Source organism: Aristolochia californica, unplaced genomic scaffold (assembly GCF_029961685.1).
Source record: "Aristolochia californica isolate CCGP_79_NKW_82.1479 unplaced genomic scaffold, dmAriCali1.0.hap1 SCAF_12, whole genome shotgun sequence".
Taxonomy (NCBI): Eukaryota; Viridiplantae; Streptophyta; class Magnoliopsida; order Piperales; family Aristolochiaceae; genus Aristolochia; species Aristolochia californica.
The window spans coordinates 1,319,587-1,463,765 of NW_027181793.1; the positions used below are offsets into that span (position 1 = coordinate 1,319,587).

The window sequence follows — 144,179 nt, forward strand, 5'->3', positions numbered from 1 at the left end:
CGTAAGGACGGTATGAGGCCAATAAAAATATAGAACTTTCATGGCATATAATAAACCTTGAGCTACCTCAAGAATATGACGATTTTTCTGTTCGGCTACACCGTTTTGTTGAGGTGTGTAGGCGCATAATGTTTAATGGATAATGCCATTTTCTTGACAAAAAGAGTCTGGAAACATATTCTTTGGCATTATTAGACCGGATAATTTTTATTTTCTGAACAAATTGTGTGAGTAACATAGCATGAAAAACCCATAAGTCCATATGTGTGGAAGATGGGCTCAAGCCCATAAGGCCAAGGAAGACCCACACATTCAAGAGAGGTGGAAGATGGGCTCAAGGCCCACAGGCCCACATAGTGATGGTAGATTGGTAAATAAAGAGTCATCTCATTGAGATGACACTGATGTAATTAGTTGAAGTTTTAGGGGTATAATTGTAATATTATAGTTTTATCAATCTATAAATTGAGTTTCAGGGGAAGGGTTAGGACATAAGTCCATAACCTCTTTTTCTCTCTTGTTTCTTCCCAATGAGTCCCTCTCTCTTTTTTCTTCATGAGTTAAATCCATGGAGTCCTAAAAATCAACATGGTATCATAACATTGATTTTCAGGACTCACAGGTATGGTTTTTCAGGATTCCAGAAACCCATTTGTTTTCTTTATCATATTGATGGTTCTTTTTTCATAGTTTTTGGAACTTCGTTTTTTATTACTAATCATTTTATTATGCTTCCTGGTGATGTGAGTTAATCTAGCCTATCTTGTTGTTTGTCCATGAGGAATAAAATAATGGCATTTTCGAGTTTGAGGCGAGATTTGAAACCTCGCATGAAAATGCATGCTAAAAAAAACAGGCAGCTTTTAAGCCACTGCTCTCCTCTGTGTCAATAAACACCGACTCTTTCGTTGACATGCTGAAGAGCACAAATAAGCCAGCGCCTTGTCACGAGGTCACAAATCCTTTGCTTAACCCGTGCAACACTTGTGTGCAAACTCCTTTTGCAAATACACAAGTCAGCCTAACTCTCACTCTTATTTGCAAGGGCTACACTCACTCACCCGATGAAAGCAATGAAAGAACTTAAGAGGACTTAAGGGACTTGCTCAAGAGAGATTGTATTGCAGTCCCCATCCGTTGTCTTACAAATGAGAAGCTCTCCCCTATTTATAGTTTTGAGGGGGAGCAATGAATATTCTAGATTATATACACTTGTCATTGATCCAATGGTTTGGATCCTTCTAGACTATTCCAATACCATCTAGCTATGAACCTTTCTAGACTCTTACAATACTAGGGTGTATGCCCAAGTACATATACCGGACCCAACTTGGTGTATGTTCGAAACCTTCTAGAGAGCTTCTAGAGATCCCACCTTCTAGAACACGGGTTGGGCCATCCATAGAGGGCTTGGAAAAGAACCTCCTCTATGTGTCCTCAAATGGATCACGGGCCCAATGGGTATGCAGTGGGCTTAGGCCTCGTGACATTCTCCCTTGCCTAATTTACGCAACATCCTCGTTGCGTTCTCGTTGTGTTCCTTGTACATCGTGACTTGGTCCTCGAACTGCCATAGCGCCTCAATTTCTTCCCATGTAGCCTTACTCTCTGGCAATCCACGCCATTTCACTAAATACTCCGTCTTAGGCTGGACTCGCCTTCGTCTCTTCTCGCGATTGCTGATGATGTACTCCACCTCTTTGTCAAACGACGAAGTCATCAGTGGCGGTACACATTTGCTAACTCCTCGTGAAGGATCCTCCACATCTGCATGATAGGGCTTCAATATGCTTGCATGAAAGACCGGATGGATCTTGAGGGATGGTGGGAGTTGGACTTGGTATGAAGCCTTTCCAACTCTCTTGATGATGGGGTAAGGCTCTTCATATCTCCTTACCAACACCTTGTGCTTATTGCGCAAAGCCTTGAATTATTGGGGTGGTAACTTTATCATGACAAGGTCCCCCACCCTGAACTCAAGTGGCCGATATGCCTCCAACAATTTCATTTCCTGACAATCCTCTCTCTACTCCACTTCCTTATCCTCAAAAATTTCAAAAACAAAAATTAGATAAGCAATTTTCTAAGTCTATGGATATTTTTAAGAAAAATCATATAAATATTCCTTTTGCATATGTTTTGGAATAAATGCCAAACTATGTCAAATTCCTGAAGGACATAATTTCCAAGAAATGAAGGTTGGAGGAGTTCAAAACAGTGAAGCTTTCTGAAGAATGCAGTACCATTCTTCAAAAGAAATTGCCTAAAAAATTAAAAGATCCGGGGAGTTTCGCTTTGCCTTGTACTATTGGAACTTCATTTAATGATAAAGTTTTATGTGATCTTGGTGCTAGCATTAATCTTATGCCACTTTTTGTTTGCAAGAAATTGGGACTTGGAGAGATGAAACAAACAACCATTTCTTTGCAACTAGCATATTGATCCATCAAGTATCCATGTGGAATCATAGAAGATGTAATGGTAAAGGTGGATAATCCTGTTGATTTTGTGGTGTTAGATATGGAGGAAGACCAAGAAGTCCCACTAATTCTTGGCTAACCATTTTTGGCTATCAGAAGGGCTTTAATTGATGTTCAAAAGGGTGCATTAACATTGAAAGTAAACAAGGAATAGGTTATGTGTTATGGACTCCATAGCAGCCCGAGTTATCAACAGGCGTAAGAATTAAATTATTTGTAATTCAATTCATTAGGGGTTTATTTGTAATTTATTGAACTTATGGCCTTTGGCATGTTTTCTCCCTCAGATAGGGATGTGAGGTGAATGAAGGAAAATAAGCATTGAGTAAATTAATTTTAGTCGGGTCGGATTCTCCCTCAGAGGTCCACGTCGAGCTTCCTTCAAAGCTCAATCCATTCCATTCTGATTCCTCCATTACTCGTTCAAAGAACAGGGGTTCTCTTCCATCGTCAACAATAAATCTGGAGGGAAGAGAGGGGAGAAGGGTGACGAGATCCATGGCCTGGGAAGATCCCAACATCTTGGTATCAGACAGGTCCACCCTTGGGAATTCCTCTTCCCCGGAGGATTTGCGTCAGCTTATTGATGCAAATCGTCAAAGATCAGATGCAAGTATTGATGATCTTCGCACTTCAATGGAGACCATGAATACAATACTCGAGCTCATTCTCTGGCGACTTGATGAAGGTCGGGGTTGGGACCACAGCCGCCAGTAGCCTATTCTCCGCCGGCCGAGCACCACCAGCCACCACCACCTCCTCCACCACCACTGCGCCACCCCCATCCACCTCTGGCACCTCATGCCCAAGGACCAAATTCGGTTCCCAGGTATGTGAAATTGGACTTTCCAACATTTGATGGGTCTAAGGACCCCTTGATATGGTTACACAAATGTGACCAGTTCTTTTACCATAAAAAAATACCGACGGATGACCGTCCAGTTGGCCGCATACCATATGCTCGATGAAGCGCTCCTATGGTTCCACCAATTCCAAAATGAACATTTGGTTCAGGATTGGGAAACATTTAGACAATCTTGCATGATGACGTTTGGTCCTCTAGCCAGTAGCAATCCGTTGGGCGAATTGATCAATTTTAAATAGATAGGCCCACTTGATGTGTACCAAAAGACCTTCCAAGAACGTTTGACTAGAGCTAGTAATTTTGTCCAGCCCTCCCAGTATGTTCAAATTTTTACTGCTGGATTAACTGAGGCCCTGCATCTGGTGTTTGAATTACATGACCCAAGAGATTTGAACCACGATATGAATTTGGCCAGGACAATTGATACTAAACAGCGTGTTCTAAAGGAGTCACTGATCAGAAAACCAGCTTGGCCAAGCAGGATAAATATCTCTGCGCTATCACCCTATTCAGGGCCTCCTCGTACAGGTCCTACTGCAGCCCAACATGCAGAGAGTTTTTCCTCCATGCCACCAGCCCCTTACATAAAAAAATTAAATAGATAGGAGGTGGAACAGAGGAGGGCCAATGGCCTTTGTTTTAATTGTGATGACTAGTATGTTCAGGGTCACATATGCAAAAAATTGTTCAACGTAATTCTTTGTGCGGATTCTGAGGACATCTTACCCTAGGAAGACATTGAGACAGAACAGAAGGGCCCAACTATTTCACTCCATGCCATGACTGGCCTGCGCAGTTCCAACACAATGCAAGTTCGGGCACAGTTGCACCTTCTACAATTACTAGCCTTAGTTGACTCGGGCAGCACACATAACTTCATCAGTCAGCCAGTGGCAGAACAACTTGGGTTAGTAATCCAACAAAACACAGGCTTCTCAGTCCCAGTGGCCAATGGGGTCAAAACCGCCAGTGTGGGTATCTCTACAGCCACCTCCTTTTCTATTGAGGGCCACTCCTTTATTGCCGATTTCTTGGTGATTCCTCTGGCAGGATTTGATTTGGTACTCGGAGTTAAATGGCTCCAACTGTTGGGGCCTATTTTATGGGATTTTTAGGCCTTGATCATGAACTTCATAGAGGCCCAACGTCAAATAACCTTGCATGACACACATGCTACTGTGCCCTACACACTTAAGGCAGTTCAGGTCCAGAGCACCGAGTTTTGTAAGTTATCTCAATTACTTACAGACATTGAAGATTTATTTCAGGCACCTTCTACTCTTCCGCCTATTCGCCACTGTGATCACCGCATCAGATTTCACATAGGGATTGAACTTGTGGTGGTTTGGTCTTACCGATACCCCCACTTACAGAAGGATGAAATTGAGCGCCAGTGCCAAACTATGCTCGTCCAGGGAATTATTCAGCCCAACAGGTCTCCTTTCTCATCCCCGAGGTTACTGGTAAAAAAACATGACAAGTCGTGGAGGTTTTGTGTAGACTACAGGTAGCTCAATGCTCACACAATTAAAGACAAATTTCTCATTCTAGTGGTGGACGAGCTGTTAGATGAGTTACATGGCGCCACTATATTTACCAAGTTGGATGTGAAGTCAGGTTATCATCAGATTCGAGTTCATCCTTCAGATGTGGAGAAGACTGCATTCTGCATGCACCATGGTCATTTCAAGTTCCTCGTCATGCCCTCTGGTATCTCCAATGCGCCATCCACATTCCAGGCCCTCATGAATCAGGTATTTAGCTCTCTCTTGCGGAAATATGTTCTTGTTTTTTTTTATGATATATTGGTGTATAGCTAACACTGAGACGAGCACCTTCAATGCCTTCAATAGGTATTTACTCTTCTCCGCTCCCATCATTTGGTTTTAAACAAGTCCAAATGTTCTATGGGTACCTCCAAGGTGGCATACTTGGGCCACGTTATTTCAGCAGTTGAGGTGAAGGTTGACCAGAGCAAGATTTAGGCCGTCATAGATTGGCCTCTTCCCACCTCCACCACATCGTTAACGGGATTTTTGGGCCTCGCTGGGTATTACAGAAAATTTATCCGCAGCTATGGCCAGATTGCAGCGCCGCTCCACAACCTCCTCAAGAAAAATGATTTCACCTGGTTTGAGACAATGGATCATTCCTTTCAGCAGTTGAATGAAGCATTATCTTCAGCACCGGTTTTGCAGCTTCCGGATTTTGATGAGTTGTTTGTAGTGAAATGTGATGCTTCAGGCGGAGGTATAGGTGCAGTGTTACAACAACAAGGTCACCCGATCACTTATTTCAGCTGACTGCTTGGCCAACACCATCACAAACTAGCGGTTTATGAAAGGGAATTAATCGGTTTAGCTAAAGCAATCTAGCATTGGCGGCCTTATCTCTGGGGGTGCCCATTTATTATTCGAACCGATCATTGCAGCTTGAAGTATCTTCTTGAGCAGTGTCTCACCACCTCCCCTCAGTAGCACTGATTGAGTAAGCTAATGAGGTTTGACTTTACCGTTGAGTATAAACCTGGTAGTTCGAATCTGGGGGCCAATGCCTTGTCTCACCGGGACGTTCCTTAGCCACACTTACATGCTATCAGTTAGCCCAGAGTTCTTTTGCTAGATTCTATAAGGGAGGAGACACAGCAGCATCCGGAACTCATTGATTTATATAATGATATTTAGTAGGGCACATCAGATATCCATTGGACGATCCAGGACCGTCTTATCTTGTTCAGGAACATGATTTTTTTGCACCATACCTCGCCACTTATTCCCAGTATCTTAGCCTCTTTCCATGACAGTACACATGAGGGCAGACAAAAAACTTATTTCCTCCTCAGTCGATATTTTTATTGGAAGGGTATGAAAAGCAGTGTAACAGATTATGTGGCAGCTTGTCAGACTTGTCAACAGAACAAAGCCGAATCATTGTCCAACGGGGTTGCTCCAACCACTTCAGCTACTGTGGTATGGTCAGATATTTCCATGGACTTCATTGATGGCCTTCCCCCCTCTTCCACTAAATCCGTTATCTTTGTTGTGGCCCTTTCCTCCCTTTGGTGCATCCCTACATAGCCACTCATGTGACTCAGATCTTCATGGATCACATTTTCCGGTTACATGGGATGCTTGCGTCCATTACCAGTGACAAAGATGCCATCTTCACCAGTACATTCTAGAAAGAACTATTCAAGCTGTTAGGCACGAAATTGGTGTTCTCTTCACCATCCGCAGACTGATGGTCAGATCGAGGTAGTTAACAAGATGATTGAGATGTATCTCCGTTGTTTTGTGGGGGACTCACCTAAAAGGTGGGTTAAGTGGCTGGCATGAGCAGACTTCTGTTATAATACATCATACCACAGCGCCCTCGGCACTACTCCGTTCAAGGTAGTATATGGCAGAGATCCGCCTCGGCTTTTGTCGTATGAACCAGGTACATCCAAGGTAGCCACCTTGGACCAGGCTTTAGCAGAAAGGGATGCCATGCCCAGTAAGGTGCGCACTCATCTCCAGGAGGCCTAACATGCTATGAAATTATCTTATGATAAGAAGCACCGGGAAGTGTTCATTTCTCCTGGGGATTATGTGTGGCTACGTCTCCAACATTATTCCACCTCCAAATGTCACAAACTCTCCCCAAAATATTATGGTCCCTTTCAGGTGCTAGACCACATTGGCACAGTCGCCTACCGCTTGCAGCTTCCATCAGAAGCCAAGATCCACAATGTGTTTCACGTCTCCCAATTGAAGGCCTTCCAGGGAGACACTCCATTGCTACACACCCCTCTGCCACCGGTACATGAAGGTCGGGTCCTTTCTACTCCAGCTCAGGTGTTGCTGGCTCGCCATATTCAGGGCGATTGGGAGGTTCTAGTGCAATGGGCTGATGCTGACCCCAGTGACACTACATGGGAGCCCTTAGCCGCTTTCGGGGCCCTCTACCCCTCTTTCGAGCTTGAGGACAAGCTCTTTCTCCAGGAGGGGGGTAATGTTATGGACTCTATAGCATCCCGAGTTATTGACAGGCATAGGAATTAAATTATTTGTAATTCAATTCATTAGGGGTTTATTTATAATTTGTTGAACTTATGGCCTTTGGTTTGTTTTCCCTAATTCCCTATATAGGGACATGAGATGAATGAAGGAAGGTAAGCATTGAGTAAATTAATTTTAGCCAGGTCGGATTCTCCCTCAGAGGTCTAGGTCGAGCTTCCTTCAAAGCTCAATCCATTCCATTCCGATTCCTCCATTACGTTCAATGAACAGGGGTTCTCTTCCAGCGTCAACAGTAAATCTGGAGGGAAGAGAAGGGAGAAGGGTGATGAGATCCATGGCCCGGGAAGATCCCAGTATTATGTTCAACATCTACCAAGCCATGAGATTTCCAGAAGATCCAAGCACTTGCTTTTAGTTAGATGTCATTAAGCAATGTGTAGAAGATGCATTTCAAGAAGATGTACCAACCAGTCACCTAGAACGATGTATCACCACTTCATCTCAAGCTTATAATTTTAATAACTTTGTTGTTTGTGAATCTGATTTACCTTTTTTTAGTGAAGAATTTCCACTATGTATTTGCCTTGGAAGCCTTACAGCAGGTTACATCACTTCGCAATGAAGTAGAGAGGCTATAGCCAATGGTAACAAAGATAGATTCAGTGATTTCTAAAGAAAAGATGCAGCAAACTACAACTCTAGAGTTGAAGCAATTGCCTGAGCATCTTCGCTATAAATTCTTGGGTGATAGTTTCATCTTTCCAATGATTATTGCGGCATCACTAACACCCGAAGAAGAGGAAAAGATGTTGCGTGTGTTAAGGGAGCATAGAAAAACCTCGGGATAGACTATTTCTGACATAAAAGGTATACATCCCTCCATTTGAATGAACAAGATTTTAATGGAGGAGTTTTATGAACCGTCGATTGAGCACCACAAAAGATTAAATTCAGCAATGAAGGAAGTCGTGAGAGCTGAAATTTTGAAGCTTCTCAATGATGGAATTATTTATGCTATTTCAGACAGCTCATGGGTAAGTCCAGTTGTAGGTTGTACAAAAAAAAGGTGGAATGACGGTGGTGAAAAACGACAACAATGAGTTTATTCCTACAAGAACAGTCATGGGTTGACGTGTATGTATGGATTACCGCAAGTTGAACAAAGCAACAAGGAAGAATCATTTTCCACTTCCCTTCATTGATCAAATGTTGGATCAATTGGTTGGGTATTCCTATTATTGCTTCTTAGATGGTTGTTCGGGGTATAACCAGATTGCCATAGCCCCCGAAGATCAGGAGAAAACTACATTCACATGTCCCTACAAAACATTTGCTTTTAGGAGGATGCCCTTCAAATTGTGTAATGCCCCAATGACATTTCAACATTGCATGATGGCTATCTTTTCTGATATGGTGGAAGATATAATGGAAATTTTCATGGATGACTTTTCAGTTTTTGGTACATCTTTTGACCATTGTTTGCGTAATTTAACTCTTGTTTTGCAGAGATGTGAAGATAAAAATCTAGTCCTAAATTGGGAGAAGTGTCATTTCATGGTTCAAGAAGGGGTTGTGCTTGGCCATAGAGTGTCATATAAAGGAATGGAGGTTGATCGAGCAAAAATTTTAACCATAGAAAAATTACCACCTCCAAAGAATGTGAAGGGAATCAAAAATTTTTTGGGACATGCCGGATTTTATATAAGATTTATAAAGGATTTTTTAAAACTCTCTAACCCTTTATGTAATCTTCTTGAAAAAGAGTTTTGCATTTGACTTTGAAGATGGTTGTTTGTAGGCCTTTAATGCAATCAATGAGAAATTAATTTCAGTACCAGTTATGACTGTACCTGATTGGAGTCAAACTTTTGTCTGATTTGTTGTAATTCTTGCTCGTTTCTTTGCTGCCCGATTGCCATCCCAGGATTGCTTTTTTATTTTTTGGAAACTCCAATGGCTCTCATCTTCATCCCCAGCTTGGTTGCGGCTTTGGGAGGATGACGACTCTACTGATTTTAGAAATTTCTTTTATTGTTTCTTCATTGCAGCTTCTCTAGGATCTTTGTTTTAGGCACTGTTTCAAAAGTTATTTCCCAACTTGCTTTTTTTGCCTTGTTGTCATTCTAAAATATTTGTTGGCTTATTTTATCCAACGTAGAAACAGAAAGAAAGCCGAGTCCCTCTCCTACTGATTGATCTTGGTCTATCTGGAAGTGTGGGGAAGACAACACTGTTTCCACTTCATTTAAATTGGCCGAGTCAAGCAACGCTTGGGTTGCTGAGTTCAGCCCGAGTCAACCCAACAAACCAGGCAACCCTTCTCAGTGTTGAGCCGCACCTGTCTGACCGAGTTAACTCAGACCAAGTCAACCCGGTCTGGGTCAACTCGGCCATGCTCATTTCCTTCATGCTTTGGTTATATAGGTTCGGGGTCAGAGTTCTGTACCTATTTCTGCCACGACTTAGCTATATTGGTTTGATACCTAACTCAATTCTACTCTATCCCTTGTTTTCGACTGGATTATTATCTTGACGTATAGGTAGCTTTCAACTTGGTTCCAGCATATTATTTGGTGCAAATTCCTTATTTAGTGGTGGACTATCCGCATATTATTTTAAAGGCCCAGACCCATTTCAATTATTGCTATTATGTCTCTTTGATTGAGATATTATTATTGAAGAAAGACTTCTCAATTGCTGATTGTTGTCAGCATTGGCTATTCTTATGAAGAAGAAAGCACATGGTGGCCCCAGAATATTATCTTCTGGTGATTACCCTTTATCCCCTTATTTGGTAGTTTTACTCCTACCATTTGAGAGTGGCTGCCCTGTATTGGGACACCTTGATGGAGGAGTTTATTAATATACTTCTGAGCAATGCCTATAGAACCATTACCTATAGAGGATAGGAGTGCCCAAAATTTAGCGGAGTCAAGTTTATTATTCACCCAAGAGGTATTTTTTGAAGTACCCTAAGAAAGTGGGTAGACTCTATGCCCCACACTAGGGCTACTTTCTGCTAGTGATATTGAACGGAAAGTATTTTTGACAATGACCATTTGACGAGAGTATGAAGTGATGTCTTATGGCTAGACATAACTTTACTCTCTCTTATATTATGCCAACTGGGGTCTCTTAGAAAAGAACAAAGAGACTATTAGCTTGAGGGAGAGTGTTAGATGATATGATGGACTGCCATTTTATATGGGAAGATCCTATATACCGTTTGTAGCAAGCTGGGCATTCATGATATTCTCTCACCCTTAGTTTGAGGGGGAGTGTTGAAAGATGGGCCCAAGCCCACACGACCATGGAAGACCCACACGTTGAAGTGTGTTAGAAGATGGGCTCAAGCCCATAGGACTAAGGAAGGCCAACACATCCAAGAGAGGTGGAAGATGGGCTCATGCCCATAGACCAAGGAGAAGGTCCATAGGCCCACAAGTGATGACATGGTAGTAAATAAAGAGTCAGCTCATAAAGATGACATTGATGTAATTAGTTTAAGTTTTAGGGGTATTATTATAATATTGTAATCTTATTCATCTATAAATTGAGCCTAAGGGGGAGGGTTAGAATACAAGTCCATAATCCATTTCTTCCTCTTGTTTTCTCCCAACATGTCTCTTTTTCTCCATGAGCTAAATCCATGGAGTCCTAAAAAATAGAACAATAGTTTTTTTTTTTTGGAAGCAACCCTACTGTATTTCAGAAACTCATTTAGTGAGGGAGGTCTTTGGTTTTAGAACTCTCAAGGGATTAGGTTTTGTTCTTTACCAAACTATGGAATGCTTGTCATTCACAGTACAGAGATAAAAAAACCCAAGGGTACCAATAAAAAGTCTCAATGGACTTAAAGACCCATATATATAAAAAGGACCAACCAAAGCAACGCACCAAAAGGGTTGGTCAAAAGGTTAACAGGAGTCATATAGTGAACGGTAGGAGAAAGGCTACCAAATAAGAAAAGAGTAATGGGTAATGAAAAGGAAGTAAGTTGAAGAAGTTGGGGTCATCATGTGCTTTATTTTCCTAAGTAATTCAAATTCTTCATCATATGAACCAATGCTGAGAATAGTCAGCAAATAATGAACCCAAGGCAGCCAACTGAGGAGTTCTTCTTGAATAATAATGTCTCAATCAAAGAGACACAATAACGGTTGTGATAATGAGCCAATGCCCTAATAATACATACCAAATATGTTGTTATATAGCAGTGGATAACCGGTAAATAGTAAAAGTCCTTAAGAGTAATAAGGACACATGTGGTAATCTGCAGCAAATTCATCCTTGGATAAGGAAGATGTGCACAATAATAATCTGGAACCAAGTAATAAACTGCCAATAAGTTGAACCTAGTGATTTTAATCTTCTTAAAAGGAATAACTGAACTGAGTGTTGCGGGTTCTGAGAGTAGCTGTAAGGTCTTCTTAGAAACAGAGAAGAGTGAATAAAAAATTAATGGATGATGCTTACACGTTTACTGTATCAGTCATTAATTCAAACACCAAATTGAGAGCTAACCATATTAAGCCTATTGATTACCAGTCAATGACATAAGTGTCCAGTTATAGTTTGATAGGATTTCACCGAGTGATAGGCTGAGCAGGGCTGCTCACTTCATAAGGGAATAAGTACACAAAGTGTTGTTCCAACATGTTGTTAATATGCTGCAAGGATTTCTCATAACCAGAGAAGAAACACACATTTTGAATCTGATCCGAGATCAAAATCTCTTTACATAGATAATTCTGTAATTTGTAGTATTAAATCAAGTAACTACTCTTTTCGGGAAGTTGACATATTTCAGAATAGGAACACTTATTCTCTTTGACAAATTAATCAAGGAAATTTTTTGAAAATAAGATGATCTTCTAAAGATTCTTTCTAGATATTGTTAGTTAACAAACAAAAACTTTTCCAAGGGTAGATAATGAGATACTATCCTAATATTTTTATTAATAACAACAACTCAAAAAGTGAAGCAAAAAATTCGGCTTAAATTTGGATCTTCGTATGCAACAAGATACTAGCATGACCTTTGATTCTTCCAATGCAAATATATACTTAAATATAGATCAGATTGACATAAAATTTTCTCCTTCTAAAACTAGACTTAAATAAACTTCATCCAAGTATAACTTCTCTTCATAAAATATACTTCTTTTGAGATAAATAATTTGATAGATTTCGGACTTTGTAATATGGCAAAACTGAGTATTCATTTTTCTTTGGTCCGCATGACCATTGACTCTTTCGAGATCGATATCTCCATCTAAAAAATTCAGATTGATAATTTATTGAATAGGTAAGAAAATATACTTACAAATATTTCTTTTGATATATAATTCTCCATATAAAGTTTTGTGTTATGGTCATGGGTTAAGTACCTATGCCTTCCACTCCTAACTGGCCGGTCTTTTGGGTAGTATTGGCTAGGTGCTTAACATGTGGTATCATAGTGGGCACCCACGTCGCGAGTTCGAGTCCGGGGCGCACATAGGTTGGATTAAAATTACTATTAGGTCGCAAAGGCTAGATTAAAATTACTGGTAGGTAGAAGAGGCTGAATTAAAATTACTGGTAGGCTGCGGTTGGGCTGGTGTCGCTCCGCCACCGTGGTCGTTGGCTCATGAAGGTGGGGTGTAATGTTATGGTCCTAGGTTAAGTACCTAAGCTTTCCGCTCCTAACAGGCCGGTCTTTTGGGTAGTATTGGCTAGGTGCTTAACACTTTGTTCTTGATGGCATAAAATCGCTCAAAAGTTGAAGCATTATGCTGCTACTGCTTCAGATGTCGATTTTTCTTTCTAGAAAAAGGTTGATTTCAACGATTATTTTTGAGTTGGAAACTAGACTCAATATATATTTCCAATGATATTTTTAAAATTGCTATATGAAACATATGGTAAGAGAGTTAAAACTCAAATGAAAAACATGAATTGGTAAAGAAGACAAAGAAAAACGAGAAACTCCTCTTTTTTCTTTTTCTTTTTCTTTTTCTTCCTCCTCCCTGTCTTCTCGATCTTCTTCTCCTTTTCTATCTCATATCGTTCCTTGATCTAAAATGATATTAGAACTTAGGATTCCATAATGTATGATCAATTAGAAGAGAATTAAGGGTTGAGACAAGGAAGAAGAGTTGTGGAGAGAAGGTTTAGGAGGAGAAGATTAAAAGTGATGAATTTGGAGAAGTGAAAAGAGGAGGAAGAATAAGGTTATGGACTTTTCCCAAACCCTCCCCCTTAAGTTCTGTTTATAAATGATAAAATAGTTATACTCTTCACCCTAGTAAAAGTGAAGAAGAGACAAGCAACATAAACTATTTACATCATTGCCACCCTAATAACATCATATCTTCCAACACTCAGTTTAGAATTCAATTCTCGTCATGAAGTTTCTGCTAACTCTAGTGCATCTTCCTAGTTGCCGTTTGATGTCCTAATGATATTTGGTGCTCTATTACTCATTATCAAGCCAACTACTTATCTCATAATCTCTCCGTTGCCTGTGGTATCATTTCTTTGGAAAGTAGCCAGCACAGGCAATAACACGTCCAACAAACCAAAACCAGCTGGCAGAAGTTTTGCAACAACAGAAATTTTGGTATCTGATTGGTTTATGTATGGTTGGTGACATCCCATAATCTCGAGCTGGTATATTTTATTCCGCAAACAAATTGATTGGCATCATCATTGATTGATACTGATATATCACCAATTACCAACTGAATTATTTGGATGATTCCAATTGTTATGACAAAAGGTTATCTCATGCTTGAATTCGTAAATACATTATAGATTGGTTGTTTTTATCTAACTAGTTGATAATTTACCAACTCGTGATTGATCTTGGTCTAGCTATTGTATCTTCTAGCTCTCGAAATCATGTATGGAATTGCTGTCAAAATCTTTTGAATTCATTACTGCTGCCAATTTGGGACTCATCTTGATTTATCCGAATTCTAGCTATTTTTCGCTGATTGAAAATATTGTCAATCTCACTGGTCATCTGGTATCATTCTGGAGCTTCCCTGGCAAGTATATGATGTCTCCTTCCGCAAACAGAATCAACCAGTGACAATTCATTCAGCTTTATTTGTCTTAATCATGAGAAATATGGCTCGGAATTGATAGACAACTCGTGATTGATGTCATCAAGCATAATTCGGACATCTAGTTGATTTATTTCTGGAAGATTAGCTTGGAATGTTGCTACGTTGTTTGATTTCCATCCCGATTCTTGTTGCTATTTTTAGAAGTCTTTGGCTCGTCTCTTCACTAGCATTGGACCAGATTGATCTTCCTGGAGCTTTGTTGCTCCATTGTTGTTTCTTGGAGATGAAGTCTCAGTTCGGGGACTGATCAGTTACCATTGCTCCGTTGCTCTCAAATTATTTGTTTCTCCCCTTTAGAAATAGAAGGGAAGCCGAGAGAGAGGTGGTTGTTTGTATTTAATCTGGTTGCAAGAGTTAACTCGGATCAAGTCAACTTGCACTCAAGTTACCCTGACTCGGTCCACTTGCTCCTAGCCTCTGGTATATTGGTCCAGGTCCCGAGTTCTATACTAATTCCTCCCACGACTTGGCTATATTGGTCTGAAATCAACTCGGCGGACCTCAATTTTTTAACTCAGGCTCACTCACACTTGACTCGAATCCTTGACTTCGGCTTGATTATTATCTTAGATTATCATCAGCTTATTACTTGGTGTACAACTTCCTTATTCAAGGATGGACTCGCTATAAATTATTTCATATGTCCTTATTACTCTTAAGGACTTTCATTATTTACCGGTTATCCAATGCTATATAACTATACATTTGGTACGTGTTATTTGGGCATTGACGTATTTCCGCTGGAGCTATTGTGTCTCTTTGATTGAGACATTACTATTGAAGAAGGTATCCTCAGTTGTTTGCCTTGGGTTCATTATTTTTTTTACTGTGGTCGGCATTAATTCATATGATGGAGATATAAATTACTTAGGAAAACAAAGCACATGGTGACCCCGACTTCTTCATCTTATTTTTCTAATCACCCATTTCACCTTTATTATTTGGTAGCTTTTCTCGTATAGTCCTTTGTATGACTCTCACTTAGCCCTTTGGCCAACCCTTTTGGTGCATTGCTTTGGTTGGTCATTTTTATATATGTGGGTGGTTTTATGTCCTTTGAGACTTTTTATGGGTAACCTTGTGAGTTTTTTTATCGATGTCTTGTGAATGACAGACATTATCCACTTTAATGATTATTATCACTAATTTTTTCAAAATCATTTGAGATTGGTTTCGCCTTATGTTTTTCACCCATTTTACCCTTTGAGAGTTTGTGTCCAACTTCGTAATTATCTATGGGACACCATGATGGAAGAGATTATTATTGTATCTATGTTAATTGTTTCAAGTTAGAATCACTGTCATAATATCCCAGCTAGAGGGGGAGTATTAATTAGGGTGTTATTGACATAATTAGTTTATATTTTATGTCTCCCTTACTCTTACTAGGGTGAAGGATATAATTGTAAAACTGGAATAGAACAAAAGCATCTCTGGTATGCATGGGAACAACAGTAGCCTCTTTTCTTAAGTTGCTGACTAGAATTTTTACCTTGCCTTCTGTTTGCTAAGTTGATGCAAGGGAGTCAGTCTCTGGTACTTTGTTGCAAGAGAAATTTGCAGGATCCATGGTTCATGGACGTGAAACCTGGTAGTTTGAAGTAAAAAAATGCCATTCGTTGGAACCAAAAGCTGCTATGTCGCCTCTATCTTTTCTTGAGTAGAAATTGGTCCGTCGGCAATCCCTCACTCATCCTCTCTGGAGTTTGTGGCTTCAAGCTTCCTATTCTAGGGATCTTCTGCTTCGCATGCATCAGGGATTATGGCTCTGCTTCGTTTTAAGGAACTGATCATAGTTTGAGCAAGAGGATCGTTAAAAGCCTGCCTATTGTTTGCTCTAACGTAGCTTGGTTGGCATATCTCATTATCTTGGAAGTTTCCCAGAATTTGGTTATCCTAGAATTCGGTTCATACAACAATATCTATCTGTTTTAGTTGCTCGGTTCATACAACAACATCTTTCTATTTTAGTTGCTCATCATCGTGATTCATCGCATCATTCCATGCGTGAAATGCTTTAGTTGCTGACGTGAAACAACAACTTAATTGGTTTCTATCTTTATTTTGGAAGTTTCTCATCTTGACTTCCGTAAATCCGGATCCAGCAATTAACTTCAATATACCAGGAAAGCATTTGACGGATTTCCTCCCTGATTTAATGGTGCTTAATCAAGGTCTGAGTCATTGCTGCTATTTAAGGAACGTTTTTCAAACATACATCGCTGGTTCTCTAGCTCCTATCTCTTTAGCAACAGATTTTTTCGTTGGACATCTCCATATTGAGCTGGATTAATTCTGGATTAAGGCTCTATTCTGGATTTGGAAGTCTCCAACTGGTGGCTTACAATTCTAACTGCTGCTTGGTATCTTGACATACTTATCACTGGGTTGGACGTCTCCATATTGAGCTGGAGTAATTCTGGATTAAGGCTTTATTCTGGATTTGGAAGTCTACAACTGGTGGCTTACAATTGTAATTGCTGCTTGGTATCTTCATGATATTAATCATAGTATCTGGCTTACATCCAAAGTCTAAAATTGAGTCAGTAGTAATGATTCTTAAGAATATTGATCGACCTTGGTATCTTGACGTGGGATCTTGAATAATTCCACTTTGCTCGGCTTGAATCTGGCTTACACTTCTGGATTAATACTGAATCACAATACTGATTGGCCTTGCTATCTTGACTCGGGTTGACTTGGTATCTTGACTCGACTTGACTCGGTAACTTGACTTGGCTTGACTCAGGATCTTGATTCAGCTTGACTCGCTCCTTATAGAAGCTACAATTGTTTCTGATTATCTGCTACTTGGTCTAGTTACCCTCGTTGTTGCTAAGTATCACTCGGGCCTTGTTTCATTACCACAACTGATATTGTGTCTCTTTAATTGAGACATTTATGTTGAAGAAGAAAAAACTCAGATTGATTACCTTGGATTATTATTGATTGTTGTCTACTTTGTCTTATGGGCTTGGGCCCATCTTTCAACACACATGGATATGTCGGCCTTTTTTGGTCGTTTGGGCTTGGGCCTATCTTCCAACACTCCCCTTCAAGCAGGGTGTGAGAGAACATCATGAACTCCCAGCTTGCTGCAAATGATGTATAAGATCTTCTCGTAAAATTGACAGTCTTCCATATCTTCCAACACTCCCCTCACATTGGTGCTCTCTTCCATGAGGCCCAGCTGGCATATGATCAGTGAGAGTAAAATTACTCCAAGCCATATGACATCACTCCATACTCTAGTCATAACCCATTCTGGATGTAGGGCACACTCCTATCATTCTCAGGTAGTGCCACTCCTATATTTCACAGGTAGTGGGTCTATACGCAGTGCTCAGAAGTGTAGTAAAACTCCTCCATCACCATGTCCCTCCACAGGACAACGACTCTCAAGTGGTAGGAGTAATAAATGCCAATTAAGGGGGGTAACATATATGTAGTAATAAACTCCTCCATCACGGTGTCCCAGAAATGGGCGATAAATGCATGTCATTCTCAAGACAACGATAAAAGACCCATGGGTATACATGTATATATATATGTGTGTGTCAATGGACTTACAACACCCATATACGTGATGGACTTAAACTCCCAACCGAAGCAACATGCAAAAGGTTGGCCCAAATATGTATGTGAGAGTCAAATAAAGGATAGTAGGAGTAAGGTTGTCAAATAACCAATAGGTAATGGGTAAAAAGGAAAATAGGATGCTGAAGCCACTGCTTCTTCAATAATAATGTATCGTCTAAACAGATACAATAGTTGCAGTTGCAATGTGCTTGGGCCCATATAACACAAACTAAAATAATAAAAATCCTTGTAAAAAGACCCATAAAATAATCCGATGCGAGTCTATACCAAATAATATGTTGACCAAGGAATATATTGTGAATACTTAAAAATATTAATCCAGTCAGAGAAATAGGATTGAGTCGAGCCAAGTCAGGTATTACCAATAATTACCACAATTATTATTGCGAGTCAGGATTCTTGGTCTTCAAGTTTCTTTGCTCTGTCTTGTACTTCTTCTTTTACTTATCCCCCTCAAACTGGGAGGTGCAGTGATCCCAGCTTGAACCAAATAACATAGGTGTAGAAAATTTATAGTAGTATAGCAGTAGATAATCGTTAAATGATGAAAGTCCTTAAGAGTAATAATGACACATGAAATAATCGTCTTAAATTCAGATTTTTCAACGCAATAGGATACCAGCATGACTTTGATTCTTCCAATGAGAATATATCCTTACATATAGATCAGATTGACATGAAATTTTCTCCTTATAAAACTAGACTTAAATAAATTTCATCCAAGTATAAATTCACTTCATAAAATATACATCTATTGAGATATATATTCAGATAGATTTTGGTCTATGTCGAACTAAGTACTCTTTCCCCTTTTTCCAACATGATCATTGACTCTTCTAATATCAATATCTCCATATAAAAAACTCAGATCAAGAATTGGTTGAATAGGTAAGAAAATAGACTTATAGATGTTTCTTTTAATATATAATTCTTCATATAAATTCTCGTTTTTTATAGCATAAAATAGCTCAAAAGTTGTTGCTTCAAATATCGATTTCTCTTTGTAGATAACTCTGATTGCAAACAAACCTTTTTCCTTGGAAAATAAACTCAAATATGAAATATGAAAAGGTCATTATAGAGGTAAAAAAATATAGCAAATAATGGGTATAGGGACTAAAAATAAATAAATACGAACCTAAATTGCTAAAGATAATAAATTAGAAAAGATCACATTACCTTTGTGGGTTGACCGAGTCAACTCAAAGAACTTGCTCTGATACCATGTTGAATTTAGGATCATTTTATTGACATCTCGAGCAAGGTGAGAGATGGATAACATGAAAAAAATGAAAAAGAAAGATCTCGGGCAGAGAAAAGAGAAGAAGAAAAAAAGGGAAGATAGACTTTAAGCAAAAAGAAAACTCTACATGAGAGAGAAGGGAAAACTACTTCCTTTGATTTATTATAATCAGAGTACATGAACCTCTATTTATAATAGAGGAAAGTGGTGGAGTCCAACTATAATTAAACTACCTTTGTCCCAATTACACCCAAACTCTAACACTTAAAGATAACTCCTAGCATAATTAAATAACCCAATATAATTAGAAGACTAACATGACTAAAACTTCTTTAAACTGAAACTCTTCTGGGAGACCTGCTTCCATAATAATTTTGGCTATGTAAGACTTCTTATTGTGTAAGACTTCTTATGCCACCTCACGTGATCATGGTGGGTCTCATATCTTATGGGCTTGGGCCTATTTTCCAACACTCTTGGATATGTGGGCCTTCTTTGGTCTTATGGGTTTGGCCCCATCTTCCAACACACTTGGATATCTGGGCCTTCCTTGGTCGTGTGGGCTTGGGCCTATCTTTCAACACAAAGAAGACGAGTCAAGCACATACTAATATGCAGTCAAGCACATGTAGAGCCAGCCAAACACATAAGCTCGAGGTATTAAAATATTTAGATAATATCTCAAGTCAGATATGAAAAGGACTCGACCCCATGAACTCGATTGAAAGCTACAACGAGTCAAATTTTACTTATAGAAAATTTGGACTTAATTAATGAATCGACCCCTATAGGAGGAACTAAGGTATAGGATTCAACCCTAATAAAAGTGACCCTTGTAGGGAAATAGAAGGTGAACTTGAGCCTGAAAAGAGTCCTTAGAGCAAATGGATTTGAACCGAAAACAAAGGACTCAACCCCATGTTCCAAAAATGGAATTTCAAGCATAATATCTTTGGATTTAGACCTCCAAATTATTTAAGTGTTATACCAAATGATACACATTATAGATAGTCTATTTTAAGAATTTTAATATTTTCTAAATTTTATTTATCATGGTTTTGGAAAGAGGTAGTGTTACATCTTGCTTAAGAATCTTAAATAGAAAGGAGTGATGAATAAATAAGCAAGAAGAAGGCACTAACCAAAAAATATGGAACATGATGGGTGATTAATTAGTAGAGTAAGAGGAGTGTTGGAGCATTTTTGTAATTACAAGAAGAAAAGGGGCAAAAGAAGGAAAAAAAAAGAAATCAAGAGAAGAGGAACAAAATACGAGATCCATTGAGGGTCCCAAAAATGAAAACAAAAAAAATGAAAAGATAGAAGAAATGAAGGGAAGAGAAGAAGAAGAAGAGTAATTGGGAGTGAAAGAATCTTAGGAAAGGAAGAAGAAGAGAAGGGAGGTAAGTTCATTCATGGTCTTTCCTTTCTCCCTCTAAATTTATTTTTCAATTACCTTTTTCCAATCTCAATTCTCTAGAAAGGGTACCTCAACCTCCTTTTCTTTTCATTTCATGGGTTGATAATAGATAATATGAGAGGTAATGGGCTTTGTGGTTAAAATTTAAAAATTAAGGTAGGTGACTCCTAAACTAGTGATAAATAATTTTTGGAGTGATTGGAGTTAAGGGAAAAATCAAAATTGGAAGTCTTCCAGTGGCATAACTCGATCATTTTTATAGGAAAGGGTAATAAATATCATTTTTCATGTCATATTGCTACCACATGTAAGTCTTCGTTAAGAAGGATTCTAAATCCTTGAGTTACTTGAGTCTAGAGGAGTGGAAGGCCTAATCTTCTTCTTATGTAATCGATGGAGGTAGAATGTTGATAAGAAGCCGAAAATCGTAGGCATGATACTAATTCTTGCATGGGTTTTTGTGTTGTGTCCCCAATAAGAAGGGGTTTTGAAATATTTGTTGAAGAGCTTGTATGAAAAAGTCTTACATAACTTTCACAGAAAGAGAGTCTCACAGAGCCAGAATTATTATGGTGGAGTCTTATGGGAGTCTCCTAGGAGGAGGTCTCACAAAAGAGTCTCAGTTAAAGGTTTTTTAGCTATGTAAGTTTTTTATTTATGCCCAGTTGTTTAAATGTTCTAGGGCTTATCTTTTAGTGTTTAACTTTGGGTGTAATTGGGACGATGGTAGTTTAATTGTAATTGGATTCTAATTTCTTCTATTATAAATAGAGGCTCATTGTACTCAAATTACAACAAGTTAGTGAAATATTTCTTTTTTTTCCAGAAATTCAAGATGGTACTAGAGCGGGTTCTATAAGTTAACTCGATCAAACCATTGAGATAATGTGACCCTTTTTTCTGGTCTATCTTCTCTAGTAGTTTAGGTTCCTATTCTATCTTTTTTATTTCTTTCCTATCCTAGTACCCATTGTTTTCTTAAAGGATAATTAAGTTCTCTTGTCATAAGGATGGCATAAGGGTGTAAATATGTATGATGATGTATGTCTACTTATGTCTTTTCCTTTGAAACTTTGTAGCCCTAAGGGAATTGTAGTCATTGTAACTTTCCTTCATAAACTATAAATAGAAGTTAAAGGCAAGGGGTAGATCATTAAGTCTCCCCTCTTCTCTCAAATTCATCCCCAGCCTTTCTCTCTTCTCTTAAGCTCTATCAAACTCCATCTCTCTCTAGTTGTCTCTATCTTTCTCTCTTTTCTTCTTTTTTCCTCTCCTTTCTTCTCCTCTTTTTCTTCCTCTCCTCCTTCTCATATTCTACTTGAGGAACTTATCATGGGATCATAAATTCAACATGGTATCATAGCATTGAGTTTAGGATCTTGACATTAAGGTGTTAATTAAGTAAGCTTTTATCAAGCTTCATGTATTGTTGTTGGTGAAGCAAGATAAGTGTCTTTTGTTTTTCTACCCTTCATGAGATGATTTTGATATTTTCTTGACCTCGACAAGAGGCTTACTGATTGTTTCTCATCTGGATAAAAGATAAGTGTTTCATCTCATCCATAATAATGTCTTGTACTCAGTTTACTTTTCATGCAAGAGAATGCTCGGTTTGAACTTATGTTGGATTATCATATGTTTGATTTTCTCTCCTAGAAAAACATATGTTGTATGAAGTTTTTTTGTCCTCTTGATGTATATGAGGATTATCATGATCAACGCATGATTAAATTCTTTCAAGACTGGTTTATGGTTTTGTTTGTATGTTTTACTCTCTAAAGAGCTCGGTGAATGCTGATTTTCTGGTTACCCAAAGGAGGATTGTTTTTTTCTTTGAAAAAAGTTATGGTCTTTTTTTAACGACTTTTTTATATCTTCCATAGACTGTGTTATCTTTTTGATTATCTTACCTAAATAAATCAAAGAGAAAAGGGTAATATCAATCTATGATAGAAATCACAAAGTTGGCACACTTTGCATAGAAGGAAAGTTCCTTCTTCTAGAGCATGAAAAAAGGAAGGTTGAAAAAAAAGAAAGTATTGTGATTTATCTATGTAAAGACTTCCTATATTAGATTATTATTTATAATTTTTTTCACAAATCATTTAGGAAAGAATGAAGTCAAAGATTGAGATCTTATCTTCATAGTTGGCACAAGAGTCATAGAAGCAAAGTTGCCCTCTTTAAGAAGATCTTCTAAGTTGTCCAAGATCTCTTGAGATTTCACTTGCCTTTATAATTCTTTCTTAATTGAGGAATATTTGGAATCAATCTTATCTAATTTGGATTAGCACATGGATTCATAATCTCCTTGATTACGTGCATGATTAATGTTTTAGTTTGGTTTGGCAAGAGTGAAATGTTAATTGAGTCGGTTTGCCTTGGTTTGGCTTGATTGGTTTCCTTTCCTCAATTATTGGTTGGTTGATACAGTGCATTGAATATACAATGGTGATGGGTGAAGAGTATGTGAATATGAGTGGTAAAAGTTATTGGAAGATGGGCTCAAGCCCACAAGCTCAAGACTAGAAGCCCACACATCAAAGGAGTGGCATATGTGTAAAATATGGTACTTTCCATAAAGATGACATAGAGGTGTAAATATGTGTTCCTTTTATGTCTTTTGTTTTATCAAGTTGTAGCCCTAAGGGCATCGTGAAACTATAAATAAAGGTTTTGGCTAAGAGGTAGAGTATTGAAGCCCTCTCCTCTCCTTCCACAAATTCGTCCAGCCCTCCGAGGTAGAGTATTAAAGCCCTCTCCTCTCCTTCCACAAATTTGTCCAGCCCTCCTCTTTCTTATTTGACACAAACCCTTCTTCCCTTAATCCAAACATGGGATAATATTGTCTCAACAAAAATAGAAGTTCTTCAATCCAAACATGGGATAATATTGTCTCAACGAAAATATGTCTTGAATCTCCTTGAACAAATAGGAATGAAGGGTTGTCGACTAGTTCATACACCTATGGATACAAATATAAAATGTGTGCCATGAATGGAGAAGATATTGATATTGGCAAATATCAAAGATTCGTGGAAAACTGATCTATCTCACGGTAACTAGGCCAGACATATCATATGTTGTAAGTGTGGTGAGTCAATTCATGTACAAACCACAAATTACCCACTGGCAGCCCTTAGATAGAATATTACGATACCTAAAAGGAGCTCTAGGAAGAGGATTGTTGTATAAAAAACATGGGCACTTCAACATAGAAGGCTTCTCAGATGCAGATTGGGCTGGATCACCTGATGACAGTAAATCTTCCTCTTGTACTCTTGTTGGAGGGAACTTGGTTACATGGAAAAGTAAGAAGCAAAATGTGGTTTCAAGATCTAGCGCTGAAGCAGAATACAGATCTATGACCCATACAATTAGTGAACTCTTATGGATTAGGATCTTATAAAAGAGGTTCCATGGGTCTGCATTGTGATAACCAAGTAGTCATTCATATTACTTCAAATCCAATCTTCCATGAAAGAACTAAACATATTGAGGTGGATTGTCACTTTATACGGGAGAAGTTTCAAGCGGGAATAATCTCCCTCAAACATGTTTCATCTCAAGAGGAAGTAGTTGATATTCTCACTAAACCTGTTACATCTAAAATCCTATCTTTTATATGTGGCAAGTTGTGTATTTATGATGACTTTTCTCCTCTAGCTTGAGGGGGAGTGTTGGAAGATGGGCTCACGACCACAAGCTCAAGACAAGATGCGCACACGCCAAAGGAGTGACATATGTGTAAAATATGGTACTTTCCATAAAGATGGGATAGAGGTGTAAATACGTGTTCCTTTTATGTCTTTTGTTTTATCAAGTTGTAGCCCTAAGGGCAATGTAAAACTATAAATAAAGGCATTGGCTAAGAGGTAGATTACTGAAGCCCTCTCCTCTCCTTCCACAAATTCGTCAGTCCTCCGAGGTAGAGTATTGAAGCCCTCTCCTCTCCTTTCACAAATTTGTCTAGCCCTCCTCTTTCTTATTTGACACAAACCCTTCTTCCCTTAATCCAAATTTTCTCCTTCTACATTCTTCTTCTTCTCCTCTCTTTTCTCTCTTCTTCTTCTTCTTCTTCTTTCTTATTGATCTAAAGTTCTTCTCATGGGATCCTAAATTCTACAAAAGTGACTTACTTATGATTACCACAATACCAAAGGGTTATTAATTTAATTGAGTTGGGCTGAGTCGATTAAGAGATTCCTTATCACTAGAGATATTTTAGGACATTTGTCTAAACCAGCTCCATCCATAGTCAAGGATGATAGTTCATGTATCAAATGGCTCAAAAATAACAAACTTGTCATTAGTTAGCTTATTAACAACATGGAGGAACATGTGGCAAATAATGTGGTCCACCTTGAGACCGTAAAATAGATATGGGACACTTGCTCTAAGTTGTACTCTAGTACCAAGAATTTACAGAAATTTTATGATGTGTTTTAGAACATGTTTACTACATAAAAAGGAGAGAACATGCATTAGTTCTTGACTAGATTTAGAGGGCTGATTCAAGAGCAGAAACTTGGTTAGCCCTATTCAATCGATATATTGGTTCAAGAAAAGCAAAGGGAGGCCTTAGCAACTGCTATCTACTTGTCCAATATTTGAAGTGTTGGAAGATGGGCCCAAACCCACACGACCAAGGAAGGCCCACATATCCAAATGTGTTGGAAGATGGGCCCAAGCCCATAAGACCAAGGAAGACACACACATCCAAAAGATGTGGAAGATGGGCTCAAGGCCCATATATCAACATAAACTATGTCTGAAGTCAATTTACTACTGATTTGAGCCTTCGAACCATCAGCCAATTGCCCATCATCATCATTTTCATCGAAGTTGCCATCTCTCTGAAAGACCCACCGTCAGCACATCCGTGGCCACCTTCGTGCTGGGAGTCTCCTGATTCTCTGCCATCACTATTTCCATAATTATTCTGACTTTGCTCGGATTAAGCATCATCATCGTTCTGTTCGGTGATGTATATTTTTTTTGAAGATCATACTACTTCCTCCTCTGTTCGGAAGCGAGCATTGTGGGGAAGATTCTTCTCACATCAACCATCAATCTATATGTAGCCGAGAAGGAGATTATTTTTGCTGTCTATTATCATGCTACCTATTTCTGCAACCAGCCTTTGCATTGCCATTTTCTGGAGGACAAAGCCAAGCTATTTCTGATTCTCGCTAGTTCATCACTGACACCAACTCTCTTGATGTTGCTTCGCTGTAGAAATTGGAGCTCCATCGCTGGTTCTCTGAAAGTAGAATCAATCTCATTGGGGCCCACTATGGAAGATTACTGAAAGATTTATCCTCCGTATCTTGCTCTATCTGGTGGATGTATCTTGCTCTATTCGCTAGTATATCTTCAGCTCAAAACTTCGAAAGTTATCTTCGGAAGTTATCCAACAACTTATACTCTGATCTAGCTTAATGTGCTGATAATCCAAGAAAGCAAAGATTACTGCTTCCATAACTTGCTCCATTATTCAAAAAATACAGTCTATTATCCAGCACTGTTGCTGCTGTCGAAAAGTTTTTTTTTACTGTTGTTGCCATCCGAAGTTGCTATCTCTCTGCTAGTCTGGTTGTCATCATGCCAATCTTGGCAACGCGATCTTTGCCATTATTTTGAATCTCTCATGAGGCACTGACAGTAGAGTATCATCGTTAATTGATCTCAGTGTTTTTTTGTTTTTTGGAAGATCCTTACTTACTGTCTGGAAAGTTGCCTTCTGAAGAGCTCTAGTTTTCTGCTATGTTCATCATCAGGGAAGAAGAAAGCACTATTGCCTTATTTATGTTTCCTAAGTTAGGAAACTTATTAAATTTGGATCAGGTGCCTACCGATCAACTCGGACCAGCCGAGTTCCCAATAAACTAGCAACCCCCCAAACTCATTCTATCCGCTTCGGTTAATCCAGCAGGTCGAACCAACTTGGACCGAGTCAACTCATACATGACCCACTTATTTTTTTGCCTCGATATATGTGACAAAGACCCAAGTTTCTACTTATTTTTTTCACGACTCAGCTATATTGGTCTACTATTTGACTCAACGCGATTCAGTAGTTTTTATCTGGCTGGATTATTATTTTGTAGTATTGACAACTTATTCCTTGGTCAACATATTATTTGCTATTATGTCTCTTTGGATGAGACATTATTATTGAAGAAGAGGTGGCCTCAGTATCTATGGACCCACTACCCCTTGAATTGGCATTTAATTTCCATCATTCAATGACATTAGTACAATATTACTTTGAATACCAGATCCTTCCTCCACCTCTCATATTGAAGCATCATATGCTATGTACTCAGGAAATAGGGATACATCTTCTACCACTAGAGAGTGCGGTAAAATTAGAGAGGAGGCCGAGCAACAGGTTGCAGAAATGGCTCTGGTCCTTCAAGGTTAGACGATCGGGTATGCACTCACTGTGGTGGATTGAACCATCTAGTGGATACCTCTTAGAAGCTTCATCGGAAACTTGACTTAGTCACTGCCAACCAATCCTTTGTTCGGCATGAGAAGAATGTTGTCCAATCCAAGTCACAATAAGGAAACCAGACACTCATCAACGATGATTATGACCTCTTCTAGAGGATGAAAACCCTAATGGTATCTCCTCCATCTTCTCTAGCGCCTTCAACTACTATTGTTGCCACCATTGCTTTAGGAATGTTTTCTGCTACTTCTTCCTCTTCGTCCTGGATCATCAACTCAGGGGCCTATGATCATCTTACAAGTAATAAGAGTTCGTTACATTCCCTATCTCCATGTCTACCAAGTAAGTTTGTTACCATTGTAGACAGATCCCAAACCAAAGTTCTTGGGAAGGGATCCTCCCTTGTTACACCATCTCTTCTGCTTACCGATGTCTTATTTGTCCCTCAATTTCCTCTAAATTCGTTATCTATTAGCCTGTTAACCAAAACTTTTAATTGCTCCATCACCTTCTCACCTTCTTCTTGTGTCTTCTAGGATCTCACAACGAATCAGGTGATTGGTGGTGGCCATGAATAGGGAGCCCTTTATTACTTGAACCTGCCTCAAGTCACTGTGATTGCCACTTCTCAGACAGAGGAAAGGTTATGGCACAACTGGCTTGGTTATCCATATGTAGCATCGGTTTAGCACTTATTTCCATCCTTAAGAACTTTACAAACTTTCAATTGTGAAGTCAGTCAGTTGATCAAACACTAGAGGACATCATATTCTCCTCAAACCAAACTTAAATGTATTGCTACTTTTTCATTAATTTATTCAGATGTATGGGGACCCTTAAGTGTCTCAAAGATATCTCAAGTTAAGTATTTTGTCACATTTGTCGATGACTTTACTCGAGTCACATGGTTATTTCTGTTTAAAGAATGGTTTGAAATTTTTTTCCATATTTAAATCCTTTCATGCTATGGTGTCCACACACTTTGGAAAATAAATACAAGTGTTTTTATCAGATAATTCCAAAGAGTACCTATCTAGTGAATTTCAATCATTTTGTCACGATAATGGCTTTATTCATCAGACATCCTATGCCTACACCCTTCTACAAAATAGTGTAGCTGAAAAAAAATTTGACATCCCTTGAGGTAGTCTGTGGCCTACTCTACCCTATGAAGGTGCCCTACTTTTACTGGCCTTATCATTCTTACAACCTACTTCCTTCTTCTTCAGTCCTTAGCCATAAATCCCCATACTCATTATTATTTCTGAATAAAGACTCATTCTCCCTTCCTTTGAAAGTGTTAGAAGATGGGCTCAAGCCCACACGTCCAAGGAAGAAAGTCCACATGTCCAAGAGGTAGGATCTTAGTAAATAAAAAGATTTCTCATAATGATGACATAAAAAATGTAATTAGTTGAAGAGATACATGTATATTTATGTCTTTTCTTTTGCAAAGTTTATAACCCTAAGGGCATTATAGTTATTTTAACACACTCTCTAAAACTATAAATAGAGGCCCTTGGCTAAGAGGTAGAGAGCATCAAGTTCTCTCCTCTCTTCTTAAAATTGTCCAAGTTTTCTTCCTCTCTCTTTGGTAGTTGCGCTCTCCTTAAAGCTCTCCTCTCTCTTCTCTTCTCCTTCTTCTTCCTCTTCTTCCTTTCTTCTTCTTACTTTGGTTGAGGTTCTTATCATGAGATCCTAAATTCTAAAAAAAACTTTTTTTATTGCACATGCTTTGTTCATATCACATCTCATTAAATTAGTAAACTTGAACCAAAATCTCTGAAGTGTATCTTTTTGAGTTACTCTCATACCAAAAAAGGCTATGTCTGTTATAATCCCTCTCTACAAAAGTTAATTGTCTCTAGGGATGTCAAATTTTTTTAGGAAACATCTTTTTATTTCTCAAATTATGCACCCTTGGGTCTTTCATTAATTCAGCCAACTCTAAAGCCCGTTGTGCCACATGATGCGGTTTTACTATAGCCCCCTAAAGACTCGCCTAACACCACACTTGTGAAGTTTACGGATCCGTCCGTGGTAAGTTCATCTTCCCCTGTTGTATTTGGCCAACAATTTGATACTCGACCAGAGCCTTAGACTTGCACTAGGCTCTCCACTTCTCATCCTACTTCAAACTTTGTTTCTCACCATAGATTGTCTTCTTCTTATTGTCAGTTTTTTGCATCTATTTTTTCCATATTTGTTCCACAATCTTATCGGGAGGCTCTGAGACATCCAGGATGGAAGGTTGACATGGAAGAAGAAATGCATGTATTGTATGAAAATCATATTTGGGCCTTTGTTCCTCTTCCTCTCGGCAAGAAACGCATGGCCTGTCAATGAGATTTTACCATCAAACACAGTCCTGATGGTTTTGTTGATTGCCTCAAAGCCTAACTAGTTACCAGGGGATTCACTTAGTGTTATGGAGTGGATTATGAGGAAAAATTTTCCCTAGTGGCTAAATTAAACTCGTTATGCATCATATTATCTCTAGTTGTTAATTCCTTGGCTGGTATTTCAATTGGATGTCAAAAATATTTTTTTTAATGGGGACATGAAAGAAGAGATATATATGCATCAATCACCTGGTTTTGTGGTTGAGAGGGAGTTTGTATGCAAGTTGAAAAAGTCTCTATATGGGCTCAAACAATCTCCTTGGGATTCTTTTGACAAATTTAGCCAAGCAATGTCATGGTTTGGATTCAGTCGGTGCTCAGTAGATCATTCTATTTTTATCAAGAATACCTTAAAGGGAAAGCTATTACTAGCAGTTTATGTGGATGGTATCGTTTTAACTGGTAGTGATGTGGAAAACATAAAAGAAGTCAAATAAAAGATATGCCAAGAATTTAAAACAAAAGATCTTGGACTTCTAAAATATTTTATGGGAATTAAGGTATTCCAATCAAAACATGGGATTATATTATCTAAGAGAAAACATGATCCACTAGAAGACATATGGATGATGGGGAGTCGACCTGTAGATACTCTTATGGATGCTAATATGAAGCTATGTGCAAGCTCTGGAGAAGATGTTGATGTAGGTAAATATCAGAGACTTGTGGGAAAACTTATTTACCTCACGGTGACCAAACCAAATATATCATATACAGTAAATGTGACGAGTCAATATATGCACAAACTACAACTTACCCATTGGCAAGCCTTGGAGAGGATACTAAGATATTTAAAAGGAACTTCGAGAAAAGAGCTTCTCTAAAAGAATCATGACCATGACAACATAGAAGGCTTGTCAAATGTAGTTTTGGTTAGATCACTTGGTGATAGGAAGTTCACTTTAAGGTATTTTACCTTAGTTGGAGGTAACTTGGTTACATGGAGAAGTAAAAAGTAGAATGTTGTTATCAGATCGAATACAAAAGCAGAGTACAAAGCTATAGGACAACAATTAGAGAGCTTCTATGGATTAGATCCTTTCCTACTGAATTGGGATTCTATAAAGGAGCATCTACGAAATTATATTACAACAACCAAATGGTCATTCATATCACTTTAAATCTTATCTTCCATGAGAGGACAAAACACATCGAGGTAGACTGCCACTTTATATAAGAGAAATTTCAGGTTGGTATCTTATCTCTTAGTCATATTTCATCACAAGGGCATGTGGCAGATATTCTTACAAAACCAGTCACTTTCAAGATCTTAACTACTATATGCTACAAGCTGGGTATCTACGAGGTTTTCTCCCCATCAGCTTGATGGGCGGTGTTGGAAGATACCTCAAGTGGCATTAAGGTAATAATTTTTCCCATGTCAAGGAGATGACACAAAGGGAAATTAAGTGCTCTTCTCATAAGGATGACACAAAGGTGTAATTATGTAAGATTATGTATGTCTACTTATGTCTTTTCCTTTTGAAACCTTGTAGTCCTAAGGGCCATTGTAGTCATTGTAACCTTCTTTTATAAACTATAAATAGAGGCTCGAGGCAAGGGGTAGATCATTAAGTCTCTCTTATTTTCTCAAATTTGTCTCTAGCCTTTCTCTCTTCTCCCAAACTCTCTCGAGCTCCATATCTCTCTACTCGTCTCTTTGTTTCTCTCTTTTCTTCTTTCTTGCTCCCCTTTATTCTTCTCTTCTTCTTCCTTTTATCTTTCTCATCCTCTACTCAAGGCCCTTATCATAGGATCCTAAATCCAACATACTTAAAGTTTTGGACCTTTGGTTTTTACTAGGATATAAATAGTGATTTTCTTTTTAAACCAGTGTTAACGGTGACTACCGCTAGAAAACATAAAAAAACAAAAACAATTTGCCTTTTTCGTTTTCCATGCATTATATTTTACCTTGCTTATATATTTTTATTTGTGCAATAAGTACTTGAAATTATATATTTATACTCAATTCTCCCCAATTGAGAGTGTCACCTAGCCAACATACCTATAATACATTTAAAGTCAAACATACCACCTAGTAAATGTCAACTAGTATACATATTTCATGGCTCCACTGGAAATTTCCTTTGCCCCTACTGTACTCCTGGTTGGTAGTTTCCACCGCTTGTCGAGGGTTGAACCCTGGTATTTGACAGCGGACTTGAAAAGCCATCTACAAACGCTTTACGTCCAATCTTTCTTAATAATGCTTACATCCTCCATCTTACAGCGAATAGACAAGATCTACAATAAACTAGTTGCATCTTTTAAAACTTGAGTATTCTTCGTAGGCCCAGTTGATACACGCAAGATACAGAACGGAGGAAATTAAAATTGTTCAATTCAATTTTCAGAACTTATCAGTTATGCCTCATGAGGTTAACTTCCAACTCTAATCCACTTTTCTTGAGGATTAAGTAATGTTCCAGCAATGCAACCGTGCTGTTCAGTTTCTTATACACTCTTATAAGGTACTAGATACAGCATAGATCATTCCGCAACAGAAATGGACATTGGAGATAATAGTGTTTTGTTTTTGTTTTTCTCTAGGTACCAAAAGAGTCTCGTTTTATTGACAGCTCAAACCCAGAAAGAGAAAAGGAGATGGAGAGCATCAATCCTGATAAGATTTTTGATTCCCAGACAAATACAGACAAAGAAAGAAAGAGAGGAAAAAAAGAAGAAAAAAAACAAAGCCGTTCGGGATCGGATATTCAGATGGCGTGAGGCTCGCTTTTGTAATTTCTTTCACACGAGAGTAGTAGTTTTGGAGACCGGTGATGGAGGGATCCAAAGGTTTGACGATGAAAATCGAAGAGACAAGACAGGAAAAGCTTGAAAAGGGTTCAAGGGGACCGCTTTCTTACACCGTTAGAATCCTTGTTGTCCCACAGACGATGACACCTACAATTAAAGTAGTGAAAACAAAAGGAGAAAAAGAGTAAAACACACCACTTTATTCTCTCTCTTCAGAGATCTTCTCATGATGGGGTTACTTTTCTTTTCTCATCAATAAGCCGAAGCCTTCACTGCTCTTACTTACACACGTAGATGACATGCACGCTGAAGCTTCAGCAGTTAAGCGTTTGAGTTATCTCTATTTGGCTGTATTAAATTACCCGTGAATGTCTTTTCTTCTCGTCTACGCCACACTGAGGAGATGATTCTCTCACATTTCCTGAAAGGGGTAGATGAAAATTTATTTACATGGATGCGTGCGGCGATGGAGGAGGAAAGATTCAAAAACAAGGATTGTGTTTGCGTATGCAGAGCAGAAAGAATTGTTTTTTTTTGTGTGAAGCTTCAATGAACAAAAACACTTTTTTTTCTTTTCCTTTTTTTTTTTGGCTTGACTTACAGAAAGCTTGGGAACATCTACACTGGTAAGACCCATTTGCTCGTACCTCACACATGATCTCATTTTTATCCCATTATGAGCAAATATGAAGGTACCAAATAGCCAGACACGTCAGGATCTTACCAGAAGAAAGAGTGTCTTGGGAGCAAGGACATTAGCAAAAGCTAGTATACACATCTTTTAGAAGTTTCCTTATTTCTGGTTATTTGTGTTGTAGGAAGCATTCTCCCCTGATTCAAAAATCACGTTTCTTTCACAAGGAACCCTTGAAAAAGATAAGAATCGTTAGTCGTCAAAGTTTTCACCTTTGAAATATACCAATTACCAAACTTGACCTAAAAAGGGGACTAGGTTGAGATTAGAGGATATGGGTTTGTTTTGTTACAGACAACGGTTTTTCAACAGGAAAGATCTGGTCAGGTTTTCTGCAGATGATGAATTTTTTATATTCTCAAAATCTGGTTCCTTCTATAAACAAATGGTTTCTTCAATCGATGTATGGAACGGTAGAGAAACTGTACAAGGGGTGATGATACAGAAAGATACAGGAAGACTGTCGTCCTTTGTTTGTCTGTCATGCCTTTTAAGATGCAAAGAGGATGTTGGTGAAGACGTATCATACCACTTTCTTCCTTTCTTTCTCTTTATTTCTTTTTCCTTTTCTCTTTTCCTTCATGGAACAGTGGCAGAGGATTCTAGGTAAACTCAAGCCAATGAAAGTCAAAGACGACAAGCCAGTTGACAGAGAACCATCATCATTGTGTTTCGAACCTGAATGACAACACTCAGCATGCAGCTGGGTTTTTTTCTCTGAAGGGCTGCTTTGATTCATTTTTAAAGGGGAAAAAAAAAAAAGTCTGGTGTTGCATTCTTCTCTCCTGTTCCAGTCCCTTCGTTCCGTTTCTTTCATGCGACGTGGAAAGAAACTAATGCAATAAAAGAAACAGATAAGTAGACGAGAAAAGGCTACCAGCTGGAACCAAAACTCAGGACTTAAAACTGTACAAAGATCTACGAAAGTGATAAGGTAGAGAGACAAAATTTAAAGAGCTGAAACAAAGAAAAAAGAATACAGAGAAATGAGCAAACCGGAGAGAAAGGCTGGTCATGGCATGTTCTGAGGGAAAGAGTGGTAATTGCTTGCTGGCTTGCACGCCAACCACAACCTACAGTGACCAGAATGAAAGACACAAGAGAGGGCTCACTCCCTCGTGACAAAAGTAGGGAGAGTGAATGATGTGAATCAGTCACTGAGGCTTATGGAGGCATGGAGCCCACAACAGAGTTTGATAAAGACTTCGACTGTGATCTGCCCAGCACACCTACGACCCGTAATGATAATGTTCTGTTCCACATAGTGATAATTGAAGAGAAGAGTACTCCTATTTGTAAGCAGATTTGTTTTTTCTGCCAACACCGAGCAACGTTTTAAACTGTAAGCACTAACTCTCCCAAGTGATGGGAATTCATACAATCTCATTATTTCAACAAGTCAGTAGTCTCTTACTCCATGAATGCTCATTTGCAATAAGTGTATGGAAATTTTAGTAAACTATTCAATTTTAAGAATATATTTAGGAAAATAACCAACTTAGAAGCTGTTGAATTTAAGATCTCGTGATAAATAACCTCTATCAAAGTGGTGAAAGAAGAGAGGAGGAAGAAAAGGAGAAGAAAAGAGAGGGAGAAAGAAGAAGAGAGGAGAAGTAGAGAGAGGGCTAGAGAGAGCTTGGGAAAATAGAGAATAGGCCAGGGCTAATTTATGAAAAGAGGAGAGACTTAATGATTTATCCCATGCCTTATCTTATTTATAGTTGTAGAATGAGTTTTACAATGATTATAATGCCCTTAGGGCTACAAACTTTGTAAAAAAAAATGATATAAATAGATATACATCATCTTACTTAATTACGCCTTTGTATCATCCTTATGAAAAACCATTTATTTCCTTTACCATGTCTTGACATGGGAGAAGAGTTCTCCCTTAATTTACATTTGTACCACTCAAATTGTGTCTTCAAACACTCCCCCTCAAGTTGGGGGAGAGAAAACATTATAGATGTCCAACTTGTTCCAAATAGTGATCTCTATCTTGGATGTGATCGGCTTTGTAAGAATATTTGCCATTTGTCCTTGAGATGAAATATGTCTGAGAGATAAAATTTCAGGTTGAAAATTTTTCCATATAAAAAGGCAATCTACCTCAATGTGCTTTGTTTTATCATAAAAGACCAGATTTGAGGCAATAAGAATAATTTCCTGGTTGTCACAATATAATTTCATAGAGGCTTCCTTATAGCACCCCAATTTAGTAAAAGAAATCTAATCCATAGAAGGTCACTGGCTTCATGGGCCAAAGCTCTGTATTCTGCTTCTGTATTGGACCTCGCAACAATATTTTGCTTCTTACTTCTCCATATGATCAGGTTACCTCCAACTAAGGTGCAATACCCAGAAGTAGACTTCCTGTCATTAGGTGATCAAGCTCAATCTGCATTCGTAAAACCTTCAATGTTGAAGTGACCATGATTTTTATAGAGAAGTCTTTTTTTTTCCCAAAGGTCCTTTTAAATACCTCAATATTCTCTCTGTTAGAAGATGGGCTCAAGCCCACAAGTCCAAGGCAAGAAAGCCCACACGTCTAAGTGATGTCATATGGGTTATATATGATGTTTCTCATAAAGATGGCATGAAGGTGTAAATATTTGTCCTTTTATGTCTCTTCTTTTATAAAGTTGTAGCCCTAAGGGCATTGTAAAAGCTAGAGCATTGAAACTCTCTCCTCCTTTCTCCCAAATTTGTCCAACCTCCCACCTTCTCTTGGTCGGCGCACCTCTCTTCCTCTTAGTCTAAACTCTCTCTTTTTTTGTAGTTGATCCCTTCTTCCTCTCTTTTCCTTCCTCTTCTTCTTGGTTGATGTAAGTCCTCTACATGGGATCCTAAATTTTATATGGTATCAGGGCAAGGAGTTTAGGATCCCCCTTGATGAAGTATACAAGCAAATATTTATGAAGATTTGTCCAAGAATTTATTCATGAAAGGAGTCCAGCCATGAATAGATAAGTCAATTCTGGTCATTATTTACATATTCTCTTTCTATAAGTTGAGGTCTTGATTTCTGATTTACATCAAGACAAGATGATCTTCATATGAAAAGTTGTGAAGATTAATCTCTTGTGATGTTATAATCTTGATCTTCTTGTAGCTAAATTGTAAGCTTGATCAAGATTGGTTGCTGCTAGTGTTTCATCAAGATTGATGTGTTGATGAAAATGATTTGTGATTCGGTTACCTACATGTATCTTGGATCAATTTTCTATGAGTTGGAATTCCAACACATGTTGTTGTAAGTTCTCTCACACTTGGCGTTGTTCATGGGGTCTTGTTATTTTGCTGGATTATCGTCATATGGTTCAAATTTCTATGTCTACTTGCCTCTACTATTCTGCTACCCCTTCTACTTCTTTGAACTCCAACACTTGTTTCTTTGAAGTTAGAGTGTTTCCATGAGTTAAGGAGTTATAAGAGACTTGACTTGCTACTAAGGATCTCAAAAGAAGATTGTGATTCTTAAGTGTTTGGTCACAATTTTTTTGAGTTTGGATTAAGGCATAAGGGTTTAAATCTATCCTCTTTTTTAAAAGGATATAAGAGGAATTGGTTGATTTCTGGATGATGTCTCCCCTTGTCATAAGCACAAATTCTTTGATGATTTAGTACCTACTCTTGTGGAAAAAGTTCTATATCTCTCTTTATAAGTGTCTGATTTGGTCCACAGATCTTCCAAGTTGCATTAGTGGATTTTTTTAGACGCCCTTTACAATTGATCTTGGTGTGATTTAAGCATTTGATTTGCTTCATCATGGAGATTGGACATACAAGTAAGAGTGACATACTCAGAATTACTACTATCCCCTTGAGGGGCATCTCCAATTATCTTAGCTGGTTACAATCGATACGACGGGTTCTCATTATGCATGATCTTCTCGATCACTTAAACAAACCCTCTCCTCTGATTGATGAAGAAGATGTAGCCTACCTCAAGTGGGTTAAAAATGATAATTTAGCTATTAGTTGGCTCATAAATAGTATAGAAGAACATATGGCCAACAATGTGGTCCACTTGGAAACAACCAAGGATATTTGGGACACATGTGCTATGTTATACTCTAACACAACCTCCTTGCAAAAATTATTTGATGTCTTACAAAATATGTTGAATATTAAGCAAGGGGATAATATTCATGAGTTCTTGGTCCGGTTTCGGGGACTTCTTCAAGAATGGAAGATCGCTCAACCGTACTCAATAGATATTACGGTTCGAGAAAGACAACGGGAGGCCTTGGTAATAGCCATTTGGTTGACAAATATCAAGCCATATCCTGAGGTTGCTAAGACCCAACTCCTTAGCTCATCTGCACTTCCATCCTTTGATGAAATCAGTCCTACGTTGCTATGGATCCCTAGCCCATCTTCTACAACTACCTACCTATGTACTCGGTAATAGGGGTACATCATCCTCCAATCGCGGACGCAACAAAAATTTTAGAGGGGGGTGCACAAAAGGTGGTAGAACAGGTCCTACCTATTCACACACTGAGCCTCACATATGCACCTACTTTGGTGGTCAGAACCGCCTTGTGGAAAAATGTTGGAAGCTTCATGCAAACCTAATTGGGCCACGGCTAACCCAGCCTCCGTTAATGTTGATAAATGGGAAGAAAAGGCTGACTCCCAATCTGAAAAAATGACTCTTACTGCTAAAGACTATGCCACATTTCAAAAAATAAAGTCCCTTATGGAGTCTTACCTTCCACCGGTACCTACGACTACTACAACCATTGCTTCAGGTATGTTTTCTTCCTCTTCCTCTTCCCCTTCCTCTTCCTCTTCCTCCTCTTGGATCATAAACTTCGGGGCTTCCGAACACCTACGGAATAGGTGATTGGTGGGGGGCATGAAAAAGGGAGCTTGTACTACTTCAACCTTCCTCCATTCGCTGCCTTATCATCCACTACATCTGAGGCACAACTTTGGCACAACCGACTTGCCCATCTTTCTACACCTTCCCTTTGTCATTTACTTTCTTCGTTAAAATCTCTCTCTACTTTCAATTGTGAGGTTTGTCAATTAAGTAAACATCATAGGAATACATATTCTCCTCGCCTTACAACTACAAGTAATACTCCTTTTTCTTTAGTAAACTCTAATGGATTGGGACCTTTGTGTGTCTCTAATAATTCTCATGTTAAATACTTTGTTACATTTGTTGATGATTTTACCCGAGTCATGTGGTTATATCTCTTTAAAGAATTATCTGAAATATTTATTATCTTTAAAACCTTTCATGCTATGGTGTTAACTCAATTTGGCAAAAAAATTCAAATCCTTAGGTCTGATAACGCTAAGGGATACTTGTCTAGTGAGTTCCAATTATTTTGTGAGGGTAATGGGCTTATCCATCAAACATCGTGTGCCTATACCCTCAAAAAAATGGTGTTACTGAAAAAAAGAATCTTTATCTTCTTGAAGTTATTCGGGGCCTCGTCTACTCCATGAAAGTACCTTACTTTTATTGGCCTCATGCTATACTTATGGCCTGTTTTCTTACCAATAGGTTACATTCATTCGTTTTGAGTCATAAAACTCCTTACTCTATAATATTTCCTAGTGAAGACCCATTTTCTCTTCCCCTCAAGGTTTTTGGTTGTACATGCTTTGTCCATGTCACATCTCCACAAAAAAGTAAACTTACTCCTCGTTCTATGAAGAGTATTTTCTTGGGGTATAGTCACACCCAAAAGGGTATGTCTGTTACAATCCTATCATTCGCAGGATGCATGTATATCGAGATGTGACCTTCTTTGAGGACACCTCATTCTACTCCTTAAATAATAGTCCTCCAGGTTTGTCATTTCCTCCTATCACTTCTTGTCCACTTGTGCCCTTCAACGTCTATATTACTCAGCCCCCTGAAGCACCGGCCGATACCTCACTTATGGAGTTTTCGGATTCACCCGAGGTAAGTCCATCTCATCCTAAGTTTTGTCCAAAATTTTATACTCGACCTATTACTTTAGGAAATGAATGTCGTTCCTGTACTACTTCTCACCCTATATCCAACTTTATGTCTCACCATCGTTTGTCTTCTACTTGCTCTCAATTCCTTTCTCTAACGTGTATCATTAATTTTGAGTTCACAAGATTAGATATTTACATAAACTCCCCTACATCTTTCACATAATTACTTACATTAACAATAATTTAAAGTTTAAGCGGATACTTATAACGAAGAATAATAGTAGAAAATGAAGACATCAAGTGGGCAGGTTTATGCTTAACTTTTTCTCAATGCAATATAATGTTTTCATGAAAACAATAAATCAACGAATTTTACATTGCTTTCAGTTTAAATTTTTACATATGAAACTGCTTTTATTCAGTTTAAAATTTTCCCATAAGAAGCAGGTTGAGAATGACGTGCCAACTACATCCAATCTGTGTCTAGTACTACTTGAAAGGTAGAGAAAACAATAGCATGACAATAGCTTGCATAGGCAACAAGCAGGACACCATTGATGACACCCACTGAAATCAGGGGTTTCAAAGTGATGCATGACATTATGTTAATAATCAGAGAAATATATATCCATGAGGCATAGCTTTGATAATTCCAATCTCCAGATACTTGAATAGAAGAAGGAAATGAAATGAAGAGAGAAAACTCTAATTTTTGTATTCAGTAGGTGAAAACTCTTCTTCTGATATGTCTGCAGGAGAAAACTCTTGTTTCTTGCGTTCCACCCACAGGCTTCAAGAAAGAACCCTTTGGTCTATGATCCTGGTGGGTTGAGTGGATAATCTCTTAACATGACAGGTTAAATCAATATCCGATCAGTTGGAGAGCAGATACCTATTAAGACACTTAATGAATATCCATTTCTTAAAGGATCTGATGTAAAATTTACCTCCAACCGATTGACACCAATGAGGCTGCACAAAATATTATTACAACTGGGTTCTGCCCCTTCGATATATGGTGATGCAACAGCAGTGGCATCCTCCAGCAGTAATATTCGATAAACATATCTAGGTTAACATTTTACATCATCAATCGTCAAAATACTTCATTGTGAGTGAAGAACTCAAAAGTAGCTTGTATAGGCTGAAGTTATCTGCAGATATCACTTCTTCACCAACATATTTCTGAAATCACTATTTGATTTAAATTGATCGTCAGCACCTTCACCTTTGGCTTCATTCTTACTCCATCCGAGGGGTCTAACCACACTTCTGGGGATAGCAAATGTGTTCGTCCCTGTAAGCTGCACGTGACTGCCACGCCTATGTGAAGCAGAAGCAACCTCAGGGCGTGCTGCTTCAGAAGACCCTTGATACCAATCACCACTCGGGGTATTACGAGATGCAGTCCTATCACCTGGAAAAAAAAAAGACAAATAAGCATGAAAATAAAAGGATGACTCCATGACTCAAGGTTTATAAGAGTTTTGTTTTCCAGATATCAAATAATGGAAGTCATTAAGATATAAAGCAAGTTTGTCATTGGTTCATTGTTGCACATACCATGCCCTTGAACTCCACTGGTTCTTTTTTGGCTTCGTGTTGGGTCTGAGCGAGCAATACTCAGTTTCTTTCCAAGCAGTCTCTGCCTGGTCTTAGCAACAGCTGCTGCTAAATGTTCATCGTCAGAGAAATCAACATATGCTAGTCCCTGCAGATACAGAAATGTTTCAAAGAAGGCAAGAGCAAGAATCACCCGTTCAACAAGCATAAAAAAAACAAGTAGATAGATAGAGAGAGAGAGAGAGAGAGACCCTTGTTTTGCCAGTAAACTTGTCCCTCAGCAAACGAATGGCAGTAACTCCACCAACATCACTAAAGAAGTCTCGAAGATGTCCCTCCTTGGTCTGCACAGATGAATTGTCAGTGACCAAAAAAATGAAGCACAGAAAGTGGCTTATCAAAAACAATAACATGCAAGCGAGAACTTCACATCAACGTTAAGATTTGATATAAACACTGTGCACTGATCCTTGTAAGTGGGCTTTGCGTCCTTTGCGTCTTTAGCTGAAGTATCATCTGATGGCTGCTCATCTGCTCCTTTCAATTCATTGCCCTTCCTAGGTGAAGTAGTTGCATCAATTTTTGGTTCTGTTTCAGTTGTTTTTGCTTGTGGCATTTTCTGAACCCTATCTTTCCTGAATCCATCCATTTCCTGAGCATTTTCTTTCTGCCTCTTCCGGGGAGGATGTTCCTCAGCAGACTTTACAGCGTTTTTCCTTTTCTGAGCAGAGATTTTTGAGGGATTCACTTTCTGATCTACTGATATGGTTGTTGCTTGAGACTCCTGTTGTGACTTAAACAGGTTCAGCTCCTCAAGACGAGGTGTCACCTACAACAAAAGAGAGTAACAAACACATCAAAGACCTAGATATATACAACATATCAAGCAGGACATCACTTGCAGCAGAAATGAGCTACTTGGATCATGTGAAAGTGCTAGTATAACTTTGACCATAAAATTAATTTTAACATTGATAGCAAAACATCAGAAACATTATACAGGAAAGAAATTGATTACAGCATCCACTTAGTCAGATGGCGGATACCTCAACTAGATCCAACACAACATCCACTTCTAAGCATGATTGCCCATACTAATGATGCATATCAGGTACCAATTTCGTAGGTGATTAATATGATACAAATTTTTGTTTCACTGGAAACAGGTGTATTGCATGAGAAATAGTGTTTAGGGCTTACCGCTACTCTATTTAGTCCTATAGTCGGTCAAACAGGTTTTCTTTAGACATGATCTGCAGGTTGGCAGTTTTCTGATCAAGAGCAAAATATTTTTGATTTTGGGTGTGTTAATGTGTTTTCCGGTAACCAAATCAATTGCTTTGTCTGATCTCTGGGTTTGACTTTTCTTTTTTTTTTTTTTCTCTTTTTTTGTACAACTGCTCATCATTTGCATTCCTCCAAAGTCCAATATCCACTCTCCCCAGTAGTCTTCCTCTCTTTTAGGCTTCTTCAGCTCTTCCTAGTTTGTAGAGCAGCTTGGCTATGGAACCAGAGCCAGGTCTGATAAATGAATTCCAAATTTATTAGTGAGGCATAACTTAAGATAAGTATCCTCGGCTCATTTATATCTCAGAAGCCAAGGGAAGGAAGGGGAACGCTTACATTTGGAATTTCCAGTTTAGAAGAGACCTTAATGAAGAAGAAACTAACAATGTCGCAGAGCCATTAGCTGAATTGAATACAATATACTTCAAAGACTGGCCAAGATGAGATCTCCTAGTCCTTAGAGACTATGAGTGATTTTTCCACATCCCTCTTGTATAATCAATTACTAGGCTACTCTTCGAGGTAGCAAAAAAGCCACAAGGATTGCTTTCTGATGAAACTAATAGCGCCCCTTAGGTTCCCACTTCATATGATCGGCTGCCACAAGAAGATTCTAATCTGTGATGAACTGCAGAAACGTGGTTGAGCAGTCATCATTGTTTATGTTAAGCTTAAGTGCTGTCCTGCTCGTGTTTTCTAGCCCAATTAGAAGGTGTGACTTGGCTGAAGCAGAAATAAAGACAATATGTCAAGGCTGCAAGCTCTACTTTTTCAATTGCTCTAATTACAGAAAGTGATTATCAATTGTGACAAGCTAGATGACAAGAACTGCAAAAGCCTACTTCACGTTTCAGATATATCCATAAGACATCATGGATATTTGTAGGCTTATGTCATTTTGTGGCAGCAGACATTAAGGGCTAGAAATTCCACTAGTGATGTATTAGCTAAAGAAGGCTTTTCACATCCATCTCTAGTAATTTTGGAAGGTATCCTCATTTTTCTCTTTAGAAATCCATTATCATTGAGGTTATACTTTAGTGTAGAAAAGTCTAGTCCCTCCAAAAATTAAGCATTTTATGTGGTGAGCTTCAAAAAACATGACTTTTACTCTTGATCAAATTCTTTGTCATGAATGGTTATCCAGAATATCAGATGTAAATTTTGTTTGCTTCACAATGAATTTAAGGACTACACTTTTATGCCCCTTTACATTTTCTGTTTGGAGTGCCATGCTACAAGGGAAAGTTTTATGGTTGCCCAGTATCTATGCTACTATCTGGGCCTTGCAGGAGGAAAGATATTAGGATTTTAGAAAATTAAAATAGCTTAGTAGGTGGGGTTGTGGGCCGCATGATTCATTATGCAACATGTGATTAGTAAGGCCCCTATCTTTCAGGCCCTACAGTTGTTGTTTTGCATTCACATTGGCAAGATATTGCTGCTTTTACTGACCCAGTGAGGCATTGTGTTGTTGTATGGACTCGTCTTCCCGAAGGGTGGTTAAAATTTAGTTCAATGGCAGTTCAAGGGATAAATCCAGGGCTGGTGCAGGGTTTTGTAATCTCTTGGGACAGGTCTCGTGTGTCTTTGTTGAAATACATGTAAAAAGGTATTTTGTTCTTTTTACTCTTGTCATATTGTCCCTCTTAGAATAGCAGTAAACTTGTCATCATATAGGAGTTATATAGTTCAATTCTTATTTAACGAGTTATAAGAGTTTCAAGTATAAAGGGGCATTTATGAAAGGTCTTGTGTGTCCTTGTTGAAATACATGTAAAAAGGTATTTTGTTCTTTTTACTCTTGTCATATTTTCCCTCTTAGAATAGCAGTAAACTTGTCTTCATATAGGAGTTATAAAGTTCAATTCCAATTTAACGAGTTATAAGAGTCTTAAGTATACAGGAGCATTTATGTAACTGTCTTTTTTCACTTCAGTGAACATATAAAGGAAAAGGGGTTCAAATTCTGACCCCAAGGAATGCTGCATATATCGCACTCTCTCCTCTCGTGCTCTCTTTTCTTTCTCTTCTCTCTCTCTTCTCTCTCTCTTCTCAGTTATCGATTTCTAGATAGTATTAGAGCGCTAAAATCTGGTTAGAGCGGATTTCCAATAGTTTTTTCTCTTCTTTCTAAGTCTGCACTTACTCCAGGAAAGGGGAATTTCAGGATTCTTTGTTAATCAAATTTCAAGGTTATCAATTTCTTAAATGAGCCTCAGCGCGCCCAAGTGCGCAGGTGTAAACCCAAACTCCCATGACCCTTCACCGGTCACCATCCCAGAACCCACGTCACCGGACTTCCGGCAAGGCCGTAGTCACCTTCTCCGACACCGATCGACGGCATGACGACGTCTCGCCAAGCAGGTATGGAAGAACTACGACCTTTGGTCACAGAAGAAATCACTCCAGACGCTCAGAGCTTCCCTCCGACAGAAGGTTTCGGTGCCAGCTGGAAGATGATCTTTTGACGAAAGAGGAGAAATCATCCTTTCTGCTTCAGCTACGGAAAGAATAGAGTTACAGTGGAGAAAGTCGCCTGGAGCTCTGGCCAGGTGATTCGCATCTCCTCTGCCATCGGATTGAAGATGTCCTTCATTGGTGTTTCGGTGGAAGCCATCTCAAGCTTCGTTCTTCAGTTCCAAAGAGTCATGAACGAAGCCAATCAAACCCGTGAACTTTGGACACAGAATTCGATTTTCTTCCTAACGGCAAGCTCCTACCAGGGAGGAAGATAGAAGAAAATGTTGCATCGTACATCGACGTGGCTCAGCAGTGCTCGCCGAAATATATATTCCCGAGGCTGCTAACTAGGAATTCGGCTAGAAGGAGTTCGCAGAAGCCCTCCGAAGCTTCTCTCCGGCGCCGACCTCCAGCAGGGGGAGCACCCAGCTCCGGTGATGCCATTCGAGCCCCCCCCCCCCTTGAAATCTCCCATTTCAACCCCTCAGAACCTTTGTTCAGGCCACCATGTCCCAACACACCTTCACCCAGAAACTTCTAAAACCATCCAAATCCCTCCCAACTTACTCCTCTAAGGGCGACAATCCCTGGCCCGCTTTATCCTAGTCTTCACATCCCCTGGTATCATCAAATCCAGCATCCTTCAATGGCTGGCTGACGAGCTCCACCTCCCTTACACACCCGACTTTCCTACCTTAGCCCCCAATCTTGGCTTGTCCATTTTGTAACCTAGCAAGAGTCTTTTGCAGCCCTTGCTCTCACACGTCACTTCCCCTTGGGCATCACTGGGATATCAGAATGGCTCCCCTTGACTCCTAGTCAATTTGAGCAATGGGCTACATTCACCAGCCTCCCTGCGGAATTATGGCAAAAAGAGGTTTTCACGAAATCATTTCAAAGTTTGGCTCCATAATTGCTCTGGACCCTCTAACCGAGCACTGACATCGCCTTGATGAGGCCCGGATCCTCATCAATCTTCTACATCCTTGCGAAGGACATTACTTCCGATGCATTATGGTGGATAATGCCCAATTCTGGATCCGCATTGATTTGGCGGACATGGAAGACTTCAAAAGTGTGACCTCAAGCCCTGCAGTTGAACCTAGAGATTCTTCACAACCTGCCCATTGAGAGCAGCTACCCCGGTCTCCATCTCTCCCCAGCAGATTCGCCCTCACCCAAATAATCATGCAACTGGCACTGATGCTATTCCAGCTGCCCCCTCGATAGTCCCTCCGACTAGCCTGTCACACCACCCACCCACCCACCCCCGCTCATCTCAACCCACCACAAAAACTATCCCAGTCAGAATATATCCTAACCCCTAGATACCTACAACTTCCACTCACCCTCCCACCTTATTCCTAGAAATAACTACACCCCCAACCACCCCCTCCCCCCATTAAGTCACCCACAGGCCCTCCTATAAATCACCCCCGCAGTCACACCCCTCAAGTCACCACCCAGATAATGAACTCTCCCCCTCCCTCACCTCCGAGAAATCCTCACCCCGAAAACTACCACTCTGACACAAAGTCAGGAACCAGAGAGCATACTCCTTGTAGTCGCACACAAAATCTTTCTCCTCCTCCCCTTGCCACCTACCAATGCTGAAATAGAGGCCAGCAAAGACAGCTTCTCCAAGGGGGACCTAGCGCTACTACTCGATACCCCCGTAATCCAAAGACAGGGGCTTCATCTTTCCAAAGCCGAGTGAAAGAACTCAAAATTTTGTGTCTACTCTCCAGACAGAGCAACATAAATACGACCCAGAAACCTGGGCTCAGATAGTGGAACTTGCCAAGGTGATGGACACCATCTTCACAAAGCCTCTCATGGAAGACAACCACCCTTCTGAGAAGTCCAAGAAGAAGAAAAATAATCAATGATTATTCTCTCTTGGCATGTTCGTGGAATTGGATCCTTGCATCGCCGAACCTCCATTTGGGACCTCCTTGCCTCTCTACCAAGGCAAATGTAGCTATTCTTCAAGAAACCAAGGTGGCTTCTCTTCCCCTTGGCTATATCCACGAATTGTGGCCCCTTAAGGAGCCCGATTGGGTTTCTGTGGATACAGTTGGATCGGCCGGCGGCATTCTACTGGTGTGGGACACCAATACCTTCGAGGTGCTTGATTGTTGTTGTGGCACTTACTCCCTTGGAATCAAGCTAAGAGACATGTTTGGGGAACATTTGGTGCCCAGTGGGTGTTTATAGCCCTACCAAACACCACGAGCGACATCTCTTTTGGGATGACCTCTTGAGGACTTGTCTGATGTAACTAAATCCCCCCGCCTTTTAGGTTCAACAATGCTTGAATGGCAAACCCCTCTATCCAGTCCTTTTGGGAGAGGATGGTCGCTACTGGCCCTAGCGGATGGACCTTCCCAGATAAGCTCAAACTGTTGAAGTCGTTGTTCCAGTCCTGGGCCTCCACGAGAAAGGCCTCTTCCTCAGCAGAAAAAGCTTCCGCCCTTGCTCAGATTGCCACTTTAGACTCAGAAGAGTCTAGATATATGAGCTTATCTAGGAAGTAACTCAGATATATGACCTCCAAGGGCAAATGCAGTCATTCGCCCACAGCGAGCTCGTGCATTGGAATTCGCATGCAAGATTTAAGTAGCTCTCGGATCAGGATGTGAATACTAAATTCTTCCACGCAGTCGCCTCTGCACGGAGAAGGGCCAACCGCGTCACTTTGCTCAATATCAATGGTGAAACTACCTAGGATCGAATCCTTATATCAGACTCACTGATAATTTTTTTTGAAGATTTATATTATGATCACTAGCCAATCCGCCCTTTCTTCCAAAGGGTTCACTTCCAGAAAATTCCATCAGCTGCAACTAGCCTCATTGAGCTCCCCTTCCCCAACCGGGAAATTGAAAATGCAACCCTGGGTCTTCCTCTGAATCGTGCTCTGGGCCCAAATGGATACAACAAGGAATTCTATCACCGATGCTGGCCCCTCATCAGAGACGACATTGCCTACATGGTTCGCTCATTCTATCAACATGGCGTCAGAAATAGGAACATCGGAGCTTTGTTTATTGCTCTCATCCCTAAAATAGAAGGGGCAAAGCTCCCATCTCATCACCAGTGCCTATAAGGTGATTGCGCGACTCCTTGCTAATCGCCTCAGGGCGGTTCTCCCTATTGCCATTCATCATGGCCAGAGTACTTTTATCAAGGGAATAAACATATTAGATTCGGCCATGGCATGTCACGAGCTCATCCACCATTTTAAGGTTTTAAAGCTCCCCAGATTCATCCTCAAGCTTGATTTCGAAAAAGACTTTGATAGAGTTAATTGGAAGCTTCTGGACACCCTCTTGGGGAAGATGGGATTTGGGGGAAATGGTGCTTCTAGATCCAAAGTTACATCTCCTCTGCGAGCTATTCCATTCTCCTCAATGGAACGGTTAACAGATATTTCAAGGGATCCAGGGGAATCAGATAGGGAGACCCCCTTTCCCCCTTGCTTTTCAATGTGGTGGCAGAAGATCTCTCCCCCATGATCTATTCGGCCAAGAACTTGGGATGGCTCCTCCCCACCACGGACTATGCAGCCTTTGATATACCGATCCTTCAGTTTGCAGATGATACCATTTGTTTTGGGGTTCGCACTATGGATCAGATCAGGAAACTATGTGTTGTCTTGGGATTATTTGAATTGGCATCTGGGCAGAACATCAACTGGAAGAAAACCACTCTCCTAGGCTACCACATCGACTCATCTGTGCTTTGGGGTATGGCTAACTACTTGGGATGCTCTTTGGGAAACTTGCCAGTTACTTATCTGAGACTCCCACTTTTTGACTGTCGGCCTTCGGCAGCACTTTGATCCCCTCTTATTGAGAAATTTGAAAAGAGGCTAGCTACTTGGAAGTGTAAGCTTCTATCTATAGCAGGGCGTCTCTCTCCTCAAGTCTTGTTTGGTAGGGCTGCCAAACTACTTGCTATCATTCATGCACTGTCCGGCCTCCGTTTGCTTCATGATTGACTCCATCCGTCAGCGCTTTCTCTGGAGAGGATCAAAAGACATCTTCAGACATCATTTGGTGAGATGGAAGGATATTTGCATACCCTATAATAGTGGTGGATTAGGCATCCGGCCTATGAAGGAAATGAACAAAGCCCTTATGCTCAAATGGATTTGGAACTTCAACATCAAGCATAACAGCCTATGGAGAGATATAGTCAGATTCTACCTTCAATGTTCGGGTGCCTGGTGGAGAGAGGGTAGCGTCACTCGCCTCCAATCACCGATATGGAAATCAATTCAAAAGCTCATCCCAATATTCAGAGATGCTACTTCCTTTCACACAGGCAATGGAAGGACACTCCTCTTCTAGTCAGATGAATGGTGCAGCCCCCGTCCCCTCTCTGAGGACATCCTGGGGCTCTCTCGGGTGGCTAGGGACCTCTCTTGCTCAGTGGCTGATTCTTGGAGGGAGCATTCGTGGAGTCTCCCGTTTCGCCGGGGTCTAAATGATGAAGAAACTTCGCCTTTTTGCTCTCTCCTCTCTAGACTCAATAGCACTACTATCCGTGAGCATGCAGTTGATAAACTGACTTAGAAGCCCACTATCAATGGCCGATTCACTATTACTTCCGCCTACTCTCATATCAGAAAGCAAAACTATAGTATGCATGAGCACAAGGCAAACATGGTATGGAAGCTCTCAGCGCCAAGTAAAATAAAAATTTCGTGTAAGGAACATATCCTCACATCTAACAACCTTCACCTTTGTAGTGTGTGCGATGAGACAATTCAACATGTTCTCTAACATTGTGGATTTTCTTAAATCAAAACTTGAGTTTTCACTTTTCCTTCATCTCGCAAACAAAAAAGAGATAAAAGGCAAATAGATCACAACAAAATGAAAATTTTAGAGTTTATGTATGGAAAAAATTTAAAACAATAACGAATGTAAGTAAAGAAAATTTATTTACACACCACAAATGAACACAAAAGTTTTATTATCCAAGTTTGGGAAATTCCACTAGTTCAACCCCAATTAGCTTGGAATTTTATAAGAAAGAGATTTCTCTACACATGTTTTAAAAAATGGATATGCATGCTTGAAACATGTTAAAGATGCAAATTACCTATGGATCCAAACCTTTTAAAGAGAATAACAAATGCTCATTAAATTCTCAAGTAAACGTGCAGTAGGATATTTACCCGAATCAAACAAGCCATTATTTTGCCCATTTACAAAAAGCTGACCTAACGATGATAGATGATTGTAAAGTGATTTATCATGCGTAACGGACTATCTGGGATGCTCTGTGGGAAATATGCCAGCTACATATCTTGGGCTCCCACTTTTTGATTCTCGGCCTTCGGCGTCACTATGGTCCCCCCTCATTGAGAAATTTGAAAAGAGGCTAGCCACTTGGAGGGGTAAACTCTTATCAACAGCGGGGCGTCTCACTCTCCTCAAGTCTTGTCTGGCGAGGCTGCCAAATTATCTGTTATCATTCATGCACTGTCCAGCCTCTGTTCGCTCCAAAATTGATGTCATCCATCAACGATTTCTAAGGAGAGGTTCAGAAGATACCTTCACATACCATATGGTCAGTTGGAAGGATATTTGCATGTCTCATAATAGGGGAGGATTGGGCTTCCAGCCTACAAGAGAAATGAACAAAACTCTTATGCTCAAATGGATTTGGAATTTCAACAACAAGCATAACAGTTTATGGAAGAATATGGTGAAATTCTACCTTCAGTTTTTGGGTGCATGGTGGAGAGAGGGTGGAGCTGCTTGCCTCCTATCCCTGATATGGAAATCAGTTTTCAAGTTCCTTCCAGTATTCAGAGATGCTACCTCTTTTCACATGAGCAATGGAAGGACCCTTCTCTTCTGGTTGGATGAATGGTGTGGCCCCCGATCTCTCTCGGAGGACTTCTCGGGGCTGCATAGGGTAGCAAGCAACCTCTCTTGCTCTATGGCTGATTCATGGAGTGATCACTTGTGGAGTCTCCCATTCCGTCGGGGATTAAATGAGGAATTGTTGGCTTTTTGCGCTCTCCTTACTAAACTCAGCAGTACTATTATTCGGGAGCACCCAGTTGATAAGCTGATTTGGAAGCCCATTAATAATGGCCGATTCACTGTCACTTCGGCTTACTCTCATATCAAAAAGCAAGACTACAGTACTCATGAGCACAAGGCGAATCTGGCTTGGAAACTCCCAACGCCAAGCAAAATCAAATTCTTCGTGTGGTAAGCCATTAGAGAACAGATTCTTACATCAGACAACCTTCATAGAAGAGGCTTCATTGCCCCCGATCTTTCTTGTACCCTTTGTGGTGAGTGTGAAGAGAGTCTAGCATGTCCTCTTACACTGTGGATTTTAGTGGCAAGTTTAGATGAAGATCATTTAGAAAATCGGGCTCCAATTGGGGCTACATCAAGACCTCTTTGGCACCTTTGAGATGGTTCAAGGGATTCTCCTTCCTCGGCTAGGCAAGTTAATTCTTTCGGCCTGTCTTGCACATGTTCCTTGGTGCAATTGGGGCGAGCAGAACAACCGGAGATTCAACTCCAAAACTAGCACCCCAGACAACACGGCTTCTCATGTCATCGGCCTCATCTCGAGCTGGCTTCATACAAAGAAGGATTTTGCCACTCTATCAAGGGTTTCCCTTCGGGAAAATTGAAATTTGATCACTCACATGTCTGGCCCCAGCAGAGCTCCAAGAATGGCTACCTGGGATCCTCCCCCTTGCGACTGTATAAAATTGAACTTTGATGGTAGTGCTATTGGATGTCCTGGTCCAGTAGGAGCAGGTGGTGTGTTCAGAGGTCACAATGGAGACCCTATTATTTCTTATGCTGGTCCAATGGGCATTGCCAATTCTAATACTGTTGAAGTTAGTGCTCTGTTGTTCGGCCACCAAATTTTCAGGGATCGTCTCTGTGGCAAGTTAATCATTGAAGGCGACTCGAAGGCAGTTATTAGTTGGTGTTCCAAAGACAACCTCCCCCCTTGGAGCCACTGGCCCATCACTGATAGTATTGCTGACATTGTATCTTCTACGCATTGTAATTGGAATCTCATTCCTAGATCAGCCAACTCTTTGGCTGATAAATTGGTAAAATTCGGAACTTCCCAACAATCTCTCAATGTTTGGGAAGGCTTCCCTCCCTTGTAATATGCTCTCTTGAGTTTTTGCCTTAATAAAAATCAGCATCAGTTAAAAAAAAAAAAAAGGGTCTGCACCTAAAACTATCCACTTGTAGAGCAGCCACAAAAGAAGGCCTACACATGAGGGGGAGTGTTAAGGTATAGTCACAAATGGATTAATGAGTACAAAGATCTTGAGTTATTAGTTAGGAAAGAGGTTTCCTAAGTTGGCTAGTCATTTTGGGATGGGCCTTGGACCCAACTTAACAGGGCCCTTGCAAGACTCCGGTTATGGTCATCTGGGATCAAACTCAATTTTGATGGCCGGCTAGAGCAGATGGTGTTTTCAGAGGTAGCAATGGAGATCCTATTCAATCTTATGTAGGGTCGATGGGCATTGCTGATTCAAAAACTACTGAAGTGAGTGCTCTTCTATCTGGCCTTCGAATCTTCAAGGATCATCTCCATGGCAAGCTGATTATTGAAGAAGACTCAAAGACCGTCATCAATTGGTGTTCAACAAATAGCTCCCCCTCCCCTCCTCCCCCCCCCCCCCCCCCTCTTCCCCCTTGGCGCTACTGGCCCATTACTAATTGTATTGCTAACATGGTGTCATCTATTCATTGTAATTGGAATCTCATTCCTAGATCTGCCATTTCTTTGGCTGATAAATTGGTAAAATTTGAAACCTCTCAACAATCTCTCATTGTTTGGGAAGGTTTCCCCCCTTTCTAATATGCCCGTTTGAGCTTTTGTCTTAATAAAATTCAGCACTATTTAAAAAAAAATCAAGGTTAGATTTTTTTCGTTTTTTCTTTTTTTTTTTTTTTTTGTGCCATAACGAGAGGGTTGATGCTTTATTTGTCAATTAAGCAATTCAATGAGTTATGTGTGCCCCTAGAGGGTTGTATGTTAGGGTTTTTTCCCAAACATAACGGCGTAGGTCCCCATACCTGTGCATGTTGCTTGTCTCATCCTCGTGGACACTAACATCATCTAGTTGTAAATAATATTTGCTCTTTTGTGTTGCATTACTGCTATTAAGAGGGAATTTGTCTACTAGTGATCTAGTTTGAAGTTTGGGTGCCCTTTATGAATCCAATGTGGCCTTGTTTGAGCAACAAATTTACTTTGTTTTTGGTGTTGGTTATTGTGTTAGCTTATTTCAGATTGATTGTTTTGTGAATTGACTAGTTTTTTACGGTCAATTACTACTGAGAAATTCTGAAGGCAAGGATACTATTGTGATTATTGAGAAATTGAATAGACAAAATTATCTAAGTTGGTCCAAATCTGTCCTAACGTACCTTAAAGCATATGTATCACCCTTCTAGTAGCACTTTTGGCTATTAATTTGTCCCTAATTTCCTATTAACTTGCTGTCTATTAGACACATTGCACAAGCTTTGAATTGTTCATTAACTGTCTTTCCTATTCAGAAATTTATAATTTAATTTCCCTATTAAATTGTACTTGGAAGCACATTCCTCGTTCTGCCAATCATTTGGAAGACATTCAGGCTAAGGCGGGCATTTCACTCCAACACCTTGTTGTGGAGGAAGGTCCATCTTCCTAGGTTTGTTTGTACTTCACTCTTCTTTTAACAGTTTATACACATCATTCAAACAAAATAAAAAATAAAAAAACTGTCATTCCTACTCATTGTGTGTTTTAGGACCTCTCGACAAGAGAGACAATTGGTTCTAGGCATGAGAATGAGGTCTCTACCACTTGGAAGGCTCATCAACTTCTTTGGCACGCCAAACATATGTATCACCCTCCTAGTAGCACTTTGGCTAGGACATCCCTTCTTTTATTTTTTTGAAAAAGATGTATTTATATCAAAAAGAGAAAATTTAAACTTGTTGGCTAGGACATTCCTCTCTAGCCAAGTTATGTCAAATATTTCCAACTTTACTTTCTACTTCGTCATTTTAAAGTGATCTTGTCAACTCAGAAAGCACCATCAAACATCCTATCATTCCATTAAATGATTGTATTAGTCCGTTTGAAGTGATCCATTGAAATGTATGGGACCCATGTCGGGTACCTCGTATTTTTGGTTACCAGTATTTTGTTTATTTTATTGATGACTTAGTAGATCCACGTTGGTTTATCCCCTATGAAAGAGAAATGAAGTATTTCATTTGTTTCTCAATTTTCATAGTGAAATATAAAATCAGTTTAGTGAATCTCTTTGCATATTTCATTCTGATAATGGGCTTAAGTTTGATTCTTTTTGTCAAACTAATAGTATTATATGTTAATCTTCTTGTGTGTTAACTCCACAAAAAAATGGTATAGCAAAAAGAAAGAATCGCCACAACAAAATAGTGTAGCAAAAAGAAAGAATCGCCACAACAAAATGGGGTAGCAAAAAGGAAGAGCCGCCACTTACATGAGGTTACAAGAACCATGTTATTTTAAATGTAGGTTCCTAAATTCTATCGGGGTAATGCTATCCTAACTGCTTGTTTCCTCATCAACAAGATGCCCTCGTGTAGGAAAATTTTCATTGAACATTCTTAAACCCAATAGTGAGTTGTTTCCTCTTTGTCCTCATGTTTTTGGCTTTGTGCATGTGCTTGATCCATCTCATGACAAGTCATCTCCACGATCAGTTAAATGTGTTTTCTTTGGGTATTCTTGTACTTCAAAAGGGTACAAGTGTTAGTCCTTCCATCAAAAAAACTCATGTGTCTGCTGTTGTCACATCTTTTGAAATGTTTCTTATTTTTTAAAGTTTGATGACTCTACTACTTCTATACCACTTGATGTTGATGTTGTTGTTCATGTAACAGTGAAGATATTCCTAAAGCCACTACAAGTTTACAAAAGACCCAATCTCCCAAGACACCATCAAAAGCTCCTTCTCTATCCTTCCAGTTTCCTCTTTGACAGCGGCTAGTGAGGTAAGTGATTTGGATCATCCCAAATCCAAATTTGTGTCCTTTGACTCATTGTCAAGTCCCTTCAAAGTGTTTGCTTTGTCTTTGTCTTCTAGTACTACTCCTTCGATGCAAGATAATTTGATGTCCCTAAATGGAAGCAGATTGTGGAAGTGGAAATAGAAACATTGATTGACAGGGGTATCTGGACATTGTGCAACCCACCTCCAAATACTGCCATTGTCGGCAACTGTTCGGTTTACACAGTGAAGTACAAGGCTGATGGGTCCATAGAGAGGTGTAAAGCCAAACTAATTGTTCAGTTTAAGTATTTTCTTGGATTTGAGGTAGCAAGAAGGCAGGGATTGTTTTGGCACAAAGGAATTATGTTGTAGACATGCTCCAACAGTATAGCTTGCTAGCGGAAAAGCCTCTCGAGACACCCATGGATGTTAACTGCAATTGTTATGAAGACAATAGTGTTGAGCTCAAAGAGAAGACCATGTATAGGAGGCCAGTAGTCAAGTTGATTTATGGCACACTTAACTTCACATCTCATTTGTTGTAAGTGTAGTAAGCCAATTCAAGGAACACCCTAAGAAGATCCATCTTGAAGCTGTACATAGGATATTGTAATATTTGCAAGGAGCATGGGGTAAAGGTTTAGTGTATGAGACACAAGATCATTTGCAAATAGAGGGATACTCTGATGCTAACTATACAAGGTCCAAGTTGGACATAAAGTCTACCATTGATTATTGTATTCTCATTGGAGAGAATTTGGTTAGCTGGAAGAGCATGAAGGCAAATGTGGAGTTCGACTGCTGAAGCAAAATACTGAGCAATGATCAATTTTGCAAGAGTTGAACTTCCCAACCAAGGGAGCAATGGTGGTGAATTGTGATAATGAAACAGCCATTTTCATCGCCAGCAATCCAGTATTTCATGAACAGAGGAAGCATGTTGAAGTAGATTGTCATTTCATCCGTGATGTCGTAATGAGTTTCGTAGTCGCTTCATACGTTAGATCTATGGACCAGCTTGGTGATATTTTCAATAAGCTTTAGGCAAGCAAGTGTTTGGAAATTTTTATAACGAGCCAAGGCTCCTCGATATATATGCTCCAACTTGAGGTGGAGCACAGAAATGCATTTCAGCATGTAAAAAGGCATTTTGGTCTTTTATTCTTGTCATATTGTCCATCTTAGAACAGTAGTAAGCTTGTCTTCAATGCCTATTTAATTCTAAGGTGTATTTAGGGAGATATAAGAATTTAAATAAAGAGGGTCGTTTATGTAACTTTGTCTCATTTTCACTTAAATGAACGATCAGATTCTGACCCCAACAGGTGCTGCATCTATTGCACTCTTTCTCTCCTTCTCCCATGCTCCCCTCTGCTCTCTTCTTTTTTTTTTTTTTTGAAATGATGCTGAATTTTATTATGAGAGCTCAAACAAGGTGATTACACGAGAGGAAGTCTTCCCAAACAATGAGAGATTGCTGGGAGGATTCCGAATTTTGCCAATTTATCAGCCAAAGAATTGGCTGATCTAGGAACGGGGTTCCAATTACAATAAATGGATGACACAATGTCAGCAATACAATCAATGATTGGCTAGTGGGGCCATGGAGGGGAGCTTTCTTTTGAACACCAGCTGATGACAGTCTTTGAATCGCCTTCAATAATCAGCTTGTCATGGAGCCGCTCTTTAAAGATTTGAAGGCTGAACGGAAGAGTACTCACTTCAGTAGTATTTGAATCAGTGATACCCACCGGCCCTACATAGGATAAAATAGGGTCTCCACTGCTATCTCTGAAAACACCACCAACTCCAGCCGGCCCAAGAAAGCCTAAAGCACTGCCATCAAAATTGAGATTGATGCAGTCGTAAGGAGGACAATCCCAGGTGGCCATAACAGGATTCCAACGAGGGCCCGTCATTTGCGCTATCAAACCCCAATTTTCTCGAAGGGAGACGCCCGATAGAGAAGCAAACTCCTTCCTAGAATGTAGCCAGCTCGAGATAAGGCCCACTGCCTGAGAAGCTATATTATCCGGGTTGCTAGCCTTGGAATTGAATCTTTGGTTGTTTCGCTCTAGCCATATACACCATGGGACATGCGCAAGGCATGCAAAGAGAATTATCTTGCCCAGCTTAGGAAGGCGCATCCCCATAACCATCTCAAAGGTGCCAAAAAGGTCCTGATGTAGCCCCATTTGGAGACCAATCATCTGAAATATCTTCATCCAAACTTGCCATGAAAAGTCGCAATGTAAGAGAACATGCTGGATTGTCTCATCACACATACCACAAAAGGGACAAGTGCAATCGGGGGCGGTGTAACCTCTTTTATGGAGGTTGTCAAAGAAGAGGATTTGTTCCCTGATGACCGTCCACACGAAGAATTTGATTTTATTAGGCGCTGAGAGCTTCTATGCCAGGTTTGCCTTGTGTTCTGCATACTGTAATCTTGTTTTCTAATGTGAGAGTAGGCGGATGCAACTATAAATCGGCCATTAGTGTTGGGCTTCCATATCAGTTTATCAACTGCATGCTCACGAATAGTAGTGCTGCTGAGCCTTGAGAGGAGAGCAAAAACAGTAGTTGCCTCGTCATTTAATCCCCAGCGAAATGTAAGACTCCATGAGCGATCTCTCCAAGAGTCAGCCACTGAGCAAGAGAGATCCACTCTAGAGAGCCCTGGGAAATCCTCAGAGAGGGGGCAGGGGCCACACCATTCATCCGACCAAAAGAGGAGGGTCCTTCCATTTCCTGTGTGAAAAGAAGTTGTATCTCTAAATATTGGGAGGAGCTTTTGAAATGATTTCCATATCAGGGATAGGAGCCGAGTAGTGCCATCCTCCCTCCACCAGGCACCCAAAGGTTGAAGATAGAACCTGACCATATCACCCCATAGGTTGTTATGCTTGATGTTGAAGTTCCAGATCCAATCGAGCAAAAGGGTATTGTTCATCTCCTTCGTAGGCCGTATGCCTAAACCACCCCGATTTCGGGGCATGCAAATATCCTTCTAACTCACCAAATGGTATCTGAAGGTGTCCTCTGATCCTCTCCACAGAAAGCGTCGACGTATGGCATCAATCCTATTGCAAACCGAGGCCGGACAGTACATGAATGATAATAAATAGTTTGGCGGTCCTGCCAAACAAGACTTGAGGAGAGTGAGCCGCCCAGCCGTAGATAAAAGCTTGCCCCTCCAAGTAGCTAGTCTCTTCTCAAATTTCTCAATAAGTGGGGACCACAGCGTCGCTGAAAGCCGAGAGTCAAAGAGTGGGAGTCCAAGATATGTAGCTGGCAAATTTCCCACTGAGCACCCCAAATATTCAGCCATTCCCTGAATCACAGGAGAGCCAATATGATAGCCAAGGAGGGTGGTTTTCTTCCAGTTAATGTTCTGACCAGAAGCCAAATCAAATAGTCCCAATACAGCATGCAGTTTTCGAATCTGATCCATAGTACCAACCCCAAAGCAAATTGTATCGTCTGCAAACTGAAGGATCGGCACATCAAAGGCTGCACAATCCGTCGTGGGGAGGATCCAACCCAGGTTTTTGGCCGAATAGATCAAAGATGATAGGTATTCCGCTACCACATTGAAGAGAAAAGGGGAAAGGGGGTCGCCCTACCTGATTCCCCTGGATCCCTTAAAATAGCCGCAAGCCGTTCCATTGAGAAGAATGGAGTAGCTTGCAGAGGAGATGTAACTTTGGATCCAGAAGCGCCATTTTTCCCCGAATCCCATCTTCCCCAGGAGAGTGTCCAAAAGCTTCTAATTAACTCTGACAAAGGCTTTCTCAAAATCAAGCTTCAGATGAATCTGGGAAGCTTTAAAGTCTTAAAATGGTAGATGAGCTCGTGACATACCATGGCCGAGTCTAATATATTTCTTCCCTTGATAAAAGCACTTTGGCCATGATGGATTGCAATAGGGAGAACTAGCTGGCCATCAGAGTATAATTCTGCAAAAAAGTTCACTAGTGAATCCGAAATAAGGGATTGATCCGAGGTACTCTCACCATTGACGTTGAGCGCGGTGATGCGGTTAGCTCTTCTCCGAGTAGAGGCGACTACATGGAAGAATTTAGTATTGGCATCCCCCTCAACGAGCCATTTAAATCTTGCACGCTGCTTCTAGTGCACAAGCTCACTATGAGCGAAGGACTGCATTTGCCCTTGAAGGGCGTATCTCTGAGTTACTTCTAAGGAAGAGAGGCTTCTAGATTCCTCTTCAGAGTCAAGAGTGAAAATCTAAGAAAGGACGGCGGCTCTCTCGGCTGAGGAAGAGGCCTTTCTCGCAAAGGCCCATGATCGCAGCAACGGCTTTAACATATTTAGTTCGGTTGGGAAATTCCACCCAGTCGGGCCCGTCACAACCATCCTCTTCCCAGAAGGACTGGATAGAGGAGTCAAAAGAGGGGTCCGCCATCCAAGCATTGTTGAACCTGAAAGAGGGGGGGGGAGGGGAACAACTGCCGAAGTGGGAATCTATCATAATCGGCCAATGGTCGGAAACAACCCTATTGAGGACTTTGCCTGTGGCATTGCTGTCTCAATTCTCAATTTCTACATCTTTCTTCTCCTTTTGGGATTTGTGATCCAACGGAAGCTGAACTCAAATAGTTAGCAGCATTTGGATTCACCTTTAGTGATTGAAGGTGATTCCTGAGTTATTATTAGCCGGTTCTCTACCGTTTCATCTTCTCATTGGAGATTTTGGTCTCTCTGTGATGATGTCCAGGCTCTTTCTGATGGGCTTCAGCTGTCCTGGTCTCATATTGTTAGGAGTGGGAATGGTATCGCAGATCAAATAGGGTGTATCTCAAACTGGTTTTTCTTGATCTTCTAATTTTCGGGGAGCTTTAGCACTTTACTAATTCTGTAAAAAAAATTTCTGCTAGTTGTCCTATTCAGCTAGTTGTCTTTATGTATCTTGTATCTTCTTTCTTTATTAAATGAATTTCTCATTATCTTCAAAGAAATATTATTACTGCTTGCAACAATAATTTCTGATGACATTTACAAAAGTACAATTAAAAAATGGCAGCAATATGACAGATTTTGTAATTTGTGTTCACCATTTCACCTTCAACAAAAGTAGGATTCCAAATGGCAGCATTATGACAGATTTTGCAATTAGTGTGAAATGGCACCAATATGTGTTGATCATTTCACTTCCATTAAAAATTAGGCAGGGATTACAACTTCATGAAAATAGCAGAACAACAAATATCATAGCACCCATTGAAAAACTGAAATTTCAACAATGAACTCACCTTCCGTTCAGCAAGGTCAAAATCTTCCAAAGTACCATATTCCCTCTCAAAACGCAACCATGCATAGCATATGTCCTGAATAGTTCTGTTGTTTAGGAGACGAAATATCACGTAATCCACAATAAACTTACACAGCACAATCAGAAGGGAACAGGCAGAAGATGAACTTGAAAAAGACTAAAATAGAAAAGATAATTCTGAAAATAAAAATAACAAATAACTGAAAAAACTATGAACAGCCTAAGCTGTGTATCATTCAGCCAATGATGCAATTTATAGCTCACCTGAATGTGTAGCTCAAGAGTACAAGCCTATTGAGCAGTTTAAAAGAAGAAAAAAAATCCAAAGAGGATATGGAGGAACTACTGTTCTCTCATACCCCCCACCCCGAACAAGAAGATATAAATTCAAAGACACATGACAATATAATCTGATATTATGCAGGAAGACTGCTGTCCTGATTTTGTGAAATTACAAAGACTGAAAGCAGAGTATGCTAGAGAGGTCCTCCAGTCCTCGTCACTGCCGGCACCAGCACCCCTAGCAGCTCCATGAAAATTGAGCTTGAGCCAACCCATCAAGGGGATGACAATTGAAGAATGGCATCCCTATAAATATATAAGTTCCTCGATTCTTTCTTATAGAAGAGGTGGCCAAACAAATTCAGGGAACTTCCATAAAAGGTGCTCTGGCTGGTGGCTGGAGGGGGGAAGATGCCACAAGCTCTCGCCTATCTGGAAGAATTTTTTTCTTCTTCTCCCTCACTTCTCGGCTGCAAGCAAATGCTTCCTCGGAAATGGTCTCCGCACCAAATTTTGGTCAGACTGATGGTTGGGAGACAAGTCGCTGCTGGAATCCTATTGCCCTCTCTCAAGCCTCTCAAACCGTCCTGCTGCTCTGATTGCTGAATTCTGGTGCCATCCGGGTGATTGGAACCTCCACTTCCACAAAAATCTTACTGATGTGGAGCCTTTAGAAGCTTACCGAATTCTCTCTAATCTCGAGAGGATTAAAATTAGGCCTTCCACCCCTGATACTCTTATCTGGATGCCCTGGCTGAAGGGTCTCTTTACTGCTGCTTCTGCCTACAACTGCTTGATGGGCTATGATGCCTCCTTGGCACATCACCCAATTGTTGTTGCTTGGTCTCTTCAAGCTCCCCCTCACGCCAAATTCTTCGTCTGGTGCGCCTCTTGGAATAAGATTCTCACTTCCGATGTCTTGCTACGCCGCAGAACTTCTGTCGTCGACCCATCCTACCCCTTTTCCCACAACTTGCCGGGAAGCGCCATCCATATGCTCCTACATTGTAGCTTCGCACAATCGGTCTAGGCCAGCCTCCTAAACAGAATTGGGATCTAGTACTACGTTGCTCGTGATCATCCTTCGATGATCCAATCACTTGTTGGCTCTCGGCTTCCCAAGTTTGGTAAGCTCCTCATTTCTAGTTGAGCGGGTCATATCCCTTGGGTGCTTTGGAAGGAGCGGAATAGGCGGAAATTCCAGTTCAAGGCCTCCACCAACTATGAACTTGTTGAATCTATTGCGGGTCAGGTCCCTACTTGGCTCCTAACAAAGAAAGATTTCCTCCATCTCAGAAGCTCCCACCTCCAGGGAAATTGGCGTCTTGTTGCTGCTATGGTTGGGGCCTATCGCCCTCCTACTATGGTTACTTGGAACCCTCCGCCTATTGGTTACCTTAAATTAAACTTTAATGGTAGCGCCTTTGGGTGCCCTGGGCCTACGGGATTTGGTAGGGTCATCCATGATGATCGCAGCAACCTCCTTCTCTCCTATGTCCTCCCTTAGGCATCTCGAACTCCACCATTGGGTTGCTTCATGGGTTGATGTCCTTCCATGATTGCTTCTCCAGTCCCCTCATCATTGAGGGAGACTCTAAAGTATCCATTGATTGGTGCACAAAGTCCAAGTCTCCTCCCTAAACCCATTGGGACATCTTTCTGGATATTTGTAACATCTCTTCTTCCCTAGACTGTATTTGGAATCATGTTCCTAGATCCACAAATCTTCTTGCGGATGCTCAAGCTAAACGAGGCACATCCGTCCAAGCTCTTGATGTGGCAAGAGCACCCCCCTCCTCCCCTAGGTTGTAATTTTTCTCTCTTTATAAACTCACACTTTACATAAAAAAAAAAAAAAGAGTACAAGTTCATATTTTCACCAAATGGCAGACTTTTTTTGAAGCTTTTTGTGTCTCAGCAATCTCTAGGTAACATTAGCTTGTTAAGTTGTGGAGTCTAATAACACCTTACGTAGAGTCAGCACGCGGATCAACCTTCGAAGTAAGGTCGCCATGGGGGTTGGAAGAGGGGTGGGGAGCCCCCCTCCCGGGGGCTTCGCCAATGATATATTAATTGTTGTTTCATTAAGGGTAGTTTGGGGATTTCACACTTGTATTTCGGTTGCCCTAGTATTCTCTTTATATTTGGGGGTGCCGCTATTAGGGTTATCATCGAGGATCATCAATTGTTGTAGAGAGGTTAGAGAAAAACATTAGTGTGTGTGATTTCCCTTGTAAACAACTTCATCATCATAGTGAATTATTGCAACAGCGGAAGACAGGACGTAGTCTTACCTTGAGGCGAACCTATATAAATTTTGTGTTTTTCGTGCTTGATTATTTCTTTTTTTGCGATTATTATTGCCCTCATTAGTATTGAATTAGGGCGTTTAATTCCTAACATAGCTATCAGCATCCAAAGAAAACTTTAAACTTAACCAAGCAAATTTCACAGCACAGCACCCCAAAACCTGGAAAGTGATAACCAGTGAAGAAAAATATGACTAACAGCTCCATCTGCCAATTGCAAAGGCTGCAGGTTCTATTTGGGATGTTGCATCCTCTTACATTGAGGTGATCGATGGAGATGATCCTATGTTTTGTTGCATCCTCTTACATTGAGGTGATCGATGGAGATGATCCTATGTTTTGTTGCAGACAACAGAAAATGCGACACTTGCCAAGGAGGACCAGTAACAATAGACCAGTAGTTAGACACAAGGCTGGTGTGCAGGTCAAGCCAAACAGAAACACATGTGAGGAAGCAACAGAGTAAACCCCCAAGTCCCCATTCTTCTCTTCTCAATTTACTGTTTTTTAAAGCCCATTTTCATCCAAATTCACCTACTTAATCCATTTTACATGATACTAAAGCAGGATTAAGTGTTCCAAGTCAGATCTTTCCTCTCTTTCTTCTCGTTTCTTCCTACATTTGACCATTTTAGAACTCAAATCATATTTTTCAGGGTTGATGTGCCAAAAACCTATTCTTTTTTCTTTTACTTGTGCTGGAGCCCCAGGTAGATGGAACAAGTACTGCACAAGCTATCTGAGATGCTAGTATACCCATCATTAGGTGTATTTTGATGTACGGTGCTAGTGTAGTGCCCAATCTTGCCTGCACAGATTTTGGAGAAGTAACAATGTACAGTTTTCTGATGTTGTCCACAGCAGGTTAGTGTGATCCCCCATCACATTGATATGGTTGTTAGTCAACTTCTGTACTTGCTATTATTCAGTATTGACTGTTGTGGATGTACCCCGGTTGGAGCTAATTTGGTAAATTAAGGGTAAAATGTAATCTTCACAAGGAATAAAGTACTGAGACTACTATTTTTGGTGCAATCTTAGGAGTTATGGGGCTTGGCTGTGAAGGTTAGGCCATTACCCTATCCTATTTGGTGTTGGCTTCGGTTGTTTGATACATTAAGTTGCTGGTTATATATGCAGCCCTATAGTTTAGTGTTGTTTTGATGAATCTAAGTGGTGAATAGCAATGCAAGTGATTTAGTGCTACAATTATTTGGTCCAGTACTGATTCTCCATGCTGTGGTGATTGGGTTTTGTTAGGAGCTATAATTTAGAATTGATGTAATTCTAATTATTTTCTAGGAAAATCATTTCCCGCAGAAAGTAGTTTCCGAAGATTTAAAGGAGAGCAAGAACATTGTTGTGATTTTGAATATTGTTTAAATTATAAATAGGAGAGAGTTTGTGAACCCTAATCTCTCTCATACTCTCCTGCAAAATTTAACATGATATTAGAGTGGGTTATCATCGAGGTCTGTGAATTGACCAGGTCAACTCACAGAGACAATGTGGTTCTATTATCATCACGGCGTTCTTCTATTCTGATTTTGTTTTCCCTTTTGGTTTACTTCCTTTTTCAGTTTGCTCTCCTTTCATTTCTGCCTGTACACCTGCTTTCATAAGATGAACCCTAATCTCAATTTTCCAGTTACGTTTTTTAAGATGGAGACGGAGTGCTGTTTGTCTCAGGCTCGATTTTCCTCTGGTCATCTCTATTATTTACCTCAACCAGCGCTTCTTTTCATGTTCAGAACTCCCTGAATGTTGTCATTAGTTCCAAATGTTGCCCACTAATTGGTTTGTCCAAGGGCGTCGCTTTGCTTGTCGTTACTATGTGACTACAAATCACCACTGGCAGAGCAATTGCAGAAACCAGTAAAAGTCCAGCCAAAATTGGTCCTAATCTCCTCTCCTTCTTCGCCATCCCCATATAATGAAACAAAACACCTTATATTTTTCTGGCTTACGAGAAAAAGATTACTGAATGTATCTGCAGGAGGAAGACCATTGAAGGCAGCCAAATAACACTGTTACAATGTTAACTTTGGGATTACTGTCCAGAATGTGGTAGCATTCCATTTTGAAATTCATGGATGTGTCTACAATGATTCCAAATCTAAATGCTGTACAACATATGCACAAATCTAAATGCTGTACAACATATGCACAAGTTACATGATAGTGGTTTTCAAGAGAAGCTGAGATTGGTTTTCCAACACCCTTAGCAGAAAGCTGCTGAGTCAGCATTGAACAAGGCAATAGCAGAAAATCCATAGGATTTCTTCGAGAGGCTATTCAACTACAAGAAGGACAAGTAACGTTACTGAAAGTAGTTTGTTGGGAATCTGATGTCTGGTGGGACCATTGGTGTTTCATCTCTCCTAGTTGTCAATTTTTAAAATTCAGCAAACCCTCAAATCCATCAATTTACTGCATCTACTTCAGCTTCCAACTTCCACAATTCCTGTGAAAACGGACATTGTAATGGTAGTTAAGTGATGTTACAGGAGGTTGTTTCTATTTTTATTCCCTACTTTAGTTTCCTTTCCTAGTTTGTTACAGCTAGAGAATAAGGGTGTCATGATCTCTTTGTGTGTAGAGGCGTTTATTTTATAAAGAGTTACATGAGAGAAGAGAGAACTCCTTTTGCTCTCCCACTTGTTCAGCTTCTTCTCTCTTGGTTTCCTCTCTTCCCTCTTTCACTCTTGCAATTTCTCACATGGTATCAGAGCAATTACGTTCCTGATAAGGAGAAGAAAACGAAGATGGAGAAGGGGGGAAAGAAGAAGAAGAAGACATGACAAGAGATAAGTTTTCTTCTAGTCTTTTGAGTTCTTTCTTCCTCCATTTATTGATTACACCTTCGCATTCGTGTGAGTTAGTTGTCTTCCATAAAGTAGGATGGGTTTTTCGTTTGGCCCTGTTGTTAGCTTTCTTTGTCTTGCCACGAAGTTGGGTCAATCTAGAGAAAAACTCAAGCCACTAAAGCTTCCCCAGCAACTTGCAATCAGCTATATATCACTCTGTCTCAGAGTTTTTGGAACATTCATGGCAAACATCTGACCCAAAGCAATCTCCTTTTGTCCTATTCCATGCCTCTCTATAAATTTATATATCGGAAACTCCTCTTGTCATTGTTCCCAAAAACCACAGTGCTGGACTGGTTTAATGTATGGGCTCTGCCTTATTTTCTGCTATCTGGTCTAATCGTTTCTAGCCAGTCTTATGTCTGATTGTCTTATTGTCTTATTAGCTTGGAAGAGCAGTTGAATAATGTCTTCCCCCCAGACCAAAGCAGATATTTGTTTCTTCTGTCCTCTTGTCTTCTTGTGGGCACCTTTAAGTTAAAAAAAAAAAAAAAAAGCAATCTGTTCACCTAACAAGTTTCAGGTGCCGTGTGCCAACTTGTTCAGCAAAGACAGTCTGTTTTTTTCCTAGAGTGGAGTTCCTTTTTCAGGAGAAGTCCCAGCTGGAGAAACGAACTACATGCATGATAAGATGTTTTTTTTATCCTAGTTTCATTAAAACTAGATCACTGTTTTGGAGAGTAAGATGTAACCCCAACAAGAAAAAAAATCCCGTCTTATCCTATCAGTCCCCTTTCCAATTACATGTCTTCCATGTCCAACTATTGACTGCCAGATTCTATTGGTTCTCAGATCCTCGGTTCCATCCCATTCCTCTGTTTTCTCAATCAAAAGCTAAGCAAGGAGACCAATTCTACAACAAATTCTGCTAGTCAGGACAGTCCGGTGTTGCCGTGTTCCACGCCGATCAGATACATGTGCAATTGGTTCGACCACTGCTTCCTCCTCTTTCTGCATGGACAGAATGCCCCTCCCCGTCTGTCCTTGCTCTAAGATATATCAGGGTCCTCCTCTTCCCTTTCTCCCCAGCGCAGAGGGAGGGAAGGGGAGCAGTGATCCCCCTTTACCATAATACTTGTCAATAATTTTTAATTCATCTACAAGCAAAAAGACAACACATTCTAATCCTAGTAGCTGACATAAAGATCCTAGAAAAAGTCAGCTGGCAAAGCTCTGAAGCATATGAAAACACTAGTATGAAATTAAAACCACAAAGCAAGAGTGACAAAGCTCAGTATGACAACAGAAAGTGCCAAAACCATACCTCCGAACCTGTTCCAGAAAACCTTCTACTGTAGCATCTCTTATACAAAGATCTTGCCTCGTTTATATGACCTTTTTCAATCTCCATAGCTATGTAACTCCGCCAGACTTCCAACATGGATCCACTGAGCGAAAAGCAAGCCAGAGTACTAGTAAATGTAATGCACATAAATGAAAGAAGTTACTTTCCTTTGCACTAATTATGTAGGACTATATGCCCATTTTTCTTTTTAATGGATATTTACACATTGATCAAAAAACAAAATGTATGTTAATGGCACACAACTATTAAAGATTATAAACATAGATCATACCTCTCTTTAATCAAGCTTTCCCAAACTTCACGTGCTGCATCCAAATCTTCTCCTAGCTCTATTTCTAAACGAGCCCAATAACGTTGCAGCCTCAACAGACTGTCTGTATTCTTCAGGTGGGGAGACACATAGTCAGTTGCACGCTGCAACAAGAAAGACATGGATACATCATCCATAAGTTAGATCTCCGACATCAAAGAAATCAATTATTGAGTATAAACTTTGAAGCACTTCTCAAAGAATAACAAGAATGTGCCAATTTGGTAATCTGCCACAAATATGTCTGAAATAATCTAAGCAGCCTCTCTGATCAATTAGCTAAGGAGGGGGTCTCTAGGTGATACCTAGTATTTCAAAGCTCCTTACCTCTGTAATGTCAGGGGTCTACACTTGTAACATATAATGGATACATCATCCATAAGTTAGATCTATGACATCAAAACAATCAACTATTGAGTATAAACTTTGAATCGCTTCTTAATGAATAACAAGAATGTGCTAATTTGGTAATCTGCCACGAATATGTCTGGAATAATCTAGGCACCCTCTCTGATCAATTAGCTTAGGAGGGGGTCTCTAGGCAAAGCCAAGTATTTTAAAGCTCCTTGCCTCTGTAATGTCAAGGTTCTACACTTGTAACATGTAGTGTAATGTATCGAGTATACTTTCTCTTAGAAAAGTATTGTATGACTATACTTTAGATTGTAATTTTCTCCAGCAATAGAAGCTCTCAACATTTTCAAGAAACAAAAAGTCTGAAATAAATGGAGTGGAAGCAGTAAGCCTCAGGAATGCATATACTGAGAGAGAGAGAGAGAGAGAGAGAGAGAGAGAGAGGGAACATCTAGTGTTCAGTTGACCAGTAGTACAAGAAGTGGCCATATCTCCCTTTGTTTTTAATGTTCCATCTTCTCCCTCTTATTTATGTCATTGCTGCTATCTTCCATTTTAATATTCAATATCGTGGAAATATGTTGGAAAAGGCTTTCTAAGAATGTAGCAGGAATAAACATGAAACAGAAATCATTTTCACAAAAAAAAAATTGTGGAATTTGGGTCTAAGGTCCATTCCAAAAAGACTAGCCAAGTCAGGAAGCCTCCTTCCCAACTAATAAACCCAAGATTTTTCTACTCATTGGTCCATGTGAAACTATTGCTCTGACACTTCCCTTCAAGTGTGAGCCCACTTGTGGCACCTACATATGGACAGTTTGGGTGGAGGCCCACGTATGAGCACTTACTCTAATACCATGTAAAGCTATGTTCAAGGTCTATCCCAAAATAACTAGCCAAGTTTTTTTTTTTTTTTTAAATGATGCTGAATTTTATTATGAGAGCTCAAACGAGCAGATTACAAGAGGGGAAGCCTTCCCAAACAATGAGAGATTGCTGGGAGGTTCCAATTACAATGAATGGATGACACAATGTCAGCAATACAATCAGTGATTGGCCAGTGGCGCCAAGGAGGGGAGCTATCTTTTGAACACCAGCTGATGATAGTCTTTGAGTCGCCTTCGATAATCAGCTTGCCATGAAGCCACTCTTTAAAGATTTGGAGGCCGAATAGAAGAGCACTCACTTCAGCAGTATTTGAATCAGCAATACCCACAGGCCCTACATAGGATAGAATAGGGTCTCCACTGCTGTCTCTGAAAATACCACCAGCTCCAGCCGGCCCTGGACAGCCTAAAGCAATGCCATCAAAATTGAGTTTGGTGTAGTCGTAAGAGGGAGGATCCCAGGTGAAAATAACTAGCCGAGTTAAGAAAGCACTTTCCCAAAGTATGAAGCCAAGAACTTTCTACTCATTGTCCATGTGGGATTATTTCTCTAACACTACCCTTATGAACTAAAATGATTCCCTTTATGTTCTGCTTACACCTGAGTTAAGATATTATCCACTAGCTCAGTTAGTGCCTCACACTTATTTTAAATTCCTGCAGTTGGTCTCCTCATTGTGGGATACATGGGGAGTTTCTTTCATCCCTAATAGGCTATAAGAGGAATAAAATTGTTCCAATTGGCATGATCCAAGTTTCCTAGTATCACTATTTTGTGTTAGAAATCATATACTGTCTTTGCTCATTTCAAATTTCTCTATGCCACTCTGTTGTCTAACCTCTTCTCTTACATATATAGCCTTCTCCTCTAGATAGCATAATGAGATCCTCTGCTCATCTTTATTATTGCTTTTTTTAGCCCGTTGCATCTTTCGGTTTGTCATAGGCTTTAATCCAATTGGACTTCTTGAGATGGCTAGTTATTCAAAGAGAGAAGAAGGAAGTTAAAATAAAGAAAGCAATTTGAGGCCTCCTATTGTGGCTCCTCATAATTTTTGTGGGGCTCCATGTTATATACTCCCCGAGTTAAGGGAATAATAGTATTAAGAAATTTGGTCCAAGAATTTATTTAACAAAAGCTCTTACTCCTACACAACCAAAAATCTATGTCAACAGTTCTTTTTTTTTATGGCTCCAACTGGACCACCATACACCGTCGGACCCGAAGAAGATGACCCCCACCCCACCCAAGGTTTTGCGACTCCATTGAGGGCCCATTTCACTTCTCCTACAGTCCTACGACTGTCTCAATCACTCGGGTGGCCCTCCGAGATGCCCCCAGTGTTCGTATTGCAGTGAAGACAGGAGCGCACGGTGCCTTCATCACTGTTCCCCTCTTGGCCGGCCACCTTCCTCATTGCATTTTCTGCTGCAACTATTGAAGACTTGAGGCCATCACCCAGAACCAGAGAGCTCTTATCAAAGCTCTGGAGGTAATATTTTCATACGGTCCGCCGTGGTGGCCGCACTGAATGCAGTATCTCGCAGCACAGAGACTCCGACGATGGCCAATGTAATCATCCCAGAAGGCACCAACTCCGGCTTCAGCTGGAGACAACTAGCCCATGTCATCCGCCACTTTCTTCCAACAGCCCAAAAAACTGCTCCCACCAACCTTTGCCCCAACCCCACCCTGACAAACCCCCAATTCAGAAATCAACCCTGACCCCTATCCCCTCCTCTTCACCCCCAACTCCACAAAAATCAAATCCCTCCCCCTTGGGACCAAATCATGAGACCATTTCAATCTCGCCATACCTGATTCGCCATGGCCTCGACCACCTCCTCTGTGCTGCCTTGGTCTCCTCCAACACGCCACTGGCTAAGGGCCAGTTCATCTCGGACTGGTTCCAATGCCACCTGCACCTAGACTACAACCCACTGGCATCTTACCTCTGCCCAAGCAAGTGGATAGTCACTTTCCACTCAATCGATGACCGTTGGAAGGCAACTCGGCTCCCAACCTCTACCCCCATTGCTTCAGTCCGTGACTGGGGTCCCTCCTTGCACCAATGAGGTCTCGGCCAATCGGTACAAATTACAGGCCTTCCACCTGAACTTTGGGAGAGAAGCATCTTTAACCTCATCACCAGCCACTATGGTACCTTGATCAAGCTGGACAGCAGCACAGCTGAATGCCGGCGGTTTGACCGAGCCAGGCTTTTCATTTGCCCCAGCCACTCTGGGACGTCCTTCCTGCGTCTCGACACTAGCCAGTCCCCTCTCTGGCTTGGCATCACATTTGGAGGACTTATGGGAGACTCTATTTCTCTCACCAGCAGCGACTCTCTTCCTGGCTGGCATGTGTTTGGTCAGCAAGCGCCCCCCCGTTTTCTCTGCCACCACTAAGCATCCGGACAGCCTTCTGCCCTTATGCCTCAGACTGCCTACCCTACCTTTCCCATCAGCACCTGACCCCTTGCAGAGATTCTCTCACCACACTGACACCTACCCCCTACCTGGCATTGCATCGATACCAGGACTCCCCCACCCCCTTACACTTGCCCCCTCCCCCTCCTCAAACCTTGTCTGTTGTCATTGCCCCTCCCATTGCTCGTATGGACCCACCACCACCTAGCCAAACCCATCTCCCCTCCCCTTTCTGACAGTGATTCCTCATCCTCCTCATCTGTGACCAGCCAGCCCAGGCACCCTGTTACTGGCTCGCCACCACAATTGGGCACCTACCAGCGCCGTCGTCGCGTTGTAGTCCAAGTCCCCCCCTCCCGGGGAACCCTGTTGCCAACCCCACCAGCCTGGGGAAATGGTTCTTGGTGACTTTCGCTTCCCCCCGCTGGATGACAAGAACCGGCAATTCTACTTGGCTCTGCAGACTGAGCACCACCAGTTTGATGAAGAAACATGGAGTTGTATATCCGAGTTGGCTAGAAAAATGGGAGTGATATACAGCGATAACCTCTCAGGTGGCAAGGCCACATCAAGAGTTAGCAAAAAAGGCAAGAAATGATTGTTCTTTCGTGGAATGTTCGAGGGATTGGATGTCCTAGCATGTGTGTCATTGTTAGAAATCTCCTATCCAGAAGTCACCCTTTTATTGTAATTCTCCAAGAATCTAAATGTCAAAATCCTTCTAATTCCATTGTACATGATCTTTGGGGTTGTAGTAATTTGGAGTGGCTTGCTATTAATGCAATTGGTTTTTCTGGTGGCCTCTTTCTTCTTTGGAACTCCTCTGTGGTTGAAGTCTTAGATCACGTTACTAGTTCTTTCTCTATCGGAATTAAGTTGCGTGACAGATGCACTGGTTTCACTTGGGGCTAGTTCGCATTTACAGGCCCTCCAGATACCGGGAGCGCCGCTCTTTTTGGGATGAGCTTTTTGACCTTCTGCCTCACTGGCCCATTCCCTGGCTCCTTGCCAGGGACTTTAATGTGACCGGCTTTTGCAATGACAAGTCTCCCCCTACCTCCAAAATCTCCACCACCATGAGGTAATTTTCTGGCTTTATTAACGGCTTTCAATTGGAAGAAATCAGCCTCTCTGGCAAGACGTTTACATGGTATAATGATCAACGGTCTCCTATCCTCTCCAAGCTTGATCGCTTCCTTGCCATTGGTGACTGGCTCAGGCTTTACGGCAACACTTGTGGTTCGGTCTTGAGCCACACTAGCTTTAACATTGGCCCATTCAGATTGACACCAAACTTGATAAATGGAGACTTGCTCCCTTCAGGTTTGATAATACTTGGCTGATGGACAAGCACTTTACCGACAACATCACCTTTTGGTGGGAGGCTTTTGGGGACCCTAACTATGATGGATGGTCGCTTCCGCATAAGTTAAAGCGCCTCAAAGAAAAGCTCAAATCTTGGTCCTCAGAGTGTCACCTTATTGCCACCTCTCACAAATCCTTTCTTCAGTCTCAAATTGCTGCCCTTGATGTGATTGAGGAACAAAGGTGCCTTACCTATGCCGAATTTTCCAATCGCATCTCCCTTCAATGCAGTTTTCAAACTATTCTTCACACTAAACAGGTTCAGTGGAAGCAAAGGACCCGCTTCAAGTGGTTGGCTGAGGGTGATGCTAACACAAAGTTCTTTCATACTATCGCCTCGGCCTGCAAGAGGGCTAACCGGGTCACTTCCTTGTCTATTGACGATGAAGTTACCTTGGATAGGACCTCCATTACTGACTCTCATCTCAGTTTTTTTACATATCTCTATAGGGAGGAGTGCCATTACCAACCCCGCTTATCCAGCCTTCATTTCAATGCGATTTCTCCCATCTTGGAGACATTCATTGAGCTCCCTTTCTCTGACTTGGAGGTTAAGGATGCGGTCTTGGGGCTCCCTTGGGATAGGGCCCCAGGGCCCGGTGGGTATAATGGGGAATTTTACAGGGCTTGCTGGCCCACCCTGAGGTCGGATATCATCTCCATGGTCCGCAGCTTCTTCAATCGTGGAATCACATTTAAGAGTGTGGGTGCTTCCCTTATTGCTCTGGTTTCAAAGAAAGCTAGCGTGAAGCGCCCTCATGATTTCTAGCCGATCAGCCTTGTTTCAAGTCTATACAAGACCATCGCCGACATCCTGGTTCGTCGCCTCAAGGTTGCTCTTCCTTGCATCATTCACCAGGGCCAGAGCACTTTTATTAGAGGTCGTGACTTACTAGATTCAGCTATGGCCACGCATGAGATTGTGGATCATTTTGCCAAGATGGGTCGGCCGAGGTTTGTCCCTCAAGCTTGACCATGAAAAAGCATTTGACCAGGTTAGTTGGTCCCTCTTGGATGACATTATGCAACGTATGGGGTTTGGAGACAAATGGAGATTCTGGACTCGCAAATGTATCTCTTCAGCCTCATACTCCTTGCTCCTTAATGGCATGGTATGTGGCTTCTTCCAGGGCACTCGTGGCATCCGTCAAGGAAACTCCCTCTCTCCGCACCTTTTCGACATCATTGTTGAGTACCTCTCTTCTATGTTCTACTTTGTTCGCAGCATTGGTTGGTTGAAGGCCGTCTCTGATCAAAGTTGCTTTGACATCCCTCTACTCCAGTTTGTAGACGACACTATATGCTTCAGTGTTGGCACACTTGATCAAGTCCACCACATCAAGGCCCTTCTCGGACTTTTTGATATTACTTCTAGCCAGAAAGTTATTGGGGGAAGACAACTATTATGGGATATCATATTGATCGCCCCAGCTTTAGATCATGCCAGACACTTTGGGATGTTTGGTTGTGATTGCTCCCTCGTACTATCTGGGCCTCCCACTTACTGATAGCAGGCCCCGGATGGGGTTATAAGCCCCGATCATTCAGTGGCTCGATGCTGCCTCTCCACGCGGAAGGGTAGGATGCTCTCCAAGGCAAGCAGATTAATTCTTCTAAGCTCATGCCTTGCAGGTATTCCTAACTACTTCCTCTCTTTCCTACCTTGCCCCGCTTCTATCAGTCGGTGCATCGACATGATCAAGAGATGTTTCCTATGGCGTGGCACTGGAAATGAGTTCCATTATCACCTTGTCAGTTGGGATGATGTGTGTAACCCAAAGTCGTTGGGTGGTCTCGGGATCAAACGCACCAAGGAAATGGGGCACGCTCTATTACTCAAGAGGTTTTGGAAACTCAACTCCACCTCGAAGGCTTCGTGGAAGCCAATGGTTGCCTTCAAGCTTGGGCATCTCGGAGATAGATGGATTACTGACGGCAGTTGTCGTCACCTCTCCCCCAAGGTGAAGATTTTTCTTTGGAGTGCCTGCCGCAATAGGATCCTCATTGCCGACAACCTTATCAAGCACGATAACACCACTCCCGATCCCCTCTGCCCCTTTTGCGGGACGGAGACCGAGACTATTAGCCACCACCTCCTCCATTGTGGCTTCGCCTGGAAGGTCTGGACTTATATGATTGACAATATGGGCCTCGACTTCTGCATCCTGCTCGACCTGAGCACCATTCGCTTCTCCTTTGGGACCCGCCTTCCCAACCTTAGCAAGCTTGGCTAGCTGCTTGCATTGCTTTCATTCCTAGGTGTCTCTGGAAGGAGAGGAACTCCAGACGACTTGACTATTCTTTCCGCTATGCTGCTGAGGTTTCCTGTACTGCCACAGGGCTCATCTCTACGTGGATTCGCACTCAAAAAGAATCCACCTGCCTCTCTTGTGCCCCTACCCACACCAACTGGAAGATTATTACTCAGATGTTTGTTCCCTCTGCTCCCCGCCAAGTTCTTGTTTGGGCGCCTCTTCCCACCGGTTATTATAAGCTTAACTTTTATGGTAGCGCCTTTGGGAACCCAGGTTTGGCTAGTTTTGGTAGGATGATTTTTTATCGTGGAGGTACTGACATTATATCTTACTCTGGTCCTCCCGACATTGCTGACTCGACCACTGCTGAGCTCTCTAGACTACTTCACGGCTTGCGCATATTTCAAGATCGCTTCAGAGGTCCTTTTATCGTGGGGGGAGACTCCAAAGTCGTCATTGGATGGTACTCCACCTCATCCCCCCCCCCCCCCCCCCTCTTGGAGTCACTGGTAGATTTTTCTGATATTTTGGACATTGTTTCCACTATCTCTTGTACTTGGTCGCATGTACTTAGATCCTATTCAGCTGCTGATTTGTATGCTAAATTGGGCCCCCCTTCAATCTCTTGTTATTAGGGGAGGCCTCCCTTGATGTATCCTCTTTCTCTTTGAAATAAAATTATCACCATTTCAAAAAAAAAAAAAAAAATAGTTCTTTTTTGTAATGGAAAGTGTGAATTTATTAAAACAAAGAACAAAAAGGGAATATCAAAAAGTCATCTTGCTATGGAGATATGACTTTTTGCTACTCCTTGTTCTCAACATTTTCAAGAAAAAAAGTCATCTTGCTACTCAAAAAGTCATATCTCCATAGCGTGTATCATATGATAGCCATCTTGCATATGCATTTAGCAAGGTTTCAACATCAGCTCCAATGTTATCCATCATTGGCAAGTTGAGCATCCAATTGTAACAAGTTGGGCATCAATGATCTATTGTGTGGGTGGGTGGGGGGAGGGGATTCGAGCATTGATTTTATTTTATTTTTATTTTATTTTTGAAAATGAGTGTGTTTTATTAAGAAGGGGGGGCTGCAAAAGGGTTGGGAGGGTGATCCCCCCCCCCCCTTAAACCAAAGAGGCAGCAAAACAGTTTGATTATCTAGAACATGAGACCAAAAACAAAAAGGGAAAAAGTCTTGAATTTCAAAAAAAAAAAAAATGCCACAGATTGCAAGGCAGGTCTTTCTTTCCCAAGAACCAATTGATGACAACCGAGTCACCTTCCATGAACAGCATGCAATTGTGGCAAGCTGGGTATCAATGATCTATTTGCAATAGATTGAGGGGGGACAATTCATATTACATAAAATAGAATGCTAGTTATATAAGAATTTACTTAAAAATTGCATTTTCAATTTTTGTTGTTGAAAATGAAAGCATTTTATGGAGGGCCCTTACAATGAGGGTTAGGAAGGTGACCCCCTCTCACCTTTCATTTCAAAAAACAGAGCAAAATAGTTTGTTGATCTATGAACATAAGACCAAAACAGAAAGGAAACAAAAGTCTTGAATTTCAAAAAAACAAGACCACAGATGCCAAGGCAGGTCTTTATTTCCCAAGAACCAATTGATGAGAACCGAGGAGTCACCTTCAATGAAAAGCATGCCCTGGAAACAGTCTCTGAAGATCTTCAGGCCATGTCTCAAAGCTTGAAGCTCAGCATTGGTAGAGTCCATCGTGCCAGCTGTCCTGCATAGGATGCAAGGACGGCAACAGAGGAATCTTGAATCACACCCCTAAAGCCGGTAGGCCCCGGATTTCCAAGGGATGGGCAATCAAAGTTAAGTTTAATAGCACATTTGCAAGGAGGAAGCCCCTCTAAAATGGCAGCACGCTTAGGCAAGGAGAGGCCAGCAACAGAGGACTAACTACATCTCAGAGGGCAGCAGCTGATGTCACTGAAAACATTCAGTATATGAAGCCTGGAGGAATTGTACTTTCATTATAGTTATTATAATTGTCCTACTCAAACTAGAACTCAGATTGAAACAATACTAATAAAAAGTGTTAAGTTGGGTCCAAGGTCCATCCCAAAATGACTAGCCAACTTAGGAAACCTCTTTCCCAACTAATAAACTCAAGATCTTTTTACTCACTAATCCATGTGGGACTATTTCTTAACACTCCCCCTCACGTGTAGACCATCTTTTGTGGCTCTACAAGTGGATAATTTAGGAGTAGGCAGTTTAGGTGTAGGCCATCTTTTGCGGCTTTACAAGTGGATAATTTAGGTGTAGGCCCTCTTTTGTGGCTCTACAAGTAAATAATTTAGGTGAAGGCCCACATATGAGTACCCGCTCTCATACCATGTTAAATAGGTGATTTGGGGAGAAAATAGAAAAGAAAATGGATTTCTGGAAGAGAGGCAGCTTGGAATCCGAGCCAGAAAGGCCCTTCCTGCTTCTTTATAATCAGGGTTTAAATCAAATTTTACAATAAGACAAAAATGCCCCTCAATACTCAAAAATACATCTCCTAAAATACATGTCTAAATTGAATGAAAATTTAACTAGAGATAAAATAAGACATTCTCTATCTAATAGCCATACTATAAGAGAAAAATGTAATATTGAAAATATTTAACACTCCCCCTCAAGCTGTAGATATCAAACAATCCAGCTTGTCACTAAAGGATACATGTTCACGTCTCCCCAAAGGCTTGATAAATATATCTCCCAACTGGTCTGAAGACTTTACATAAGGAGTTACCACCTTCCCCTGCATAACTGCATCTCTAATGAAATGGCAGTCAACCTCTATATGTTTCGTTCTCTCATGGAATACAGGGTTGCTGGCAATAAAAATGGCTGCCTGGTTATCACAATTCATAACCATAGTGTCAGGTAACATAAAACTAAACTCAAGAAGCACAGACTTAATCCACATAAACTCACAAGCCATTGCTCGATACTCGGCCTCTACACTGGACCTAGCTACAACTGTCTGTTTCTTACTTTTCCAACTTATCAGGTTGCCTCCAACAAAACAACAGTAGCCTGATGTAGAACGTTTATCCATCTGACACCCAGCATAATCGGCATCAGAATACCCAAGTACATCAATTTTCCATTATGAGTATACAGAAGACCTTTTCCAGGTGCACCCTTCAAGTACTTCAAAATCCTCTGAGCAGCTTCTAAATGGACTTTTTGAGGATTTTCCATGAATTGGCTCACAACTCCCACAGCAAATGAAATATCCGGCTTGGTAACTGTAGCATAGATCAGTTTACCTACTAACCGTCGATATTGAGTTTTATCCTTGAGTGTAGGACCTTGGGTGTCATATAGACTATGATTAACTTCCATGGGGGTGTCTATAGGTTTAGCACCTAATAAACCATACTCCTGTAACATATCCAATATATATTTTCTCTGAGAAAGAACAACACTTCACTTGCTACGAGTGACTTCAATGCCAAGGAAGTACTCATATTTCTGAGAAATGCTGGGACAAATTTGGTAAACCTACCTGGGCCAATTCTATAGTCACAGATAAGGACACCTCCTCACACACTGGATCATATGAGGAAATTCAGCAGTTATTACAACGACTGGGTCAACTGACTGCTTCATCTACTACTTCTCAGACTACCGAGACTCCTCCTTCTTTCTCAGCGAGTGCCACGATGGCTAGTCATTTTAGGATAGGGCCTTCGACCCAAATTTAACAAAAAGGTAATGGAATGTTGAGAATTATAATCAACAGAGTTGATTTCTCTAAGATTTCTCTCCACTCCAACTTCCAAATCTAACAAATACCATGTAATCCAAATTGGTGACGAAAACATGATCTTTTTAGTGATAAAAACCACTAATTCATTTAAATCTGAATTTCAATAAGAAGGTGAGGTCTTTAAATTGAATATACTCGTGCAATCAAAGGATTCAATGAATGTCAACTTCACAATTATGTTCTTTTACATGTTCGTAAAACTTTAGCAGTACCTGTAATAAAATACTATAGAACCACAAAGTTTTTCTTGGTCATTTTTTGGAATTTCAGGATATATATTTGGGAGTGACCTAAAATTGATCAAAACCACGTTTTCTCCATCATGCATACAATTCAATAGGATGATACAGCTTAGATTTGTTTTTTATACACAGTACAAGTGCAAAATCCTAGTAAAAAAATCATGGCCTCAAGCATAGTGATGCAAACAACAATGAATGACTATACTTGCAACCAGCAGTAAATAATCTCTAAATATAATAATCAGTAAATGCAACAACATTGATACAAGACTATATACAGAATAAAAAGCATCGCTTAACCTGGAATGTGCTCCTTATTGTGGCATAGCTGAGTTCAGTCTCCACTGGTAGGGAAATTCTTCTTCGTAAGCCATCAATGCGAGTTAGAAACAAATCCAAATACTGCAGCCATATTCAAGACTGACACCTCAATAAGGTAGGCACAAGGACAAGGAAAAAAAAAAGTAACAGGGATTCACTTTTCAGTATAAGAACATAAATATCAGTGTGAAGCCAGTTCCCCAACAGTTTCTTCCTACGACTATGTTTTCATAGTAAAACCATTGACAAATTAGATTTCGCTCTTGTTCCAAAGAAAAAAATTGTCTATAAATAAAAAGTCTCATCAATCAATTGCTTGGTGCATAATACAGTCCATGGATTAAGCCCTATCCTGAGCAGAAATACCAGCTGTAATCTAATGTCCACCCTTCTGTGCTGTCTCACAAGACTCTTATGTAACCATCAATGAGTAATATATTCTCAATTTGCATGAAGATGCAAGCTGCACATAAATCATCGGAATAATGATTCAAGAGCACCTTAGAAAAAAAATTTACCCAGCCCTCCATGGAGCAAGGTAAATAAGATAGCAAAGCTGCAATTGGTCATCCTGAACCACTCATTTGCAAAACCCTTAGCCAATCACGTTTTCCAATGCAATCACAAAAGCATATTCAGGGCCACAAGTAGGGATAGCATCGAACCAAGCCAGTTCGCGAATAGCTCCAGCTCGGCTCAGTTCGATTCAAATAAACCCGATCTCGAACCGAATTCGAGATCGGGTTTCTGATTTGTTTAAGTAAACAAGCCAAACTCAAACAAGTGACGGTTCGGTTCACGAGCTCGCAAGCCGGCTCGTTTACTTAAACCAACATCTCTGGAATATGACAATACGATGAGCCGCCTTTCGGGACCAAACAAAATGCAAGTCTCCAGGATAGCGGGTGTTCACGAGGAACTAAAAGGACACCATTCCGAATCTGAAACGCCTCTCTAGTCTTGGCGAATCCTGTGAATGATTGATTATGATTTTTATATCACTAATATACTAAGCTTAATTTCACTATTTTACTATTTTACTATTTAATAAATACCCATCATCGTTATCCCATTACACAAACTATTTTTTAATCAACTTATCAAAACTAGGGGTGGCATGGAACGAAATTTTGACCACTATTAGTTGTTTAATACATATTTTGATTCTTTTGATGTTGTTTGATAATGGCGGACCAAGAGAAAATTATTAGCAATTAAGCTAGTACTTAATAATTTAATATCAATCAAGTAAGTAATATAATAAATTGTAAAATTATTAAATAAGTTATTAATTTATTATTTATTAAGTTATAAATTATTTCAAAAAATTTAAGACAACCAAAGAAAGACTTTTGTTTTGGAAGAATATTTTTAAAAGTGTATCCAATTTTATGTAGAGGTTATGCATACTTTTATATACAATTTATTTGACATGTGTTTTATGCAAAGTTTTAAATGTAAGTTGGAGCTCGAACCGGCTCGAGCTCGAGCTCGAGTTCAAAGTATTTAAATTAAACCCAGCTCGAACATATACAAGTTCGAGCTCAGCTCGACTCGATGCCACCCCTAGCCACAAGCCTCCAGTTTAGAGCCAGCAAATAGGTAAGGACATAATTTTTTTTTTTTTTTTTTTTTAAGTAGTACTGAGTTATATTAAAAAACTGCAAAGAGCGTAATTACAAGGGGGGAATCAATATCATACAATGAGAGATTGCAAGGAGGTTCCAAGTTTAGTTAATCTATCAACCAAGGAATTGGCTGATCTAGGAATATGATTCCAAGTACAAGAAATGGTAGATACAATGTCGGAAATAAAAGAAAGGGTGGGCCAATGACTCCAAGGGGGAGAGGCCGAGCTAGAGCACCAACTAATAACAACTTTGGGGTCCCCTTCAATGAGCAATTTTCCACACAGACAGTCCTTGAAAATTTTTACTCGATAGAGAAGGGCAGTGACTTCAGCGGTGTTGGAGTCTGCAATACCAACTGGCCCCGCATAGGATAGAATGGTCTCTCCTCTGTGATTTCTGAAAACTCCCCCTGTACCCGTCGGCCCCTAGCACCCCAAAGCACTACCGTCAAAATTCAGCTTGATGCAATTACTAGGAGGAGGCACCCATTCAGCCATGGTAGGCACCATATGGGGATCCGTCATATGAATCAAAAGACTCCAATTTCAGCAAAGGGAGAAACCCGCCTAGGGGGCAAACTCCTTTCTGTTGTGCAGCCAACTAGAGATCATACCCACAGTGCAAGAAACAGTGCTTTATAGGTTGCTGAATTTGAGGTTGAACCGCCAATTGTTTCGCTCAAGCCAAAGACACCATGGGATATGAGCGAGGCAAGCAGAGAGAAGCAGTTTGCCGATTCTAGGTAGTTGAGTCCCCAAAACCATCTGGATAGTGCCAAAAAGATCCTATGAAGGCCCAATTGGATTCTAATTTTCTGAAAGATGGTCATCCAAACTCTCAAAAGTAGCTGTAGTGAAGGAGAATATGCTGAACAAACTCCTCACAAACACCACTAAGAGGGCAGGGACTATCAGGAGCGGTAAAACCCCAATTGTGGAGGTTATCTGCAAGGAGGATTTGCTCTCTAACGGCAGTCCATAAGAAGAACTTTATCTTGTTTGAGGCCGAGAGTCTCCAAGCAAAATTGGCCTTGTGTTCCGACACGCTAGGGTCATCTTCCCTAATGTGGGAGTAAGCTGAGGCAACCAAGCAGATACCGTTAACACTTGGCCTCCAAATCAACTTATAATGAATCCGGTCCCTAATGATAACACTGCTAAGGCTGAATAAGAGTGAGCAGAAAGCAATAACTTCCTCATCATTGAAACCCCAACGAAACATAAGGCTCAAAGACTGGTTATTCCACATTTCAGCCACCGAGCAGGACAAATCCACAGCAATCCTAGATAGCCCAGCATAATCCTCAATGAGGGGGCAGGGGCCACACCACTCATCAGTCCAGAAGAGAAGCTTCCTCCCTTTCCCAGGATAGAAGGACGTCACGACCTTGAATGTAGGGAGCAACATGTACACAAATTTCCATATTGGGGATAGATGACAAGAAGCGCCTCCCTCTCTCCACTAATGACCAATGAGCTGATGAGAGAATCTCACCATATTCCTCCACAAGCCACTATGCTTGGAATTGAGATTCTAGATCCATTTGAGGAGAGCACAATTCATGTCTTTAGTAGGCTGGATGCCCAGACCACCCCGAAACCAAGGGAGATAGACCTCCTTCCAACTGACAAGATGATATCTGAAGGTGTCATCGAAACCTCTCCAGAGAAATTGTCGACAAATAGAATCAATCTTAGAATACACCAAGACTGGACAATGTATAAAAGATAGGAGGTAATTGGGCAGGACGCCATACACAACTTCAATAGGATAAATCTTCCCGCTATGGATAAGAGCTTACCCCGCCAAGTAGCAAGCCTCTTCTCGAACTTCTCAATAAGAGGGGACCAAAGTACGGTCGTGGGATGAGTATCAAGCAGAGGCAGGCCTAGGTAAGTAATTGGAATGCTGTCAAGAGTGCACCCCAGAAACTCGGCCATATCTTGGAGAATAGCATCGTCAATATAATACCCAAACAGAGTGGTTTTCCTCCAGTTAATATTTTGCCTTAAAGCCAACTCAAAGAGGCCAAGGACAGCCCTCAGCTTTTTAATCTGATCCATAATGCCCACACCGAAACAAGTGTCATCTACTAACTAGAGAATCAGGATGTCAAAAGCTTCATACTCAGCAGTAGGGAGGAGCCAACTCATCTCTTTGGCCAAATATATCAGGGAGGAGAGATATTCAACCACCACGTTGAAGAGCAATGGGGATAAGGGGTCCCCCTGACAGATGCCATAAATTCCCTTGAAATAGCCACACACCGTCTCATTAAGAAGTACAAAATAACTGGCGCAGGAGATGCAACTTTGGATCCAGAACCGCCACTTGTCTCTGAAACCCATTTTACCCAGAAGAGTGTCCAATAGCTGCCAATTAAATGGCTGGACGAAGGGTCGGTCAAGGAGTAATTTCCTCCCACCAACCATCTAGGGAATGAAGTAACTCCCACTCAATGACCACTCCCTCTGATCCAGCACCTCTAGTAGGACAGCACCAAGGAAGAGGCGAAGATCGAACCAGTCTGGGGAAGCAGCATCGGCAGCAGCAGCAGCAACGAAAAGATAGACAACCGAAAGAAGAAGAAAAGAGGGAAAAGGAAGTTATTGACTCTGAAGACAGTTCAGACGAGAGATGGCAAACTGTAATCTCGAAATCCTCACGCCGAAGGATCCTTGTGGAGGATCCGACCAGATGCGAATTCCGGAATGGAAAAGCAAAGCTGACTTTTCGAAAGAGAAAGGAGAAGAGTGGGAGGCCATCCAGATTCATGCACAAGAGGGGAAAAAAAATCATACATCTCCCTCCCGATCTCCGCAGTCAGTTTTTTCCTAGACATTTTCAGGAAAGTCCAAGTAGGAAACACGGGAAGAAAATACAACAGATCACTCCTCACCGGCGATCTGGAATTCCAAGTACACAGCCAGTATCATGGAGGACTTCTTCATTGCGTCATCCACCAAAGACGTGGCCAAATGATAATGGGTATGATTTTTCTCCCACAGCCCTCCACTTCTGGAATGGGTTGGAAACGCTTTGATCAAATTCTTCAGCAGCTAGCCACCCCACCAAAACTCCACTCACAACCCAGCGCTTCACACCAGACAACTCTGTTGCTCCCACCGGATCCTCCACCAGAGCAGACTCAGGTCTGCGAAACCAATTATCCAATACCACCACCAACACCACTCCCCCAATTCTCACCCCAGAAAAACCAATTCTCTATATCCCTGCCAGCCCACATTGAAACTGAGGGCAAGCGCAAAATGTCCCTGGCAGTCCTTTTGGAAGACCCGGAAAATTTTTTCACTAGAAGACAACTCCAAGAATGGCTGCAAAAACGAAATATCACGTTCACAGCCATCATCAAAGCTCATGAGAGGAGCTGGATCATCAAGTGCCATTCGGAGGAGGACCGCAAGAGACTACATTCACTGAAGGCAAAGACTATTTCAACGATCCTCCACATGACCAATTGGAGCCCAGAACTCACAACCCCCATCTCGGGGCAATGGGTGATCGTCAAAGGTCTTCCGGTGGAAATCCGATGCCGGCATACTCTGGAATGCCTCACAAAAGAATTTGGAGAGATTATTTGGGCCGAAAGCCAGACAACGCAGCTTCACAAAGAAAAAATTTTCATCCGGCCAAAATCACGGGTAAGTGGTTTACAGTTTTTTCATATCTCCTGCGGAAAAACCATGATCTGGGTCTCCATGGAATTCGGAGATCTGAAAACCCTCCCTACAGCCAACTCGGAAGAAACCTCACGAAACACAACCTAGACTCAACCGATCCGCCAATTGCTGACTCGGAAGCAGCACTCGGAGTTCAATCGGACATGGGTTCCGAAAAAACAAAAAAAAAAATCCAACCACACAAAATCAATCCCCATATCCCGAAACAGTCCGATCAACACCAGTTCACAGTAACCCTTTCACTGCCTCCGTCGAAAAAGATCCCATCCACATAAGTGCCTCCGCAGACAAAATCCCCTCTCTGAAATCGCCCTTGGCCACAGTGCCAATCCCCAATTCCAAAACACCTGCAATACACCACTCCCCAAATCCAAAATCTGACAGGATCCCTCAACCCGATGTGCAGACACATCCTGACAAGGGGATTATTAATTCCCCTTGCTCACATCCATCACTGTCAAACTCTACCTCACCTCGAAACAAAAACCAAAAAGAGAAACACTTTCCCCCACATACCTACCTCTCAAATCATTGACATTTCCAATGCCCCTCCGATCTGGCAACCTCGAGCCCCGCACCATAATCTTACACATAAAAAAAACACCTTTTCAACCATCAAATCCACAGTCGTCGACCTCATCAACTTCCAAAACCCCTCAGTCCACATCACGTCGTCGCCCCGTCATTTCCTTTCTACATCAACCCTTTCCTCACCGCCGCACCTCGATTCCCGAAGCAGCCTTTCACCTGCCATACATCAACCTCCAACACCCTTCAGTCGACATCACGCCGTCGCCTCGTACTTTTCTCTCTACATCTGCGCCTTTCGCTCTGCCGCTCCTAGATCCCCAAACCATCACCACTCGCCTGCCTTATGTCAATTTCCAAAACCCTTCAGTCTACATCACGCCGTCGCCCCGTCCTTTCCTTTCTACATCAACCTTTTCACCTCCGCCGCTCCTCGTTTCCCGAAGCAGTACCACTCGCCTGCCATACGTCAACCCCTCAGTCCACATCACGCCACCCTCCCATCTTTCCACTTTTAAATCCCTCCCCTCCCCTCCGCCGCCCAAATCTTCCTTTTCCCGAAGCCTGCCGTACGTCAACCCCTCAGTCCAAATCACGCCACCCTCCCGTCCTTTCACTTTTAAATCCCTCCCCTCCCCTCCGCCGCCTAAATCTTCCTTTTCCCGAAGCCGCACCCCACATCTGGCATTACCGTCCCACAACTTCTCTAACTCGATAAATCCCCTTTCCCCCCCACTTTCACCCACATTCTCGGCTCCTTATCGAGGATCTCCCTCTGCGACCCCCCCGACCTCAAACCTTCCACATCACCCATCCCATCCATCCCAGACCCCCGCTCCTCTCGCCGTCCCATCAAACCCTCCCTCTTTGACTCAAATCTCCCCTTATACGGCCACCCCTCGAGCCCCGCTAAGGCCATCCCTCTTCTAATGAATCCACTTGGGATTTCGAACCCCCCTTTCACTCCCCTCCCCCCTTATATATTCACTCTCCCACTATCCTCTGCCCCACCCCCCTTCGTATTATCTTCCCCCACTCGGACACCATGGAAAACCCAAACCCCAAAACCTTCACCCCTCCCTTCCACACCAATACTGGAAAACAAATTGCCAACACCCCTTTTCGGTATACCTACTCCAGGAAAAAAGAAGCAGGGAAAACTAAAGCCAAATTCGGTAACCCCACACCTTCCGAAAAAAACACTGACAAAGATAAAATCAAAGACACTACCCACCCCCCCCCCCCCCCCCCTCCAAATCCCCCTCATGTCCTTCCAATGGAATTTCCCCATGATTGGTACGATCTCCCCCCTGCTTTCCCCTCTGGAATCCCTCCAATTTGGTCCGACCTCCCCCCAACTATAACCTCTGAATCTACCCTAGCAAGGCCTTCACTCCCAATCCGCGCGATGAGCTCCTCCTGTTCCTGCTGGAACAGGAACAAGACTTTCCTCGAGAAGAATTTTCAGAAATGACGGAGCTTGCCAACATCTTTTGTGCGGGATACACTGAAGATGGCGCCGTGGAGCGAAATATCAACTCCCACCGTTCCCCATTATCGTTCTATCATGGAATGTAAGAGGTCTCGGCTCGCTGGCCAAGCGTGCCCTCGTCAGAGCAGCGCTTTTTGATGTTAAACCAAAAATTGCTATACTTCTTGAAACGAAGATACAGTCTTTTGATTATTCAATTGTGTGTAATATATGGTATGACTCCAACCCAGCGTGGGCGCATGTGGGTGCAATTGGCCATTCTGGGGGCATTATTGTCATCTGGGATCCAACTGCTTTTGATGCTATTTCTGTCCTTCTGGGCCGATACTCAATCAGTATCCAGCTCCGGGATCACAACCTCGGTACTTCTTGGGCTCTAGCTGGCATATATGGGCCTACTCGTTACCGTGACCGAGCATCTTTCTGGGAGGAAATCTTTCAGCTTGTCCAATTGTGGGACCTCCCTTGGCTCATTGGAGGAGACTTCAATACGACATTATTTTGCTCTGACAAAAGTCCTCCTGCCTCCCGAACCTCATCAAGCATGAGAGCTTTTTCTGACTTTATCAATAGTGTTGCTCTTTCCGAGGTTCCTCTTTCGGGGAAAAAATTCACCTGGACAAATTGTCAGAACCCCCATTTTGTCTAAATTGGACAAATTTTTTTCCAATATAGAATGGAACCTCCTTTTTCCCAACACCTCTGGCCAAGTCCTAAACAAAATAGGATCTGACCATTGGCCTATCCAACTCAATTCTTGGCCTGTTGCATGGGAAAGATCTCCCTTTCGGTTTGAGAATGCCTGGTTATTAACCACGGCTTTCATCCCTTCTTTGAAATCATGGTGGCTCGAACTAGAAAATCATCCAAACCCGGGCTGGGCCCTCCCTCGGAAACTGAAAGCCCTCAAGACAAAGATCAGAATGTGAGATAAAAATCACCGAGTTTCTGCTACTACCCAGAAAGATTCGATTCGCCGCCACATTTCTGAGCTGGATCTACTGGAGGAACAAAGGTTAATCTCTCCTACTGATTTTTTGATTAGAAATAATTTAAATGCTGAATACCGTACGTTTCTTCATTCTGATTCTGTCCGTTGGAAACAACGTTCAAGATTTCGTTGGATGGCTGAGGGTGATGGAAACACAAAGTTTTTTCATTCCATCGCCTCGGCCAGGAGGAGGACTAACCGTATCACTGCTCTCTGTAACGGAGACCAAGTGGTAACGGATAGTGCCTCCATTTCTAACCTTTTGGTGAAGTATTTCTCAGAGCTATATCCAGAAGTCTGTTTCAGAAGACCAAAAATCCATCAGCTCGATTTCGAGCGCATCTCAACTGAAGACGCTGCTGATCTTGAAAAACCATTCTCTTCAGAAGAAATTGAACGGGCTGTGCTGGGCCTTCCTAAAGATAAAGCCCCCGGACCAGATGGCTTTAATGGTGAGTTTTATCACTGTTTTTGGGATCTGTTAAAAAATGATGTATGTGCCTTCGTTCACAATTTTCACCAAGTGGGAATTACTCACTCTGGAATCGGCGCATCTTTTATTGCGCTTATTCCTAAAAAAACAAATTCGGAGGAGCCTAAAGATTTTCGGCCTATCAGTCTCACTTCCAGTTCATATAAAATTATTGGTCGTCTGTTGGCTAATCGGCTAAAAGCTGTCCTTTACAAGGTAATTAATCCTTGTCAAAGTGCTTTTATCCGAGACAGAAACATCTTGGACTCTTCTCTAACTGCTCATGAACTTCTTGATTCGTTCAAAAAAATTTCCCTTCCTAGGTTTGTTCTGAAAATTGATTTTGAGAAAGCCTTTGACCGGGTTGATTGGAAACTGGTGGATTATCTTTTTGACCGTATGGGTTTTGGTACGAGATGGAAATTTTGGATGAGGAGCTGTATTTCCTCTCCTTCATATTCTGTTTTGGTAAATGGGAAACCCCGAGGATATTTCAAAGCCTCTAGGGGGATCAGACAAGGAGACCCCCTTTCTCCATTTATTTTTACTCTCATTGGAGAATACCTTACCTCTATGATCCGGTTTGCTAAACGTTCGGGTTGGCTCAGTCCTATTTTTTCTGATCCAATCCAAGACGTTCCCATTCTTCAGTTTGCAGATGTTTCTATTTTTTTTGGAGAAGGGTCCATGAGACAAATAAAACGCATGAAAGCAATCTTGAACATCTTTGAAATGACGTCTGGCCAAAAGATAAGCTGGGAGAAAACCACAATCTTTGGATTTAATATTAATGCATCTACTCTCAACTCAATGGCGAACTATCTGGGTTGTAAGGTAGCATCAGTTCCGAGTACATATCTGGGCTTACCTTTGACTCCTCTCCTGCCTTCGAAAAATTCTTGGTTTCCGGTTGTTGAGAGGCTTGAGAAGCGTCTGGCTTCTTGGAAAGGAAAATTTTTATCCAAAGCTGGTAAACTGGTTCTAATTAAATCATACCTTCATGGAATTCCTTCCTATTTCTTATCTTTGTACCATTGTCCAGCTTCTATTCGGGATAGAATTGAATTTTTGAAAAGAAGATTTTTATGGGATGGGCCAAATGGGGAAAAAAAGTTTAATCTTGTAAAATGGGTTGATATTTGTAAACCAATTGTAATGGGGGGGCCTCGGGATTCGCGATGTTGCTACCACCAACAAGTCTCTGCTATTAAAGTGGTTTTGGAAGTTCAACATGCAACCTAATCTACTGTGGCGCCGAATGGTTGCAATTAAATCCGGAAAAGAGAATGGTTGGTGGACGGATGGGGGAAGATTTTACAAGTTATCCCCTGTTTGGAAGAAAATTGCCAAACTCTTACCTACCTTCAATGATTTCTAACCATTGACAGTCTTCGGGTGGTTGGAATTTTCATCTCAGGCGGGCATTAAATGACTCTGAAGCTGTTGAAGCAACTGGCCTGATCAATTTACTTTCTGGTGTGGCCTTAAAAAATTCAGCCGATATACTCATCTGGACGCCCAACAAACAAGGTATGTTCTCTACAACCTCAACGTACCATCATATGATTTCATACCCTCCTCTTCACGCAGAACATCCTGCTGCTTTTGCATGGTCGCTCCCGATTCCTCCTCGCATCAAATTTTTCATCTGGACGGTATGTCGTAAGAAAATCTTAACTTCTGACGCTTTGCAAAGACGAGGCATTAATATTTCCAATCCAGAATGCCCATTTTGCAACACATCTCCTGAAACAGCAGATCACACGCTTCTACATTGCGAATATGCTCATAAGATTTGGACCGAATTAATGGACAAGATTGGTTTATTATATTGCCCTTCGCAAGATTTACTAAACACTATTTTAACTTTGGTTAGCTCTCGTCTTCCGAAGTTAGGGAAAATCTTAATATCTTGTTGTGTTGGACACATTGTGTGGAATTTATGGAAAGAAAGAAACAATCCCAAATTCAATCAGAAAGCTATTCCTCGAAATATTCTTTGTGATCAGATAGTCGGTCAAGTTAGCTCTTGGGTTCTCCTTCGCAAAGAATTCTGTGATCTAAGAGCAACAAATATGAGGGAAAATTGGAGTAATGTTGCGAAAATGTCTCTTAGTTCGAAGGTTCCTATTATGATAGAATGGACTAGACCTCCTCTTGGACACTTTAAATTAAATTTTGATGGAAGTGCTTTCGGTTGTCCGGGCCCAGCTGGATTTGGTGGAGTAATTCACGATGATCAAGCAAATCTTCTCTTCACTTATGCGGGTCCAATTGGAGTATCAAACTCTACTTGTGCGGAATTACATGGCTTGCTCAACGGGCTGAAGCTCTTCAAACAAAAAAAGGACGGTGCTCTCTTGATTGAAAGGGATTCTCAAGTTATTATAAACTGGTGTTCCAAGCCATCAAAACCTCCTTGGCGTCATTGGAAGATTTATGATGAAATTTTTAATTTAACTTCTGTTTTATTATGTACTTGGAAACATGTTCCAAGATCCGCTAATCATTTAGCCGATGTTCAAGCTAAAAAAGGCGTTACCCTCCAACATCTTGTTGTAGAGGAAATGTCTTTTTAGTCTTTAGGTTTGTATTTTTCTTTTTTGAATACATTTACAACTCTTCTCAAAAAAATAGGTGCCAATTAACCCTGTCAAATGCCTTTTTCGAAATCCAACTTGAGGATAAACCTAGGGAGCCACTTGAAACGAGAGCATTGCTTCCGGTGTACGAGATCGCTATGAGCAAAAACTTGCAACTAGTCTTGAAGAACATAGCACTGAGCCGTTTAAAAAGGGGAAAGACATATGGACTCCTCGTCAGAGTGAAGGGCAGTCATCTAGGATAAAATGGAGGCTTTCTCAGCAGTGTGGGAAGTTTGACGCTCCAAAGACCATCCAAGCAAGAGGAGCTTGAGAAGCTTGAGCTTAACCAGGAGGGAGCATCCTCTAGGGCCGACAGCGACAATTTTCTTCCAAAAGGATTGGAAAGAAGAATCAAAAGAGGCATCCTTGAGCCAAGCATTGTTAAACCTGAAGGGCGGGGGGGCCCAATTGCCGAAGTGAGTATCTATCAAAATCGGCTCCGAACTTTGCCAGTTGCATTGTCATAGAGTCGAAGCCAATCCTCCTTAACGAGGAATTTGTCAAGCTTTGACACGACGGGGGGATGTTGACCATTGGACCAAGTGAATGCCTTCCCAGATAAGGTAATTTCATCTAGGTTCCAATAGCCAATGAAATCCGCAAAGAGTCTCATGGAGGTAGTAATCCTTCCAGTAGGCGGAGACTTCTCATGGCAAAACCAAATCACATTAAAATCACCAGCGAGCAAAAGAGGGATAGGCCATCGCTGACAGACTAAAAGGAGGTCATCCCAAAAGAGGTGTCTCTCATTGTGTCGAGTGGGACCATAGACCCCCACAAGGCACCAAATGCTACCCGAACACTTATCCCGAAGCTTGACGCCAAGAGAGTAACTGCCCTGATAGATATCAAGGACCTCAATAGTGTCGGGGTCCCCAATAAGGAGGATTCCTCCCACCGAGCCAATGGTTTCTACAGTAAGCCAAACGGGTTTCCTTCAGGGGCCATATATGTCGCACAAAATTGAGGGGGAGAGAGGCAGCCTTAGTCTCTTGAAACACAGCAATGATGGACTTGGTAGAGGAAAGGAGGCTCCATATAGATGCACGGCACCATGACAAGCCAATTCCACGGTTGGGGGGTACTGGCTTGGTTATTTCCAGAGTAAGGGAGGGGGGTTGTCAGTTGGAAGTAGCTAGGGACTGTCAGGAAGCTGGTGGAGATATGAAAGGTCGTTCTCGGGGGGAAGGCGAGGAGGATGGGTGCCTTTTGGTGCACATGAACAAGGAGAAAAGAGGTGAGCATGGCTGGCAGAGGAATAGGTTTGTCGGGGGGCCTGCGGAGGCACATCGCTGGTCGTGCCAGGGTTGCATGGTGAGGGTCGTGATTTCTGGAACGGATTAGAATATGGGGTATGTGGTAGGTGAGGTGAGGAGGGCTAAACACATGGCGCTTAGTAGACAGGTAAAAGTGCTGGCCTTGGTGAGTTGGCAGTCTGGAGCTGCGAGTCACAAGTTGGCTCATCAGAATGACGATCCGCCTCAAAGTAAGAAATCCACCATAGTGTTGAAAGTGATTCGGACCCAGAAACAGGCATTATCAACAACAATGCACCTAAAGTGCTGGCCTTCACAAGGGCAAAGGGGGTTGATGAGGAGGTGGGCCTCATCCAACCAGTGCCAGTGCTCAGTGGCAGAGTTCAATGCAATGATTCACCCAAAGTCGGCAATAATGCCTAAGAAGACCGCGGATTGCCAGAGCTCCACCTGTAGGCCAATGATGGAAGCCTATTGGTCAAATTGACTAGATGGAGTCGAAGGGAGCCATTCCAAGATGCCAATGACACCAGAGATGGGGCTAGGAGGGCGAGGGCTGCCGCCTTGTCTGGATACATGCAAAAATTGTATTAAGCCAAAAGGCAAAGACAAAACTACAAAGAAGGGGATCCCTCATTGTTAGAAGGCCTTGAAGCCAGTCACCTATTGGAAACTTTGCAGCCAACCAGAATTCAAGCTAAAAAATCAGATAAATTAATTTGGTGGCCAGATAAAAGTGGCTCTTTCTCAGTCTCCTCCGCTTATCTTGCTATTCGAGGAGGGATCACTCGTGGTCCCAAGCATGCAGTAGAATTCACATGGCGACTTAGAGCCCCCCCAAAAATAAAATTCTTCATGTGGAGTGCATGCCGCAACAAGATTCTCTCTGCTGACAACCTCAGAATTTGTGGCCAACTCGGGGTTGACCCCATTTGCCCTTTCTAGCATGCAAATGAAGACTCTATTAGCCACCTGCTTATTTTGTGCACTTTCTCTTGGGGAATTTGGATGTCAATTCTTAGAAAAATTGGGCTCCAATTCTGCTTCCCTGAGCACTTGGCTGCCACCTGCCGAATGCTTGCTAGGACTCCTATCCCCGGTCTTGGAAAATTGATGATCTCTACTTTATCCGCATTCATCCCCTGGGGTCTCTGGCTGGAGCACAATCAAAGAAGATTCAATGCCAAATTCAGTACTCAAGATAGAATCATTGAAACCATCTCAGGCAATATTGCTACTTGGCTTCACTCTAGAAAGACCTTCTCCACTTTCTCGGGATCATCCATTAGAAATAATTGGAGAAGTCTAGCCCAGCTCCACATCTCTTCGAAGCCCCCTGTCATCTGCGAATGGACCCCGCCTCCTACTGGAGTCCTTAAATTGAATTTTGACAGATCTTCTCTTGGTAATCCTGGCTTAGCGGTTTCGGTGGCGTGATTCGTGATTCTTTTGGGAACCAAATCGTCTCTTTCTTCGGGCCTCCCGGTATTGCAACCTTCACAACGGCTGAGCTTCAAAGTCTTCTTAATAGACTTAGTGTTTTTTGCGATCATAGCTCCGGACCGATCCTGATTGAGGGAGACTCTAAGGTGGTGATCGGTTGGTGCGAGAATGCCTTTTCACCTCCGTGGCGCAATTGGGATGCCTTTTTTGAAATTCTGGATATTGTTAATCTTTTTTATTGTTTCTGGTCTCTCATTCTGAGATCAACGAATTTTGTGGGTAATGCTTTAGCCAAGCAAGGAGCCTCCTTGCCATCTCTTGTTGTCAGGAGTTAGCTCCTTTTTGCTCTCTTAATAAAATCACATTTCATAAAAAAAAAAAAAAAAGAGGGGGATCCCAACAACGAGGGATTGAAGGGAGACCCCCTCTTTAGCAAGAAAGTCAACCAAACAATTTGCTGCTTAGGAATATGACTCCAATTTCAAACAAAAGAGCCGACAAACTCAAGAATCTCTAGAACACATGATTAATGACGCCAAGGAGGCTCATTTCGCTCGGAGCACCAATTGATAACACATCTAGAATCACCCATACACGAAGAAAGCCCTATAAATTGTCTTTGAAAAATGATAAGGCTGTCCTAAAGCCTGGAGCTCGACAAACGGGGAGTCAAAAGCTCCAAGGAGGCCTGCATATGTGGGAAGGAAATCACCCCATTGAACCCAAAAGCATGGTTTCCAATGGATCCTGGTATTACAAAGCTCAATTGTTGTTTTTAAAAGGTTCCTTATTTACTTCCACAAAACTGGACTCATCAACAAATTAACCCTTTTCACATTTATCACACCCTGTTCTGCTCATATTCTCTAGAAGTGGCACAAATATGGACAGAATGGATGCTCCAGTCTACACATTTTTTTGCCTTCACTTTCTTGTTGGATTGAGAAAGCATAGCTGTGTATGTTCTGATACTTTATGGTGTAAAACATATGATATCATTAGCATTTCTTTTTCTTTTCAAGAAACTAACCATTCAAGGTGATCATCTGCCTCACATTCAAACTTGTATGCCACTACATAGTCCAAACTTCTCATTGCCAAACCTACTACTACTAAAATCAATCACAAACAATGACTGTTCATCTGAAAGGAAGAGGAAAAAAAGACTTCACATGGACGGAAATTCAAATCACCTGAAAGGCAAACAATAATATAATAATTTTTTTTTTAGAACTGTTAAGGAATAGTCCTACATGGATTAGTGAGTACAAAGATCTTGAGTTTCTTAGTTGAGAAAGAGGCTTCCTAAGTTGGCTAGTCATTTTGAGATGGGTAGAGCAGGTACTCAAATGTGGGCCTACACCTAAACTATCCACTTATTGAGCCACAAAAGAAGGTCTGCACCTAAATTGTCCATTTGTAGAGCCACGAAAGAGGGCCTACACCTAAAATTACCCACTTGTAAAGGAATAGTCCCACAAGGATTAGTGAGTACAAAGATCTTGAGTTTTTTAATTGAGAAAGAGGTTTTTTAAGTTAGCTAGTCATTTTGGGATAGGCCTTGGACCCAACTTTACAAGAAGAATAAAAATTTACAGCATTTTCATTAAAGGAAAGCACATAGAAGGACAAATTTACCTCCTCAGTGCTTGTAAATGCACAAAGCAGGGACTGCTCAAACACCTGAAATAAGAAAATGATTCCAGTCAAAAGGCAAACATTTTCTCTTCTTCCAGTAGCAAGCAATTGCAAGAACCAAAGATCTGCACATATAGTACACTTAAGAGAAAAAACATACAGTAGCTAGCTCTTCCTCAAGAGCATTAGCACGCTCCAATGCAAGCAAATACCGAGACCAGATTTCCCCAATCCAGGAACAGTTCTTCGTGGCTCGGGAATAGAGGCTCCTCACAACACTTGGAACCTAGACAAAAAAGTTCAATAAAATTCAACCACTTCATAATGTGTTTAGAGAAAAGGAAATGTAGGTAATAACCTTCAAATTTCTGTCTACATAACGAGTATAACCAAGCCACAGATCACTTGAGATTGGGTATTCTGAAACAGCACGCTCATACAGATTTTGGACTCGAACTGGATCTCCAAATGATTCTTCAAATTTTATATATGTCTGCAACAATGATTTCAGTTTCATATACGAATAAAACATCAAGATCAAAGCACCTAAATTTAATTTGTTATAATTTATGACTTAACGTCTCAATAGCTACTCATAGACCATCAAAAGTTAATTCTAAACAAGAAAAAAAAAATTTGCTATTAAACAGACCGCTGGTCATATCATGGAAGCCAGTACACATCTAATCAGACATAAACGTGTGCATTAAAAACCAAATTTGTTATGATGTACAATCTAATGCTGTTGACAAAAGTACAAGATCATCAGAAATTAATGCAAACAAAAGAGAGAAGTTTTTTGCCATCAAACAACCTGCTGATTATAGCATGGAGACTATTGCACCTCCAGTTGAGACAAATCCTTACATTAAGACCATCATCGGGTTCCTCCTAACCGAGGATGATTTGCGGGTTTATGAGGATTATATGGGCTGCTCCATCTCTTCTCTGCCAACCACTTATCTGGGTCTCCCTCTCTTCGACAAGAGGCCTGATAGGACGCTTTGGAGTCCAGCTATGGAGATGATGGAAGTGCATCTATCGACATGCAAAGGAAAACTCCTCTCAAAGGCCACCCATCTTACCCTCCGAAAACTCATGTACTGCAAGGATCCCCCAGTACCTCATGTCCTTTATTCCCTGCCCAACATCCATCTACAATTGTATTATGAAGAGGTTTCTTTGGCGTGGGACTGATGAAGACTGCAAATATCACCTTGTCAATCGGAAGAATGTTGCTCTCCATAGTCTATGGGAGGACTGGGTGTCCGCAGCATCAAGGAGTTGAACGAAGCTCTTCTTCTCAAATGGCTTTGGCGCTTCAACACCCTCCCTAGACTTATCTAGAGATATGACTTTGAATTTTGAAGTTGTGTTTGATGTCCTGTTGGTGACTATAACATTAACATTATTATTTTAATTGTTTTTCTTTTAATTTACTTTATTTTATTTCAGTTTTAAGCCACAGGGGTATTTTTGGAATATTTCATTTATAGGGGTATTTTTGTAATAATTTATCTTAAACCTTGTAAGGGTGAACCCTATTTAAGGGGTAAGAGTAATGAAAAAGACAAGCATTGATTTAAGGTTGATTTTAGGTTAAACAGGCTTGGAGCTCTCCTTGACGAGTTCTAGGGTTTTCAAGCTTCCCTTTGGCTTGATCTTCATCTTTCTCTTCTTCCTCCCTACAAATCCATGTGTCAGATCCGGGGCCGTAACACTCCAGTTGAGACAAATCCTTACATTAAGACCATCATTGGGTTCCTCATAACCGAGGATGATTTGCGGGTTTATGAGGTTTATATGGGCTGCTCCATCTCTTCTCTGCCAACCACTTATCTGGACCTCCCTCACTTTGACAAGAGGCCTGATAGGACGCTTTGGAGTCCAGCTAAGGAGAAGATGGAAGTGCATCTATCAACATGCAAAGGAAAACTCCTCTCAAAGGCCACCTATCTTACCCTCCGAAAACTCATGTACTACAAGGATCCCCCAATACCTCATGTCCTTTATTCCTTGCCCAACATTCATCTACAATTGTATTGTGAAGAGGTTTCTTTGGCGTGGGACTGATGAAGGCTGCAAATATCACCTTGTCAATTGGAAGAATGTTGCTCTCCATAGTCTATGGGAGGACTGGGTGTCTGCAGCATCAAGGAGATGAACGAAGCTCTTCTTCTCAAATGGCTTTGGCACTTCAACACCCTCCCTAGACTCATCTGGAGATATGACTTTGAATTTAAGCTGTGTTTGATGTCCTGTTGGTGACTAGGAGGTAACCATTGGAATCTTTCGCCACTATGGAGATTTCTCACCCTCTTGCAACCTCTATCTGCCAAAACCATCCGTCACCATGTGGGGGGTGGCCGGAATACTAAGTTTTGGGAAGACTGGTGGATTGATTGAACCCCTCTCAAGACCGCTTTCCCCGGTTCTATAATTTAACTTGTAATCAAGCTGCTTCGGTTGCCAATTCTGGAAGAGGAGATGATACTGGTGCTGATTGGGACTTCCAATTCCAAAGGGGGGTGAGGGAAGATGAGGTTGAGGAGGCTTGCAGGCTCATTTCCTCTATTGACAATGCTAGGCTGCAAGATAACTCGGAAGACAAGCTCATTTGGACCTTTGAGGAAAGTAGCAAGTTTTCTGCCTCTCCCGCCTATGTGATTCTTAAGGGATGGCAATTTGGCTTTGTGCATGATGCTGCTATCAGTTGGCACTGACAAAGATTTCTAGATGAGTGAAGCCTGAAGAGAACACCCAACGTCCACCACTGAAGGCTGACGGAACAGCCAAGACAAGAGCTCCCAGCTCTGAGTTTACGTGGACAGAACCTCCACCAAATGAGGCTGACAGCACAGCCAAGAGCAAGAGCTCCAAGCTCTGAGTTCGGTGGACAGAAACACCACCACAAGTGGCTGACAGAACAGCCAAGGAGAAGAGCTTCAAGCTCTGTGTTCACCGTGAGCAAGAAGACACCAAGGAGGCTGGAAAAACGGGAGTGCTGCTCCCCTCTTCTTCTTTACTATTTAAACTTAGGGTTAGGTCAATTACAATACAGCCCATGGGCTAAATACAATGCAACCCAGCCCAACTAATCCCTTTCTAATTAACCTATGTACATGACATAAATTATACAACAAATATTAACATAACCTATCTGATATACATTCCAACATATGATAACAAGCACACCACAGCCAGCCCTAACACCCCCCCCCCCCCCCCCCCCCCCCCCCATGTCCGCTTCTTCCTCTGGAGATAATCTCAAAGAAGAGGCAATGCTGTTCAAATTATCTCTTGCAACTTCAATGTGATTTGTAATAAAAGTTTTGAAGATTTCTTCCTTCATTGCCCATTCACTTGGTGCATTTGGATCCATTTACGTGGCAAAGTGGGTCTCTCTCTCACTCTCTCTCACTGTATACCCAACAACCTTGTTCAGCTCTACTTTCTTGGCAAGGGGACTTGCCTCCCTAGGATTGGCAAGCTCCTCCTCTCAGCTATTCTGGCTCATGGGGGCTTTGGCTTGAGCGCAAAACCAATGATTTCGCAATCTGAAGGCTTCGAGTGATGTGCCCCCCCCCCCCCCTCTCCTAACGGCATCAAACTAAACTTTGATGGAAGTGCCTTAGGTTGCCCTAGTCTGGCGGGTATTTGTGGAATTTTATGGATCCATGAAGGAGTTATCCTTGCCCCCTCCAAACATTTTGGGTGTGCTGACTCAACGACTGTTGAGCTTTTGGCACTCAAACAGGGGCCCCTCATCTTCTCTAGCAGCCTTGGTGATCGCCTTTGGGTAGAGGGTGACTCAAAGTTTGTGATTAGAAGCTGCTTGACTCCCTCGGACCCTCTGTGGAGGCATTGGCAGACTTTTTATGAGATCCATGATCTTTCCTCTTGTATGACTATTACTTGGTTTCAGGCACCTCATTCAGCCAACTCTGTGCTTTTTGCTAGGCAAGGGGTTGCCCTCCAATCCCTCGTTGTTTAGGCTCCTACTTGCCTAGGTTGTAATCTGCTTGGCTTTTGCCATTAATAAAATCTCATCCTTCTCAAAAAAAAAAAAAAAAAAAGCTTGAAAAAACAACTTTTAAATTTTTAATATGGTCAGTAGGATAAGGATGTTCTCGTGAAGCATCCATGAATACTTTCCTTCAGAAACTAAAGATCACTGAATTAATTTTAAAATGCATTGCATTGCTTCAATTACATTTTTTGCCCACTAATTTACACTATCCATTACACCTCTACTCCTCATAAGCATAAACCAATCACCAATCACTGTGACAACCAAAAATATAAAATTCATCTCCTGCTCACTATATTGCTTTTTTGAGAACATAGCTGCTAGTTGGAGGTATGTTTAAAGAACTGTCTGGATGGAAAAAATAAAAATAAAAAATATTTGACATGAACATAAAAGGTAGCAACCCAACCCTGCCTCATTAGTCATAAAAATATTGGAACCCCATCCTTGCCCACCATCTGATAGGGTTGATTTCTCGACCCCATCCCCAACCTACAATATCTATGTGAGCCACGGTATGCCCTGTCTCAATCGCAACCTTCATGAACAAAATACCGCAGTTCGGAGCATTCTTGTAAGATGTATAAAATATAAGTTCAAAATTAAGGAAAAACGTACTCAATGATGAAAGATGTGATCAACAATGTCAAAGAGACATTAATTGACAAACAAATTGTCATGGCAAGTACCGAGGGAAATATTTAACAAATCCTATCAGGTTCGTTGCTGAGGGATCACTCAGTGAGAGCCCCCCTCTTCTCCATAAAGGTAAAACGTAGGTTGTGCCAGTTCCATCCATAGAGCTCAATGACTCTCTAGAAGAAACATAGTATATTTCAAGCCCATAGCATTAACTGAGCAAGATTCCTAGCTCTGTCACCTTTTTTTGAGACCACTCAATAAAAGAAATATCTCATGAACAGCTAGTTATTTAATCCTCATGGCAGTCACAAACTTTTATTTTGGTTTTTTACTACTCTCATCTGTGTGGAGACTAACAGTATCTAACCTTCTCATTTTCCTAAAGAAATTCTTATCACTGTTTAAAAAATTATAAACAAAAAAAAAAAAAGAGCAGCTTTTATGTCCTAAAGCATGTACAGGTATGTGATGAAAGAGGTTTCACTAGGTCCTCCCTAACAAGAAATGACAAACTATAACACCTGAAAATGAGAATTCTTAACTGACTTTTATAAAGGATCTATTTCTGTCAGAAGAATGTAAGATAGTGATCAATTTTATAACAATCAACCATACCATAAACTGTTGGAGTCTCTCTGTATCAGATATAGACTGATCGGAAAGACGGTCTTCATAACGAGTACGAGCATTATACATTTGCAGTGCCTTTTGATACGCAGAGATAATATGCAGAGGGATTCCATTCATGTCATCAGACTCAATTTCCATCTTATTTCCTTGTTCAGTCTCCCACATCTTGTAGGCAAGCAATGTCGAGCGTAATCCAGAATGAGGAACAGATAACTGACGATGGAATAAACTTTGAATTCTCTGCACCTGTTTTACTTTCTCCTGCAATCATGTTGGAGAGAATCAAGTAAAATCAATTACAAACATATGTGACTCCAAAAGAATTAATCCAATGAAACCTTCCTCACAAGAAACAAAGTAGCCAAAGTAAAGTTCACGAAATACTAAAAACATAACTGACTCAATCTAACTAATGTTTCATATGAAATGAAAATTTTCAGTAGAACAAAATTAGAATGCACATTTCTTTAGAATGAAATTAGAATTTACAAAAGATAGAACATATAACTGTTGAAAAGTAATGATCAAAGTGCTAATGCCCACACAAATAAATAAGAAAATAAAGCTCTTCCGCTAGTCAAAGTGCTTAAAAGTGCCTGTGTTAAACAATGATGAAAACAAAGAAGAAAGAAGTAACGTGCCTTTTCTTTCAAATTTCCAATAAACAGGACATTTTCTATCTTCTTCTACTACGCCAACTACAATGGTCAAGCACATGAATCTCCCTCCATTCTAGTTTCTCATTGTACAAGTATGAGAAGTTATACTAAGACTCCTTTGTATGAAAGTAGATGTGCATTGCAAGTATCCACCATCTCCCACTAGGATTAAAAAAAAAAAAATTCCTCTGCAAACAACTTTATAAATTAATGATGTTGGGGTCAAGAAGAATAGAACTCTCGAGCCTGCAATTCTTCTTCTTTCTACTCTCTTTTCTTTGCTGCTCTACTTTCCTACATCTCTCTCATCCTCCCAATTCTCAGCTCCTAAAGGACTCCAAAAATGCAACATGGTATTAGAAGAGATTCTAGAGTCCCATAAAGGCTACTACTAATGGAGGAACTAATGGAACTGTATTGTGATAAACAAGCAGCTATGCATATTGAAAATATTCAATCTTTTATGAATGTACAAACAAATTGAAGTGCATTAATTTTTTTTTGCAATAAAAGGTGAAAAAACAAATTAATTTACCCAACAAATGCATCACAAAAGCAGTCGTGCTTTATGATGGCATTAAAATCGGTTCCATTGTCTTCAATTTGTTGCAAGCTAGGAAGCAATAATCTATATGCTCTAACTTGAGGGAGAGGGTTTGAGTATGAGAAGTCATATGAGAATTAGGACCCCTTGGTACAAAAATAGATGTAGATTGCAGGTATTACATCGTCTCCACCAGGATTAGAATTGGTGGATTATCCTCTTTAAGCAACATTATAAATTAATGGTTGAAAGTCGAGAAAGGCAGAACTCTGGAATCAGCAAGTCTTCTTATTTCTCATCTTTTTTCTTTGTTCTTCTATTTTTCTCACTTTCTCGTCATCTCTGCTCATATGTGACACTAAAAAGCATCTTGAACTAAGTCCATGTCTAAGTTACCATTTTTCAAGTCTTTCATCACTACTGCCATCCATGTCACTTTCGACCTTCTTTTATTTTTATTTTTTTTGGAAAAATTCTTCTATTTCTTGTTAGTTCATTGACCAATAACAACAACCTTCCTTACTGGTATTAGCATCCTTTGAAGATATTCAAATTTCTCAAAATGTTCTGGTTTGTTTGAGCTACACTCCTGAATGCTATCCGCAATGCTCAACCCTATTTAACTTTTCATAGTTCACCACACAGTAGTCTCAATACTTCATCCACATACCCTTCATCTTCTGTAAATACCCTTTCTACTTCCAAGATAAATTATGGTTAGTCTAATAGCCACCCTATTAAATTTTGCCTTCATCTATCACAGTATATGCCTAGACCATCTTTAGATGGGAATCAACACATATCACAGTAGTCTCATTTGAATTTTACTTGGACCCACATCCCTAGGTCTGCCAATCACTTGGCAAATTCTCAAGCTAAACAGGGTATTTCCCTCCAACACCTTGTTGTGGAGGAAGGCCCGCTTAGTTAGGTTTGTATATTTTTCTCCCTCTTTTATAAAAATTTTACATCCTTTCATAAAATAACATTAAAAAAAAAATCCTCTTCCCTTGATTGTAGTTGGGTGCATGTGCCTAGATCAGCCAACTACCTTGCGGATTCTCAAGTTAGACGGGGCACATCCCCCAAATCCTTGATGTGTTGGGAGTCTCCCCCCCCAGAATGCATCTTCTTTTCTTTAGCTTGTCTTAATAAATTCACACTTTTCATTAAAAAAAAACACATCATCATGAATTCATTTTATGAGTCACATCCACCTCAATTTTCCTTTCTTTCATATAAAAAAGCCAAGATAGAGAACAATTCTTTTTGGGGAATAGATTGGGCCTAAATAGGCATTGACTCATGTGTTCCTGACTTTGCCCACTAAAATCGCAAGTCACACCTTCACTCTTCAATAACTGCACTTTACACTTTTTTTTTTCCCAATGTCAACCTCCTTATTTCTTGCTTTTGTTCATTGGACCGCACAAAAACAACACATATCGGTACACCAAGAGACAGTTTTTAATCCATCAAAGACAAGTGCAACAATTGGTTTAGAGCTCATCTTTCATGTCAACCCAAGCCCACTTTCACAAAAAGGCGCTTCAAGTTAGTAGCAAAAGAATAGAGAAAATAAAACCACCACTAACTAAGTTGTTGAAAAACTAGAGTTAGGGCATTTTGGTCATTTTACCTTGTCGTTATATTTCTAGATGTAATCTTGTTCTACATGTCAAACTATGTCTATGGACCAAATTTCATGTAGAGAGAACACGCAAAATAGGAGATATAGAGAATTAGGGTCTTCACTTAAAAGTAGGAGGAATGATGTAAATTGTACTTGTGAAGTTGGGTCTAAGGCCTATCCCAAAATGACTAGCCAACTTAGAAAACCTCTTTCTCAACTAATAAACTCTAGATCTTTGTACTCACTAAGCCATGTGGGCCTCTTCCTTAACACTCCCCCTCACGTGTAGGCCCTCTTTTGTGGCTCTATAGGTGGATAATTCAAGTGTAAGCCCTCTTTTGTGGCTCTATAAGTGGATAATTTTAGGTGTAGGCCCTCTTTTGTGGCTCTACAAATGGATAGTTTAAGTGTCTCTTTTGTGGCTCCACAAGGGGATAGTTTAGGTGTAGACCCTCTTTTGTGGCTCTACAAATGAATAGTTTAGATGTAGGCCCTCTTTTGTGTCTCTACAAGTGGATAGTTTAGATGTAAGCCCACATATAAGTACCTGCTCTGATACTATGTGAAGTTGGATCCAAGGCCCATCCCAAAATGACTAGCCAACTTAGGAAACCTCTTTCCCAACTAATAGACTCAAGATCTTTGTACCACTAATCCATGTGGGACTATTCTTTAACTCATTTTGGGATAGGCCATGGACCCAACTTTACATGGTATCAAAGCAGGTACTCGTATGTGGGCCTCCACCCAAATTATTCACATGTAAGAGCCAAGAGGGCCTCCACGTGAGGGGGAGTGTTAAGGAATAGTCATATGTGGGCCTCCATCCAAATTATCCACATGTAAGAGCCCAGAGGGCTTACACATGAGGGGGAGTGTTAAGGAATAGTTTCTCATTGATTAGTGAGAACAAATATGCTAAGTTTATTAGTTGGGAAAGAGGTTTCCTAAGATGGCTAGTCATTTTGGGATGGGCCTTAGACTCAACTTCACAGTACTCAACCCTCTCAACCCGAAGTTATAAATAGAGGTTGGAGACGTGCAGGTCCCCCATCTCAGTCTCTTTCTCAATTTTTCTCTCCTCCCCTTTCTCTCCTCCCCTTTCTCTCCCTCTCATTCTCTCTCTTCAACCTTCTTTCTTCTTACTTTTTTCATAAGTAAGAAAAAATAAAAATAACTTTATCCAACTAACCTCATTTCAAATTACCCCTAACTTAAGATGAATAGATTGCCAAATAATGGTCGCAGCCATTTGTATGGCTGATGCTTCAGCCAAAGGTTTGACCTACTAGCGTATAGCTCAGAGTAACGCTCTTCTCCATGTATCCTTCAACTTGAGGTTTAACCTCCTTCATTTGATGCTTCATTGGATACACTCTTATCTACTATAATTTTTATTAAAGCATTGATCATAGTTAAGGTGGCAAGAGAGAGAGAGAGAGAGAGAGAGAGAGAGAGAGAGAGAGCGAAAGGGAGAATCAGGAGAGCAAGAAGGAGAGCGAGAGTCAGGAAGATGGCGAGAACGGTGGCGGAAACAGTAGTTTGACGAGAACCAAGACCAGGGAAGACATTAGAGTGATGGCTCCTAGAAGATTGAATCAAGACATGAAGGTGAACATCAACAGGAGCAGGAAACTGACATTGAAGTTATCTTTCATCAAAGGAAAGGAAAAGAGGCCGTCACAGCTGAGCCTGTGACCAGCATCCCTACAACAAGGAGTTCCGCAGTCCATCATGCAGCACCACTGTTACCGTCTCTCTTGGACCATGATGATCAGGGGTAGAAAACCGTCCGTGGAAAGTCACACTGTTCGTAGCTAAGAAATTCTGGTCTGAGGAACCTTCCGGCTTGGAAGCACTTCTCTCTCCTTTACCCGAGTAAATGAGCTGATTCGTGTGACTGTCCAGTCTAGCATGAAGAGATCATTTATTCCATCCCTCGGGCTACATCCACTAGCTTTATCCAGCAATTTGATGTGGTTACTTCTAATTGGCAATCTGGAATGAGAACCAAAGAACTTTGGACAAGCAACATTATATTCTATTTCTCGGTCTTCCTGTACCACGGAATGAATGAATGCAAGATTACCTAGTGCAGAGAGGGAATGATAATGACCTAGATTTACATCCCAGAGGCCACCAGCTCTGGGTTTTGTTGGAAGAGTTTCAAAGACAAGATCCATAAGCTCACTCAAACCACTACCCAGACACAACACCCCCCAGAAACTATCAACTCCTTCCCCCCACTTCCACCAACCATTCCGCCTCCAGTCACCTCCCAAGCTCATAACCACCCAACCTCCACCAGTTCTGGGTTTTGTTGGAAGAGTTTCAAAGACAAGATCCATAAGCTCACTCAAACCACTACCCAGACACAACACCCCCCAGAAACTATCAACTCCTTCCCCCCACTTCCACCAACCATTCCGCCTCCAGTCACCTCCCAAGCTCATAACCACCCAACCTCCACCACCCCTGACTCCAAGCCTACCACCATCACTCTACTCACGCGCCTCTGGGAGGAAGGAAAGAAGCAACTTTCTCTTTCTGACATTGTTATGGTCAACAAGTGCTCTGATTGCATTCCCTCCATAGTCAATTGGTTCGCTGAAAATTTGAAGCTTGACTGTACTTTGGCTTATTCCTTCTTTGGTGTTATTCCACTTTCATACCCAAAGAGAATAGAGTTGCTGAAATCAATATTCCTCTCAGGCAATGTACTAGCATTTGCAAAATCATTGAGTGGACCCCATCCCCCCAGCAACCTCATGCAGAGGTGGTTAAATGTTTGGGGGCTTCCAGCGGAGCTTTGGCATAACCAGACCGAGGACCAATATTCACTGCCTATGTGTCCCTGCTACCAATCAGCACTCAGCGCCATGTTTAGGTCATCATCACCCCCCCCCCTTCGTGTCCAAACTTCAACTTCTGCCAGGGCCTGACAGACGATAAGGCCCAACTCATGTCAGATCTCACTTTGGATCTTCAGCAAATTCAAATTCGTCAGCATGTGAAGGATAAGATTACTTAGCGGCATGAGGAAAGTGGCCAATTCTCAGTGACCTCTACCTATTACCTTATTAATGGCTGGACTGACTACCCTCCTCCCCACGAAGCTGCCATTGCCTGGAGTCTCCCTGTGTCCCTCAAAATAAAATTTCTCCTCTAGTGCGCCATTCTTGATAAAATCCTAACAGCTGCTAACCTTTGGAAGAGAAGGAACACAGCTCCTTACATCCTATGCCCATTCTGCAATGTTGATGAGGACGGTCTCCCACCTCCTCCTTCATTGCCATTTCACCTGGAAGGTTTCGACTAGCACTCTCAGTTGAATCAGTCTTCACTTCTGCTTTCCTAGCAATCTTCTTGACACTAGAATCATCCTGGGCACCTCCATCCAAAGTTGGAAAAAATTCTGCTCTCAGCTTATCTCGCCCATGTCCCATGGACCCTTTGGAAGGAGAGAAATAGTAGAAGATTCAACTTCAACATCAGCAGCACCAAGCAAGTGACTAGCATCATCATTGTCCAAGTATCCGTCTGGCTCCACACCATGAAAGAGTTTGCCAACTTGACTGGAAATCCCCTTCAGACCAACTGGGAGCTCTGGCTAGTATGTCTGCCCCCTCCCATCCTCTCACTATTCTTGAATGGGAGCCTCCTGGCCCGGGCACCTTTAAACTTAACTTTGATGGGAGCCTCCTAGCCTGAGCCACCTCCAACTTCGCGCTCCTTCAGGGACTCATCATTTTCAAAGACCACCTCTACGGACCTCTTACCATTGAAGGTGATTCTCAAGTTGTGATTAGTTGGTGTTCCTCCTTCTCTGACCCACCTTGGAGACACTAGACCGTCCTTCACCAAATCTCAGATATTGTATCTGTTTTACATTGTTATTGGTCTCATGTACTGAGGTCAGCTAATTCTCTAACTCACTTTCTTGCCAAAGATGGAGCCTCCCTCCAATCCCTTGTTGTAATGGGAGTGCTCCCTTAGCTGGTTTGTATTTCCCTCTCCTTATAGTGCTCCCTTGGCTGGTTTGTATTTCTCTCTCCTTTAATAAAATCTTCATTTCACTCAAAAAAATAAAAATAAAAATAAAAAGAATTAGTCATAGCACATGAGGAGGCTGAAAAGGCTATCTGACTGGGACTAGGGGTTAACATAGATCAATAGGTCTTGTGTTTATTCTGCCCTGCCAAAAAGTTACTGTTGTCCTTCCAAAAGGACAGAAACCTCTAAGACAACCACAAATTGTAGGATATAGGACCCAAGATGACACACTCCACTGAAGTTATCAATTGTCTTCAATTCCACACTTTAACAGCATCAAGTTTCAATATTACAAGAATGACGTAGTTTCAATATTACACGAATATCAATCTTCCTTACCGCCACATCACTTTCTTCAATGGTAAGCAAGAGAGCTTGTTCATATTCCCTATATGTTTCCCAAATCTTATGCCCCTCAGCAACATGTAGCCCAGCTGCAGTTAGAGCACGCTCAAACAAATCTCTCATCTTTGAGATACCAGCAGGTGTACATTTGGAAACTGACGGATCATGCTCTTCAACAAAATTCACATAATCGCACCAAAGAGTGACAGACTGCAAGTGAAATAAATAAATAAATAAAACATTCAAGTTAGTTGTGTGAGAACATAGATAGGCAGAGTATTAAATAGCAACTTCTCCAGTCTAAAGTGGCCCAGTACCCACCAAATATTCTTGTACTGCTCTGTCATAAAGCTTCTCAATTTGACTGAAGGCTTCGGACCTATAAAGAATAGCAAAAAGAAGTGGTTAACCAGAAGGAGATGTTAGCATATTCAAGGCAGGTTAGGTTCGTCGCTAGGGCCAAGGGGTTTAATGTTTTAGGGATAATATAGCTTAGGGGTATAATGTAATAAAGATATTATAATTTAACAGTGTTATTTTTAAATTTTCCCCTTTGATCGTGGTGTAGGCACAGACACTACAATTAGTTTTCCAGTTGTTTCCAGTAGCAGCACAAATGCAAGGTAACCAGTCAAAAAAAATTACTTTCTAATAATAAAATTTTCTAATGCGAAATTGCTCCAATGAGAATTGACTTTCCGATCATTTTGCATCACGTGATGGACCAAACGGTCCCAAAATTACCTAATCTTATCCCATAACTCCCAACTCCAAAAATCGTACTGAAAAAAAGATATTACCCGTCACTTAAAGAAATTTCATCTTTTGTCCATTCCTGCCACATCGTGGGACTGAGAGGAAATAATGCATTCATAGTTTCCCTTGCTGTCCTTAGCTTCTCAATATTACCCAGTTTCCTCAGTAATCTAATGTACTGTATCAAAAACAAATGAAAAGATCATTAAAACAAGGTAATTTATACAAGTATATTTCCAACAACCAGTTCTGAGTACCTCCAAAGCAAAAACGAAGCTGAAGTGACAAATTCAACAAGAATAAAAGCCCCGGTAAACTGGTCGTGGATGGGAGGAGATAATAGGATAGGATATTCGAAGCTGAACGAATTAGAAAAAAAAAAAAATATATATATATACATGCAAAGGAGAAACACAGGCAAGCTCATCTCCAAACAGATTCGTTCAACATTATTGCTCTGAACTACTGTTACCTTCACGTGTGCGTCGTAATTAGGACTCTCCGCGAGCTCTTTCTCTACGGCTTCCAACTCCAGATCTTCGGCGGCCTCTTCATCATCGGAATCTGAAGAATCAGAAGACGAACTAGGGTTTTCCATTTTCAACTTCGATTCACTTCCGTCGTTTGTTCCATTCAGGGCCTCAAAGTGACATTCCAAAGACCCCGACATGTTAGATTCTGTAGCTAGGACTCGTAGAGCAAGTACAGAACACTTGAATTTGCGGTTCCGCAGTTCAAATTCCAGTCCGAATCCAGACTCTCCACAAGCCCCTGAAAGTTGAGCTTAGTGAACTTGGTGCATTAGGAAGGCATAATTTTTTGTGAATTTATTAATAGAATATTTTAAACTAGGATAGATTATAATTTTAAGTTAATAAAGAATAAAAATTTAAATTAGAGTTTTGTATTTAATAAAATATGTTAAAATAAAAAATTATTACAACTCTATCAAAATACCTTAGTTTTATAATATCTAATATTTTCTCTCTTAAGTTATTAATTAAATATAATATTAAAAATTATCAAAACATATAAATATAAAAAATAAAATTTTATTATATAAAAATACCAAAAATAAATACAAGTCTAATACAACCTAAATATTAAATTCGTTCAAATACAATAATCAATAATTTTACCAAAGTTGACATGTTAATAAATCTCAAGAATAAGTTGCTCTTGAGAATTGTATTGCATACTTCCTTTGAGTATTTCTTTGAAGACCTTCATAATTGACAAAAATCATCACTATCTTCATTTTCATTTGCGTTATTCCCCAAATTATCTTCTCCACTAAACTCATCACTTAACCATCATCCTCATTTTTAAATACATTCATGTAATTCTCCTTACGTATGTAATCATGCAAGACATAGTAAGCAATCACAATTTTTACTTGAATATTGTGAGCAAAAAGAGAGATGTCTGTTTATATTTTGAAGCGAGCTTTTTAACCCCTAGAAGTATGCTCAATAGTTAACCTCTAAAGATGAGTGCCTTCGGTTGAATAATTCTCTTGAATTTATAGGAAGGTTATCTCCAAATTATTGCAAATGGTCATGAGTCCCCCAATATAGAGCTAAAAACTCTAGAAGATTTACATATCCAGCATCCACTAAATAATATTTACCTACAAAAAATATATTCTACATGAGTTAATTTAAAATAATAATTAGATAAAAATAGATTGAATAATGCTTATAACGAAGTGTCATTCACCTTCAGAAATCTAGAGGTTATATCATCTCACTTAATGTTGACTTTAGTGCACGTGAATCAACTGTTAGTCCCTCCCTGTAAGTACATAAGTAAATTACATGTCAAATGTACAAGTTGCGATTACATTCTGTGAAAGAAAACCCTTCCTATTCCGGTATCTTATTTGTTGATCAATCTAGTATTTGCTTTAATAAGAATACCATCAATAGCACCTATATAGTTTTCGAAAACTTTGAATGAGTATGTCTTGAAGGCTATTTGATGTAATTAGACCGCAATCATCTACCACCTTATTAAAATATTTACTGATGGTCTCATTTGATTTATCAAATATCTTTGAGGTAATACTTTATGATTATTGTTGTCCAATAGTATGATAAAAATATGCAAGTTGTTTTTTAGCTGAGATAGTCCTTGTACTAAATAAGAATCCTCAACTCCTCAAAATCACAATTCATTTTGTAAACTCTTTTAAATTGAACAGGTGATCTTTCTAAAGATTTATTCAAATATATGGGACCACTCATATTAAAAGAGTTTTGTGTTTGCTTTTTACAATGATGTAAGTAATATCTTGTGAGAGCAAATATTACTGTGTAAAAAGCTATCATAATGATAATCTTTTCTTTGATTGAATGATTATGCATAAGTACATATAATATCGCACATTAAATTATGAAATAAAATTTCAAATACAAATCGATAATTGACATAGGTATATAAAATATTTTTACAATATCTTGACTACAAAAATACAACTTATGTCATCTAATAAGTTTTAGAGTAAGAACTCAAATTACATTAAACGACCTCACAATAAAATAAGTCTTACAGTAACAGCTACAAGTCTTATCCTATGTCAATCTAAGGCAATGCATTAAAGTGAAACTTGAGTTATTCCCATCTCTCTTCTGGTGTCATCTAAATGAACATTTTTTTATCTATAGTGTCCAACAATTGAGGGACACAAAATTTTACTTCCTTAGGCAAGGTTGGGACTTCCAAAAGAGTCCCATACCATGCAAGCTTTGTATTGACTTCCTAGGTTTAAATATCTTCACAAGTGTTGACGTCATATTATTAATAGTTTCGATAACCTCTCAAAACTGTTAAGAGATTGCTAAGATCTCTTCCTACGATGAGCATAACTTCCTCCAGGCTTTCTATCATTTTGTTGATTCAATTCTGAACTTCGTACCACTAAGAGGTGGCTCATGAATCTCCCTAATTGCATCACCGTCATCTATTAGCAGCTCTTCCACTATAATAGGGAGGTCTTCATCAACTTCAAGGTTAGTCTGACTAGCTACTCTCGTGGCTATGAAGCTTCTCACAACTAAGACCAATTTTCCGTACAGTGAGAGTCCTTCACGCCTACATTTATTAGCTTCTTTATGTTCCTACAAGAAAAATATATGTTTGAGAAGACTTGTACTCCAAATTGATAGCACAACAAGTGCACTTTCTTATATTATATTTATTAACCATTATGTATTGTTGCTACATTACATTACTTGTTGTGACTCTTTGTGTTATTAAATCTCATCCAAAACCACTAGTATTAAGACATGTTATGACAACTTGATAAGTTTTCTACCATGTCTTGCTATGATTTTTTAGTTGATCACATTTTTTTGTTGACCATCTTCATTAAACTTACATAATCAACTAAAACATCATGTTTCCAAACTCCATTGTGTACCACATTGTCCAAGTTCATTTGCTCGATGAGTAAGTCAAACATTTTATTATCTTCACCAATTGTTCATGGATCATAATTTCTTATAGATCCTTCTTCCAAGATACACTTTCTTTTTCTTCTTCCAACCATCTAAAACTCATAAAAAATGCTTGACTTTGGTCATAAAAATTTAAAATAAAACACTAACAATTACACTAATCACAAACTACAAGATTCGGTAAACAAACCACAAGAAGAGCTAAGTACTCTTCTTTTAACACAAAAAAAATGAAGATTGGATAAATAAACTTTTGTGAGAATGATAATGCTTAATCTTATGATAAACATGCCTGTAACACCACTCATATTGATAAGAATATTGTGGTCTTTAAATTTGTTTAACATAACTCACCCTACCTATGGAATTAAAGTATTTTGTTGTAAATCTCCTCATTTGAAGTCCTAATAGATATGAAAAAAAAATTGTAGAAAAAAAAACTAGATTTTCACAGCTAACAGAACCTCGATGATCATATTAATGGCAGATATCTATTAGAACTCAAATGCCCCCAGCATAGTAACAAGAGAAATATCAATTTCGTAACGAATTTCATTATTGTAACTCATTCCTAAGAATACCCATTTTTTCAACTTAACTATGTGAAGCATGAAAAATATTTTTAACAATAATAGCATACACTCAACATTACCAAAATTAAGGGCTCTCCCTTATAAATATTGTTGATGACTAAGCACAAAAGCTTGACTTGAACCTGTGAAGTTTTCAACAATAGACTTTACTATCACTATGTTTTTCAGAATATGTAAGAGAAGTTTAATATTCATTTTTTCCAAAACCTTCTAATGCAAGGAAAGGTTTCAATTACTATTTAAAAAATATCACCACTTACAGGTTACTGAAACTAAGATTGATCTACTTAACCAACATGGAGATTCCAATACTATTGGTAAGTTTGACTTGATTTTACTTGTAAAATGCCTTGTCGTATCCAACCCAATTGTATAAATGTTTGTCTTTGAGACAACTTGTCAATATGTCCACAGAGTATGAGGAGCAGGAATATTGTTGTTGAAAGTTAGGATTTCATGATGTATAATCACAGTAGAGGAGAATTAAGGGTCAGAAGAAGAAGAAGAGTTGTAGGGAGAAGGTTTTAGGAGGAGAAGAGGAAGAGTAACGAATTTGAAGAAAAGATGCGGAAGAATAGGGTAATGGACTTATTTCAAACCCTCTCCCTTAAGTTATATTTATAGATAAGTAAAACTATAATATTACAATTGTGCCCCTAACAGTTAAACTAATTACATTAATGTCATCTTTATGAGATGACTATTTATTTACCATGATGCCACCTCTCTTGGACATGTGGGCATTCTCCTTGGATGTACGGGCTTTCTTTGGTCGTGTGGGCTTGAACCCATCTTCCAACACTACCCTCAAACTGGGGTAAGAGAACATCATAAACACCCAACTTATTGCAAATGGTGTATAGGATCTTCCCGTATAAAATGACAGTCTATCATATCTTCCAACACTCACTCCTCAAGCTGGTGGTCTCATTGTTCTTTACCAAGAGACCAACAACCATAATATAAGAGAGAGTAAAATCACTCCTAGCTGTAAGACCAAACTCCATACTCTGGTCAAATGGTCATAGTCAAAAAATATTTTTCGCTCAATTTCATAGGCGGAAGGGTAACCCTACTGTGGGGCACAAAGTCTACCCACTTTTTCAAGGTAGCTAAAAGACACCTCTTAGGTGAATGACTCACACTGGATGCTGGGCACACTCATATCCTCTGTAGGTAGTGGGTCTAAGGCATTACTCAAAAGTGTAGTAATACACTCCTCCATCGCGGTGTCCCAACACAAGGCACTGACTCTCACATGGTAGGAGTAAAAGTGCCAAATAAGGGGTTAAACGGTAATCACCAAAAAATAATATTTTTGGGCCACCATATGTTTTCTTCTTCATTGGAGTAACCAATCCTGACAACAATCAACAACTTAGAAGTTCTTCAATAATAATGTCTCAATCAGAGAGACATAATAGCAACATCAGTTATGGGCCAATGCCTAAATAACATGTACCAAATAATCAAAGTTCTTAATAAGGACACATGAAATAATCCACAACGAGTTCATCCTTGAATAAGGAGAATGTGCACCAAATAATAATTTGGAATCGAGTAATAAGCTGCTTGTAAAGGATGAAATAAGAAAGTAATTTCCAAGCCTCGGTAAACTCCAAGCCGAGAGTTATTGATCCTCTTAGGATTGGCAAGGGCTAATAATCAACTCAAGAAAGAATAGATTAAGTACAAGCTCACCAAAAATATTTGTGAATCACCATATCACTAAACTTAGCCCGAGATGTCATTCCTTGTTAAATTGAGCTAGCCCGAGTTGATAATGGGCTTAGGTTAATTCTCCATCTCAATTTTTCATCCACTAATTAAGGAGGCTAGTAGTAATAACTTCACAATAGCTCAAATATCAATTGGCATAATTTTTTTAAGAAGAACATAACCAAATCAAATAGCCCAAGTAAGTGACAACTTGAACCAACTCTGCTCAAGGAAGAATTCAAGCCCAATCTTTCAATTTCAACTTGAACTCAATTATTGACTTCAGTCAATTAATCATGTACTTTTAAGGAAAATCATGTTTGGAAAAAAATCATTTCTTTCTAAATCAAAAGTATGATAATCAAATTATACACCAAATCATTATCTTGAGAAGATCTTTCATAAAATCAACACTTCCAAATATAAATAAGGAAACTTTCCCTTGCATTAAGCCACCACTTACCAAAAAAATCAATCTTTCCTTACCTTAATACTATAGGATATCAAATTATATTATTTTAATCTTTTCAAATCACCCCCAAGATATCACAAAATTTGTGGTTGACCAAAAAAGTTCATAATTCAGAATAGGATCACTTTTTCTCTTTGACAAAAAAATAAAGGAAAGTTTCAGAAAATAAGATGATCTTCTAAAGATTCTTTCTAGATATTTTTAGTTAACAAATAGAAACTTTCGAAGGTTAGATCATTAGATACTTTTCTGATATTGTTGATCAATAATAGCAACTCAAAAAATGAAGCAAAAAAATTGGCTTAAATTAGTATATCGTATGCAACAAGATACCAACAAAACCTTTGATTCTTCCCTAGCGAATATCACCTTAAATATAGATCATATTGATATAAAATTTTCTCCTCCTAAAACTAGGCTTAAATACCTTTTGTCCAAGTATAATATCTCTTCATTAAATATATTTATTTTAAGATGAATAATTTGATAGATTTCGGACTCATTAATCTGGCAGAACTGTGTACTCTTTCTTTTTTGGCCAGCATGACCATTGAGTCTTCTGTGATCTATATCTCCATCTAAAAAATTAGATTGAGAATTGGTTGAATAGGTAAGGAAATTTACTTATGGATATTTCTTTTGATATATAATTCTCTATATAGAGTCTCTTTCTTGATGGCACAAAACGACTCGAAAGAGTAAGTTTTCTATTGCTAAATGATACTTTTCTACTACTTAACCATTGCTACTTCGGATATCGATTTCATTTTATAGAAAAATATGATTTTAAAGATTAGTTTTTAGTTGGAAACTAGACTCAAATATATTTTTAACGGTATATAATTTTCTATATGAATCATACTGTAAGAGAGTTAAAACATCTAATGAAAATCAAGAATAGGGAAAGAAAGACTTAAGAAAAAACCAAAAACTCCTCTTTTTTATTTTTATTTTTTCTTCTTTTTCTTCTTCCTCCCTTTCTACTCCATCTTCTTCTCTTTTTCCATCTCAAGTCTTTCCCTGCTCTGATACCATGCCATCCCAAAATGACAAGTAAACTTAGGAAGCCTTCTTTGCAATTAATAAACTCAAGATCTTTCTACTTACTAATCCATGTGGGACTATTCCTTAACACAGAGATAGTAGAATATCTCTAGGACGAGTGTGAAATGGGGTCTTTGTATAAGACGAGAGATGACTGAGAGGGCTTTAGAGCGATGAGCCATGAGCAATAAATGGGGGCTTTGCACAAGATGAGAGACAAGTGAGAGGGCCTTGGAGCGACGAGCAAGAAGTTTCAGAGTGATGGGTGATGAGGGAGAGGTTTTAGATCGATGAGTAAGAGCATTACAGAGAATTGATGAGTTGTTGTGAGCAATGAAAAATGAGTTTTTATGGTACATGATGGAATTTCACTTTCCACCGTTCCTATGATAAATGAGGTGGTCTGGATTCTCTAGGTGATTTACTTTCTCCCGTCACTTTCTCTGCACAGTATCGCTTTAAGAGTATATTTCTGCAGAGAATTCATTTTCTTTCGTCACTTTCTATATGCACTATCAGGCATGGATCCCTACTTGGAATCAGAAACCGACTTGGGCACCCAAAATATTAGTGTGTTGAACCCAGGTTTATGCTAGAGCCCCACTTATATGGGTAACCAGTTCAAATCGTTCATGGCTCTATTTTTCCCATTAAATATATAAATTAATATATATATATATATATATATATATATATAAATCAGGAATAAATTGCTAAAAATATATGTTTTGATATATAATTGGATATTATTTACTAAATTATTACATGGAAAAATTTAAAAATATAAAATAGTTTATATGAGTGTCTTAAGTAGAGGTATCCGTTTACTCATTTACCCAATAACTCGTTTATCATCTATTAAATAAAATAAAAAGGGGACAAATACTCTTTCTTGATTATTTAATCAAATAATTTTACCTGATACCAATCTACAACTTATTGAAGGGAAGAAAAACAAGGAAGGCACTTCCATACCCAATTATTTTGTTAAAAGTGAGGGTCACTTAATAATTTCACTTTATGGTATAAGTAAAAACCCTAATCTTTCTCATGACCATCCTATTAGCCCAAGGGATCAAATCATATGGGGCTTATTATTTTAATGATAACAAATGGATCAGTTTGAAATTGTGCTATAAATATGTGATCAATCCATTTAGAAAATGACTTTTCCAATACCAATTGAAGAAATCTACTACAAGAGTTCAAGCAAAGATTTTGAAGATTCAAGTTGTTAACTCGAGGCCCTAGTGCTGAACATGGATTCCTATAAATAAGACAAGCAATGTGAAGACTTTTTCGTACTATCGAGAATCATTTTTATGTAAAGGTTAGATTTTCCACTTAAAATTTCATTTAACTTATTCTTCAAGATTTGATGGGCAACTTAAAAAGAGCACTTATGTTTAAAATAGTTAAATTTATTGTTTATTAACATGAGACCCCTCGAGTGCAAAAAAATCGTGTTTAGAGGAATTATCCTCAAGTAGGGATTGCAATGGGAAACCTGCCTCACCCCACCCTACAATGGGATTGGATTTTTATCCCCTTCCCACTTTTCAACCCCATTTAACAACAATGTCCTTGCCCCACCCCATAATATTTTTTCAACATTCTCTCGCATTTGCAACTCTACCCACCCTACCAAGGGGATGTTTTCAATCTTGTCTCCACCCACCCTCATATTAGTTGTATAGAAATAAAATCATATAAATTTTTTAAAATAAATGAACTTTAAAATATTAAACAAAAAATATTTCAGGGTACTTGTGCCAAAACCTTGTCCTCTTCCCCATCCCCGACCCCCCTCTTTTCACCCCTTACCCGCATTTAGCAAAGTGGGTATCCTATGAAATCCACCCTACTGCTATCCTTTGGCTTAGTGTGCTCAACCAACATGACATATACTTACGATAGAAGAGAAATTTCCCTTGTTCTAAGGTTGGGACTTGAGTGAACTTGAGATAGGTCAAGTGTACTCGAGTTTTAATAGTGGTTTTTGAGGTTTTGGATTTAAAGTGGTCGAGTGCACTCATATTACATTGAGTCTACTTGAGTTAGAATAATAAATTGTGTTGTTTTGAGTTTAAGTAAAGTGTACTCAAGTAGACGGAGTGTACTATTGACATTGGTTGACTCCCATCCATAGTTTGATCATAAAAAAAGCTTCATTGAACTAATAATTATAAATTAAACATTTCAGATATTAAGCCTCAAGGGACAATTTCAATGCCCATTGCAAAGGAACCAAATACATCTCAAGACCTTAAGTTCAAAGACTTGAAGACTAGAGTTAACTTAAGTAGAAACATTTCAAGAACTCTATCCATGTATAAGAACAATTAACTAACCTTCAATCGAAAGATACACAAGAGTTTTGAAGCTTTAGGACAATTGTTTTCAAAATTGTGTTTAGTCGATGCATATTAATGCTTAAAACTTGCTAGAACACCTTAAGACAATTTTTATTCTGTTTAGAAGCCATTTTAGAATACTGGCAATTGGCTAGATCAATCATAGTACTGGTCATGAACACTCATCTAAACTGCAATCTGGGAAGCAATATAAAATATGATCGATCAATTGACTAGCTTTATCGATCATACAATATCCTACTAGAATGAGGTATAAAATATGATCGATCATCCAAACTCAATTGATTGATCATACTAGGTCTTGGCACAATGAACTATAAATCATGGACAAACAAATGAACTAGCTTAATTGATTGCACAAAAGTATGCCACAAAAAAAACATAAAGCATGATCGATACACCCCTTTACAGGATTGATCATACTGACTTTTGCACTACCAAGGCTACAAAGCATGGTTGATCAATTGGATAGGATTGATTGATCAAATTGGATAGGATTGATTGATCAATCATGATTTTTTGAAAGGCACAAAAACTCGTTGGTTGATGCTATGATCAATCAACATACCTAAGGAAAAAAAATATAGTCGTTACACATGATTGATTGATCATACCCTTTTAGTGATTGATCAATGTGTTTGCCACATTTTGAAAATGGATAAACAATGACTAGTTTTGTTGGGACTCTTATAAATAGCCCACCAAACTTCCCTTATAGTGTTGATTAAGCATTTACTTGAAAAATCAAAAGTATTCAATAGCCATTTACATGAAATTCCTACTCAAACCTGCTTTTGATAGAAAAGAGACTGCTTTTGCATTTCTTTTCAAATCTCTCAAAGTTTCTCAGCATCCTAGTATTCTCAAGCTCTATCAAATTCTCTCTTCTGATCGTAAGAATTGGAAACTTAGATCTCACTAGGAGAAGGTTGTTTCTTCAACATAGAGGGGTAACTTCTATTTTACTATTGTATTTCACTTTGAAATTTTGTAGAGGTCTTCTAGGAACTAAAATCTAGAAAAGGAAGGCCCACTAGAACTAAAATCTAGTTGTTTAACTCTTTGAGAGAGTTTGTAATAGTACAATAGGGTATAACAATTAGCTTAAAGAGAGCCGGAATCTCTTTAAGATTGTAATTTTCAGCATATAAAGCAATTAGTGAAATTCTCCTGAGCAAGGGTTCTTGGACAGTGATTACCAGCAAGGGAACATCGAGAACAAAATTCCTCGTGTTATTTTGTGGTGTGTGCTTATTTACTTCATTACTTGTATTGATTTTTTATTAAGCAGCAAAATTTTATTTGGTATATCTCAACTCTCCCCCCTCATGAGATATGTGTTGGACAATTAGCATTTGAAATCAAAATCTTACTTTATGTCATCAAAAGATTTCAATGGCATCTCAATGCAATTGCTCCTTCTCGAAAAAAAATCCACAACCATCCCCCAATGTTTAACGGGACAAACTATGGGATTGGAAGGTAATAGTGGAAGTCTTCTAATCTATGGATTGGGACATTGGCATGTCAAAAGAATGGTCCATGAAAAGCCCTAAAAATGGTTGATGGTCAACTTTTCTCCGAGGAGTATGGGGACTTGGCTAGGGAACATAAAGAGATTCAGAAGAAACTCTAAGGCATTTGACCTCTTATTATATGCTTTAGGTCCAAATGAGTCCAATAAAATCTCTACTTGCAAAACAATCAAAGAAATTTGGGATAACTTAGAAGTGATCCATGAAGGAACTATACAGGTCATGGACTCTAGAATCAACCTCTTGATTGTCCAATATGATGAATTCAAAATGAAATCAGGTGTCTTCCTTCCTCACCCACCACCCTAGTTCTTCGACAACATAAGTACAACCTATATGTATGGCTGCAAATCCAATTCTTCACTCAAGGATAAAACACATTGAAATTGACTAGTACTTCATTCATGAGAAGGTAGCTTCCTGCCTCTAACGTGTTCACTTTGTTCCCATCTTTGATCAAATTTCCGATATCTTCACCAAGGAACTTCAAAGTACTAGTTTCAAGCTCCTAAAACCTGTTCCTTCTGTGAAGCCCTTCCCTGCCTGAGCTGCTGGAAATGAGTCATTTGCTGCTTTTTTTTGAGGTCTAGGGTTTTTTCCTAGAGTTGTATTCCACCCGGTTTAACGGAGTTGGTCTTGTGTGAGGACAAAGTCCACAATCAGCACCTATTATGTTATCCTATTGGGAAGCGGTCATGGACTTGAGGGAATTGATTCTGTCAGAATTGACCTTGCCAAGGGCAGTGGGTGGGGAAGGGATCTCAATGACTGACATGAACTCAAGGTTCGCTCATGTTATAAATGAGTTGAATATACTAGGGGAGAAGATTTCCATTTATAGGAGAAATGACAAGCTTCTCAAGCACTTACAAAGTCATGGGACATCAAGAAGATGGTCATTCGTGAGAATGCTAACTTTATAACAATGAGCTTGGAAGATCTATTTGAAATCCATCTCACATATGATATGGAACTTGAAGAAAAAGAAAAAGAACAACTTAGAAGGAAAACTATTGCTTTTAAGGACAAGTTTAGTGTGAATGATGATAATAGTGAGTATAGCTCCAGTGAGGTGGGAAGAAAAACTATTTTGGAAAAAGGCCAATTAAAAGCTAACAATGATAAATCAATTAAAAGGATTGATATTTATTTTGAGTGTAGAAAGGTAGCTATAGAAAGAACAAATACCCAAATCTTGATGGACGAACCCCATCCTCAAGCAAAGATCCCAAAAACAAAAAGAAGAAGGTCTTGATCTTAGCTTGGGGTGCAGTTGAGGAATAATCCAACTACTCCAAAGAAGAAGAGAGTGATGTGGGTCTCATGGCAATTGACAATAAGGACACCACTACTTTGGAAGAGTGATTCTGATTATGAGATTGAATAAGAAATTCTGCTTGAAAAAATTTTAATTGGCTTAAATAGGTATAAAGAAAAATGAGATCCCAAAAACAAGAAATTGCCAAACTTTAAAAGTGAGTTGTCACCCTTGAAAGAAGCAAATGAAAATCCTATGACAAATGCTTCAATGCAACAAGGTGCGATGGAGAAGCTTTCTTGTGGTAAGCTAGATTTTGAGAAGAAATAGAGTTTGAACAAAAACTCACAAACTCATCTTTCCACAAGAACACACCAAGGAGGAAACTTGGTATAGAAATTAGAGCAAATGGTTTCCTAAAGGGACCCAACTTAATTGGGACCTTTAAGGGATGTTTTTTTTTGTTTGTAGGTTTGTCTTTGAGCCAAAATAGTAATGAATGTTTGGATATTGGATAGTGAGTGCTCACAACACATGAATGCTGATAAGATGAAATTTGTAAAGCTTACACCAAAGGAAGGTGGTCAAGTTACATTTGGAGACAATAGTAAAGGTGCCATTAGAGGAATTGGACAAGTAGGTACCTCCAACTCTTTCATATCTGACTTTTATTATGTAGAACGGTTGATGCATGATTTACTAAGAATTATTTAAATTTGAGATAAGAGGAGTATGATTTCATTTGAAAAGGACAATGCATTGTAAAGAATGTGAACGATGAATACTACTAGAGGGTCATAGGAATATAAATCTCTATTTTAGACATAATTGACTTACCCTCTACTAGTGTTGTTTGTTTAGGTGTAACCAAAAAGAGGGAGGATTTGGTGATCCCAGCTTACGTCCTAATCCTCTCCTCTCTTTCACCAACGAGCTCTCACTAGTTGTCTCTCTTTGCACTCATTTTCTCTCATCTTTTTGTCTTCTCTTCTTTTCCCTTCTTCTTTTCTCTGCTACCTTAATCAAAGTATTTTACAATGGAATCCTGAAACCACAAGGTATCAAACAAGGACTTCAGGATTGCAAAAGCTAAAGAATTTAAGATGTTCGGCTACCATGGTATGGCTTGATTTTCTCTGTAGAAATTGGTGATTATCCATTTAGGACAAGTACTTTCTTCTTGAATTAATTACTGTTTTTCTTCCATGATTGAAGGCTGGCAGATTCTTGCTTCAGGCCTCCTCATTTATATGTTTTTATTAGGCTGTTATGTCATATGAAACAATACAATCTTGGTTAAGAAAAATTCGGTTTCATGCCTTCAACAAGTGTTTACTACATACCCGAATCATGGTAGATTATATCCAAGTTTTTTGTAAATGATTTCAAATGACATCTCAGGTAGAAATTATGTTCCAAGAGGGTCATTATCTCTTTTTAGCTCTCGTGCTCATTAATTCACAATACAAATTGTGGAGAAATAGAATTGAATTTTTCCTACAATCCATTGGATTTGAACTATGGGAAGCAATCATGAGTAGACCCTGCATCCCTTCCCAAAATGTGAAGGGAAGATATATTCCAAAACAAGTATATGATTGAGATGACTTAGACATTGCAAAATACAAATGCAACGTTAAGGCTTTGAAACTCATTCTTAGTTCCTTCGGTGATGAAATGGTTGATTCTTAATTACCTTGTACATTTGGGATTTATGGGAAAAATTAGAATGTGACTTTTCTTGGAACATGGAATGTTTCTGTTCACACTCTCAGTGTAATACTTCTAGTGAAAACATACAAATTAATGATTGTATCAACTTATGTTTATATGGAAATGTCATCTCAAATCGATATGAAATTTGTAGGAGTCATAGTCGTAAGAAATTGAATAAGGGAGAATTGATGGAAAAAAACTCGATGAATCCATATTTTCCCTCAGGATAAAAGAAAAAGAAAACAAGAAGTGAAGGAGGTAGCTTTCTAAATTAGAAAAGGAAATTAATTTATTGAAAGCTGATTTTTTCCTCAAAGCTAGAAGAGCTTAGAGAAGAAAACATAATGGTCATCTCAAAATGTCCAAAACTTGAAGTCTATTCTTAAAACATTCTTGAGTTGAGAAAAGAAATTAAAAATGTGCTCTAGGGGTTAAGAACTTTAAAAAGAAAGCAAATTACTAGAAACCCAAATGTTTAGTAGTTAGAAAAGCCCATGACTTATCCTATGGATTAGAAGAATTATATTTAGGAAAAGACACTCCTAAAATTAGATTAAAAAATCACGTGAGAAATTCGACACTAGAGGCTAATGTCATTGGTACTAGAGAAAATAGATAATCTAGTTTCTCCCGTAGGACAAATGTGAGTGTTAAAAGACACCAACATGTGTAAGGGTGGCATGACTAGTAAATAAGGAGAATTTTCATAGAGATGACATAGAATTTTCTGTCCTCTTATGTCTTTTCTTGTTGAATCATGTAGTCCTAAGGGCAGTGTAATCATTGTAAACACCATCCTATAATTATTATTACAACCTCATGGCATGTGCTAGAGTCTTCAAGCCTCTTCTACTTGGTTCAAATTCATCTTTACACATGTCTCTCTTTTCCTCTTGTTTCTCTCCCCTTGTTTCATATCTCCCCTCTCCCAAAAGCTAGAGTTCCTTTCTTCTCTACTTCCTCAAGATATTTTTCATTTATATGCTGGCTCTAGAAATCAACATGGTATCGGAGCAAGAAAATATCTAACATGGAAAAGGAGAAGAAGATGGAGAATAAAGAGAGGAAGAAGAAGAAGACGAAGAAGAAAAAGAAAAAAATGCTTCAATGCAACAAGGGGAGATGGAGAAGCTTTCTTGTGGTAGGCTAGATTTTGAGAAGAAATAGAGCTTGAACAAAAACTCACTAACTCATCTTTCCACAAGAACACACCAAGGAGGAAACTTGGTATAGAAATTAGAGCGAATGGTTTACCAAAGGGACCCAACTTAATTGGGACCTTTAAGGGATGATTTCTTTTGTTTGTAGGTTTGTCATTGAGCCAAAACAGTAATGAATGTTTGGATATTGGATAGTGAGTGCTCACGACACATGAATGCTGATAAGATGAATTTGTAAAGCTTACACCAAAGGAAGGTGGTCATGTTATATTTGGAGACAATAGCAAAGGTGCCATAAGAGGAATTGGACAAGCAAGTACCTCGAACTCTTTCATATCTGACTTTTATTATGTAGAAGGTTTGATGCATGATTTACTAAGAATTATTAAAATTTGAAATAAGGGGAGTATAATTTGATTTGAAAAGGACAAACGCATAATAAAGAATAATAACGATGAATACTACTAGAGTGTCATAGGAATATAAATCTATGTTTTAACATAATTGACTTACCCTCGACTAGTGTTGTCTGTTTAGGCGTAACCAAAAAGAGGGAGGATTTGGTGATCCTAGCACACGTCCCTAATCCTCTCCTCTCTTTCACCAACGAGCTTGTTAGATGCCAAATTTGGACATGAGAACTAGGTTAATTATAATAGAATAGCCCGTATAATTGTGTTATAGGTGGTTATTTATCGATTTTCAAATGAAACGTGCATTTATTGAATTTAGCATTAATCACTGTCTATATTGCATATTTTTCTCTCCTGAATTATATTTCATTGCTTTTAGGGTTTATTTCTTCCTGAAATAATTTTTATGGATTCAATTATGGAATTTTGGTGGAGAAGGAGATATTTACAAAAATGTCATTAGTCAAAAGGAGATATATTTTTAGGGCGAAATCGTTTTGAGAGGAGGGAGTTCGGGGGGAGTGAAAGAGGCAGCCGCCGACCGAAAGAAGGGGGACCCGAGAGGATTTTGCTTCCAGCCATCGTTCGCTGTGCGCAACCGTCGTCCACGACCGTCCGACAACCGAGAACAGATCCGAGGAGAGCTCGAGAGAGTCTCCATCGCAGCGAGTTTGACACTGCCATTTTTTGCTCGCCAGGCCGAGAGGTGACCCGAGAGGGATACTCCGGTGCCGATTCTGTATTTTGACCATCCTCCGGCGTCGATTACGCATTTCCGACCACTTCCCGAGCCTAGTCCGACTCCAACTGAAACTCGAGAGAGCCGGTTAGAGGTTTTCGCTTCTATCTCGTCTTCCGTCGCACCACCTCCTCCGGTGCCGATTTCGATTCCGATTCCTCTTCGCCGGCGTCGCCTCCACCTCCGGCCTCTTGCTCCTGCAACCCGAAGCCCTTAGTTTCTGGAAATTGCAGCAACCGTGAGAACAGAATTGCTGCCTGAGAGAGAGGAAGAAGAAGGGGAGTAATCCATCATTTTTTAATTTAATTTGTTTCCTATAGTTTGAACTTAGGTTTGAATGTTTATTAAATTTGATTTGAGAATTGATGTTTATTGAATATTTGTTTTCCAAATTTTATGAGTAATTAGCTAGTTAGGGAAAGATTATAATTTAGGTTGGATTCTGGTATTATAGTCCAATCTTTGTCTTTAACTCTAGGCGCCTGAGAGGGGCTTGATGCAAGGATTGAGAATCCAGATTCGTGGTTACGTGGCTCTCGAGAGAGAGGCATGAATCACGGTAAAATCCAGAGTTGATGTTTCCTGTTGTGCAAGTAGTTAATTAGATCATTGCTTGATAATTTAGGATATAATCAATGTTTAGTTCAGATTAATTCATCATATTTGGTTAGGCTAGTTGACTGAAGAATACTCAAAAAAATTTATGTGAGTCTAATTTATATCCCAATAAACCTTCTCTCAATCTAATATTTCTAGAGAGAGATATCCCCATTGGAAGAATCAAAAGTCACATTAGTATCCTATTGCATGTGAAGATCTGAATATAAGCCAATTTTTTTTCTTCACTTTTTGAGTTGCTATGTCCGTTAAGTTTCATATTTTCTTAATAACTTTAGTATGAGTTTTCCAAACTTGAATATTTTTCCTTACTTAAAAGTTTCTTTTCTTTGATCTCACATTACATTAGTTTCCTTGAGAAAAGTCTTTTCCCCATATGACTTTTGTTTCCTTTTTGTCAAAGTTTGAAGATTTAAATTTAGAAAGTTTTGTTTCCTAATTATAAATTAGAAATATTTGTGTCCTAAATCTCCTTTATTTTAGAATTTATCTCTTGCCTATTTTCTTTACAAATTGTTCAAGTTGTGTCAAAAAGTAATTGCTTTATATGAGAAGTCTATGTTTAGAAAGTTTTCATTGCTATGTTCCATTTCAAAACTTTCTTATTGGAGATTTTTTTTATTGTTTTCTCAATCATCATGTTCATAGAGGAATTATTATTTTTATCTCCCACTTGAGTCAAACTTGGTCACTCCCAAAAGTCATTCTTGGTCAAATTTATTTAGTTCGCTTCTATTGATATAGTCTCCCCTAGTTTTTTTTTTTTTAATGGTCTCCTTCTAGATTCATTTGGAAGTATGGGTGTTTCATATTTGCCTCCTTCCAGTTATAGTGGTTTGCCTCTAGTATTTCTTTAGTTTATTATCTTGTTTTTTCATCACTTCAGAGCTATGTCTAAACCCACTACCTACAAAGTATAGGAGTATGCCAAAGTCTAGCTTGAGTCAAGTCTTTTATTCTTCACCCAAGAGGTTATTTGTATTTGAACCACCCTTAAAAAGTGAGTAGTCTTTTTGTTGTTTCCCAAAGTTCGGTGTTTCTCCGACTTTGAAATTGTGTGGTGTGTGTTTCAGACTATGATTGCTTTGACTAGTATATGGAGCTTTGTTGTACAACTAGGAGTGAATTTCTTCTCTCACCATTATTTTGCAAAAGTTGGGTCTTTTGGTAAAAAAACAAATAGATCCCTCGCTTGAGGGGGAGAAGTACAAGAAAAAGATAACAAAAAAAATGAAGATTCCACGTGTTGTGATAATCAAATTTTATTTGACTTCGAATATCCAAGTAAGAGGAATACCAGATTAGACAAGATGAAGACTACAAGCAAGATGAATCAAAGCAAGACAATCAAAATTTCATTTTCAAGCGACACAAGATTAAAATTTTTTTTTAAGAAGACAAGTTTCTTGACCAATATTATTTGTAAAGTGAAGTTACAAACCAGCTTGAGGGGGAGTGTTAAAAGACACCCACGTGTGTAAGGGTGACATGCCTAAGTAAGGAGAACTTCCATAGATATGACATATAATTATAATTATGAAAGTTGGTGTATATCCTCTTATGTCCGTTTTCTTTTGAAGCATGTCGCCTTAAGGGCATTGTTATCATTATAAACACCTTCCTACAACTTTTAATATAACCTCAAAGCATGGGGTAGAACATTCAAGCCTCTTCCTCTTGGTTCAAATTCGTTCTTACACCTGTCTCTCTTTCCTCTTCTTTCTCTCCCTTGTTTTCTTATCTCCTTTCTCCCAAAAGCTAGAGTTCTTCTCTTCTCTCTGTCCTTGAGATATTTTGTGATTATGTGTTTCCCCTAGAAATCAATAGTGACCAAGGTTACAACCTCACTTATGCATAATGATTCTTGCTATTAATTTGGAATCGTAGGGCATTATGCATTTGAGTATTCAGCACGATGTTTAAAGTTGAATGAGGTGTAGGAAATTTGGATTTCCATGGGATGGCTAAATTTGTCTACCAAAGATGAGATGGTGGGACCCAACCAAATTTTGGTACTCAAGGTCACTTGATCTTCATTGCAAGGAGTTGATTCTCAGAGCCAAGCTATATACTACATGAAAATCACCTAAAGAGCTTATAAGATATGAATTATGTAATTAAGACTTCATGATTTGATGTACATGTCAATTTAGAGATTCATCTTATGGGATTTGGTTTTAAAGGATTGAGTCAATGATAGTTGTATCATTTTACCTCACACACCAATCCTTCTCTAGTTTATGTAGGCTAAGAATTTCGATGAAAAACAAATTCCTACATAAACTAGAACTTTTGAATCCATTGGCTTAAGAAGCATTAGATTTTCATTAGCCAATGACATGTTAAGAAAAGATAATGCTAGTTTCTAATTCAATCTGAATTTAGTTGACATATGTTGGAAACAACATTTGTCGTCCATAAGTAAGGTTATGCATATTAATTGTAATGTGATTAGGATTGATCCATACTTCTTGTGAGTATGGCTCAAGTAATTGCCTCATGTCGACTTGGACATTTTAAATGCATACTTTTACATCCATGTCCATATTAACCACCACATGGAATCACACCTAACTAGAACAATTAGCCTTAAAAAGATAATGCCTACTCACCAAGGCATAGAAGAGAAACTCTTTAAAATGAGTAGCTTTCCTTACACATATGTTGATGCAATCCCTTCATTCTCATAACCTCAAATGAAAACTCATAATTGAGAAAGCATTTTGAATCTTGTGTTTTGGAATATCTAAAGAGCTCAACAAATCTCTTTTTGGATACTAGATACAATCTACCTTATTAGTGTTTAAATTTAGTCCTAAACTTGCAAACATCCACTTTTTTTAATCAGATAGATAACACTTTGAAATTCATGTAATACATTCGATAAAGGTAGCCTTGAGTGACTCTCTATAAGTCAAATTAGTTTCCCAAGAATCTTTGGATTGTTGCTATTGGTGCAAATCAGCTTGGTATTGTTATTCAAAGAAATACTATAATACTCACTCCTAGATAGTTGCTTTATCTTTCATTAAGCCTAAAAATAATTTGGATTGATTCAAAGTATGCTAAGATATGTGAAATATAGCTAGGTCTTTTACAGTCTAAGGACTTCAATTAAGAGTCAAATAATTAAGACCTTGTATGTTAGGTATCTCCAACCTCAAACTAAGAGTAGAAAATTTAAAGCCTTGTTGTTTGAGAAGTTGGAGCTAAATTGACGATTCAATTGATTTTTAGAGACAAACCAATGCAAATGGGTTATGAGAATTGAAAAATTAAATCAACCTTACTTCATTAACCAATCTTGAAACTTGTGGAATGAAGTTATCTTAGAAAATTAAGCTTTCCACATTAACAAAAAAATTCTTATCACTTGATTTTAGATTAGTTGAGAATTGAGAAATTAGATAAATATGAAACCGTGGCTAACCTAGTACGCTTAGTGCTACTAGTGTGAACTAACGACTTACATCAAAATTGAGAATTAAATTCAAAGTCATAAGTTCAACTTAGTGTATAGTTATACCCACAACGAAAAGAGTTTAAGAAACTATATCAACATCTAGTAAATTAACTACTTCGTTGTTCTGAGCTACATTGACAATAATTGATTTGCTACTCTTGCAAGTCATGATATCTGACATACTTGGGTAAACTATAAACATGCATTAAATATCTCCCTAAAAATAAATTAGTAATTAAGGGAAACATTATTTTTTTGGAGAAATGGAAGTCAAATTTTGTGCCTCCATACAAATTAATCAAGGCTAATGTGACAGGAATGGATTAGGACCCAAATACAAGGCAATTTGAAAGTCTTTAGGTCTTACTACCATCATAGCCTATGTAGCCCAAAATAGAATTAAACATAACATCTTAAATATTTGGCTACATTGGATGCCTTTTTGCTTCTAAAGTATATTGAAAATTTCTTGGTTTAGGCAAATCAAGCTCATATTGCCATTGGCCTTACTTATACCGTAAAAGCTAATGAGTTGGGTGAGTTAAAAAGAACAATATTTGAGTAATTGTATATTAGGCATTATTGCTTAGGTAGCCTTGCTATGGAATAAATGTACCTATGTTTTTGGATCTCAATCAAGGTCTTGAGAATCTCTTCTCATGGCTATGAATCATTTTTCACTTGAGAAGTTGATTATATGCATGATTCATATGATTGATTTTTATGCTTGTATAGAAACCTAAATATCATAAATTCTCATTTAGTTGGCTACAATAGCTTAAAGAGTGCTTTGAATTTCCTTAGCGCAATTCAAATTTTCCTACTTATGCTTGAGTAGTTGTCGACATTCACCCTTTCTAGAGTCATGAAGATCTCAAAGTAAAATAATATAAATACATGAAATTGATCTTCTCAAAGGACATAGGTCTATTGATGAATCTTATCATCTTAATTAGATGAGGTTAAAAATTGTAAATAATATTGATGTGCATAGAGCGGTGAGAGTATCCTTTGAGCTCAACCAATCTCATTCTTTTAGTATGAGGTTAGATTTGTTAATCTTTTACTGTTGAAAGATACATTGAGAAGTCCAAACCATATTTGAAAATTGCATAAAATTTTGTATGGTTTGAACCGAGCTCTTAGAGCTCACGACTTAGTGAATTCTTCGAACAAAATGGATACATCAGAGGTAGCTTGGATAAAATATTATTTACCAAGAACCATGACTAAAATCTGATCATTGTCCAAATCTATGTGGGCGGTATCATTTTTTGTTCTAAAAATCTCTCACTATGTCAAGAATTTGCAGGTGTAATCAAGAATGAATTTGAAATGAGTTTAATGGGTGAAATCATACTTCCTTGGACTTCAAGTTATGCAATCTGATAATGGAACTTTCATAAATTAGTCCAAGTACAATAATGGATGTTTTAATAGATTCAACATTGAAAATCTTAAGTCAATTAGGGCACCCGTGCATTCGTCCTTGAAACTTAACTCGGACAACTCTGGTAGGGCCATAGATCAAAAGCTATATAGACATATGATTGCCTACTTTACTTATCAACTAGTAAATTGGTTGTAATGTTTTAGGTAATGCCTATGTTCTAGATTTTAATACAACCTTGAGACTCTCACTTAGTGGTTGTGAAAATAATTTTTCAATATCTACTTAGAACACCAAACTTAGGACTTTGGGACTCAAATTGCTCTGCCGTCGACCTAGTAGGTTACTTCCATACCCATTTTACCGGATGCAAAATTGATAGAAAGAATACGAGAGATAGTTATTAATTACTTGAAAATATGCTTGTCTCTTGGCTTTCCATGAAACAACACTCATTTGTTCTATCTACCATCATGGCTGAGTATATAGCTCTTGGAAGTTGTTGTGCAAAACTCTTATGGATGAAACAACAATTAGAGGATTATGGCTTAGAGAAAAATCAAATTTCAGTCCATTGTGATAACATGAGCACTATAAGTCTAAGTAAGAATCTGGATCACCACTCTTAATCCAAACACATTGAGATTAGACATCACTTCATCTGAGAGTTGGTTCAAACCAAAGTGATTAAAATTGAATTTGTTCCTGCTAAAGATCAATTCGCTGATATTTTTACAAAGCCATTATGATTTTATCATTTCTCTGAGCATCGAGGAGAACTACGCATATGCAACCCATCCTCATCCACTTACAGTGATAAATTTGAGCTTAAGAATTCATACCATTAGAGTGATATGAAAAACAAATGATCACTTTTAAATCACTTTGCAAAAGCCATTGAGCGATTATTGAAATAGATTGATCGATCAACTTAAAGCGACTGATCAATCAACCAAAGTAGATTGATCTATCATTCATGGCTCAAAATGAGAAGATTCATCTATCATTCTACTCTGCTACTTTATTATTCTATCTACCTATCAAGAGGCAAAGTGTGCTGGATTGAAAAGTGTTCCTTGACATTTGTTTATTTATTCACCTCCTAAGTACATGGTGTGGTGTTGATATAAGCCCATGTGTAGGTACGTGTCGTTGTTGCTATACGTTCGTATGTGGGCCAATGTTGTTGTTACCATAAGTACCTATATGGGATGGTAGTGTTGTGTTTATTGCAATTTTTTGTGTGGGCAAGTGTGTTCTAAGTTTTGTACTCGGATTTTTTTGATCGTAAGGCCCTAAGTGTTTGGGGTAGCTATTGTAATTGAACCTATGTGACTTTACATAGTAGATAATTTAACTCTGGGAGAAGAGATCCCTGGGAGTGGAGTAACAATTTGAAATAGTTATTTTGAACCACTATAAATCTTGGTGTCGCGGATGTAACTGTGTTGGTATAGTTCATAATTTTTTGTATTAACCTATTCACTTTCCCCCATCTCTAGGTTTATTTAAACTAATCCTTTTCACCACCAATCTTCTACATATCCCTTATCCCCGTTAGTTCTTAAACACCCTGTCTCACCACCTGCAATTTCCTAAACCTTATTTCTAACTGTTTCTCAAATTGAGTCCCTCACCTGAGTCCCAATCTCTAAACACTTAATTCTTTCCACTCATCATACTTCTATCAATATACCATTGTCATAGCAAATCCCTAAATTACCAAACTACAGTTTCACTTTCCCTTACCTACCTCTCTAACCCATTCTATTACCCTAGACATCTCAAAACCCTAATTTCTTACCAATTGCCAGCTACCCTTCCATTCCACCTTTCCATGTATAAATCCCCATGAACCTTACATGCAACCCATCCAATAAGTCACCTAGGTCCAAAATTTAGCCCTCTTGCCTTAGCCTAGAACATGAATTGTAACACAATGCCTCCCAACTATATTTTTTGGATTTTGCTTGCATAATGATCGATAAAAAATTGATGGAACGTTTTATAGAGACTCAACAACATTCGAGTTGATAGATTAGTCCTTGTAAATGATTATTGTCATGCCATTAATCAATTAGTGATTGATCAATGAAACATCTATAGAAAACCCTCAACATCCTTGTTAATCGTTAGTCCACAAAAGATGATTGATCAATGAGTCCATAATTTGCCCAACCAGTGTACAAACAAGATAATTTTTTTTTTTGTATGATATAGGAAACGTTTCTAAAGCATGTGGATGCTGTTTTGAAATAAGACTTTAGAAATCTTTAATGTCTTATTGCTCTAATTCACATTTCACCTATATTATGAAAGTTGGATTGGCTATCCTCTTACATGGCTTAGTTATGGATTTATCTCTATAACATGTAGACTCTAGTCTTCCTGTCTTTGTGCTTCAACTTATAAGTCCTTCATCAATGTGATAGTTCTTCCTCATAGACCTTGATTGTGTGTCACTTGAAAATACATTTATATGACTATAAAATTTCATAGATATACCTCATATAAATTATTGTCATAATAAAAAAATTCGATTTTTCATGGATCATTCATCTTATGAGAAACCATTAACATATTGCATGCAAAATAGGCTAATCTAATATGGATCTATACGTGTGACATGGAGCTCGCTAATCATAAAAATTCGAGGCCTGCTTTCTTGCCTTTTCATTGGTGATATTGTCAATTCAAGGTATCTTAATCTATTATATTTATTTTATTATAAAACTTAAGTACAATTAAAGGTATTTTAATAATTTATTTTAAAATTATATCATGTAATTATAATTAAATTCATTATATATAGTTTTTTTTATGTATTGCACTTTAAAAATAATTATACCCAAACAAAAGTTGCTCTCCAAAAGAGGTCGTTACTAAGAAGACTATAAAAGAAGGGACAACCTAAGAATTCACCCTTCTTAAGAAAGGACTCTTATGCATCCACCCAGTAGTCGCCAAAACAAGGTTGTAACCCATTATTGAAACATAACCACTTACATCTACTCTTTGGGTCTGTTTGGAACCCCTAAAAAACGAAAAGAAAAAAAAATCCATGAAAAATGAGAGAGAAAATGAAAGAGGAATATAATTTCTCTTATTTTGATACACATGGAAAATAAAAAAGAAAGAAAATTAATAATATTTAAAATTTTGATGATTAAAATGTTTTCTTGCCCTTTCTATTTCTCTTATTCTATTAGAATTCCATTATTTTAAGATGAAAAATATTGAATTTATAAAAAAGAGAAATACTTCATTAACTTGTTGTAATTAGAGTACATGAACCTCTATTAATAATGAAAGAAGGTAGTATAATCCAATTACAATAAAACTACTTTTGTCTCAATTATACCTAAACTCTAACACTTAAAGATAAATCATAACATTATTAACTAGATATCTATCAATTACATAATTAACCGAGGAAACCGTCTTTTTTCATCTCTACATGTTTATTGCAAAATAGAATCAGTTTATATCATTAAAATAAAAATAAGCAATTTGCTGTATAAAATAAGTCAAATCAACTAAATCTTTTATATAAAAAAAATAAGAATTATATAAAAAAAGATGCATTAAAAGACCCAAGATATAGCAATAAACACAAGTGGAAAATACAAGAAGACCTATTTGTGGTGAGTCATGGTTTTCTAGATAATTTACTCAACTAGTTTGCATTATCAAATAGAAGAAGGAAATAAGAACACAAAAACTTCAAACTTGGGTGGTCAAATTGCCTTTAGTTCTGTCTTCTTTCTTTCTCATATATCTTTCAAAGGGCACTCCTGCTATAGTTTACATGGCCATACTGTACAATTACAGTGAATATAACAGTCCAACCATCTATACAAACTGTGAATCAGTCGGAACCTTACCGTAGATGGGTATGAACCATGGTGATACGCCACATCAACACAACACTCGGTAACATGAAATACCTAGACAACAAAGGTGCACAAATTTGGACTCTCCTTGAAACCTTTTTAAGACCTGAAGGCCCTCCTTGCCAAATCTGCCAAATGCATAGCTATCTAACAATCTGACATATCCATGGTCTCAGCATCTCTTTTCACTCATAATCTGTATGCCCAACCGTGTTCATTTAGATATGCTTGGACTGCCTCTTTGATGGCTAGATTTGACACCAGTTTCTGTTCGTCAAGAGGCTCACGTGTGATAGGTTCGAAGTTTCCAACCTGTACGTTTTTTAAGTTAACAAGATGAAGAAAGTAGTGGAACTGAAATCAGAAGAGATGAGAGCATTAAGATTATAACCAGCCTAATAAACTCACCTTCTGCAAATGCCCAAGAAGCGCTGCTCTTTCATATGTAAAGCCACTGGGAGTGATAACCGGATCTCGGAATATTTCAAATGTGATTCTACAGCAGAGGTGATCTGGAACCTGACGAAGAAGGATTTCAAACTCTTAGTGCTCCTTCCAAAAGTATGGTGTATTGTTGGAAGATCAAATAAAATTCCACACAGGTCTTAGAAGCTTTAAATCTCACCTCAGTTGGTATGTCAGCTTCAGAAGCTTTACTGAATACTTGCAAAAGAAGTTTCTTCTGTTCTTCCTAAACCCTACTATAGAGCAGATATCACTGCCCTCACCAATTGTTTGTAAGGACACATCAGATGAAATCTTCTCCTCAAGAGCCTTTTCACACTCTTCCCTGATATGAAATGAAGGACCCAATGAGAAAACATAGAACAGAAAATTCAGCATAAACGTAGAAAGATTCTACAAGGTCAATCATAGAACTAAAGGAACCAAAAGAAAAGTAAATGGCTTCTGGGAGTAGTTAACAAGTATTTGTAACATATAGCCTCAAACATTGTCAGAGACACATGATAAACGACAAATCTAAAGTTTTAGAACATGAGTTTTCCGAGCATCTCATCCTCCAAAATGAAGGATATCTGGCTTTATTTTACAATCAAACTCAACTCCAAAATGTAAAGAGTTCTCTCTTGACTTCATATTTCATACGTCATTGTCACCTGCAATCGAAAAGATTCTGATTTGTTACACAAATCTCTAGTTTCCTCTCGTAAAATATCACCACCATCAGCAGTAACACAAATGGTCGGACCATGTATTAATAAAATAAAATCACTATAAATCCTGTGCCACCTGTAAAATTTCAGTTACAAGGATCTAACCACATGTATTCACAACAAATTGAACCTTGAAAGTGAAAAAAATTTAAAAATGTTTTTTAAAAAACATTTTATGGACAATAGTAAAACAAAAAGCTACAAGCACACATAATAACACAAGGAGGTACAAAATCTCGTTCATACTTTAGTGTCTGTAGTTTCCACACTCGCTGACTAGATGAATGTTCCCATGTTAGATACTTAGCTTTAGAAAGTTCTTGCCATATCTCCTCCACCATATAACCTTTTGGATTTGCACCTCTCCCAAGATCCAAAGCCTACATTTGAGAGTATACTTGAAGAACTTAGCAAAATAATTTTAATGAATGTTGAATCAAGCCCAGAGTTGAAAAGGGTCTTTAATTCTAAAATATGAGAAGACAACAGAAAAATAAAGTAAAATAAAATTGAAGCCCGCAGAAAAAAGGAGAAGAATAGAAATAAGAAGAAGAAAAGTGTACAAAAGAGGTCTGCAGCCACAAAGAACATGGAGGAATTAATTAATATGTGATCTGTCTTCCTTTTAAACCCTTGATCAAAAGAGCCGGTACAAAAATAACTCAGCAATAAAACAGAAAAGTACATGGAAGTGGAAGTGAAAGGGATGGGAAAAATGGTCCCTCACACTAAATTAACTTAAAGTGAGTGCATAAAAGGTGACCATGTTGAACTTTTTTTTTAAAAAAATGAAATGAAAACTTTTTATAAATTGAAGTAAACAACTTCAAAGAAGCAGCTTAAGAACAAATATCTTCTAGTTGATCTTCTAATAGAAAATAAGTGCAGCTTTGTCCAATGACGACTGCATTTTTTATATCGCAGCAATCCACTTCAATATAATTTGTCCATTAACGGAATGCAAGTCTGCTTGCAAAGAAAATGGCTAATCCAATGGTCATAATCCCATCTTGATATTTTTCTCATTTGAAGATCCAAACTCTACAACTGTAGACCCCAGCAACATCACTCCACATGCAGCACAAGTCATGTCTTGATGTCTTGCCTCAACACTCAATCAAGCCACAGCAATGTGTTTCTTGCTCTTCTAATAACTACATTGCCTGATGAAGGTAAAGAAAATCAACTATAGACCTCTGATCCATTTTTGTCATAGCATAATGAGCATCTAAATACCTATTAAGGTAATTTCCATAAATTAACTAACTAATTCAACCACCAATGAGGTCTTTGGTCAAGTAACGGCCAACTAAATTAGCTTCCGTACCAAGTGACTCTATTGTTTTTTTACCAACTCAATAATCTCATGTTTGATGCAGTCAAGATGCTAGACTTCAATTGTTAATAAAATTGTCTAAGTCACTGTCGAAAACATAGATGAAGAAGAAAAACCATAAGCCAGAGAACAAACAGTTAGTTGTTCAAAACTGAAGACCTCTGACCTTCTCAAGTTTTTTCACTCCTTCAGCATACTCTTCCCTCTGTAGTAAGGCCAATCCCAACATATAGTGACCCTGCCATAAAGCAACACCATCCATATGGCAGCTGTGTTATATAATAAACAGAGTCATTTCGTATGCTGCATAAAAAAAAACAAAGGGAAAGAGATAAAAATAAATAAAAACCATAACAAGCATAAGTTATCTATATTCAAACAGAAAGGAGTATTGTTTCTCGTAGCCATGCAGTACATTTGTCTTTTGATAAAGGTGTATTAATAAAACGAGAGAAATTACAAAAGATGAGGGAGCAAATCCCTTACAACCTGCGATTGTAGGGTAGCTCCTTGCTTGGCAAGCACATTTGCTGCCAAATTTGCAGATCTCCGAATGTGAGACCAAATACAAGACACAATTTAGGTAATTTCTAAAATCTTCCGAAAAGAATCCCAATGCCGCCACGGGGGAGGGGATGCACACTCACACCATCCAATGACCACCTTTGAGTCCTCTTCGATATGAAGAGGACCGCTGCACTTGACTCTGAAAACACGGAGTCCGGAGAGGAGGCCATGAAGCTCTGTAGTACATAAAGCAAGCATATGTCCCAGGAAGCTGACTGATGAGTATAAACACAATAATCAGTAATCAGGTACTCTCCCTTGAGCCTAACTTTTGGATGGAAGATTATTTAGAAACTTTAAGCAAGCGTTTCTAGAAAAAAATATTTTTCCTTGAATTTTGAAGCCAGTAACATGGAGAGAGTTGAACCCCCAACATAGCACTCCTCAGCCCCCCTGCCCCCGCTCCCCAGCCTCCCTTTGTGTCCATTGGGCTGAAGGCCAATCCACATGAACTAAGTAGACACAAGTTGGCACTAACTTGATGTTCGTAAATGCATCACTGGGCTACATAAAAACGCCCATCCTAAAAGATCAAGAAATTGTATACACAAACATTCTTGTGTGTTAAAAAATATTTCAGTCACCCATTGAAGAAAAACGTTTAGCGAACACAAGTAGTTTGGATAATTTATACTGAGCAATACAGAAAACACTAGATGGGAGAGTTGCAAATGGCCACATGATTGGCAGATAAATGTAATTATATACCTTGACAGAGTTACTATCAAGCTTAATTGCCTTCCTACAATCTTCCTCCACTCTCGTCCATTCACTGCCAAACCAACCCGAAAAGAATCCACAAGCATCATGGTCAAGGATTTAAAAAGCAGAGAGAGAGAGAGAGAGAGAGAGAGAGAGAGAGAGAGAGAAGAATTACGATATATATCGTTCTTACTTTCTTTTTCGAAAACAAAGTGCTCGATTTGTCCAATATACGGCCACATTTGGACATAGAGTGATGGCCTGGAAACCACAGAGAAACAAATATTCTTTCAAGGACCAGGCAAACAAACACCAGAGGTAAGACAGCGGAGGTGATATTTCTAAGGGTGTGCCTATAGTTATAGAAGAAATTTAATTGTCAGGTGAAATTATTGACGGAGGATTTCATATGGGTAACTAAAAGGAGGCAAACAGTGACGAAGTAGCAAAATTAAGAGTGTTGCCTTTTAGAAATGGGTCGCATCTCATGCAAGAAGATTACAAGAAAAGAGGAAAAAGAAGAAGAAAAAAGAGCTAATGGGATAGTATTTAATCGAAAGTTTAAGGCTTCGAAGATCTCACGATAATCGACCCACAGAGAATATAATTGATAAAAAAAGAAAAAAGAAAAAAGAAAAAACGAAAACAGAGGGTGAAGATTCAGTGCAGGAGAAAACTGAGAAAAAAAAGGACGGATTGACCTCAGTATAAGCCTCGATGGCGGCCCCAAACCGCTCTTTTCCGAAACAGGTGTTTCCGTCTCTCTTAAGAAGCTCCGCCTGCTGTTTAGCAGTCGCCACTGCTGGCGCCATCGCTTCCCTCCTAGTCAGTCAATGAGCAATCCTAAACATATAAAACAGGCTGAATCGGGTCAAATCAAAACGACCAAAAGAGTTGCATCTTTTTATCTGCAACCCTGTAGCGGTTCCTTAACAATGAAGCTACATTCTTATCATTAGCTTTCTCAGCAGCCACGTTCGGTTCGTTGGGTGGTTCGTTGGGTGTGTTTGCTGTGCTTTAACATGGTCGAGATGGAAGGAAATAGAAAAAAGGAAAGAAAAATCGAGGAAAACAGAAGGCAAGCGTCTGCCCTCGTCGTCTCATTCAGGAAAGATGGAAGTTTTACTTCGCCCATTTTTGGTAGACGACCAGACGCTCCTGGTGTATTCTTAAATAAACACTTGACCAACTATACACGTAATAATAGTGATATTACTACTCATAATATACGATTTCATTAAATGTCCAACAGTAGATTCTAGGACGAAATTGCCCTTGGTTCAGTCCAACCCAAACCACCTTTGTCAGCTAGACCCAACATTCCATCACTAAAGCTAACTCTTCCTCAAGTTTCAAGAAACTCAAAAGCATATGAGCTGCACACTCTACCTTCAAGTTCTCTATTGGGTCCCTAAGGCATAAAACTAAATGGGTTGCACATAAATTTCCAAATTTTAAAATTATTTTCTCACTATAGTCCTTATGGAAGGACTTCTCAACAAGAAATACATAGTCAAATTTATAATGCAACCATGTATGCATTCAATCATACAACCATAGTCAAATGCAAAGCAGGCCAAACTCAATTTGTTAGTTTACTCCCAAGGTATTTACTATAATCAAATTGTCAAGTTACCCTAATAGCTTGATGGCTACAAAAGCCATAATACAACATAGGCCACAAAGGTCTATCACTTGGTTACAAAATCTAATTATAGCCAAGGCAGCAAAAGGTAGGCCAAAAAGGTCACAACAATGGTTTACACTAATGAAAGCTTAATAGTAGGCGGGTATAACTCACTACAACAACAACATAGCTTAGGCCATTAGGCCTTTAATCAAAATTTCTAGGCTACACAAGCCTAACACTAACAAGCTAATTTGGTACTCGACCCAATTATTGTAGCCACTTGTAGCCATAGCCACAAAGCCTTACAAAATACGGAGTAAAATGGTTGTGGGTTTGGTTATCTAAGAGATCGGCCAATACAAAATATACTGGGTTTAACAATGTCAAGCACATTAAATGCCTCTTCAAATAAACGAATACATTAATAATGCTCAAAATCAATACTCCATAACCCTAGTTTAGCTTACAATTGTGACAAGTGTAAAGTCCCATGAGCAACAAACCTAATGGAGTGAATAGGTTTATTAGCTTTTCTATTAATTTGAGACTCATTTTTACTTGAACTTGTGCGTTCACGTTCTTAATCAATACTAGTGTGCAATTATGAAAGTTAAGTATCATGCAGAAGAAATTAATTACAATTAAGGTACAAAAATTTATAATACTTCACAATCCTTTTTGTGGATCGCTAAGCCACTACTAAGGTGTTTTTACCTTAGAGCTAATTCACTATGTTCATGAGTCAAATTACATCTATGCAACAAATAATCATAAAGGTCAATTACAAAAATACCCATATAGAGACTCATGCCAAGCAATTGACCACAACAACCAATTTATAATTGCAAACACAAACATAGATTTAGAGCAACCAATTAGGTTCCCTAGCCTAAACTTATATAGGGATTTTGAGTAGTGAACTCGACATACAATCTAGACCCATAAAAGAATTTGTCAACAACTCACAAGGCACTTTTGCCAAGACCCACAAAGGGATTTAAAAAAAAAAACCCAGCTTAGCCACTCAGCTTATACCCACAAAAGGCTTAGTGATAGCTACTCCTCAACCACTAAAATAGAATATACTACATGCTCTTTTTAATATGAAAAATTCAGGTGAAAGATGAAAAACAAGAAGAAATAAAAAGGAGAGGAAAGAAAAGAGAAGAAGAAGGAGATTTGAATGATGAAAGAAGGAAAGAGAAAAAGGATACTCTCCAGCTAGTGCACACTTCCTTTTATTCAGCATTATGTTTACATATTTTCTAAAATACCCACAATGCCCTTATGTACAAAATATAACAATAACATGCACATATAAGTCTTTAAACTACTTTTTCTTACACCCCCATCCCCCCATCTCCCCATACTTACATCCCCCCCTCCCTCTAAAGTTGGACCATGTATGTCCTTACATAATTGCATCTCTAATGAAGTGACAATCAACATTAAGGGTAACTCAAAGGGAGAAGAAAATTACTCCTAGTTGTGTGACAAAACTCTATAAATCAGTCAGTATAATTGGTTTGATATGTTAGAAAATAGACCTATAGATATTTTTTTTTAAATATAAATCTCCATCTAAAGTCTCTTTCTTGATGACATAAAATGCCCAAACATATGAACATTTCTATTGTTGTTGGAACCTCTTCTATTGTTTGACCTTCAAGAGCCTCAAATGTATATATCTTTTTAGAAAACTCTGATTGCCAAAATTATTCTTGAGTAAGAAAGTAGACTCACATATATTTTATTAAATATATAATTTTCAATATGAAAATTTCAGTATGGAGGTAGGAACACCAAGTCAACAAAAGGTAATGGGATTAAAAAGGAAGAAAAAGGCAAAATATGAACCTGAACCACTAGAGATGATAAATCAGAAAAGGATCACATTATCTCTATGGGTTAACCGATTCAACTCATAGATCTTGCACTGATAGCATTTTTAATTTTAGGAAAAGATAAAAACTTCATCGACTTGTTGTAATTTAAGTACAATGAGTCTCTATTCATAATAGAGAAAACAAGTAGTATTTAATTAGAATTAAACTACTCTTGTCCCAATTACACCTGAAATCTAACACTTAAAGACAAGTCCTAGTATAATTAAACAACTTGACATAAATAAAAGACTGAAATAACTAAAATACATTTTAGCTGAAACACTTCAGTGAGACATCCTCCCATGAAACTCCGATAAAACTTCGCTATATTAATTACAACTCCGTGAGGCTTCTTTTTGTGAGAGTCATGTAAGACTCTCCCATTCCTTCTCTTCAACACCCTTATGGCAAAGTTAAATTTAGTATGGATTCTTTTAATATCTTATTGCCAATTCTCAATGGTTTGTCCATCAAGACATTAAGGAAGAAATTTATATGGATCAACCACTTGGATTTGTGGTTGAGGTGGAGTCAATGTGTAGATTGCAAAATCTTTATATGGGTTGAAACTAGGGGTGGCATCGAAATGAGCCAGTTCATGAATGGCTCGAGTTCGGCCCGGTTCGATTCGATTCGAGATCCAGATAAGGCTTGTTTGAGTTAACGAGTCGAGCTCGACCGAACCATGGTTTGGTTTGAAAGCTTGCGAGTCGGCTCGTTAACGGGTTTGAGAGTCGACAGCAGCAGGGGGGTGCAAATTATTCCTCCCACCATTACCACCTAGCCACTCTTGTCCGCCCGTCGACAACTGCTCGTCGGCCACTAGATCCCCTTCCCTCTGATTTCTTCACCGTTGTTTCCGTCGCCACAACCTCCGTCTCAACTATCCTCGTCGATGGCGCTAGACCCCCTTCGCTCCGTGTCATCTCGGTGGAAAACCAGAGTCCGGAGAGACCTAAGTTTGGAATTTCTCCCCTTGGTGCAAAGATGATTTCACACGTGTGAAAGTCGAGATCATAAACAAGTGAAACCACTCCCCCCACCCCCCGACGAAGAGGATTTCACATGTGCGAGATCATAGACAAGTGAAAAAAAATACTCCCTCATGGCTCCTGAAGAAATTGAAAAGATATTTTAGTAGAAATACGTTTCTAGAGATAATTAGTGTTTTTTTAAGAAATGTTGAAAATACAGTTTTAGTAGAAATACATTTCTAAGGACTATTAGTGCTTCATGTTTTTTGGAAACATTTTTCTAATTAGAAATTCTTATTAAAAAAATCATATAATTGTCTAAGTAAAATTGTGATGCCAAGATGGGCTAGAAAATCGTATAGAAAATTTTTGAATAAGTATTTGACAGTTAATGCTTTTAGCATGAGGTAATTTTTATAGTAATTTTGTGTTTGATATTTTATTTGATTAAAAAATTATCGATAAGTATAGTAATATATTAGATTGATTATTAGTTTTTATTTATTTCCCTAGAATAGGCAATAAGAGGTCCATTTAACTTTCCTAAGAAAATTTTAGAATATTTCTTGTAATTTTCTAGTAAGTCTCTAATAGTAATAGGATTTTATTTAAAAAAAAATTTCGGAAAAATGTATCCTAGAAAAAATATTTCTAGTTTTTCCTAGAATATAAATTTTCAACTAGGGGCACTAAGGAGGCCATAGTAAATTTATGGCCAGATTCAAAAAATACAAAATAATCTAGACAACATTTGGGGTAAAAAAGATTAATATTGTTGGGTTCTAATCCATTATCGAGATTCAATCCCGAACCTCCCCTATTATTCTTTTTTTTTTAAATGTATGCATAATTTTATAAATAATTTACATATATTTTATGTTGAGTATTAAATGTAGGTTAACCTTGAACTCGGCTAGAGCTCGAATTCGGTAAAAATTATTAGGCTTGAGGCTAGGTCGGCTCGAGCTCGATTTCGAAATATTTAAATCATGTTCGGCTCGAACATAGGAAGGTTCAGACTCAGTTGGATTCAATGCCACCCTTATGCCCAATTTTAAGTAGAGGTCATGCCCAATTTTATGTAGAGGTCATGTCCAATTTTATGTTAAATGTATGCTCATTTTATGTAAAATGTATGCATAATTTTATATATAATTTATTTGACATGTATTTTATGAAAAGTTAAATGTATGTTGGAGCTCGAACTCGAGACATTTAATTTTTGAAAAGTTTTAAATGAAAGTTGAAGCTCGAGCTTGGCTCGAACTCGGTTAAAATTATTGGGCTCAAGCTTGATAACTAGTTTAGGCTTGAGGCTAGGCTTGACTCGAGCTCGAGTGATAAATATTTAAATCAAGCTCGGCTCGAACATAGGCAGGTTCGGGCTCGGCTCGGCTTAGATCAATGCCACCCCTAGTTGAAATAGTCTTCAAGTTCCTGGTTTGATAAGGTCAATCGAGCAATCCTCTGGTTTGGATTTACAAGATGTATGGTCGCTCACTTGGTTTTTGTCAAACATACGGACAAAAGATTTGTTCTCCTAGTTGAGTATGTTGATGATATTATTATTACAGGAATTGATACAAGGATCATTAGCCAAGTAAACCAAAATAAGGAATTCAAGATGAAAGACATGTGTCTCCCAAAATACTTAGCTTGGAGTTGAAGTTCTGCAATCTAGACATGATATCATTTTGTCACAATGGAAATATGTACTTGATTTGTTTAACAAAATAGGTATGTTTAGATCTTGTCCTGCTAATACTCCAATGAACACTAGTGTAAAATTATGTGATGGTTCTGAAGAAGATGTAGACGCATAGAAGTACCAAAGCCAAGTAGGGAAATTGATTATTGTTTAACTTGATATCCTTTGCAGTAATCGTTTTTAGGCAGTACATGCATAAGCCTTAGAGTTCTCACTAGAAACCTCTGGAATGGATCTTGTGATATTTTAAAAAGTCTCTTGGACAAAGACATTAGTGTCATAGTCGTATTAATGTTGAAAGCTTTGCTAGTGCTGATTGGGCAGGATCATCTCAGATGACAGAAAATCTATATCCGACTACTATACTTTAGTCAGAGGAAACTTGGTAACTTGGAAGACCAAAAAGTAGAATGTTATTGCTAGATCATGTGTAGAGATTGAATACAAAGCTATGACACATGTTTTAAGTGAACTAATATGGATAAAGTAGCTACTCATAGAATCAGGTTTCAACAAAGATACTCCAATGAAACTCCATTGTGATAACCAAGCAGCTTTCCACAATGCTTCCAATTCGGTCCTCTATCAACGGATAAAGCACATTGAAGTTGAATGTCACTAGATCAGAGATAAGCTACAAGAACATGTTATAAGCCTTGAATATGTCTCATCTCAAAGTCAGGTTACTGATATCATTGCAAAGCCCATTGTTTCAATGGCATTGACCACTACATGCTCAAAGTTGGGAGTGTATGTTGTTTTTGCACTACCAGCTTGAAGGGGAGTGTTAGAAGACAACAGTGTCATATGTGCAATTAAATGTAGGTTTTTTAGTCTATATTTAAAACCTCTAAGTTAAAGGATATTTATGTAATAATGGCATATGTGTAATTAAATGTAGGTTTTTTAATCTTATTTA

The 144,179-nt window shown here is 39.4% G+C and overlaps 2 protein-coding genes across 3 annotated transcripts; both read right to left on the bottom strand.

Annotated features, from left to right (window-relative positions):
• Window positions 1–39,568: 39,568 nt before the first annotated feature.
• On the bottom strand, window positions 39,569–108,191 carry LOC137945735 (uncharacterized). 2 transcript variants are annotated; one of them, XM_068791730.1, is made up of 16 exons: window positions 107,909–108,191; window positions 107,481–107,614; window positions 107,002–107,059; window positions 106,675–106,890; window positions 99,432–99,707; window positions 94,503–94,637; window positions 94,305–94,430; window positions 94,145–94,189; window positions 78,327–78,428; window positions 66,658–66,800; window positions 66,345–66,468; window positions 59,603–59,677; window positions 40,959–41,357; window positions 40,780–40,872; window positions 40,529–40,676; window positions 39,569–40,382 (listed from the first exon to the last, which is right to left on the bottom strand). In XM_068791730.1, the coding sequence occupies exons 1-16, from the start codon at window positions 108,104–108,106 to the stop codon at window positions 40,129–40,131; spliced, it is 2,526 nt and encodes an 841-aa protein (XP_068647831.1). In that variant the 5' UTR covers window positions 108,107–108,191; the 3' UTR covers window positions 39,569–40,128. The 2 variants fall into 2 exon arrangements, with proteins under 2 accessions (XP_068647831.1, XP_068647832.1); XM_068791731.1 differs by lacking the exon at window positions 107,909–108,191 and adding an exon at window positions 107,694–107,767 and having other exon boundaries at window positions 39,572–40,382.
• A 24,928-nt stretch (window positions 108,192–133,119) lies between these two features.
• On the bottom strand, window positions 133,120–138,145 carry LOC137945937 (E3 ubiquitin-protein ligase CHIP-like). The gene is given in 9 exon segments (XM_068792044.1): window positions 133,120–133,594; window positions 133,691–133,801; window positions 133,908–133,970; window positions 133,973–134,072; window positions 134,704–134,837; window positions 135,960–136,031; window positions 137,069–137,132; window positions 137,256–137,323; window positions 137,764–138,145. Coding segments are annotated over 9 exon segments (846 nt in total). The 5' UTR covers window positions 137,875–138,145; the 3' UTR covers window positions 133,120–133,471.
• Window positions 138,146–144,179: the final 6,034 nt, after the last annotated feature.

Excerpts from the sequence above, each read along its gene's own strand:
- LOC137945735 (XM_068791730.1), bottom strand. The coding sequence starts at position 108,106 with ATGTCGGGGTCTTTGGAATGTCACTTTGAGGCCCTGAATGGAACAAAC. Across the intron at positions 106,891-107,001 it reads GAGCAGTACAAGAATATTTG|TCTGTCACTCTTTGGTGCGA; the intron begins GTGGGTACTGGG and ends TTTCACTTGCAG. Across the intron at positions 78,429-94,144 it reads CATTTACAAGCACTGAGGAG|TATTTGGATTTGTTTCTAAC; the intron begins GTAAATTTGTCC and ends ATATGGCTGCAG.